The sequence below is a fragment of the Anomaloglossus baeobatrachus genome, chromosome 7, assembly GCF_048569485.1.
Source record: "Anomaloglossus baeobatrachus isolate aAnoBae1 chromosome 7, aAnoBae1.hap1, whole genome shotgun sequence".
Taxonomy (NCBI): Eukaryota; Metazoa; Chordata; class Amphibia; order Anura; family Aromobatidae; genus Anomaloglossus; species Anomaloglossus baeobatrachus.
The window spans coordinates 242,537,520-242,681,698 of record NC_134359.1 but is presented as its reverse complement, the minus strand read 5'-3'; the positions used below and the strand labels follow the sequence as shown (position 1 = coordinate 242,681,698).

Here is a 144,179-nt window from a genome sequence, read left to right as displayed (position 1 = left end):
AATGGTGCTGATATAAAGTAGACATGAGGGAAATGTTGTTTATTAACTATTTTTGCAACATAACTCGCTGGTTTAAGGCCTATTTCACACATCAGTGATTCTGGTATGTATGTGCTAGTTTTTATACGTACCAGAATCACGGACATGTGCAGAGACATTATAATCAGTGGGTCTGTGCACACATCAGTGATTTTTAACTCACCATGTCTCAGTGCGGCATACACATGTGTCCGTGATTGCCGCATGGAGAAATGTCCGTTTTTTTCTAGCATCACTGATGTCTCACCGACCACACTATGGTGTTGTCCGTGAAACACGTACCAGAAAAACACAGACATTGAAAATAATAAACATTTTTAACTCACCTTCTCCAGCACTGCTTGTCTCCGGCCTCTACTGCCTCTGCTTCAGAGCCGGCTCATTACTGCATGCATATTCATTTATGCAGCCACAGCTGACCCAGAAGTAGCTGTAGCGGATGTCATCGCCAGCCGGAAACACAGCAGAGCCGAAGAGTTCAGCACCATGGACAGCAGGAACGGGGACAGGTGAGTATAAGTTCATGTACAATCATGGATAATGGAGCACATATCACGGATTGCACATGGACAACCCACGAGTGGCATGAATCACGGAACATCGAGGGACATATGCCTTTTTTACATGTCAGTGGAAAACGTCTATGTTTTTAACTGACGTGTGAAACAGGCGTTGGGTATAAAAACTCAAAGTTTGGAAATTGCCATATTTTCGCTAAATTTACACAAATATAAGCAAAGCATATCATCTTTACCACTAACATAAACTACAACATGTCACGAAAAAAAGGAATCACAGAATCACCCATTGAAGCGTTCCAGAATTATAACCTTACAAAATGATACTGGTCAGAATTGAAAAAAATTTGTCTTGGTCAGGAAGGTGAAAACAGGCTGGGGGGGATGAAGGGGGGGTTAAAGTTATACTGTATTTATGCAGGACAGATTTGTTCGAGAAATGTTTCAGAAGTAAAATCTGTTTCATATTTTTTTTTCTGCAGCTTGCGAATGAAATCAGAAGAATGGAACTAGTAAGAGAAATTACTGGAAATCTGCTGCATGTCAATACACCCTCCGTGCCGAACCATTTCTTGACAGTGGCCACAATACTCAACATATGAAACTAAGCTTTGCAGGTATATAAATGAGGTGTGAGACAGTGCTTTATAATCCATTTAGTAATTTTTAATACTTACTAATTTTATCTGTTGGGTTGGAAAATCTCACTTCATAGCAAATGAACAGCAATACTACTAGGTGCGAATACAACCACATATCTTCGATAAACTTGATAATTTTTCTGGCAGCCTTAAAATAAAACCAAAGGATTTATACACTTATGTATATGAGTTGAAGCTTGTAGGAAATAGAAATCATTTTTTAGGTGTAACCATTTAAAATACTGTTAATCCCTTCTCAACCTCCTGCCAAATAACAGAGAGCAAAAGAGAGGGGTGTTTGATACTGCGCCAAAGGATCACAGGAACAGATGTTTAGATTAATGCATCTTTATTTCATCCAGGTCTACGCGTTTCAGGAGCCACTGCCCCCTTCCTCAGGACCGTCAGGAGAGACAAAACATCAAATCTGTCCTGGTGGTGGCGCAGTATCAAACACCCCTCTTTTTTGCTCTCTGTTATCTGCCAATTCGGGTGGCTGCAGCCTTGGATCAGATTCTACATGCGATTACAGTTGTTGTGACTCTCACAACGACATCTGGTGAGTAGTTTCACCCTCCGCCCACCCCTTATATACTGGGGTAAGACCCTATATGCGCTTTTCTCTCCACAGATTTCTTGTCCAACCTCCTGCCAAAGGCATGCCTATCCCATTAATGCAGACTCACATGGCAAGCCCACATGTTTCCTAGCCCATATCAGATGATATGATCAACCGCCATGCAGCTAATAGGCGCTGGTGGATCGGAGGTCTATTTGCACCTTTCAACTAGTTAAATCTGTGATATTGGATTTTAATGCGCTCTGGCAAAGAGCGCGCCATTTCCCACTACAATCAGCCACCCTATGACTTGATCATAGGGCACTGATGGGTAGTCAGGACAGCCTGGAGTCAACTGATGACCCCTGTCACTGTCATGATGTAGTTCCTGTTAATGACAGCTGATCTTCGTGGTCACAGGAGATTAGCATTTCTGCTGTTCAGAGTGATGCTGAAGTGAACTGAATAGCAGAAACGATCAGTCAGTGCAGGCTTAAAGTCCCCTAAGGGGACTAAAAAAAAATCAATAAATATGGAAAAATAAGTTTTTAAAAATATGAAAAAATTAAAGTTGAAATCACCTCCCTTTTGACCCATCTAATATATAAAGCTGAGTGTGTGTGTGTATGTGTGTGTGTGTGTGTGTGTGTGTATGTGTGTGTGTGTGTGTGTGTGTGTGTGTGTGTGTGTATGTCCGCTAAAGGAATCCGCACCGTCGCATTTACAATCACGAAATTTTGCACAGACGCCTCATGTGACCCAGGGAGCGTCGTAGACTATGTTTTGACAGAAAAATGTAACCCCGTGCTTTACAGTTAGTCTCTAAAATCCTGCCGCCATTAAACTAAATGGAGGTGGGAGCTATAGGTTATTAATAGCAACTGTCAGTGGTTGCTATAGGAACAAAATAAACTGTTAGTTGAAGCTTATGTGTGAGGCTATATGATGTCAATCGAGAGATGGATAGAGAGACAGAAAAAGACAGAAGACAGAGACACAGTTAGAGACAGATGGGGAAAGAGACAGACAGACAGGGAAAAAGACAGCTCTGGAAAGAGACAGCCCTGAAAAGGGACAGACGGGCAAAGAGACAGACGGGCAAAGAGACAGACGGAGAAAGAGACAGACCTAGAAAGAGACAGACCAAGACAGACAGAAAAGAGACAGACAGGGAAAGAGACAGACACACACATAGAGACAGACACAGAGATAGCGAGAGACAGACACAGAGATGGAGACCGATAGACTGATACAAATACAGACAGAGATAGAAATAGTCAGACAGAGACATAGACACAGACAGACAAGGAAAGAGAGAGACAGAGAGACAGACAGACAGCGACACAAAGTCAGAGACTGGGAGAGAGACAGAGAGACAGTTACTATCCCGGGCAACGCCCGGGTACTACAGCTAGTTGAAAATGAAACAATGAAAAAAAAACCAAAAACTAATAACCACAAAAATATTATGGTAATGCCAGGCTTAAAAATGCCCGATATATAAAAATATCAAGTAAGTTGATCTGACTGGCAAAGGGGCGTTACAAGAAAAAAAAGAAAAACGCTAGAATTCCATTTTTTGGGTTTTGGGTCTCCACAATATTGCAAAAAAATGCAATAACAGTTGATCAAAATATCACATTTACCCAAAAATAGTGTGTGTATATATATATATATATATATATATATATATATATATATATATTGTGATATGATCACTAGTACAGTGCAAGGGGGGAGGTGTGTCGCTGAGATTATTCAAATCAGTGATGTGAACCTGGGTGGAATACTCCAGCATATTAGGTGTTGAGAGAGCTACTGTGTATTACCTGGGCAGGGTTTGTTGTGAACAGCTAAAGAGATGGGTGGGGTGGCTGTTCACCATATCTCTACCTCGGGGTGTGGTCCCAGAGGTAAAAGCCAGGCCTCTGGACACACTCCTTGCTCTGCTCTGAATTTCCTGCGCTGGAGGAAGTAGCTCTGTGTTTGTGGGTGGAGGGGAGGAATTCTCTTCTGAGAAGTCTGTGCAGGGACTTATGTGCTGGACTGACACTGAAGATCTGATGTTTGGGAATGTAACTGTTTTTCCTGCATTTAAATACCCTTGGTGGTTACTACTGGCGGTATGCTTTATGTAGTCCGAATAAAGCAGCCTGAGATTTTAAGTAAAGGGCCTCCCGTGTCTACCTGAACCCAAATGCCGAGTGAGTACCCCTCCACGTTGCACGGTGCAACATTACAATATGTATATATATATATATATATATATATATATATATATATATATATACTGTGTGTGTGTGTATATATATATATATATTGTGAGACTGTGACCGGGGTTATCTATGACGGCCGGTATGTCTCGCCCCGGTTGTGCTCTCTCCATGATAGAAAGTAAATCCACTATAGGGTTAATGCTGTTTCCCTACAGGCTGAAGGAAGGGTTAAATGGAAACAGGAACGAGGGCAGGTGTGCCAGGTGTGAGGGAGTGAACAGAACTCCCTGAGTTTTCTGCTGGAGAGGCACATGTATTGTGTTATGGACTTTTGTTTGAAGATTAAAACCGTGTGCTGTGAACCTTAATGCCTGGATCCCGTGTCTTCTGCTGCGCAGCCGACCGTGCTACCTCACATATGGTGGAGAATGCGGGCATCACAGCCGGTGAGGTGTAGCATCCATCCCTGGTGACCTAGCTGCGCATGTCCTGGATTCGAGCGGCTATACTACAGCCCAAACCCGGCGACGCCATGGAGGACATACTAAAGCATTTGGCTCAGGCTAATGCACAGCAACAACAGGCTAATGCACAGCAACAACAGGCTAATGCACAGCAACAACAGACCAATGCACACCTGCTCCAATCCTTGCAAGTGCAGGAAAAAAAATTCCAAGAACAGATGGATCAGGCCAATGCACGTCAGCAGCAAGCCTTGCAATTGCAGGAAAAAAGGCACCAAGAACAGATGGTTCTCCTGGCCAAGTCGATCCGTGCCGGACCGGCAGCAACAACCCCGGGACCGGGTGACGACGGCAGCGTCCGGAAAGCGGTGAGACAAGCGTTGCAAAAGATGACCCCGGGTGATGATGTGGAAGCGTTCCTGGCGGTGTTTGAGCGGGTGGCCGAGCGGGAAAAGCTGCCGACCCCGCAGTGGGCTGAGGTATTGTCGCCCTATCTGACGGGGGAACCCCAAAAAGCGTACCTGGACCTCTGTACCGAGGACGCCATTGACTATGTGACCCTGAAAGCCGAAATACTGGCTCGGTTGGGGGTGAATACCTATGTACGGGCTCAGCGGGTAAATCAGTGGTTCTTTGAGGAAGCCAAACCCGTACGCTCCCAGGCCTATGACTTGTTGCATCTTGTAAAAAAGTGGTTGCAGCCTGACACTCTGAGCCCGGCGCAAATGGTGGAAAGGGTAGTAGTGGATCGTTTTGTGCGCACTTTACCCGTCACCGTTCAACGGTGGGTTGGACAGGGTGACCCGAGTACCCTGGACCAATTAGTGTCCCTGGTAGAGCGGCATGTGGCTACGCAGGACTTGATACGGGACACTGAGACTTTGCGTACCGCCCGTCGGTCCGGCCCCTCCAAGCCTAGGGCCAAGGACCCACCGCTGACAACGGTGCAGGAGTCCCCTACCGTCCCGTCTGAGGCCGCGGCCGCCATTCCTGAGGTCCGGAAGGTTCTGTACCCTAAACGACAACCCGTCAAGGGGGTTTCCGTCCCCATTAGATGTTGGCGGTGCCAGCGGGTGGGACATATGGAAGCCCAGTGTCCACTCACCACGGAGCCCATGGATTGTGGGGTTACCCGGCGGGGTTCAATGTATGCTCAGGTGGTGTGTACCGCTGACCTGGTCTCCCCAGAGATGGAGCCCCACTTGTGCCAAATACAGGTGAATGGATGTCCGGTTACAGGATTGTTGGATTCCGGAAGCTTAGTGACCCTTGTGCGATCCACCTTGAGGGCTAAAGTAAAGGCCACAGGACGCACCGTGGGGGTGGTTTGCATACATGGGGACCGCCGCGACTATCCCACGGGGATTGTCACCATCACAGCACCTTGCGGTCAGGTGCAACATGAGGTGGGACTTCTTAACACTCTTCCTTATGACGTGATCCTAGGAAGGGATCTGCCCTATTTTTGGACTTTATGGAGGGGACCCCCTAAGTCCCCTCAGATATTGGTTGGTCCGGGACCTGAGCCCTACAATCCTGAATCCGGGACACCTGCCGTAGGGGTCACCATGATATGGACAGAGTGTGAACCCAGTAGGTCGCCCCTAGAGGTATTGGCAGGAGAGGCTGAGACGGTCGAGCCCATTCCGGAGTTGGAGGCATCCCCGGATACGTTTGGGACAGCCCAACTCCAGGACCCTACGTTGATACATGCCCGGAGTCGGGTGACAGTAGTTGACGGGGTGGCACAGCTGCCCGGTGCCCAGGTAAGGTACCCCCATTTCGCTCTTAAGCAGGATTTACTCTACCGGGTAGATGAAATACGGGGCGTGGGGGTAGAACAGTTGGTGGTGCCCCAGCCGCATCGCCGGCGGGTCCTCGACTTGGCTCATAAACACCTGATGAGTGGCCACCTAGGGGTCAAGAAAACGCAGGAGCGAATATTGCAAAGGTTCTATTGGCCCGGGGTCTTTGGGGAGGTAAAACGGTTCTGCGAAACCTGCCCGGAGTGTCAGCTTACCGCACCCCTGACCCATTTTCGCAGTCCGTTGGTACCGTTACCCATTATAGAAGTCCCTTTTGAACGGATAGGGATGGATCTGGTGGGGCCCCTCGTAAAGTCCGCTCGAGGGCACCAACTCATCCTAGTGATCGTTGACTATGCCACCCGGTATCCCGAGGCGATACCTCTCAGACATACTGCAGCAAAGCTTATAGCTCGGGAGTTATTTGCTGTGTTCTGCCGGGTGGGGTTGCCCAAGGAGATCCTTACGGATCAGGGGACCCCATTCATGTCTAAAGTGACCAAAGAGCTATGCCGGCTACTCCAGATCAAGCAGTTGCGTACGTCTGTGTATCATCCTCAAACGGACGGTTTAGTCGAGCGTTTCAATAAAACCCTGAAAACCATGCTAAGAAGGGTGATCTCAAAAGACGGGAAAGACTGGGATATGATGCTTCCCTATTTGATGTTTGCCATACGAGAGGTGCCACAGGCATCCACGGGGTTTTCGCCTTTTGAATTGTTATACGGGCGACATCCCCGGGGATTGTTGGACCTGGCAAAAGAAACATGGGAACAAGAGCCCACCCCCCATAAAAGTGTGATCGAACACATTTTAGGTATGCAGAACCGCATAAGCGCGGTCATGCCAATTGTGAAGGAGCATTTACAGGAGGCTCAGGCCGCGCAAAGCGGCCGCTACAATAGACAAGCCACCGTGCGGACCTTTAAACCCGGGGATCGGGTGTTGGTATTAATCCCCACGGCGGAGAGTAAATTCCTGGCTCAGTGGCAAGGCCCCTACGAGATAAAGGAAAGAGTAGGGGTGGTTAACTATAAAGTATTGCAGCCCGGTAGGCGGAACCCTGAACAAATATACCATTTCAACCTATTAAAACCTTGGCAGGAACGGGAAAGCCTGATAGCTGTTTTTTCCCCACCTCCCTCCTCTTCGGGTCGTTCACATCCGGCTCCAGCGACCTCCGGAGAGGACGAACCGGAAGTAAGGATTGGAGAAGCCCTCACCAAGCAACAGAGGCGAGAGGCCAGACGGTTGGTTCAGCAGAACCCCGATGTCTTCTCCGAGCTGCCTGGTAGGACAAGTCTGATACGACATGATATTGTCACCGAGCCCCACCTGAAGGTACGCCTGAAGTCATACCGGGTACCGGAGGCTCGACGACAAGTCATATCGGAGGAAGTAAAGACAATGTTACGCCTGGGGGTCATGGAAAAATCCCGGAGTGAATGGGCTAGTCCGATTGTCCTAATACCAAAACCCGATGGCTCCTTAAGGTTCTGCAATGACTTTAGGAGATTGAACGAAATATCCAAGTTCGATCTCTACCCCATGCCCCGGGTGGATGAGCTGATTGATAGGCTGGGACAGGCGCAATATTTTACCACGCTCGACCTGACCAAGGGGTACTGGCAGGTGCCACTAACGGAGTCCGCCAAGGAGAAAACCGCTTTTGTTACGCCGGAGGGTCTCTTCCACTATGTTGTCTTGCCTTTTGGGTTACATGGCGCTCCGGCCACGTTCCAGAGGTTGATGGACTTAGTGCTGGAACCCCACCAGGCGTATGCATCAGCGTACCTGGATGACATCATGATTTACAGCTCCGATTGGCAGACCCACTTGGAACAGGTACAAGCGGTGGTGGACGCGCTTCGAACAGCCGGATTGACAGCCAATCCCAAGAAATGTGCATTGGGACTCACGGAAGCCCGCTACTTGGGCTACGTGATAGGCCAAGGAGTGATTAAGCCCCAAATTAACAAGGTTGAGGCGATCCAGAAGTGGCCTAGACCCCTGACCACGAAGCAGGTTAGGGCCTTCCTGGGTATCGTGGGGTACTACAGGAGGTTTGTAAAGGATTTTGCGGGACTATCAGCCCCCTTGACGGACCTTCTCAAAGGCAAGAAGTCCGTCATGGTGCGCTGGACTCCGCAGGCCGAGGACTCCTTCCGGGCCCTGAAGGGGGTCCTGTGCGGACAGCCCGTTCTTGTACACCCTGATTTCCGGAAGGAGTTCATAGTACAGACTGACGCCTCGGAGGTCGGCCTGGGGGCAGTACTGTCTCAGGTGGTTCAGGGGGAGGAACACCCCGTCACCTTCGTGAGTAGGAAGCTCACCGCTCCCGAGCGGAATTATAGCGTAGTGGAGAAGGAGTGCCTGGCGATCAAGTGGGCCTTGGAGTCCCTACGCTATTACCTGCTGGGACGGCAGTTTTGCTTGGTGACGGATCACTCTCCACTGGTCTGGATGAGGTCCGCCAAGGAACGGAATGCCCGGGTTACCCGGTGGTTCCTTTCTCTGCAGAACTTCCGGTTTACGGTTGAACACCGGGCCGGTAGGTTGCAGGGCAACGCCGATGCCTTGTCCCGCGGCCCGTGTTTGATGGCTGGAGTTCAACCCCGCACGCTTGAACTGAGGGGGGGGGTATGTGAGACTGTGACCGGGGTTATCTATGACGGCCGGTATGTCTCGCCCCGGTTGTGCTCTCTCCATGATAGAAAGTAAATCCACTATAGGGTTAATGCTGTTTCCCTACAGGCTGAAGGAAGGGTTAAATGGAAACAGGAACGAGGGCAGGTGTGCCAGGTGTGAGGGAGTGAACAGAACTCCCTGAGTTTTCTGCTGGAGAGGCACATGTATTGTGTTATGGACTTTTGTTTGAAGATTAAAACCGTGTGCTGTGAACCTTAATGCCTGGATCCCGTGTCTTCTGCTGCGCAGCCGACCGTGCTACCTCACAATATATATATATATATATATATACATGTGTACATATATTATACATAATGCTCAAGACACAAAAATATACCATCACTGAGTCCCAGATCCTGAAAAATAAGAAAGCTATGGGTCTTGAAAAATGGTGACAAGAGCGCAATTCCTCTTTTTTGACAGTTTTCTGAATTTTTGTCATCAATTATATAGAAATAAAGCTATACATGTTTGGTATCTACAAACTTGTACTAACCTGGAGAATCATACTGCCACATCAATTTTATCATATAGTGAACATAGTAAATAAAAACAAAACAAAAAACAAATGTGAAATTGCTTTTATGTGCAAAAGAGGACAATCAGGGCACTGTTCCACACCATGTATCAAAATATAAATAGTCCTATTCCAGGCTGAAAAAACTCATACTCTGCGGTGCCATTGATGTAGCAGAGTTTGTAAACATCAAAGTAGTTGAGGAAAAAATCATCAGGCACTCACCAGAGTTTGCTTGTGCAGGTTTCCGATTTATTCGTGCAGGTTACATGTGCATGGGGGTGGTGGGGAGGGAGAGGACGCTAAACACGTCCAACGACGACGGCCGTTTCGCACCTGTCTGGTGCTTCAGTAACATTGTCTTTACTTCCTCCGATCATGGAAAAATCCCGGAGTGAATGGGCTAGTCCGATTGTCCTAATACCAAAACCCGATGGCTCCTTAAGGTTCTGCAATGACTTTAGGAGATTGAACGAAATATCCAAGTTCGATCTCTACCCCATGCCCCGGGTGGATGAGCTGATTGATAGGCTGGGACAGGCGCAATATTTTACCACGCTCGACCTGACCAAGGGGTACTGGCAGGTGCCACTAACGGAGTCCGCCAAGGAGAAAACCGCTTTTGTTACGCCGGAGGGTCTCTTCCACTATGTTGTCTTGCCTTTTGGGTTACATGGCGCTCCGGCCACGTTCCAGAGGTTGATGGACTTAGTGCTGGAACCCCACCAGGCGTATGCATCAGCGTACCTGGATGACATCATGATTTACAGCTCCGATTGGCAGACCCACTTGGAACAGGTACAAGCGGTGGTGGACGCGCTTCGAACAGCCGGATTGACAGCCAATCCCAAGAAATGTGCATTGGGACTCACGGAAGCCCGCTACTTGGGCTACGTGATAGGCCAAGGAGTGATTAAGCCCCAAATTAACAAGGTTGAGGCGATCCAGAAGTGGCCTAGACCCCTGACCACGAAGCAGGTTAGGGCCTTCCTGGGTATCGTGGGGTACTACAGGAGGTTTGTAAAGGATTTTGCGGGACTATCAGCCCCCTTGACGGACCTTCTCAAAGGCAAGAAGTCCGTCATGGTGCGCTGGACTCCGCAGGCCGAGGACTCCTTCCGGGCCCTGAAGGGGGTCCTGTGCGGACAGCCCGTTCTTGTACACCCTGATTTCCGGAAGGAGTTCATAGTACAGACTGACGCCTCGGAGGTCGGCCTGGGGGCAGTACTGTCTCAGGTGGTTCAGGGGGAGGAACACCCCGTCACCTTCGTGAGTAGGAAGCTCACCGCTCCCGAGCGGAATTATAGCGTAGTGGAGAAGGAGTGCCTGGCGATCAAGTGGGCCTTGGAGTCCCTACGCTATTACCTGCTGGGACGGCAGTTTCGCTTGGTGACGGATCACTCTCCACTGGTCTGGATGAGGTCCGCCAAGGAACGGAATGCCCGGGTTACCCGGTGGTTCCTTTCTCTGCAGAACTTCCGGTTTACGGTTGAACACCGGGCCGGTAGGTTGCAGGGCAACGCCGATGCCTTGTCCCGCGGCCCGTGTTTGATGGCTGGAGTTCAACCCCGCACGCTTGAACTGAGGGGGGGGGGTATGTGAGACTGTGACCGGGGTTATCTATGACGGCCGGTATGTCTCGCCCCGGTTGTGCTCTCTCCATGATAGAAAGTAAATCCACTATAGGGTTAATGCTGTTTCCCTACAGGCTGAAGGAAGGGTTAAATGGAAACAGGAACGAGGGCAGGTGTGCCAGGTGTGAGGGAGTGAACAGAACTCCCTGAGTTTTCTGCTGGAGAGGCACATGTATTGTGTTATGGACTTTTGTTTGAAGATTAAAACCGTGTGCTGTGAACCTTAATGCCTGGATCCCGTGTCTTCTGCTGCGCAGCCGACCGTGCTACCTCACAATATATATATATATATATATATACATGTGTACATATATTATACATAATGCTCAAGACACAAAAATATACCATCACTGAGTCCCAGATCCTGAAAAATAAGAAAGCTATGGGTCTTGAAAAATGGTGACAAGAGCGCAATTCCTCTTTTTTGACAGTTTTCTGAATTTTTGTCATCAATTATATAGAAATAAAGCTATACATGTTTGGTATCTACAAACTTGTACTAACCTGGAGAATCATACTGCCACATCAATTTTATCATATAGTGAACATAGTAAATAAAAACAAAACAAAAAACAAATGTGAAATTGCTTTTATGTGCAAAAGAGGACAATCAGGGCACTGTTCCACACCATGTATCAAAATATAAATAGTCCTATTCCAGGCTGAAAAAACTCATACTCTGCGGTGCCATTGATGTAGCAGAGTTTGTAAACATCAAAGTAGTTGAGGAAAAAATCATCAGGCACTCACCAGAGTTTGCTTGTGCAGGTTTCCGATTTATTCGTGCAGGTTACATGTGCATGGGGGTGGTGGGGAGGGAGAGGACGCTAAACACGTCCAACGACGACGGCCGTTTCGCACCTGTCTGGTGCTTCAGCTGGTCTCAAGCAGCTGAAGCACCAGACAGGTGCGAAACGGCCATCGTCGTTGGACGTGTTTAGTGTCCTCTTCCTCCCCACCACCCCCATGCACATGTAACCTGCACGAATAAATCGGAAACCTGCACAAGCAAACTCTGGTGAATGCCTGATGATTTTTTCCTCAACTACTTTGATGTTTACAAATGTGGAATTGCACTAGTTTTCCAACTTTACCACACTTGGAGAGGTACACTTATGGTAAAATTAATGGTGTCATGCCCTCAAATGGCTGTATTAACGGAAAATTAAAAAGGTTATGGCTGTTAGCATATAGGAAGAAAAAATACCCCTAAAACTTAAAAATCGCTTGGTGGTAATGGGGTTAAACAATGTATGAATAATCATATCATATAGGTGCCATGCAATAGTGTGCCAAATATTCGGACCATATAACATTTCCATACATTTAAATATCAATGCTATACTTTGCAGCCACAAAATGCGCTAATAATACACAACAGTCACCAAATATATATATTAGTGCTATACTATAATGTCATTGTGATACTGCTACACACAAACGGTTTTTCTACTACTATGATATTAATGACTTATCCTTAATGGTCAGATCCACCCAATGAATAGGAGCAGATTTGTGGTACTACTTTGACATTACAATATGTATCATATGCCAATGTTACATGGTTACTTTATCCAATAGAATACAAGCATATCTGCAGTATGTGGCAGATACTAAACAGGTGATGGAGCTGTCCTGTGCAAGAACAGCTGATTGGTATGGGTGCTGGGTATCGGACCCCAGTAATCCGATATTGATGATTAATCCAATCTATATCTCTGGAAGTAGGTGATATGCCCAGTATAGCCCCATTGTTCATACACATACTATATAAAAAGTAAGCTGATTTTGCCCTTCCACCCTCTATGACATTATCCTACTTTAGAATTTAATAATAAAAGTCACAATCTACCGTACCTTGAACACAAAACGCGTTGTGCTGTCGATGAGATTTCTCGTCCTCTCTACCTCAGCAGGATTTCAGTTTAGAACTTTTTGTCATATGTTAATACATATTTTGGGACATCCTCGCCAGGTGCAGCCTATAATGGCTATTGTGAGTTACACATCATAAGTACTTTAATCAAACAATACAAACAATACAAAAGATGAGACGTAGTGTAGTCTGCATTGTACTCGTGTCATCGTTTCTATAGCGGGAGTATAAATGCTTCAATAAAACAAAGATCTAATGGGATAAGTGCGCGTTAACAGGTGAACCATAGTTGACCTGTAAGCAGATATGTGTAATATCATCTGTGTGATATGTAGCCATTCATTTCATGTGTTTGTCAAGGATTGGAAATAAGCAGAGAGGATAAGGGAAAAGCACTTTTTCACTCTAATGAAGCCGTAGACCTGTAATACATATTTTAATAAACATTAGGATGAGGCCAATTTTGACCTTAATGGCCAAACATCTTTTTTTTTGATTATCTCATTCCACGGGTCATATTTTGTGGATTTAGTTATATTTGTGAGTCTCACCATTTTGAGGTAGCTATACCATGTATTATGATTTACTAATTCTTTATGGAGAGAAATAGACAAAAAACCAGCAATTTTACTGCTGTTTGGTGCTTTAAAGTTTACCCTATTCACAAATAGTGTTAAAGGGAACCTGACATTAGAATTTCACATTTGAAGCTGTTGTCAATGTACTGTCTATAATAATGATGGTTATTAATTTTGATTTTATTCAGATATTGTGTTATAAATGCATGCAGCATATCACAAAAGTGAGTACACACCTCACATTTTAGTAATTTTTTTTATATCTTTTCAAGGGAGAGCATTGAAGATCTGACACTGATATAATGTACAGTAGTCAGCATGCAGCTTGTATAACAGTGCAACTTTGCCTCTAAATAACTTAACACACAGCCATTAATGTCTAAACTGCTAGCAACAAAAGTGAGTACACCCCTAAGGGAAAATGGCCAAATTGTGCCCACAGTGTCAATATTTTGTGTATATGGGGAGATAAGGTATGCACACCAGTGACTATGTAAGGGGAATACATGAAATAGCAGAAACTGCTGTGTGAATACTGACTTGAAAAATCCAATAGCTATATGTAAGAGTGAAAATGTGAAAAATGGAATCTGCATTACTGCCATGAACATATGAATCAAGAGAAATTTAGCTACTGAATTGATCAATGCAATAGAGCCCCAACACTACGCCAAACACCATTCTAAGTCTGAACTGGGTGCAAAAACCTAAAAAAACATCACTATGGGGAGATAAGGTATGCACACCAGTGACTATGTAAGGGGAATACATGAAATAGCAGAAACTGCTGTGTGAATACTGACATGAAAAATCCAATAGCTATAACAGCTTTTAAAAAAGGGCTGGATGATTTCCTCAGTACACAAAACATTGTTGGTTATAAATGACTTAGTGACTAAATGTAGAACTGGTGGAGGAAGGTTGAACTAGATGGACCTAGGTCTTTTTTCAACCTAAGTAACTATGTAACTATGTAACTATATGTAAGAATGAAAATATTAATATTTTTAGGTTTTTGCACCCAGTTCAGACTTAGAATGGTGTTCCAAACGTTATTCCTTAATTGTTAGTTGTTTTTCATTTGTGAACCCTCCCCAACCACACCTATTGCCAATCCATATCATACGCATAAATAGCCTGGGTCTCAGCTTCCCATGCACGGTAGGTTTTTTAACTGCATGAGAGGACACACACAAGCTAGGGACCCCAACGTAGAGAAATACTTTGGCGTAGTGTTGGGGCTCTATTGCATTGATCAATTCAGTAGCTAAATTTCTCTTGATTCATATGTTCATGGCAGTAATGCAGATTCCATTTTTCACATTTTCACTCTTACATATAGCTATTGGATTTTTCAAGTCAGTATTCACACAGCAGTTTCTGCTATTTCATGTATTCCCCTTACATAGTCACTGGTGTGCATACCTTATCTCCCCATAGTGATGTTTTTTTAGGTTTTTGCACCCAGTTCAGACTTAGAATGGTGTTCCAAACGTTATTCCTTAATTATTCAATATTTTGTGTGGCCACCATTATTTTCAAGCATGAACTTATCTCTCTGGGGCATGGAGCTCACTAGAGCTTCACAGGAACCACTGGGATCCTATTCCTTCCTCCATGCTGACCTCACAGAGCTGGTGGATGTTAGACACCTTACGCTCCCCCACCTATGCTCATGCTCAATAGGGTTTAGGTTTAGAGACACTTGGCCAGTCCAGCACCTTTGCCTTCAGTTTGTTTAGCAAGGCAGTGGTCATCTTGGAGGTGTGTTTGGGGTTGTTATCATGTTGGAATACTGTCCTGTGAACAGGTTCTGATGGGATTGGATGAAGCTCTGCTTCAGTGTGTCACAGTACATGTTGGCATTCAGGTTTTCTTTGATGAGAAGTAGTCTCCCACAGCTGGCAGCTCTCATGCAGCCCCAAACCATAACACTCCTTCCACCATGTCTGACTGTAGGCAGGACACACTTGTCTTTTTACTCACCTTGTTGCTGCCACACACACTTGAACACCATCTGAAATAGCACTCATTCATCTATTTTGAAAAGACAGTCTCTGGATATGACTCTGAGCATGTGTAATCTACTCCTTTGGTCCACTCTGATGAGGCCTGAAATGAGGGGAAACTGGAACTTGTAAAAACACTTTATTCTTGGCCCCTGTTTCTAGCTCAGTCTCAGGGTGTTGGAAATCTTCTTTTAGCCTCGGCCATCTTCATGGAGAGCAACAATTTTCTTTTTTTCCGATCCTCAGAGAATTCTTTACCATGAGGAGCCATGTTGAACTTCCAGTGACCAATATGAGAAAGTGTGTGAGCAATAACACCAAATTTACCACACCTGCTCCCCATTTACACCTGAGACCTTGTACCACTAATGACTCACATGACACCGGGTAGGGGAAATGGCTAATTGGGCACAACTTAAACATTTTCACTTAAGGGTGTACTCACTTTTGTTGCAATCGATTTAGACATTAAAGGGAACTTGTCCCCAATTTTGTTCCCTATAAACTGCGACCACCTCCAGTAAGCTTTTGATACTGGACCATCACATCTACCTTACTTAAATAATCAATTCATCATAATGTGTCAGCATATTTAGTACATATTGTAGTGAGTATTCGGATAATGCTTTGGCTATAACAGCTTCTATAAGTTATACCTATGCACACAACCCTCTTAGGATTTTTTTTATACTCACTGCAGTATTATTTACAACATTTATTTCTTGCACTTTATATTTATTCAAATGTTTCTACCTCATTGACTATTTGTTTTGTCTGCAATATATTTATTTTTTTATATAAATATTTATTATATAGTATATCACAAAAGTGATATATATCAAATGAGTTTATTTTTAATCCATTACCTCAAATCATTGGTGAGTTGCATGATCCTTTGAGAATCTCAGAGTAATCCTATTAAACCCAACCACATATCTGAATAAATCATGCCATGGGCCAGTGATGTCAAAGGCAGCATAGCTGAAAATTTGCTCATAGTTTGTTGATGAATGTGGTCAGTGTGATGACTCAGGGTTTAGCCACTTGTGTGGGGGTGAACTGTATATAATTAGGCCAGACATATGGGTCCTATTGTTTGCTAAATCAAGAGAAATTAACCATTGTCTCTTCCCAGACTGATCGGAGCTTTATTGTCTGGAAATGTGAATTACCTCAACCTCTCTGACTGCATAGTTTAGAGTAAAATTATGTAGTCGAATTGAGCTTGCAACCAATGAGAGAGTAGCCATCTCCACCAATCTTGTAAGACCCAATACCCGGAATTGAGAACTGAGAGCTATAAAAGGGCTTTACTCCTGTCATCCCCCAAAGCAGGACTCTACATGGCCTTGACTGAGGAACTTTAGTTCCAGCTGGGGAACCACAGAACTGCTTCACTTCGGATATTCTACAGGATTTCAGTTTAGGATTCAAGATTCCAGCTGAAGGTTCTCAGAATTGCTTCACTGCTCTACACCGAGCCTACAAATTTGCTTGGAGAACCGAAGTTGGGACTACTAGGTTGGAAATACAGAGACCAAATGGAGTGCGCAGATGCCCGAAAAGACAATCATGAATCAATAGTCCCCCTTTTTGACTAAAATTTTAATTTTTATTGAACATATAAATTGAAGCAAAAAAGGATAAAACAAAATTCCATATAACCTCACAATAATATTAAATGCAGATCAGAAAGTACAGTTGTGAGAACAATCTAAGAAACAGTAGCCCATGAGCCGGCACGTAGAACAAGGAGGTGTCCCACATATATATTCTCAATAGAGATTAGTTGTGAAGCAATGGATATGTGAAGCTAATACAGTACCTTGCAAAAGTATTCGGCCCCCTGGAACTTTTCAACCTTTTCCCACATTTCAAGCTTCAAACATAAAAATAAAACATTTTCATTTTTTGGTGAAGAACAAGTGGGACACAATTGTGAAGTAGAACGAAATTTATTGCTTATGTTAAACTTTTGTAAAAAATAAAAACTGAAAATTGGGGCGTGCAATATTATTCGGCCCCTTTAAGTTAATACATTCTAGCGCCACCCTTTGCTGCAATTACAGCTACAAGTCACTTGGAGTATGTGTATCAGTTTTGCACATTAAGAGACTGAAATTCTTGCCCATTCTTCCTTTGCAAACAGCTGGAGCTGAGTGAAGTTGGATGAAGAGCGTTTGTGAACAGCAGTTTTCAGCTCTTTCCACAGATTCTTGATTGGATTCAGGTCTGGAATTTGACTTGGCCATTCTAACACCTGGATACCTTTATTTGTGAACCATTCCATTGTAGATTTTGCTTTATGTTTTGGATAATTGTCTTGTTGGAAGACAAATCTCCATCCCAGTCTCAGGTCTTTTGCAGACTACAACAGGTTTTCTTCAAGAATGGTCCTGTATTTGGCTCCATCCATCGTCCCATCAATTTTAACCATCTTCCCTGTCCCTGCTGAAGAAAATTAGACCCAAAAAATAATGCTGCCACCACCATGTTTGACAGTGGGGATGGTGTGTTCAGTATGATGAACTGTTGCTTTTACGCCAAACATAGCGTTTGGCGTTGTGCCCAAAAAAGTTCGATTTTGGTTTCATCTGACCAGAGCACCTTCTTCCACATGTTTGGTGTGTTTCACAGGTGGCTTGTGGCAAACTTTAAATGACATTTTTTATGGATATCTTTGAGAATTGGCTTTCTTATTTCCACTCTTCCATAAAGGCAAGAATTGTTTAGTGTATGACTGATTGTTGTCCTATGGACAGACTCTCCCACCTTAGCTGTAGATCTCTGCAGTTCATCCAGAGTGATCATGGGCCTCTTGGCTGCATCTCTGATCAGTCTTCTCCTTGTTTGAGATGAAAATTTAGAGGGACGGCCGGGTCTTGGTAGATTTGAAGTGGTATGATACTGTGTAGCCCCGTACCTTCAGGTTGCTTCAGGGTCTTCAAGAACTCCACGTACGGAATTCTTCTGGCCACAGGTAGGTTGACTTTTTTGGGATTCGTGATGCCACTCTCGGTATTGCGGTCAGGGTGACCGCCAATGCAGTTTAAGGGACACCTGGGGCTGATGGTAGGTGCAGTTAGAGGTGGTAGCCTCCCGAGAGTGAGGCTGGCCCCAGGGCCCTGTGTAGGTGGGTGGTACCACAAGTCGCAGAAGAACGCACATGCACAGCAGGAATGTCTTTCAGGGTTTTTACTCACTTCAGATGCCGGGGGTGAGTTAACCCGGGCGATGCTCTGGTGGACCAGGAGGAACCAGGTATCCCTTCGGCTGTTGTAGGGGTGACTGCTGACTCGCCTTCCTAGCCCCTCGTGTTTTGGGGTGACCCCGACCTGAAGTCTTGCTGGGATCACCCAGGGAAGTCGCCTTCACCGTTCTCCCCTTTCTGGCCCGTTTGCGGGCAGCGTGGACCAAGTAATTCCAGCCGCTTGCCGTCAGCCACTTATGGGCACCTTGTTGCTGCTGTAGTTGCGGACTACTATGTGTGTGGTTGGTGGAGGGCATGCAGTGTCTTCACCGGCAGGTATAGCAGGCCAACTGAATGGGCCCCTGCTCTGGGGACCTGTACCCCATGCGGGCAGGGTCTACTGGCAGTCCCCGTACTCAGCCACCTCTCTGCACTCCAGCCTCAGGTGGTTTTCCGGCAGCACTACCAGGTAGCTCTTTCTCCCCCGCCAGCAGCCACGAACGGTGCAGTGTCTGGAAGGGCCATGCTCACTGCTCTGCCCTCCAGACGCGACTCCTCCACTTCCTCCTCCTTTGGCTGCCTCTGCACAACTCCCTTTTCCCAGTGACACAACCCACCACTAGCTGGGAGGCGAGGGTCACGCCCCCTCCCTGAGTCCGGTCAGGGGTCCCCTCTAGCTGTGTGTGTGTGTTCCTGGTTCTAGTGTTCCGTGTGTCCACACCCTACTCAGCCTCTGGGATTACCTGTGTTGTACTGACCCAGATGTGGGTGCAATACTCAGTGGTGCCTGACCAGGTCAGGGGCGCCACATTCCCCCTTAGTTACCAACAGCACGTCCTCGGGCTGTAAAGACAAACATTTTTAAAGTGCAAAACATTTAAAACATTAAAACGTCATAAAAGCATCATAAAACACACCAGGTACCATACATTACCACCCTCCATCCACAAGTCCGTTACCCACCCAAAACCCTCTCAGGCGAGCTGCGTCTTCGGCCACTTCTGGCAGGAATGTAGAGGCAGCTTCCCCTCCTGGGGCTGGTGGTTGAAGGCAAACCCCTCTCCCGTTGAACCGCGTCTTCGGCCACTTCTGGCAGGATGTAGACGCAGTTTTATTGGTCAGGCGGTTTCAGACAGACGTAACTGCTTCTTTGTGGTGGAGAGCCAGGCCCCATAAACAGGCGTGCTCCCTTGTCGTAGGCGAGCCAGGCCCCATAAACAGGCATGCTCTGGGTAGGTACCTCTGGGGTAACTATACACACTGCGAGAGTTTGAGGCTATAGCCAGTTCATAGCCTTATGGTCTGTGTTAGAAATGCACAAACTAGGTGCAGAATTTTCAAAGAGTTCTCACATTAGTTTATGTTGCCACATTATCTTGGAACTTTTCTTGAAACGTTGCAAAACTTGAAAACTGGTCAACTTTCTTTGCTTGGCTTACATGGACTCTCTTTTCTCTTTACCAGGGCTTTGGCCTGTAGGGCTTTGGCATCTGACAGTTTCTGTGTCTCTGCCTTCATCTGTAGTCGTGTCTAGCTCTTGCTCTTTATCTTCTTTTTCTTGTTCTCTTACTTTCTCTTTGTCTTGTGGTGTTGACCTTGGGGGCTGGGTGGAAACAGTGGGATTGCAATACGGATTCTTGGGGCTTGGTGTTACATCTAATGCGTACCATCCGCGTTCTCCTTGGTGCTTGGTAAATTCTACCAGGTCTCCCATGTGCAAGTTTCTGCCAGGGTGTCCTCTAGGCAAGTGGGATCTTACATCTCCTCTGCTGACAAAAATTCCTTCTTTCATACCAGGCGCTACAATGAAGCCGTACCCAGACTTGAGGCTAAATTCCTCCACTACTCCCCAGTAAAGAGAACCTCTAACCTGGTGGCGGGCTTTTCTCAGCGTCTGCTTCTCCTCCAAGTCCTGAACTGCCACTTCTTCCTTCTGCCGGTCTAGGAACTGCTGCACGGGGGGTGGTCTCGCCCTGATGCGGTGCCGTGCTCTGCTGGCTGGATTCTGCTTGACTGCTGCCTCACTGCCTGCGGGCTCCCAGGTGACATACATACTGGGCCATCTGACAGCCAGCACTTCTTCCTCAGCAGGGGACGTCGGGCTCTCTTCATCTCAGCGGGAGTAAGGCAGCATTTCGGCCTCCGGGCCTCCGTCAACTCTGCAGGGTGCTGCGTCCTCCTCTGATGGTTCTGGGGTCAACTCTTCAGCCTCCAGGCCTCTCCTCCATCTTAGTTCTCTTGAGCACTCCTCCGGCAGCAGCGCTAGGGGCTGGTGTTCTTCCGCGGGCCAGGGCGGTGGGCTCTCCTTGGACATGGCGGCTTCTGGGACCGCCCTATGTCCGGGTCACCACCTGGGGATTAGATAGTGATCATCCATGTCTTTTGGGAACCGCGCCTCCAGCTCTGCTTTAAGCTTCAGGAACGCGGGGTCTTCTCCCAGAGGGGACGCAAGACCCGGTTCCTTGGTCGGTGGCTGGGGTGCGGTGGCTGTTTCTGCCTTGCAGGCTGGGGTAGAGGGCCGTGCGGCCTGGTCTTGGCGGGCCGAGCCTGGCGTAGCTGCGGCCTGGTCTTGGCCGGCCTGGCATGGTGGCGGCCGGCCAAGACCTGGCGTGGTGGCCGGACGGGACGCTTCTGTGGCCTGGTCTGGTCTGGCCTGGCCAGACGGGAAGCTTCTGCGGCCTGATCTGGTCTACCCGGACACGGCGTGGCTGCACTTGGCATCTCAGCGGGAATCACAGGCTTCACAGCGGGGATCGTGGCAGGAGTCGCTTCTGGGAATGCAGCAGGGATCTTCGTGGCCATCACCTCTGGGATCGCAGCAGGCGTGGCAGCAGGGTGCGCCGTGGGCATTGCAGCGGCCTCCAGGTGTGGCAGCACCAGCGGGGTCGGTACACTCGCGCGGGCAGGGGCAACACGGGACTCACCCATAGGCAGCATCATCAGGGTCTGAGTGGTCGCCGCCCGGTGTCGCACTTGTCTTGTAGTCCACCTTTTGTAGGCCCGAACTGCTCCAGCCATCTCCCAAAGTTCTGCGCGTCCCTCTCTTATCTGCTGCACGACCTGGGCCTCCAGCCGGTCGCAAAACCGGGCAAGCTCCCAGTCCCACCAGGCAGTGGAGCCTGGCTCTGGGTCACCACATGTGGACGCCATTCTCTCTGCGTCTCCTCCAAAACTTTCCAGCTCCACTTGTAGCAGCAGACTTGTGACTTCTCCTTCCCACTGTCTCGGGACAACCCCGCCTCCATCGCTTGCAATGTCAGAGCACTGCAGGGGTTCTCTGTGTAGCCACACCTCTTTGTGGGCGGTTACTTCTTCTAGCGCAGGCTGCTGTTTCTTGGCGCGCTTTTCATGGTGGCAATATGGTGGCGCTTCAAATTTTTCAAGCGGACCACCAAGGCACATGGTCACCTGTCTTAACATGTCTAGTCCTTATCCTGTTCGTGACACCAGAGTTGTGTAGCCCCGTGCCCCGTACCTTCAGGTTGCCTCAGGGTCTTCAGGGACTCCACGTACGGGATTGATCTGGTCACAGGTAAGTTGACTTCTATGGGATTCGTGACGCCACTCTCGGTATTGAGGTCAGGGCGACCGCCACTGCAGTTTAAGGGACACCTGGGGCTGATGGTAGGTGCAGTTAAATGTAATAGCCTCCCGAGAGTGAGGCTGGCCCCAGGGCCCGGTGTAGGTGGTTGGTACCATAGGTCACAGAAGTAATGAATGACAAAAGAATTCAGCTCACCCACTCCAAGTCTCCAGGCCCTCTCTCTGCAGCACGGACAATCGGCCGGGCAGCTGCAAGCATGTGAAATGAAGTCCAGCGCAGGAAAGAAGGCACTCTTCAATATAAATTTCCATATGGTTTATTCCATGTGCACAAATATAGAGGTAGGTACATGTGGTAGCCTCCCGAGAGTGAGGCTGGCCCCAGGGCCCTGTGTAGGTGGGTGGTACCACAAGTCACAGAAGAACTCACAGGCACAGCAGGAATGTCTTTCAGGGTTTTTACTCACTTCAGATGCCAGAGGTGAGTTAACCCGGGCGATGCTCTAGTGGACCAGGAGGAACCAGGTATCCCTTCGGCTGTTGTAGGGGTCACTGCTGACTTGCCTTCCTAGCCCCTCGTGTTTTGGGGTGACCCCGACCTGAAGTCTTGCTGGGATCACCCAGGGAAGTCCCCTTCGCCGTTCTCCCCTTTCTGGACCATTTGCGGGAAGCGTGTGTGGCGCCCTGGACAAGCCAGGTCGTCACAGAACTACACCAACACACCCCACACCCCGGTTAGGCACACCGAAGTCAAACACAAAAATCTTTGTTGCCTTCCTCCAGGGGCTGATGTCTACACCAGGGGGTGGGCCAGGCGGTTGGTCCCGCCCACAGTCCTGGAGGCGGGAAAAGCAGTTCAGTTTTAGTTCAACTTTGGAGAGGAGTTGAGGAGGAGTGAAGTGAAGTGGTAGAGGAGCAGACTGAAGGCGTCCGGGTGTGTGGCCCGGACGGAACAGCAAGGTTGGCAGACGGTGGTGACCGTCTGCAGGAGAGGCTGATTGAAGTGAACCGTAAGGACCGTGGATGGGCGGTGGCCCGGCGGTACCGGATCGGAGAGCAAAGAGAAGCCAGCACCATCCGGCAGGGCTTACGGACCCCGACCAGGCTATGAGTCGCCGTAAAACTGGTCAAATCCGTTAGCGAAGGGAACCTCCGGGGTTTCCCAGCAGTCAAGACCCGATTGAAGGCGACAGCTCACACCGTAAAGGGAAACACAGTCACCGCCAAGGCTACAGTTCCCAGGGCCAGAGCCTGTGGGCAAAAGGGGCTCCTTCAGCACCCATCCAAGCTGGGGAGCGGATTACCAGTGGAACCCATTGGAACCGTAAACACAACACAGGTGCAGGGAAAGGCAGTCACCATCAACCTACCGGGAGAACAACCGCAGCCGTCTGTGGGACCCGTCCATCCAGCCGTTTGTTTGACCAGAGACTACGTGTGAATTACTGGCTGAGTGAGTACCACCGTGCCGTGCGGCACAGCGCTGCCCCTGCGACCCTGCACCTCACCAGGCCCCGTAACCCGCCTGCATCCCTACCCCTCACCGGGCCCCGGGACAACCAACTTTCCTACCCACGGAGGGGAGAACCAACATCCAAGCTGCTCCCTGTCACCGCTCCCGGGATCCCAGTCCAGAGCAGCGGTGGTGTCACTAATCTCACCACAACCGTGGGTGGCATCACGGACAATATCCCTAAACCAAACCACCCCCTTTCACTCACGGGCGAGGAACGCTAGAGTCCCCGGGATCCGGCCCATCGCTCGAGCCACCGAGCAGCAGCAGCAGCCGGACCCGAGCAGTGGGTGAGCGCAGCGTTCCCTCCTCAGCCCGCGACACGTGGACCAAGTAATTCCAGCTGCTTGCCGTCAGCCACTTATGGGCACCTTGTTGCTGCTGTAGTTGCGGACTCTGTTTGTGGTTGGTGGAGGGCATGCAATGCCTTCACCAGCAGGTGTAGCAGGCCAACTGAATGGGCCCCTGCTCTGGGTACCTGTACCCCGTGCGGGCAGGGTCTACTGGCAGTCCCCATACTCAGCCACCTCTCTGCACTCCAGCCTCAGGTGGTTTTCGGGCGGTAGCCCTTTTTCCCCCGCCAGCAGCCATGAATGGTGCAGTGTCTGGAAGGGCCATGCTCACTGCTCTGCCCTCCAGACACGACTCCTCCACTTCCTCCTCCTTTGGCTGCCTCTGCACAACTCCCTGAAACACAACTGTGTTTCACTGCGCAAAATGCTCCATGACTTTGTTATTCTTGCTGTCAGTATTCAGTGTACTAGGTATCTCCTCTTCTGGTTTTTCATCCTTTTTCCTTTATGACCCAGCGAAGCTCCTCTTCTTCCTTCAGCTGCTAATCATCTGTATTTCCCCTTCGGTTAAAATACTCTTATTTCCCCTGGACTTGTTTGGTGATAATCAGTTCCTTCACAAGTTCTGGATGTAAGCAGGTGGCTTGCACTCATCTGTAGGATAGTTGCTGTTCTTTGCTGAACTTCTTACTGCGTCATCTAGAGATAAGTTGTTTATTGTTTTCCCCTGTTTGTTATCCCAGTGAGTTCTTAAGTGTTTAGTTGGGCTGATGAAGAGCTCATACCATCCGCTCCCTATCTAGGGCCAAGATCAGGGTCAGCCTAAGGTCAGGTATTTAGCTCGGCACATAGGTGCAAAACCTATCTAGGGTGGGGAAGGAACCCAGGGCACAGAGATAGGCTTGGTCAGCAGTCACCATATCCCTCTTTCCTAGACACAGGGTTTCCCTTGCCTTTCATCGTCTGCTTGGTACTTTCCGGTACCTAGCATGACAAAAACGGATTGAGCCACACGAGCAGTTTTTAAAAGGAATTGTGAAGAGGGCCTTAGAAAGGTTTCAATTAAAAACTAGGCATGGTTCTCATGTCTTTCCTAGATCATAAAAGACTCATCTGGGCATATAAGTAGATGAGTAACTAGAGTTAGGGACCACCAATATGAGGTCACTTTGACGTGGTTGGGTGTTAACTAAGTACCTTACATTTTTTTTAAGTGTGTAGCAATAATGTAATTTATGTTTTCACGAATTGTTGTTTTCTGACACACAGTTTATGTACAGACACAATTATTGATCCCAAAAAAGTTTATTGGTCAGAAAAGCAAATTTTGTGTTCTAAAATTCATTTCAATTTAGTAAAGAACATTTACATGCTAAATCAAATTCCTATAATTTGCTGTTTGCTTTTTATTGTTATCCACCATAATTTGCAAAAAAAATCTTGCCCAATCAGACAAGGTGATTTTCTGGATTTGTTTTCTCATTTTGTCCCTCATAGTTGTGGTCTACCTATGTTGTCAATCACAGGCCGCTCTCATCTTTATAAGTGGGAGAACGTTCACAATTGGAGGCTGACTAAATACTTTTTTTCCCCACTGTATATGTATAGCTCACGTCCATAAAAGCATAAATCAGTTTTACCAATTTTTCTGTTCTTACTTAAAAAAAGGTGGTCCTAACAGGGGGACACTTCTCTATAAAATTCATATGCTTTATTAGAATATACAGGCAAGAGTGTAAGGCCATGCATATAACATTGAAGTTGAATTTTTTCTTTTTAATGGATCTAAATGTTGATTAGCATGCTAAGTATATACTACACACAATGTATAATATGTAAGATCTGCTTTAAATGTCTGATTGTTAAAATAACAATGAGCTGTCCAAGACTAGAACATAGTACTATAAAGTTAATACTATACTACATGTATATTATAGGAAAGAGATGAGATGAGCATTAACAGTAGATGTCAATCCATTCAATGGTAGCATATACGGTAGATGTCAATCCATTCAATGGTTCATCTGAAGGCCTAATTAAACCAAACTGTGGTCATCAGCAGAAAGACGAAGCCAAAGAGCACAGAAGACTCATGTATGCCTGAAAAAGAGAACATTTTGAAATAATAATTTTAATTTGTAAGTCAATTTTAAATGTGTTTTCCAATAATATATTGTTGCTTTATTTGTAATATAACTAAATATATTTGTTAAATGGTATTCATACTTTTAACTAACTTTTTTAATAAGCTGTCCGGTCAATAAATGAGAAATAACATACTTCTGGCCACTATTTGGACTTTTGCATTTTCACCAGTTTTACCGTATGTATGATCTATCACAATTTCCAATCCACTGAAAGTGGGGAGAAAACACAAGCTGCAGTGATCTCTCCCAAACACAGCACAGCACATAGAGAAGCAGTCCTACTCTTCATTCATTTATTAGCACATTAAGACAAGCTACAGAAGCATGCAGGACATTAAGGAACTGAGCTGAGTTGTTGCGAGCTGACAGAGCTCTGGGGGGAAGTAAAAGACTTGCTATAGAACTCTGTTTCTGTATTTATCTGCCTGTTTCCTCTCCCTGCTCCTCATTGTTAGTTTCCCCCACCTTTCTATAAGATCTATAGGGTTGAGTCTAAGGGGTACTTCTCACATAGCGAGATCGCTGCTGAGTCACAGGTTTTGTGACGTACCAGTGACCTCATCAGCGATCTTGCTGTGTGTGACACTAAGCAGCGACCTGGCCCCTGCTGTGAAATCGCTGATTGTTACACACTGTTCTGGTTCATTTTTTGCTCGTTGGTCTCCCGCTCCAACGAGCACCGACTCTGTGTAAGCAGCGTATGCTGGTAACCAGGGTAAATAACGGGTAACTAAGCAAAGCGCTTTGCTTGGTTACCCGATATTTACCCTGGTTACCAGCGTATGCCGCTTACAGGCTGCCACTGCTGGCTCCCTGCACACGTAGCCAGGGTAAATATTGGGTAACTAAGCAAAGCGCTTTGCTTAGTAACCCGATGTGTACCCTAGCTACATGTGCAGGGAGCCTGTAAGCAGCGTACGCTGGTAACCAGGGTAAATATTGGGTATCCAAGCAAAGCGCTTTGCTTAGTTACCCGATATTTACCCTGGTTACTAAGCGCAGCATCGTTACACGCTGGTGGCTGGTTGCTGATGAGATCTGCCTGATTGACAGCTCACTAGCAAAGAGACAGCCTTGCAAAGAGACAGCCGGGCAAAGAGACAGCCGGGCAAAGAGACAGCCGGGCAAAGAGACAGCCGGGCAAAGAGACAGCCCTGAAAAGAGACAGCCCTGAAAAGAGACAGATGCCCAAAAGACAGCCGGGCAAAGAGACAGCTGGGCAAAGAGACAGATGCCCAAAGAGACAGCCCGGGAAACAGACAGCCGGGCAAAGAGACAGCCCGGCAAAGAGACAGCCCGGCAAAGAGACAGCCGGGCAAAGAGACAGCCGGGCAAAGAGACAGCCGGGCAAAGAGACAGCCGGGCAAAGAGATAGAGAGAGACAGACAGATACAGAGATTGAGACAGATAGACTGGTGCAAATACAGACAGAGAGATAGAAACAGACAGACAAGGAAAGAAACAGACAGACAGTGACAAACAGACAGAGACTGGGAGAGAGACAGAGAGCCAGTTACTATCCCGGGCAACGCCGAGTACTACAGCTAGTATATATATATTTACCACCATATGTCATACTTACCAGTACAGCCGGAAGGTGGAGGGGTTATTACTTCATCTGTAAAATAATAGATTTGTAAATTATCCAGAGAGAAAGAAATCAGTTACCAAACAGAAGACAGAAATGATCTGTGAATTGAAAATAATTTTGTATCTGGACAGACAACTCCCAGAAGAAAGCGACTTCTGAAGGCTTATTCTTCTTGATTATGTTCTGACATCACACTAGTAAAGCTTATATTTTATTTTCCCACTGGATTATATAAGGTCAATGTAAATACGTTTCTCAAACATTTATACATAATAAAAAATATGAAAATCAAAAAATTCCAAGAAAGTTGTCCTAGAAAAAGGCTCAAAGAATGAATGCATTACCTATTCTTTTGAGCCTTTTTCCTTGGACAATTTTCTTTGAATGTTTTGATTTTCACGTCTATCTGGGCTCGTATGAGAATTAATTGTTAGACACATCAGTGATATAATAGAAAACATGCAGAACTGATTATTTGCTCCCTTGCCTCTGTATTTTCCGCTCACCCCTCAGCTAACTGTATGTTTCACAAAACCAAATTCACAAGACCGAATTCACCAATAGATTGCCACCAGATAAATTATACAGTGATAATCTGACCTCTATAAAGAGCAAGAGTATACTCCTTTTTCTACTCCCCTGCCCAAGAGCTGTGGTATGATCAGACCATGTCCCTGTACGGTCAGACACGGCCATTACACAGTACATAGCAGAGACACAAATATAAAATTATCTCGGCGCAGGAACATTTTTTTAAATATATCTAATTGTATAAATTATAATTATTATTAAAATAATTATCAATAATAATCAACTTTAAAATGAACTTCGTTAGTAGGAAATCTCTTTTCATTCTGAAACTCTGTAGCCTTTCTGAGAAATACTATTTACATGGGAGACTAGTCCATCATGAAGGTCCTTCACAAACTTTACACAGCTATAATTGACCCGAGTGTGATCCTGCTCCCCTGCCACACACTCCAACGCACGTTTCACAACTGCTTCTTCAGGGGGTTGCCACCTACCTGCTTGTTATATCCAGTGCCATTCTTCACCAGCACAGAATGTTAACAGACGGCTCCTGCCAGCGATTCTGCAGCTTCCGCTGACATCACATCAACAAATCAGAGTCTTTTCATCCGCTCTGTAATGTAGACAGGGTGGGACAGCTGATGGCATGCTGACTGACAGCCGCCTCCCCCAGTTACTCAGTGGGGAGTCAGCTGTCAAACAGTGCAGAGCAGAAAAGAAGCCTCCGATCTGTTGATAAAGCCATTGTATCACTGGCAGGAATGGTCTGTGATGGCTCTGTACTGGAAAAAAATGGCGCCGAGCACAATAGGCAGGTAGGTAGCAACTACTTGCCTGTTAGTGCTTGGGCACATTTTTTTTGAGACCCGGATATACCCTTTAAGGGGTTTATAAAAATGTATCTCTTTAAAGTGGTATATGTAAAGTAGCATGAAAAGACTTATTGAGGAGAATTAATACTGTGTAATATTTTAACATTTTTTATCATCACACAACTGGGATATTTACCTTTACGACGAATTGGACCTAGACTTATCTGGTAGATTTTTTCATCTCCTGAACTTTGGGACCGAATTCCAGAACATGACTGTAATAATAATATAAGGCAGTTGTATGGTATAAACTCATAAGATTTAAACTGTACAAAAAATCAAAACATTGCAAGTCCAAAAATGAGCAATGTATACTCACAGGGGCGCACGATCCAGCAGTGACGTCACACAGACTTACAGCGCAGTGAATGTAGACGGAGCTATGATTGCCAACAAATTTAAACACTTGAACTGACAATCGACCTTTTCTTGAGACGCCATTTTCTGGAACGCTAATGGTTGAGTCTTGTTTGTTAGGACAGCTACAGAGAAAAGTAATATACATATTTGTTATATTAATATAATCAATATCTACCAAATTCAGTATATTTCCTATGTTTCAGCCAATATGCTTATTTAGATTACCACAACAGTAAATTGAGGTTACTCCGTTATTCTTTAAGGACTTTTATTTCTTTGTGATCACGGCTAGAAAAACAATATTTTGTATCTAATATAAATTTGTGTAGTACCAGGGGTGTATGAAGAGGAGCCAGGGCCTCAGGCAATGTAGAAGGCGTAGGCCCCCCAGGCAATCTCCACTATATAATATGTCACACAATCCCCTTGATAGATCACATGATTAACGCACAGGTGAAAATCTGCAGACCTAAAACGAGGAAGACAATGACGCGGGCAGTGTGCTGCTCAATATTTTTCTTCTTTATGTAAAGCGCTATGCATAATAGAGCAAGGGTGGAGAATTCATTTATCCTAGGGGCCACATGACTGTTGGGGAGGGCTGAACCAAAAGGCGGAAATTCTGCTCAATATTAATATATAAAATATAATTATTATTTTCTATTAATATTAATGGTATTACTTTAAGAGGTGGTTCACTACTCTACAATAGTGGCCACCTCTCTGTAAAACTATCCATCATGTGTTTCTGATCTTAATGCCACTTTACACGCTGCGATATCGGTACCGATATCGCTAGCGTGGGTACCCGCCCCCATCTGTTGTGCGACATGGGCAATTCGCTGCCCGTGTTGCACATCATCGCCCAGACCCGTCACACGTACTTACCTGCCCGGCGACGTCGCTGTGAACGGCGAACCACCTCCTTTCTAAGGGGGCGGTTCGTTCAGCGTCACCACAACGTCACAGTAGCGTCACTGAGCCACCGCCCAATAGAAGCAGAGGGGCGGAGATGAGCGGGACGTAACATCCCGCCCACCTCCTTCCTTCGCATTGAGGTCGGGAGACAGGTAAGGAGAGCTTCCTCGTTCCTGCGGTGTCACACGGAGCGATGTGTGCTGCCACAGGAACAAGGAACAACTTCGTTACTGCTGCAGTAACGATATTTGAGAATGGACCCCCATGTCACCGATGAGCGATTTTGCACGTTTTTGCGACGATGCAAAATCGCTCATAGGTGTCACACGCAACGACATCGCTAATGCGGCCGGATGTGCGTCACAAATTCCGTGACCCCAACGACTTCGCATTAGCGATATCGTAGCATGTAAAGCCCCCTATACATAGCATGTAAAGGCTATGTGCACACGTTGAGTTCTGCCTTGACAAATATTCTGCAGCGTTTTGTCACTGCATGTGCGTTTCAAAATGCAGCCAAAACTGCATTTTGGATGTATTTTGAATGCAGAATGGATGCAGAATTCATGCGTTCTGGATGCTTGCTCTACCATAGACAGAGTGGGAAAAGCATCCAAAACGCACACAAGAAGTGACATGTTGCTTTTTAGAATGCATTGATTCTGTCAAAAATTTGGCATGCAAAATGCTGCGTTTTAAAACACAACATGCGCATGGAATTTGCTAAATTCTCATAGACTTTGCTCGGGATGCAGAATGCATGCGTTTACGCTGCATTTTAAAATGCTGCATAAACGCATGAAAAAACACAACGTGCGCACATAGCTTAGTTACATAGTTACTCAGGTTGAAAAAAAGACCTAGGTCCATCTAGTTCACCCTTCCTCCACCAGTTCTACATTTGGTCACTAAGTAATTTATAACCAACAATGTTGTGTGCACTGATGAAATCATCCAGCCCTTGTTTAAAAGCTGTTATAGTATCTGCCATTACTACGTCTTGTGGTCGGCATTCCACAGTCTGACTGCTCTAACTGTAAAGAACCCTTTCCTATTTAGCTGTCGGAATCGCTTTTCTTCCACTCTTGTCTTTGGAAGAAATAAGTAATGTGCCAGTCCTTTATATTGACCACACATGTATTTATACATATAACTGAGATCTCCTCTGAGACGTCTTTTTTCTAAGCTAAACATATCTAACTTTTTCAACCTGTCATCATATGGGCGGCCTTCCATTCCTTGTAATAGTCCAGTTGCCCGCCTTTGAACTGACTCTAACTTCTGAATGTCCTTTTTAAAATGTGGAGCCCAAAACTGGATCCCATATTCCAGATATGGCCTTACAAGTGATTTATAGAGGGGTAACAATACATTGGGATCACGAGATTTAATCTCTCTTTTTATTCACCCTAAAATCTTGTTTGCTTTAGCAGCTGCTGCCTGACATTGAGTGCTGCTGCTCAGCTTATTTGTAATAATTAATAATTTTATTCATTTATATAGCGCTATTAATTCCATAGCACTTTACATACATTGGCAACACTGTCCCCATTGGGCTCACAATCTAGAGTCCCTATCTGTATGTCTTTGGAATGTGGGAGGAAACCGGAGTACCCGGAGGAAACCCACGCAAACACGGGGAGAACATACAAACTCCTTGCAGATGGTGTCCTTGGTGGGATTTGAACCCAGGACCCCAGCGCTGCAAGACTGCAGTGCTAGCCACTGAGCCACCGTGCCGCCCCATGTAATGAAAATATCCAAGTCCTTCTCCTGTTCTGTAGTCCTGAGTTTACTTCCATTTAATGTATACGCAGCTATAGGATTACTCTGTCCTAGGTGCATTACTTTACATTTATCAACATTAAATCCCATTTGCCAAGTATCTGCCCATTCTGACATCTTATCCAGATCTTTTTGTAATATTGTACTATCAAGGTCAGTTTTTAATATCCTACATTGTTTGGTGTCATCAGCAAAGACTGAGGCGGGCTTTGCACGTTGTGATATTGCAGGTGCGGTCAAATCGAAAGTGACGCACATCTGGCATCGCTGTCGACATCGTACTGTGTAAATTGTATTTGATACGATTAACGAGCGCAAAAGCGTCGTCGTAATCGTATCATCGGTGTAGTGTCGGGCATTTTCATTATTTTGCTGCAGCGACAGGTACGATGTTGTTCCTCGTTCCTGCGGCAGCACACATCGCTGTGTATGAAGCCGCAGGAGCGAGGAACATCTCCTTACCTGCCTCCACCGGCAATGCGGAAGAAGGAGGTGGGCAGGATGTTTACGTCACGCTCATCTCCGCCCCTCCACTTCTATTGGCCGCCTGCCGTGTGACGTCGCTGTGACGCCGCATGACCCGCACCCTTAGGAAGGAGGCGGGTAGCCGGCCAGAGCGACGTCACAGGGCAGGTAAGTGCATGTGAAGCTGCTGTAGCGATAATATTCATTACGGCAGCTATCACAAGATTTCGCAGCTGTGACGGGGGCGGGTATTATTACACTCGGTATCGCTACATCGGCATGCGATGTCGTAGTGTGCAAAGCTCGCCTGACACTTTACTTTCAATCCCATCCACAAGGTCATTAATAAAGAGTTTCAAAAGAATTGGTCCTAGCACAGATCCCTGCGGCACCCGACTGCTGACTATAACCCATTTAGAGAATGTAACATTTATGACTACTCATTGTTTCTTATCTTTTAGCCAATTCATTACCCTGTTGCAGATAGTTTCCCCTAGTCCTTGCTTCTGGAGCTTCAGTATAAGGCTATTATGTGGTATAGTATCAAATGCCTTTGCAAAGTCCAAATAAATCACATCAGCTGCATTATCAATAGCCAGTTTTGCACTTACCCCCTCATAGAACCCCAACAGGATGGCTAGACAAGACTTATCTTTCATGAATCTATGCTGTTTGTCAGTTATTATATTATTTTCTGCAATATATTTTTGCATGTCATCCCTTAAAATGCCCTCAAAATTTTTGCATACTACTGATGTCAGGCTTACTGGACGGTAGTTGCCTGGATCTACCCTCTTACCTTTCTTAAATATCGGTACCACATCAGCAATCCTCCAATCCTGAGGCACCAACCCTGTTACAAGCGAGTCTAAAAAGATGAGATACGGCGGTCTGTCGATTACGGAGCTCAATTCGCTCAATATTCGTGGCTGAATGCCATCTGGCCCTGGGGATTTGTCAATGTTTATTTTTCTCAGATGCAAGCGTACTGCTTCTTGTGTTAAATTAATTATATCGGGTGGTAAACTTTGATTTTTCACTTGTTGAATGATCCCTGGTACAGTCAGTTCCTTGGTGAACACAGATGAGAAATTCCTATTTAATATCTCAGTCTTTTGTTTGTCCTCTAAAACTAACATTTTATTATATTTTAAGGGGCCAATACTATCCTTTGTTTTCCTTTTGCCATTAATGTATTTATAAAAGATTTTGTGATTTATATTAATGTCATTGGCGATTTTTGTTTCAGTATCTAGTTTTGCTTGATTTCTTTTTTACATTTCCTATTGACATCTTTATACTTCTGTAATGCTATTTCTGTATTCTCAGCCTTTAAGATTTTAAACACCCTTTGTTTTGTTTTATTATACTTTGTACAGTCTTATTTATCCATAGTGATTTCTTTTTATTACTGGACATTTTATTACCAGAGGGTATACGTTTTTTACAGGACTCTAGTAGTATATCCTTAAACTTACCCCATTTATGTTCGGTATCCCCAGTTACCATGACTTTGTCCCAATCTACACATTTAAGCTCTTCCCTTAATTTGTTGAAATCAGCTTTCCTAAAATACCAGGTTTTAGCATTTCCTCTTTTAAATGTTCTATCGAATATTACGTTGAAGATTACCATATTATGATCGCTGGTGCCCAAGTGCTCCCGGACCTGTACATCTGAAATTGTATCCGGTCTATTTGACAGGACCAGATCTAGCAAATTATCTCCCCTTTTCAGTTCATCTACCATCTGAGAGAGGAAATTGTCTTGAATAGTAGATAAAAACTTACAGCTTTTAGCACAGCCAGAAGATTCTATGTCCCACTGAATGTCTGGATAGTTGAAATCCCCCATAATAAGAACCCGATTATTATTGTTATTAGCTGCCTTTTCAATTTGTTCGAGCATTTCACCCTCTATTTGTTCAGATATGTTAGGAGGCTTATAGCAAACTCCAATTAGCATTTTTCCATTATTCACCTCCACATGTACAGTACATTTACCCATACTGACTCTACATTGTTGCAGTTCCCCCCCAATGTCATCATTCAACACATGTTTTAGGTTAGATTTGAAAAATATACACACCCCACCACCTTTTTTGTCTTTCCTGTCCTTCCTAAATGTAGTATAACCCTGTATGTTTGTCACACAGTCATGGCTTTCATCCAGCCAGGTTTCCGTAATGCCCACCACATCATAATCCATGGTTGACATAAGAGTCTTCAATTCATTCATTTTGTTTGCAAGACTTCTTGCATTTGCTAGTAGACTTTTAATCCTATTAACACCTTTATTACTCCTAGTCTCCCTACGTTCCTTGCATGTCCCATCCCCCCCTAATAATTCATTGACCCCTACAGTCTCACTGTCTCTATCTGCTCTATCTATCCCCTTATTTGCTCCAATACCCTCCCTCCCCCCAGATCCTAGTTTAAAAGCTCCTCCATCCGTCTCACCATTTTCTCCCCCAGCACAGCTGCACCCTCCCCATTGAGGTGCAGCCCGTCCCTACCATAGAGCCTGTAACCGACTGAGAAGTCGGCCCAGTTCTCCATGAACCCAAACCCTTCCTTCCTGCACCAATTTCTAAGCCACGTATTTATCTCCCTAAGCTCCCACTGTCTTTCAAGTAACGCTCGTGGCACCGGTACTATGTCTGAAAACACCACCTTGGAGGTCCTGGACTTCAGCTTCTCTCCTAGTTCCCTGTAATGATTTTTAAGGACCTTCCACCTGCCTCTAACTTTGTCATTAGTACCAATGTGCACCATGACCGCTGGGTTTTCCCCAGCCTCACCCAGCAATCTGTCTATCCAATCCACAATATAACGAACTTGAGCACCCGGCAGAAAACACACTGTTCGTCATTCACGGTCTCGGCGACAGATGACCCTGTCTGTCCGCCTAATTATAGAGTCCCCTACCACCTATATCTGTCTGGGATTTGCTGCACTCCTATTTCCCTCCTTCCTACAGCAGTCGTTTTCCTGGTTGCTAGATGCATCGTCCTGCTGTAGTGACCCTAGTCCTGGCCCTTCATTCCTATTATCAGCCAAACAGGCATATTTACTAGGTTGTGCCAGGTCAGGACTAGGCTCCCTGACACTTTTCCCCCTACCGCTTCTTCTAACTGTTACCCAGCTACCTACCTCTGGGTCCTGATCTTCCCCATCTCCACCCACCTCCATATCACTGGCCCCAGCCAGAGAAAGCTCAGTGAGCTCTAAACTTCTCTCCAGGTTTGCAATGCCCCTGAGTGTTGCAAGCTGCTTATTTAGATCAGTTACCTTGGCTTCCCATTACGCAACATGCTTGCATCGAGTGCAGACATATTCACCCTCGAACGGCTGCTCAAGGCATGCATACATCTGACAAGATACACACCTGGTAGCATTGTCCATGGAGCCGCTATTAAATGGGGATAAACAGTAAAGTAGAAACACAAAGAAAAAAAAAACAAAAAACAATGGGAAATGTATAAGGATAAATTCAAACTATGTTCTTGTGTCAAACTATGAGATTGTGTTTAAACTATGCCACACTTATCTGCAATCCCTGCACTCTGCTGCAGAACCTCGCACGCTCAGAACATCGCTGTTCTGGCTGGTTTATATAGTTCCACAAGGACTACCAGAAGCACCCAGAAGCTTCTAGAAACAGGTGTGGCTAATACTACTAATTAAATCACAAGACAAACCTTTTTTTGCTTTTTCACAGTATCACAGACAAACAAACACACAATTCCTTAATGAAATTAAACAATTTCAGTTATCACCACTATGAGATTGTGTTTAAACTATGCCACACTTATCTGCAATCCCCGCACTTTGCTGCAGAACCTCCCACGCTCAGAACCTCGCTGTTCTGGCTGGTTTATATAGTTCCACAAGGACTACCAGCTTAATACTGGAGACACCAAGTTGGCTGAGGTCAGAAGAGACTGCTCACACTGCTATCCACCAAAAACAGATAGTTGATTTTTTGGTCAACTCTTTCAAAGCTTAAGATATTGTGACCTATAAGTTTAATTATATGCAGTATAATAATATATAATGATATTAGGTAATAATGATATATTAATTTTCAGCACCTCCTAAATAAGAGAAATTATCAGACTGTACCTGTCTTTAATGATGTAATACTTCAAGGAATCATCTGGGTTTCGTGAAGGTGTTGCGTAACAGTTTCTCATTACAAGAGCATAGTTGAAAGCATCTCCTCCCTGAACAAAGACACCAATATACAGCATTGACTTGGTTGACAACTCAACTTCTGATCCTTCATATGGAGTCACATAACTGCTGTCTTTATAAATAGCCATGTATGCTGTGAATTGTCCAGTCCCTCCAACTGTGATATTTGTGGAGCTGTAGAGATAAAAAAATCAATATGTGAATTCTACCATATATAAGTGCTATAAAATACTATTATTCTTCAGATTCCCATTGCTACAGGCAGTGGTGCAGCTAGAATTCGACGGGCACTGGTGCAAAATTTGGACCTGCCACCCCCTCCCCCCCACACACACACACACATCCTGGACATTGGTCAGATGTTAAAGAGCTACGAATTGACCCACCTCCCCCTTCATTATGTAGTAATGTTTCTCGTCCTGGTATATATCCCCATTCTGGTAAATATGTCCCCATCCTGGTATACATGGTCTAAATGGGTTGAATCCTGTTATATTTGTTCCTCATCCTGGTATATATGATCCACATCTTGGTACATATGTATACCATCCTGGCATTAATGCCCCCCATCCTGAGACCTTCCTGATATATATGTCTTCATACTGGGCCATCCTGCTGGTATACATGGTTCCCCATCCTGTTATGCATGGTCCCCATCCTGGTATATATGGTCCTCATCCTGGCATATATGGCCACCAAATTGGTATATCTGGTCCTCCACCTGGTATATGTGGTCAGGGACTGTCTCTAATGCATAATTAACAAAATAAATAAATTACTCACCTTCCCTCAGCTCCCATGTCTCCCGGTGTCCTCTGTAGCCAGCATGCAGTGGCTGGCAGCTTACATCAGAGTGTGTGTCATGGCACATGTAGTCACTTTAATGCACTGCCCCAAGTCACAGTAGGGACACAGCTGCCAGCCACTGTTTGGATGGCAGCGTGTGTTGCAGTGCAGGGACCCGGCAGGTCTCTGTGCTGTTGTGCATTTCACCTGGATGCGCTCACTCGGATGCACATCGAGCTCAAGTAGGAGCTCAGATCGGCAGACCTCTGTACCCCCGGGCCTGATCACAGTCTCTATGACCGCGATCATTATGCCCCTACCTGAGCTCCTCTCCTCACCCTATCCAGCAACTATTGGTTGCTCAGGTATTTTAAAGATAAAGCACCCCCCGAGGAGATATTAAATCTATGTTACGGTCTATTTAGCTTTGCAGTGCACAGTAATTTAGTTGTATTTAGTACAAGACACAGGACCTGGCTGCCCTGCCTTCAACAAACTGCTCCAAATGCTTCCGCCACTGCTCACATTGTATGTGTCTGATTCTCTGGGTTGGCGACCCCCAAACCCTTATTTATCAGCCTCAGTCCCTGCTCTTCCAGGCCAGATGCACATTTCTGAAATATAACTCATATGATTGCACATTACTAAATAAACTAACGGACACCGCTAGTCACTGAACAGAGCGAAGGCTATGTTGCTGGGATGAGGGGGCATGCTAAATGCTGCCTCACGAACTTCATGTGCCATCAAACTGCCACTGCTGCCCTCACCTAATTTTTCTTCTGCAGAGGACGGCATCACACTGAACACTGCGCACAGAGCCAGAGAGACCGACATCACAGGCAGAAGCTGGAGAAGGCAGAGCCCAGGACTGCCTGGCCACTTCTATTGAAAGTGCAGGAACAACGCAGCTCCTCTCTTACTGACAAGAGCCAACTGCCACTCTACAGGGCAGGCGCCAGATCCCCAACCCTGCGGGGCCAGGTCACGATCACGACCTCTGCGACTGAGATCATTACGCCCCTGGGTCTTGTGAGTGTCCTCTTACAGTCTATGTGAAAAGGAAGAAAAGATTGAGCATAATGGGGTTCAACATATGGTATTCAAAAAAAGGGAAATAGAGGGCAACACAGCAATGGCCGGTATCAATCCAAAAAACACACCAAGAAATAATGTCAACAATAAAGGGAAAGGTTGTGTGAAATAATTTTTGGATTACCTGTAAAGCATCAAAAGACAATGTATTTTATTGATTATATGCAAGACAAGGCTGTCATGATTCCCCTGCAGAGCATCTTGAGTTTGGAGATGCTCTGCTGCACTTTCCTGTGTTTGACTGGTCAGGATTCCATGTTGGTGCTGATTACTCAGGTATCCCACCTTCCTGATAATTGCTCAGGCTTCTTTACTGAGCGTGCTCACCCAGGACCTTGCCAGTTGTATTTTCTGGTTCTGCATTTGTGCTGTTGGCTTGTGTATCTAATAGTGTTCTGATCTTTGCTCTCTGACCCCGGACTGTTATTTGACTTCTTTCTGCCTGTCCCTTGTTGTGGCCTCCTGCCTTCTTGACCTCAGATCTTTACCTGACCATGTCTCTGCTTCTCCCCTGAATCTGTTACGTGCTTTCCTGGATGTCTGACCCTTGAATATTGACTTGACTACGCCCTTGTTTTCTCTTTGTACTCATACGCATCCTCCCATTACGAGACCCCGGCTTTCCTGGCTACTCCTCTAAAAATACTTCCTGTAAATAGTGGCTATCATCACAAAAGCACTTAAACACACAGTTAAAAACATTTAAAAACACAAGAAGTATAGGGGCATTGTAGACAAAAGACAATCCCCCTATGCCAACCTCCAGAGACAAGAAAAAGTTAAATCTCTATGTGCTGCCCGCCCCTGCAGCAGTCGGACTGCATGGATCTGGGTTTTGCTGTGGCTCGAGGGTCCCCAGACCCGGGGCTCAGTGGCCACTCAGTTAAAAGGGGGAGAATATTTACAAGGGATAGTCCGTGACGCCACCCATGGTTCGCGGTAAGGGGAGTACTGCCGCTGCTGATTAGAGTACCCCGGGGTGGATGGAGTGGGGCAGCCAGATGGTGATCCCTCCATGGGTAGGGGAGGCCTCGGGACTCAGGAGGATAGTGGCGGATAGTGTTGTGCAGGCTATTTGGGCAAGCAGGAAGCAGGGAGGGCAGTGTACTCACTCAGGTCGTATGGATGTTGATGCAACCAATAAGCAGACATTGACACAGAAGTAAATCAGGTCTCTGGGTATTGCTGCCGCTTTGGGGAGCCGGTCCGGGTGTCCATCCCCACTGGTATTGCTTAGTGGTCCGGAGCCTGCCTCAATGCACAATTGTATAGATGTTCCTAGGTGACCCGTCGGCCTGAAGCTGTCAGGGTCCCGCTCCCTTTATTTAGTGGAGCAATGCTCTTGATGGCTGGCACTTGGGATCTCAGTGGATCGCATAAGCTGGAAAACCCTATCCCCCTCGTTGTGAGGATGCCTTTAATCTCTGAGCGCTTGGGGAAAGTTCATAAACAGACTATCCTCCACAGGTTAATTATCAGGTTGCGTGAAGCTACTCCCTGATCTAGGGTCCTGTATCCTGCCGTGCTTGGTACCGGTCCGGTTACTGGACTTTCTGGTGCTGACCATTCTCCAAAACTAAGTCTAAGCACTCTTTCCCAATACCCTGCGACTGGGTCTCTGACTCCTCTGGTCCCAAACCACCATCTGCGACCCAACCAAGGTCACACAGGGACCTACAACTCCCCCCAGCTCCTCACTTTCTGAGGGCTACTACTCAACTCTCCCAGCTCCCTAGGAGCTGCCACTTCAGTTCCTCTCACACTGAGAGCTAACACTGAACTCGCTAAGTCCCTCCCACCAGTCTGCCTGACCCATAGGTGAGTGGCCCTATTCCAGCTAGACAACCCACTGCTGTGTCTGACAGGTTGTGATGTGAGGTGTGGTTGGATTTGGGTGCTGATGGGAGCAATACCAGTGTTTAGGAACCCAGAACCATGGAGAGTGGGTTCCGAGACGAGAGTGCAGTTCCCTGTGACACCCTGATATAGTCAGAGGTGTCACATTCTCCCTTGGTTAAACGTAGCTCATCCCTGAGCTACAGGGCACCCAGAGGTTTTATTTTTTATTTTTTTCAAAACTGTAAAAGGAATAACATGATAGTTCATAAATATTCTTCCCACACAGGGGAGGCAATACACTTACAATGTTGCAAACTCTCAGAGTCCATTCCCATTGTCTTTCTCCCTTCAACCCACCACCCAAACCACCTGGATCCCTGGTGCCACCTCTAATCATGGTGTGCACCCCTTTCCAAGTACCTTGTTAGTCCATGATAACGGAGTTGAAGTCCTTGTAGGTCAGAGGACGACTCTGGAAGGCGCACTAGGCGCAACTATTTATAAAAGGAACAGGTTTGTGCTGGCTGCTACCAGTCTTACAACCATGGTCCATTTTTAATATTAAAGTGCAAAACTTTTAATCAGGTGAGTTATATGGATAATTGGTATTTCAAACATGTGCAAATAATCAGCATTTTTCATATCAACATTTTGCATTAATATCAGTATCAACTATAACTTTTTACACAGTAGAAGGGTTCTGCTACTATTACTGTAACAGGCAATCTAGGGCAGCTGGAGTGACCAGCACTACTTTCCCTCTAGGATGAAGCGCATCACTTGGCAATGGTACTGCGGCCTTCTGACTTGGGAGGTATCCTTCCCCAAATGCTCCCCCCCCTATTAGTACGGCCGGCGACCTCCATCCGGCGCTGCTCTCGAGTAAGCACCTCTGCAAGCAGCCAGCAGCTGCTGCCAATGCCTTTCCCAATCGCGGGCACCAACCACAGGTTCCGCCTCTTCTATAGGAACTGGCTGGGATCTGATTCCTGCGGCCCTGGCGGTTACCGAGGAACCGCTCTGCAGTGGGACCGGCAAGCCTGCAGGTCATTTTTATGTAGCTGTGGGTAAAGAAACCAGCTGTGCTCCGTACCGAGGTATGGGCCCAGTGATGCGGCCGGGTCTGGTTTGGCCGGTGGTGGGACCGGAGGCGTTGCGGCCTGGTCTGGTCTGACCGGTGGTGGGACCGGATGTATTGCTGCCTTGTCTGGTCTGGCCGATGGTAGGGCCGGAGGCGTGGCGCTTTCTGCGGGGGCTGGAGGTTCCGCTGCAGGCTGTTAGGGGTAGCGGCTCAGCTTCGGCCGAGGCTAGAGGGGGTGGCATGGCAGTCGCAGTGGCAGGCGGCAGACTGGATTCCGTGGCCAGGTAGGCCAGTTCAACCGTAACTGGATAGCTGCTTACCAGCTCCATATGCAAGGCTTCTATCTCGCGGGCCTGTACTGCCGCAGCCACGGCTCCTCATCTCGACTCTCCAGTGGTCCAGCATATAGAGGAACTGCGTCCGCATCCTCCTGCAGAGTTCCTCTGTCTCCTCCTCGATCCAGGTGGCGGTCCCGGGAGCAGCGCGCTTCAGTGACCAGTCCCTTGCGGCCGACATCTTACCTGCAGGTTCCAGGAACTTTATGGGCAGAGTCCTGGCGTCCCTGTGCCACTTCCGTTGTTACATCCAGTTACGCCCGCTTGGTTTTCAGCAGCAAGCTCTGCAGCTTCTGGCTGCACTCACAGGACAAGTGGCGGAGCTTATGTTTGGTGAGGAAGATGGCATAGTTGTTCTTTTTAGGCGCCAAAAATGGCGGAAAATGGCGGTAATAAAATTTTAGCACCACAGTTCAGATTTTCAAATGTGCACGTCACCCAGGTTAATGGGCCCAGTCCAATCCTGTTTTTGATGCCAGAAATTTGAGGTGTGCCGCCCCTGCAGCAGTCGGACTGGTCGGATCTGGGGTTTTCTGTGGCTTGAGGGTCCCGGACACCCTCGAGCCACTTTTATATGTAGCGCCCCGTGCTCGGCGGCAACCAAGCCGCTCGGATCCGGGCTCACTGGTGGGTGGCTCGAGCGTATCCGGACCCGGGGGCCCCGTGGTCCACTTCGATCTGAAAGGGGGCTGGCACTTTAGAGGGGACGTAGGTGTACGGCCTAAGCTGCGGTTTAGTTTGTGACGCCACCCACGGGTTGTGGTGAGGATGGACACCACCACTGCTGTTGCGGGACACCCGGGGGAGGTGGTGGCGCTGCAAGATGTTAACCTCCGTGGGTAGGGGTGATGGCCCCAGGACTCGTTGGGGAGAGCTGGGCGGTGCAGGGAGACGGGCGGCCCGAGGGCACTGTTGTACTCACGATTGGAAATCACACTCAAGTCTCTGATAAACCAAGTTGATGGTGGTCGGTGCCCGCAGCCGGCTGCGTCTGGTCCCCCACCCTGTTGGTGGTCTCTGCCTTTTTCCTACACCATGTTGTGTATTTTGACCGCCTGCGCCTCAGCGTCGGAAGTCCGCTCCCCGGCTTTGTGGATGTCGGGAGAGCCCTTTGCCCACAGATGCTGGCCCGTGGGATCTCTCTCTGCCTGTGCGGTGGGTTTCTATCCCCCTCGGTGGGCTGGTGTCTTCAATCGGGACTTGGGTGGGAAAGGACCTATAGTCCAGACCGCAATCAGTTAATTAACTCGGTCCAGTGGCTTCTGGACCTCGTTTCAGGGTCTGAGTACCCCCCTTTGTGATCCGGTTTCCTATTCGGCTCCCCGGGTCGGTACCGGCGGGCCACTACCCTGTCCCAGTCCTCCACGGTTCCACAGAGCCATCTCCCGGCTCCTGCAGGCTGAGGCCACCGCTTGCCTCCTAGCCAAAGGTGCTCGGGCTCCAACCCTCGCACCTGTCAGACAGCTGCAGACCTGACACACAGGCCTGCCTCACTCCACTTACAACTGACTGCACATTGACCGAACACTGACTGAAAAACTGACTCTTTTACTGCCTCAGACTCTCTGAACTCCTCGGTGGGCATGGCCAACTGCCTGGCTCCGCCCCCTGGTGTGTCCATCCAGCCCTGAGGGAGGTGACTAGGTTTGTAGTAGTTGGCTGATGACACCTTTTTAGGGGACAGGTGTTGTGTGGGGCTCTAACTGTGACTACCTGGCTAGTCCAATGCGTCACATACAGTTAGGTCCAGAAATATTTGGACAGTGACACAATTTTCGCGAGTTGGGCTCTGCATGCCACCACATTGGATTTGAAATGAAACCTCTACAACAGAATTCAAGTGCAGATTGTAACGTTTAATTTGAAGGTTTGAACAAAAATATCTGATAGAAATTGTAGGAATTGTACACATTTCTTTACAAACACTCCACATTTTAGGAGGTCAAAAGTAATTGGACAAATAAACCAAACCCAAACAAAATATTTTTATTTTCAATATTTTGTTGCGAATCCTTTGGAGGCAATCACTGCCTTAAGTCTGGAACCCATGGACATCACCAAACGCTGGGTTTCCTCCTTCTTAATGCTTTGCCAGGCCTTTACAGCCACAGCCTTCAGGTCTTGCTTGTTTGTGGGTCTTTCCGTCTTAAGTCTGGATTTGAGCAAGTGAAATGCATGCTCAATTGGGTTAAGATCTGGTGATTGACTTGGCCATTGCAGAAGGTTCCACTTTTTTGCACTCATGAACTCCTGGGTAGCTTTGGCTGTATGCTTGGGGTCATTGTCCATCTGTACTATGAAGCGCCGTCCGATCAACTTTGCGGCATTTGGCTGAATCTGGGCTGAAAGTATATCCCGGTACACTTCAGAATTCATCCGGCTACTCTTGTCTGCTGTTATGTCATCAATAAACACAAGTGACCCAGTGCCATTGAAAGCCATGCATGCCCATGCCATCACGTTGCCTCCACCATGTTTTACAGAGGATGTGGTGTGCCTTGGATCATGTGCCGTTCCCTTTCTTCTCCAAACTTTTTTCTTCCCATCATTCTGGTACAGGTTGATCTTTGTCTCATCTGTCCATAGAATACTTTTCCAGAACTGAGCTGGCTTCATGAGGTGTTTTTCAGCAAATTTAACTCTGGCCTGTCTATTTTTGGAATTGATGAATGGTTTGCATCTAGATGTGAACCCTTTGTATTTACTTTCATGGAGTCTTCTCTTTACTGTTGACTTAGAGACAGATACACCTACTTCACTGAGAGTGTTCTGGACTTCAGTTGATGTTGTGAACGGGTTCTTCTTCACCAAAGAAAGTATGCGGCGATCATCCACCACTGTTGTCATCCGTGGACTCCCAGGCCTTTTTGAGTTCCCAAGCTCACCAGTCAATTCCTTTTTTCTCAGAATGTACCCGACTGTTGATTTTGCTACTCCAAGCATGTCTGCTATCTCTCTGATGGATTTTTTCTTTTTTTCCAGCCTCAGGATGTTCTGCTTCACCTCAATTGAGAGTTCCTTAGACCGCATGTTGTCTGGTCACAGCAACAGCTTCCAAATGCAAAACCACACACCTGTAATCAACCCCAGACCTTTTAACTACTTCACTGATTACAGGTTAACGAGGGAGACGCCTTCAGAGTTAATTGCAGCCCTTAGAGTCCCTTGTCCAATTACTTTTGGTCCCTTGAAAAAGAGGAGGCTATGCATTACAGAGCTATGATTCCTAAACCCTTTCTCCGATTTGGATGTGAAAACTCTCATATTGCAGCTGGGAGTGAGCACTTTCAGCCCATATTATATATATAATTGTATTTCTGAACATGTTTTTGTAAACAGCTAAAATAACAAAACTTGTGTCACTGTCCAAATATTTCTGGACCTAACTGTATACCGGACACCCTTGCGCATGTCATTACGTGTAGCCGACGAGGCCAAGGAGTCGGGTCAGGCTAGTCACAGTGAACCCCACGAAATCATTCACCTGGTGCCGAGTAACCCCTGAGGCCCCGTGGCCTGCTACAATTGCATTTCACCTTTCCCTTTTTTGTTAACATATGGTATTCAATGCTTTGTTTCTGTGGAAGATAAACAAATGCCAAAGAAGTCTAGGAGTGCTTTATTTTACATTCCCAATCTGCATGTGTATGGCCAACTTAAAATAAACAGTTACTAATTAGAGAAGACACCCAGTCTAGTCTTCTTTTTTGGCCCTGCAGTTTTCACTAATTAAATATATTTATTTTATATTTTTAGCCTGCAAAGTGACATGGCACAGAAAATGCATCATGAAACTCATGCAAAAGTGATGGACTCACCTAAACCATAATGTGTACATACACTTAACCAACACCTGGGGCGTAACTACTGCAGTCGCAGGGATCGCCATTGTGACCAGGCCTGGGAGGTTAGTGGCCTGCGGCCACCCGGCAGATCAGCAGACAACTCCTTTCTGTGAGAGAGGAGCTATGCTGATCTGTTGCAGATCACACGGCCGCTATATGACCCGCTGCTACCGCTGACACCGGGCCCCCCTGCCCAGTGTCATCGGCGGCAGCACCGGGCCCCCTCCCCCATCATCGTGCACAGCAATGATGAAGCATTAAGCAGCGCTCGATGCTTCATCATTCTCCCACGATGCCTGCGCGGTGACGTCACTCCTGTGAGACTGCTGTGCTGAGGCATGCAGGATGGGAGGACGCTGACCGGAGCAGCGAAAGAGACAGAGGACACAGGTGAGGATAGAGCAGCGGTGAAACAAGGAGAGAAGTGAGTAATTTTTTTTCTTTTTTGTTTTAATCAGTGAGTACACGGTGGCCAGAAGCCTGGGGGTGCTGCATTATACACAGGGAGGCCTGGTGGGGGCTTCATTATACACAGGGAGGCCTGGTGGGGGCTGCATTATAGTCAGGGAGGACTTCTGGGGGCTGCATTATACACAAGGAGGCCTTTGGGGGCTGCATTATACACAGAGAGGCCTGGTGGGGGCTGCATTATACACAGAAAGGCCTGGTGGGGGTTGCATTATACACAGGGAGGCCTGGTGGGGGGCTACATTATACACAAGGAGGCCTGGTGGGGGCTGCATTATACACAGGGAGGCCTGGTGGGGACTGCATTATACACAGGGAGGCCAGATGGAGGCTGCATTATACACAGGGAGGCCAGGTGGGGGCTGGATTATACAAAATGAAGGACACCTTATACATGGACTACAGGGATGCATTATACATGGAGGAGTATGGGGCTGCATAATACAATATGAAGGTTTATAGGGCTGCATTCTAATACATATAGGATTATGGGGGCTACATTATAATATATGGAGGACTAGGGAGGCTACCTTATACATGGACTATGGGGGTGAATTATAAAACATTGGGGATTATGTGGTGCAGTATAATATATGGAGTACTATGGGGTGAATTATAATACTGTATATGGAGAACAATGGGAAATGCGTTACAATACATGGAGGACTATGGGGTGCATTCTATTATATGAAGGGTTATGTGGGACCCTTTATACTATATGGAAGGCTATGTTTGGGCCGTTACAGTATTTGGAGAACTATATACGAGGGAGGACAAAGACACAAGCATGGAATGCAAACGTTTTGTGCTGAGGGAAAAAGGCTCTTTCCCTCAGCACCCAGCTTTCCGATGCTCTGATATGGGAAAGATGGGTGATGCGGGAAAGATGTACAGTGCCTACAAGTAGTATTCAACCCCCTGCAGATTTAGCAGGTTTGATAAGATGCAAATAAGTTAGCGCCTGCAAACTTCAAACAAGAGCAGGATTTATTAACAGATGCATAAAACTTACAAACCAAAAAGTTATGTTGCTCAGTTAAATTTTAATAAATTTTCAACATAAAAGTGTGGGTCAATTATTATTCAACCCCTAGGTTTAATATTTTGTGGAATAACCCTTGTTTGCAATTACAGCTAATAATCGTCTTTTATAAGACCTGATCAGGCCGGCACAGGTCTCTAGAGTTATCTTGGCCCACTCCTCCATGCAGATCTTCTCCAAGTTATCTAGGTTCTTTGGGTGTCTCATGTGGACTTTAATCTTGAGCTCTTTCCACAAGTTTTCAATTGGGTTAAGGTCAGGAGACTGACTAGGCCACTGCAACACCTTGATTTTTTCCCTCTTGAACCAGGCCTTGGTTTTCTTGGCTGTGTGCTTTGGGTCGTTGTCTTGTTGGAAGATGAAATGACGACCCATCTTAAGATCCTTGATGGAGGAGCGGAGGTTCTTGGCCAAAATCACCAGGTAGGCCGTGCTATCCATCTTCCCATGGATGCGGACCAGATGGCCAGGCCCCTTGGCTGAGAAACAGCCCCACAGCATGATGCTGCCACCACCATGCTTGACTGTAGGGATGGTATTCTTGGGGTCGTATGCAGTGCCATCCAGTCTCCAAACGTCACGTGTGTGGTTAGCACCAAAGATCTCGATCTTGGTCTCATCAGACCAGAGAACCTTGAACCCATCTGTCTCAGAGTCCTCCAAGTGATCATGAGCAAACTGTAGACGAGCCTTGACATGACGCTTTGAAAGTAAAGGTACCTTACGGGCTCGTCTGGAACGGAGACCATTGCGGTGGAGTACGTTACTTATGGTATTGACTGAAACCAATGTCCCCACTGCCATGAGATCTTCCCGGAGCTCCTTCCTTATTGTCCTTGGGTTAGCCTTGATTCTTCGGACAAGCCTGGCCTCGGCACGGGTGGAAACTTTCAAAGGCTGTCCAGGCCGTGGAAGGCTAACAGTAGTTCCATAAGCCTTCCACTTCCGGATGATGCTCCCAACAGTGGAGACAGGTAGGCCCAACTCCTTGGAAAGGGTTTTGTACCCCTTGGTAGCCTTGTGACCCTCCACGATCTTGTCTCTGATGGCCTTGGAATGCTCCTTTGTCTTTCCCATGTTGACCAAGTATGAGTGCTGTTCACAAGTTTGGGGAGGGTCTTAATTAGTCAGAAAAGGCTGGAAAAAGAGATAATTAATCCAAACATGTGAAGCTCATTGTTCTTTGTGCCTGAAATACTTCTTAATACTTTAGGGGAACCAAACAGAATTCTTGTGGTTTGAGGGGTTGAATAATAAATGACCCTCTGAATAAACTTTTCACAATTTAAAAAAAAATAAATAAAAAAAGAAATAACATTCTTTTTTGCTGCAGTGCATTTCACACTTCCAGGCTGATCTACAGTCCAAATGTCACAATGCCAAGTTAATTCCGAATGTGTAAACCTGCTAAATCTGCAGGGGGTTGAATACTACTTGTAGGCACTGTATAGCAGAGTATGGGGAAGCTGGGTACCGATGACAAAATGCATATCAGAACATAGGAAAGCGGAGTGCTGATAGAGGGATTTTAGATCAAGGGAAACCTGGGTGTTGAGGGTAAGAGCCAAGTGTGTGCGTCATTATCCCGTGCCCTAAGTGTTGGTGTACGTGGAGGGGGGGCTCGGGTCCGAACTTCGCACCGGGGCCCATCAAACTCTAGTTACGCCACTGACCAACACCAAGTGGATCACAGCTAAGGTAGATAGGGCAAATGTACAAATTAAAGTTAATAAATTAGTTACCTAAAAAATGGTTTAACTGCCATATTCAGACTGACCATCATGTCCAGCGGGTACGAACAAAAAATTGTCACAGACAGTTCTTCATCTCTTGTTATTAGCCCAGTAGATTCCAACATAAGGTGCAGTGTGCTTAAGTAAGTTACGTGGGTTCCATTTTTCTACATAAATATAAGATATAAACACTAGTATTTTGTAAAGAAATAAAGCAGAGGCTTATACTGCAGGAAAATGTTACAAACAATGCATCAATAACAATAGTAGATAACAGCTAAAACAAAAATCTTCAGAAATACTGTAATCTGTAAAGCGTTATTTAATTAATGGCACAGTATAAATGACTAAAATAAACAAAATTTGTTTGAAATATGATTTGTATCCTCATGTACAGTTTAGGGCCATTATTTTTCACTGATGGGATTTGTTTTTCTACTAGGATTCACAAATAGTTGATATTGGATCATCGTTATCAGTTGAGCATGTTAAAAATGTATCGTTGGCTCCTGTGAGTATCTGGCTGCGCACTAAAGACTATTGGACTAATGGACATAAAAGGAGCCCTCAGCCCTCAGATGTAACTGTGGTTACATCAATCTAATTGTTGCGTTTTATTAAAAAATGCTTATGCATCAGTTTAAGGTAGACAATTTGTAGGGGGAAGGGGTTGTAAATGTGTCTATCCTAGTTGGCCTCCATGAACTCTAATGTAATCATGTCTTCAGTAGGATTCATTGTCCTGTATTGAGCATCTATTGTTCCCCTCTGCAGGGCTCCCCCATTACACAACTCTTCAGACTGGCTAGATACTACCCATCTTCATAATTGGAGTTACATGAAAAACGTCTAAAGGCCGCTTTACACACTGCGATATTTGTACCAATATCGCCAGCGTGCGTACCCGCCCCCATCGGTTGTGCAACACGGGCCAATCGCTGCCCGTGTCGCACAACATTGCCCGGACCCGTCACACGGACTTACCTTCCCTGCGACGTCGCTGTGACTGGCGAACCGCCTCCTTTCTAAGGGGGCGGTTTGTTCAGCGTCACAGCAACGTCACAGCAGCGTCACTGAACCGCTGCCAAATAGAAATGGAGGGGCAGAGATGAGCGGGACGTAACATCCCGCCCACCTCCTTCCTTCTGCATTGTGGCCAGCTGCAGGTAAGGAGAGCTTCATCGTTCCTGCGGTGTCACATGGAGCAATGTGTGCTGCCGCAGGAACGAGGAACAACTTCGTTACTGCTGCAGTAACGATATTTGAGAATGGACCCCCATGTCACCGATGAGCGATTTTTCACGTTTTTGCGACGATGAAAAATCACTCATAGGTGTCACACGCAACGGCATCGCTAAAGCGACCGTATGTGCGTCACAAATTCCGTGACCCCAACGAGATCACTTGAGCGATGTCGTAGCGTGTAAAGCCCGCTAAAGGCTATGTGCCCACGCAGCGTATTTTCATGCAGTTACGCTGCGATCTGCACAGCAGCGTAACTGCATGCGTCCTGCGTCCCCAACACAATCTATGAAGATTGTGCATAATCAATGCCCATGTGGCGTATTAAAACTCAGCGCTTCGGCTACTGCCGAAGCGCTGCGTTCTAAGAAGTGACATGTCACTTCTTTCATGCGCTTTGTATGCTGGCTATAGGGAGAGGCAGCATGCAGAGCGCACAAATTCTGCAGGCACCAAGCGCTTCAGAACGGAGCTTTTCAGCTGCGCTCTGAAGCGGACGATGTACGCTGCGGTGCAGAGCACACACGTGGGCACATAGCCTAAGAGGGTGAGTGTGATGAGCATGTCTGCCCATTCAGGGGGCTGATCTCAGGAGAAGGGAAAACAATAAGCCACATACTTGTTTAGTCAGTGAGTTAGTGCTTTCATGTGGAGAGGAAAAATATGTTGCTGTGGCCAGGTCCTGGGGCCCATGAATATACTAAAGAGATTGGAACCGGATACACTTGCTACAGTCATGATATCCATCGGCTAGATTTGAGGAACTATCCTAAGGACTATTTTTGATATTTGTCATCTGGAATAGCATAGGGACTTTTGTAAAAAAAAATCTTCCACTATTATCCTGCCTAGGTGATTTCTTCATGACCTCAGATCTTCACAGCTTCAAGCAGTCGTAATTTTACAATTTAAAGGGTTACTGCCATATTTAGAAGTGGTGGTGTAGAGATAATATAGGAGATATCTTGCTGATCTGTGAGGGTCTTGTTGCTGGGAGCCCCACTGATCCCAACTACTTAGCTTTGTAAGGGGTGCACACCACCACTCATTCATTATCTATAGGACAGCCAGTGATAGCCAACTAACTCTCCTACACATGAAGGTGGGAATACGCTGGACCTGGTTTTCTCCCGCCTCTGCTCAGTGAATGATTTTACTAACTCCCCTCTCCCACTCTCTGACCACTACCTTCTTTCATTCTTGGTCAAGAGCTGTCAACCCACTCAGCACACCCACACTTACCTCCACATAGGAATATACATGCCATTAACATCCAGAAATGTCTAAAGAAGTTGCAGTCATCACTAGCCCCAATCTCCTCCCTCTCATGTCCTGACTCTGCAGTAAAACATTATAATGACACCCTACAGAGTGTCCTAGATGAAGCTGCACCTGCTACATGAGGAGCAACTCGGCGCAGACGGCAGCAGCTCTGGAACACGTTGCAAACACGCTTTCTCCAGCGGTGTTCCAGGTGCGCTGAACGTCTGTGGAGAAAATCCAGTCTAGCCGAAGATTTCATCCATTATAAGTTTATGGTCAAAACATACAATGATGCCCTTCACCTCTCCAAACAAGCGTACTTTAACACCCTCATCACCTCGCTAGCCAACAATCCTAAACGACTCTTTGATACTTTCCATTCCCTCCTCGGACCAAGAGTTCTGGCCCCAACCACCAACCTCAGCGCAGATGACCTGGCCAATTATTTTAAAGAAAAAATTGACCATATACGCCAGGAAATTTCCTCACAGCCTCATAACACCACACATTGTCTGCCCTCCTACACTTCATCTAGCTCACTTTCATTCTTTGATCCGGTCACAGAAGAAGAAGTCACCAGGCTCCTCGCATCTTCTCGCCCTACTACCTGCACCAGTGACCCTATTCCCTCACATCTCCTAAAATCTGTCACCCCAGCTGTCACCACTCATCTAACTAAAATATTAAATCTCTCTCTCCTCTGGTGTCTTTCCCTCCTTTTTCAAACATGCCAGCATACACACATTACTTAAAAAACATCCCTGGACCAAAATTGTTCCGCTAACTACAGACCTGTCTCTAATCTCCCATTCATCTCAAAACTCCTGGAACGCCTGGTCCACTCCCGTCTAATCCGCTATCTGTCAGATAATTCTCTCCTCTACCCTCTACAATCCAGTTTCCGCTGCTTACATTCTACTGAAACTGCTCTCACTAAAGTCTCTAATGATTTACTAACAGCTAAATCTAATGGTCACTACTCCCTGCTGATCCTCCTGGATCTCTCTGCTGCATTCGATACTGTGGATCACCAGCTCCTCCTCACTATGCTCCGCTCTATCGGGCTCAATGACACCGTTCTTTCTTGGTTCTCCTCTTACCTCTCTGAACGCTCATTCACTGTATCCTTTGCCGGATCCTCTTCCTCTCCTCTTCCCCTTATGGTCGGGGTTCCTCAGGGTTCAGTCCTCGGCCCCCTCCTTTTCTCTCTATACACAGCCCCTATTGGACAAACCATCTGCAAATTTGGTTTCCAGAACCATCTCTATGCTGATGACACCCAACTGTACACATCTTCTCCTGACATCACCCCTGCACTATTACAAAATACAATCGATTGTCTGTCCACTGTCTCCAACATCATGTCCTCCCTCTATCTAAAACTGAACCTGTCAAAAACTGAACTTCTCCTGTTTCCTCCCTCTCCTAACCTTCCGAAACCCATTATTACCATTTCTATGTGTGGTTCTATCATTACGCCCCGCTGTCTTGGGGTTATATTTGACTCTGATCTCTCCTTCACTCTCCACATTCGTTCACCTGCTCGTTCTTGTCAATTCCACCTCAAAAACACCTCAAGAATTTGACCTTTTCTTACCATTGACTCTGCAAAAACTCTTACTGTCGCTCTTATTCATTCTCGCCTGGATTATTGTAATTCTTTACTAATTGGTCTCGCTGTTACTAAACTCTCCCCTCTCCAATCCATTCTGAATGCCGCAGCCAGGATCATTTTCCTCTGCAACCGCTTCACCGATGCCTCTGCTCTTTGCCAGTCATTGCACTGGTTGCCCATCCGCTACAGAATCCAACATAAACTTATCACTGTCACTCACAAAGCTCTCCACAGTTCTGCACCGCCCTACATCTCCTCCCTCATCTATGTCTATCACCCCACCCGTGCCCTCCACTCTGTTAATGACCTAAGACTGACATCCTCAACTATTCGAACCTCCCACTCCCGTCTTCAAGATTTCTCACGAGCTGCGCCTATGCTCTGGAACACACTACCGAAAGCAATCCGATTAGTTCCCAACATCCACACCTTTAAGTGGGCCCTAAAAACGCATTTCTTTAGACTAGCCTATCACCTCACTGCCCTGATCTAATCTAGTCCCTTTCTGCCCTTCCTAAAAATTAACTTCCAATTCTTGTCCCCTGTACCTGTATAAATTTTGGCCGATAACGGGTTCATGCAGCTGGTTTTGAATCCCCTATTAAATCGATGGCTGGACCATATATAACAAGCTTTTCTCCCCCCCATTCACCTTTTGTGCCTCCCCTATTTCCTCATAGACTGTAAGCTTACGAGCAGGGCCCTCACTCCTCCTGGTATCTTAATTTTGTTATTTTGTATTGTCTCATATTGTCTGTACATGTCCCCTCTTAATTGTAAAGCGTTGCGGAATATGTTTATTTCTATAGAAATAAAACATTATTATTATTATTATTATTATTAATAAGTATAGTCCTTAGCTTTTTCTGGAAGTCCCACAGAGAATGAATCAAGGAGTGTTGCACATGCCCTGCAATTTCTCCATTCAGATCATGCTGTGCAGAATCTCATTCTTAGGATTAGTGGTGGTCCAAGGGTTTAGACCCTCATCAATCATCAACTTATTATCTATCCTATAGATATTACCATCTCTTCTTTTCATGGTTGGAAGAGGAATAACTCTGTCCATGAGTCAGCTACACAAGATGAGGATACGAAAAAGGCTATTCTATTTATGTAACTTAGAAGTTCATTCATTTCTATGGGAGTTACGGAAATAGCATAAGTTCAGTTGTACATGGCTGCTTATTAGCAGCACCTCTTGTGGCTAGTGCTGGGACAGAGCAAACAGCGTTATACAGAGTATTTCAAGTACAGTGAGGCTGTACTGTGCCTATGCCTTTAAAGGGAGGCCGACATGATAGGATGAAGGCGGAAATTACTTGAAATAAGGGATTTATGGTTAGGAAAGGGTTAAAGTTATAGGGAATGGGTGTTTGGCCTTGAAGGTTCTGTATCAGGAAAACAGCTGTGTACACTCTGTAACATGGGCAAACCAGTAGTTCTCCTAGAAGGAAGATGACATCGATGATAGCCTCAGACCCATTGGCTTTTATTGGGAAAGTGGAGAAGTTCTCCAGGTCAGTTTGGTTGTGGTTATAGCCTAATACAAAGTATATATAGGGCTCCTCTTCTTCCAAGGCAATACATCATTAGCAATTTAGGCAGATAAGAACATACCTAGACTGCCCTTTTTATTACATGAGATTGGAGTGATCTGCATAAGGATATGGTCTTTTATGGACCATTTTGTCACGGGTGGAAAGAAAGGTAATAGGTAACATACAGTTATCTGGAGTCTGCATGCTCCTGCATGAATTGGAGAGGATACAGTAAATGAGTTCCTGCTCGGATCATGATGAATTCCATAGCAGCCGTCATCTCTCAGAGTAACACTATTGGCATTGAAGTCCAGACTCGTGAGCTGACATTTCTGAAATACAGCTCTCATCTCGTAGAGATCACAGGTCAGCTCGGGACGTATGTCTGCAAGAGCTACAATATGAGAAACATACAGTAGATGTTATTTAATTTCCAAACAACAGCAACAAGTATTTTTATAAAGGCCACAAGAAGATAATACATAACATACAAACCTACCATTTTAGATGACTGTATTTTAGAATAAGGAGTATTGTTATCGAATAACCAGTGACTTGTGGCAGTGAAGCACAAGCCATAGTTCTAACATCACAAAAATTGTTTTGGTCTAGTGCCTTTTGTTTAATTGCCCATTGGTGGCGCTCAAGCTGCTTTTTCCGGTAGCTCAAGTCTTCTACTTGGCTCCTCTCAAGTTAAGCTATAGACTGCACTGGTGTTTGGGAAAACTGGGTTCATCTTGTGATCCTTTGCTTCGATCAGACGCTACACAGCTGTTAATGAATGCAGCAGTCTCTAAATTAAGGGGTCTGATATTAATTAAAAGGGTCTAAATGTATGATATCACACCCCATTAAATATGCCACATCCTCAAAAGAGGATAATAGCTGCTACCTGAGGTTTTGTTTGGCTAGTACTGTCGTACTCGATGTACTCGATGGTTTCTCAAAATGTACTTCTCTTGATTACTAGTGTATAATGTATTTTTTTCTGTGAAATTTAATCTTGGAAATTCAGATACTGTGGAATTATTGTGTCATTTCGAAGCAAACATACTTTAAAACAAATCTAATATGTATGGACCTGAATCTTCAAGACATGTAATTTTCACTCTTGATGAGAGGGTTTGTGGGAGTCAGACTTTCCTAATTCATTCTGAAATGCATGAATCAGGAGTGTCTGACAAATGTCGAGCTCCGCGCCATAAATTTATCTCTAATCGGGAATGGTAGTAAGATCTATGACATAAGTAATGCCGCAGATCATCATGAATTAGATGAGCTGTGGCATCATGCCTCAACTATACCCTCGTCCCACCCCAGCTCTGTCAATTTTGATGTGAAAATGGCAATAGTTGTAACAGTTTTGTGCATTTTAGAGTTGTGCAAAAATTTTGAAACTTTTCAATGCTTTTTATGCCAGAATTCGGACATAAAAGCTTTGATGATGAAACAGAACTTTGTGTTTCTGCTGACTAGCCCAATGCGATTACCGACACATTCTTCCCACTCCACTCCAGGTGACCCCACTGTCAGGCAGAAGGATAGGGTAGAAGCCACTGAGGACCACATTGATTTGATTAGTGCAGACACATAGTCCTTAGATGTCATTTCAAACTATATTTATCCTGAAACAGACCAGCTTTTCAGAGTAAAACATACCTACCGTACCTGCAATGCTGCAACGTGCAGCCAGACTGTGTTTCATGCTGTCTGTGGTCTGGGCAGCATGAATTTAATGACAGGTTCATTTTAAAATGGCACATTTTAAAATCTTTGTAACTACTTTAGGAAGCTTTTTGTCATTATATCAGTTCTGTGAAATACTCAGTGACTTCCCTTATTATGGAGGGGAGAAAAAATATTTGTCCAGGAAATGCAGTACATGTATCATATTATCATCAATAGCATTACCAGTTACTTCGTATTCATCTTTGCAGAAACATCCATAGACCCCATCTTTTAATTTCCATTCTTCATCTGCTGCACAGATTGATGAATTATTTGCTGTAGATGGATCTAAAAACAGGAAATAAATCCACCACAGTCTAGGTTACTGGCTGATAGGAAGTGGAACATAACGAGATACTATACTTTTGTACCTGAATTTTAGAAATGGTGTAGGCGTATCACCCCTACAAACGGTTGAAGGTACATCGCCTTTAAGAGACATTGATCCCCTGTTTCCTGTGTATTAAGGACTGGCCTGTTCAGCCAGCTCCTGCCCTCTGAATTGTGAATGTTTTGGATTAACCTGGCCTAAAAGTGCGGGAAATGGAGAAAGAGTGGAGAGGAATTTAGGTGAGAGACTAGGAAGTCGGGTTGCCTGGGAATTTGGAGAAGGAGTGTTGCCCATGTATGTGCCTTGCCCAAGCATGATGGTGTTGGAAGAGGTGCGGTGCCGGCTGCAAGGGATATTGCAAGCCGGACCATGAGAGAACCACTTGCTGCCATTAAGTGGGTACCGGACTGAGATGCTCGTGAAGAGCAAAGACATCACCCAGAGGATTGAGAAGAAGCATTAACTCTGCCCTGCAAGGAGAACTGTGCACCATTGAGCATCAAAACTTGCTGGAGTGTACTTATTCCCCCTCTACGGTGCTGCAAGTCTTTTTCCGTATGCACACAGTGTAGGCCTTTGTAGCCAGGGCTCGGTGTCCATACAGCCCCAAGTAATGGAGGCCTGCTAGGTTGCAGTAAAGTGCAGTTGAATGTATATTTTGTGTTGTTGTTTTACTGATGTTTGTGATAGTTGGAGTGACGACTGTGTTACGTTCCAGCTGGCAATTGTGTGGCACCCCAGTAATCCTGGGAGCCATAGTGTCATTGTTCTCGTCACTGGGTGAAATGCCATGCTTTGAAACAGTGGGGAAATCTCTTGCCAGGTACACTAACATGCAACACCACTTACTCCTACGGCCCACTAGAGGAAGCTCATAACCTGTGTTGAAAGCAGCCTCTCTGGACATACTAAGGAAAAACAAAAAGGGAGCGCAATGAGGAGCACCTATGAGGCAATTGATGCTAAAGGATTAAACTCCGCTGCTCACCTTAACGAGTTGTGCGCCCCCGCACAACCCCAGTATTGGGCTGATTAACATGGAGAGATTTCTGCCGTACTCTCTCAAGCTCTGCTGCTGGAAAGCGATCATTCAGAATCATGTGATCACACACAGGGCTGCGTCACCTCAGATCCTGTGGTCTCCGTGTTGTTACACCCGGTGTCCAGCAGAGGGATTTCCAAATCAGCTAAGCAATCTCCTTCCTCTAAGCAGTTCCTGCCAAGCTTCCCTACAAAGGGAATATATACAAGAAACAAAAGAAGTCGGTCTGGTGGAACACTGATAAGGAAAAGGGACCAAAGGATTTTTTTTAAAAATTATCCAAAACTTTTTATTAGTGGTCCCTTATATGCCACAACACGTTTCGACAACCAGTATGTTGTATTCCTCGGGTGATATACCTTATCAGCGCTACACCAGACCGACTTCTTTTGTTTCTCTGGACTTACTGACTTGGAGGAGGGATTAGGGAGGAACAGGAAGCCAAACCTCAGAACAGTAGAATGGAGTAAAGAGAACGGTCACTGTCTAAGAGCTGCTACCCATCTCTCCAGGACCGAGCGCATAGAGCAGGATACCGGCATCCCAGACTGCTGGGTGCTAACAGCCTACTTCTACCTCTTCTGGCTTATCTGAAAACCGGAGGTGAAGTGGCAAGAAATAGCCCGGGGTCGCTGCTACAGAGTGGGCCCCAGTATCGGCTCGCACTACCCGTCAGATGGATGTAGCTTTAGGGCACAGCGACCTTCACCTGCGCACAGAAGGAGGAGTACAACTACCAGGCAGAGAGAAATCCCCCTGCTGCTTCCAGGCTGACCAGGCCAACAACTCCTGGACTACACAGAGTACCAGTAAAAGATAAAAGGAGACTCCAACCTGTGTCGTCCAGTTCTTGTCATCGCCCTCAGCCCTGCACCCCCAACATATTACTCCATTCTACAATCATCATATCCCTGGGGCCTAGCTTCACCTGTGAGAAGCAAGACCACCCTAGCTACAGTGACATCTGCCCCAGGGGACAACTACAGCAGCGGCGGCTATTACTTGGCCGCGTACTGCAGGTGGTGTCACGATAAGAGACTTTCCTCACATCACCACATCTTCCACCACCTCCATCCTTCCTACCACCCTCCACCTTCTCATTCCTGTACGCCTCGGAGTCACAAAACCAGGTCAGGCCACTCCGTGATGACGCAGAGGATCTGATATCCGGCCCGGCAATGGGATGGGTTAACCCCCTCGACCCCAGGGTGCTACAATTGCAGTTGTGAAAAACTTGACTCTTGCCATACTTGAACAACCCTGCTTGTTTTCATATATGTTTTACTCCTGCTTATAAATAAAACACCCTTGTTCTCTAACCACAAGTGCCTTCATCTGCTTCATTAAAGTCTAAGGCCCCATCAGACGTTCTGTCGGAAATTCCTGATTTAGGGATCAATGTGGCTGCCACTACTTTAACATTGATGGTCATATCAAGGTTTTGGCACATGTCAGTGGTACTGTAGGGGCATTTTTTTTAAAGAGGTTGGCCACTACTTTAATATTGATGGCCTATCCTTGAGATGGGCCCCGGCCGATTTGACATTCATGGCCTAACACTCGACACCCCCGACAATCAGCTGCTCTCTGTGCCACCAGCAGCAGCAGGCGGCTAGAAGCCGGAAATGCTCAGTTCCGGAGCCGCACGTTCAACTGATAGTGGCCACAGCTGGGTACTGCACATCCACCTCCTATTTCTTTGAATGGAAGGTGGATGTGCAATACCCGGCAGGGGCCACTAGCAGTTGACTGGCCAGCTCTGTAACTGAGCATTTCCAGCCACCTGCTGCCACCGGAAATGGCTTATCGGCGGGGGTGCGAGGTGTCGGACCATAGCCGATCAGATATTGATGACCTATCATAGGGAAAGGCCATTGATGTTAAAGTAGTGGTCAACTTCTTTAAGACAAAAGCTCCAATGGAGCCACTGACGTATGCCAAAAACCTGATGTGACCTAATCTTTTATAAACCCTTAAGAAAAAATTATAGTCCTGTGAAATACTAAAATTTAGCTACCATAGATAGAATGCATATAGCTTGGGATCTTTATATATGGATGATGATTAGCTCAATGTGCACTTGGCCAATAACCAGGTTTTTGATAGCTGTATTTCACGGTTTCTAACAGCAAGTATAGATTACAGAACTATTCAGATTCAGAAGAGCATGCATGCTTATTTCAATGGAGAAGGGCAATAAGTTGATTTTACCAGACCAGTCTTGGAACTTGACCCTTACTGCTACATACGATCAAGCATTTCCAATCAGATTTATATTAGTGGGTTAAGATGACTTTTCTCTCATCTACATGACAAACTTTAGGAATCTAGGACACAATGTGTGGGGTCGTTTGGCTCTGATACTGAAGACGTAATGGTCCAGATGATTTTGTATTCTTAAGGGTACTCTCATACCAGCGTATAGCATCCAATGATTCTCTCATGCGATATTCCAATGACTCAGCTCAAACTCTGCTGCGAGAATGACGCTAGTGTCACTCAGTGTGCTCCGATTCTCTTGCTTGTCATCTGAGTGCAGTCCAATGTTTTGCACACACCCATTGTGCGCTGTCTGTTATACACTGACAATTGCACCATGCAGCGATTTTTCTTTCACGGGTCAACATGCCATGAGAAAAAAAAGCTATTCGTCACTGCATCTTAGAATAATATTGGAGCAAGTGCTATCCTATAACACTGGACTGTGCAAAACACTAAGGCCCAGATTCATCAAAGCTTTTTTGACCCCAAACATTGTGTAAAAGCTTTTAAAAGTTGAAATTTATTTTGCGCAGCCAGGAGTTGATTAGTAGTACTACAGTTGAACTGTTTGGCAACTAATGGAAGCTATAGTATATAAGATGCTAAAGAGGCGGACTTACTCATGGTGAGGTAAAAGTGTAACTTTTTGAAAAACATTGGAGAATTTTTCATCCACCTCGGACCTCTATAGCTATAGGTGACATCACCGATAGCCGCATCTGTGTACTTGTGGACTCTGAAGATTTGCTGCCAGCCCAGGCATTCTCATCACATTGGAGTACATTCAGCTGTAGTTCTCCACTATCAACAATTCCCATTCGGAGAAACATTTACATTTTTGGACCATAGGATTAGTACACACATTGGCACTCCAAAATTACTTACAGGTCACTAACTCTACCTTTTATCTATCCACAATATATGTACAGTAGCTATTCATCACACTGTTATTTTTTTTCATTTGTCATTGACTGGTGCAAGATTTGTGGAATAAGGGGTGCTTCACACATAGCGAGATCGCTACCGAAATCGCTGCTACGTCACGGTTTTGGTACCGCAACAGTGACCTCATTAGCGATCTCGCTGTGTGTGACACTGAGCAGCGATCTGGCCCCTGCTGTGAGATCGCTGCTCGTTACACACAGGGCTGGTTCGTTTTTTTATTGTTGCTCTCCCGCTGTGACGCACAGATCGCTGTGTGTGACAGCGAGAGAGCGACGAAATGAAGCGAGCAGAGAGCAGGAGCCGGCATCTGGCTGTTACGGGGGAACCGGCAGATTAGGACCAGGGGGTATATATCCTAATCGCCAGTCGGGGCCCACCGTGCTCCAGATGACAAAGGAGCTGCTGGCACCTGAGGGTTAGGCGGAGACTATAGAGCTGGATGGCTCTGAGATAACCCAGGAACTCTGGGAACCGGTCACGTGTGTTGGGACACGTCAGACCGGACGACAACCCGATTAGCGTTTTGGTGCACCTAGCGCTACACCAACCACGTGTGCAGGAAACACGTCAGGCCGGGTGGTAACAAGGTAGCGTTGACCGGAAGACCGCCACGAAAGCACCCTGTCGGCCACGTGTGTAGGACACGTCAGGCCGAGCGGTCCTCCGATTAGCGTTTCTGGCCACCTCTCGACTGGCCACGTGTGTGTAGGACACGTCAGGCCAGATGGGTACACCAGTAGCGTTGACCGGGAAGCCGAGGAGGATAAGGAACACCCTGTTAACTCCACAGGGGTCCTGGGGTACACTGTCCGTGCGCGTAGGGGGCACAATCGGACAGGTGGCACAGCAGGTGCGTTGTCCGTGTGCGTAGGGGGCACAATCGGACAGGTGGCGCAGCAGGTGCGTTGTCCGTGTGCGTAGGGGGCACAATCGGACAGGAAGCACAGCAGCCGCAACCCAGTTAACGCCACTGGGCTGCTATAGCAAGACTGGAACGGCAGGAGGGAAGCACGGCGCCTGACCCTGATGTGCCGAGCCACGAATCTTGGCGTGACAGGCACCGTTCGCCTAACCCTACCTACCGCTTCCCAACATAGGCTTATGCCGCAATGAGGCTCTAACATGGAGGTGTGCTCTGACTGAGCAAATGTGAAGACTGCGCACCTCCATGTTGTCTCCAGCCCCTTTTATAACCTGGGTCCGCCCCAAACCCAGGGTGGAACCACCAAGGTCCAATAGCAGAGTGCCATGTCATCAGTGACGTCACATGCAACCTATCCGGAACCGCCACGTCATTGATGACCTCATGGCAGCCACGCCCCAAACACTTCACCAGTCATCGTCTGACGACCAATACTGAGGTGCCAGATCATAGGGGCGGGCCTCTGCGAGCCAGTCCGGAGTTGCCACGTCATCAGGACACCTGACACCCTCTGCCCTATTAGGGCCTGCCACCTCACGGACATGCTCAGTGAGGTCCTTACCGGACCTAGCCTCTGGTGCACTAAGTGCCTGAGCATGCCCAGTAGCCTGAGCAACAGGCTCAGAAAGCAGACTATCAGTTTGAGCATGCTCAGTAGGCACATCCCAGCACTTAGACACAGCACGAAGTCCAAGTACCTGTGCAAAGAGGCTGTTAGGGTTAATTGTGGAAGCATGCTCAGTAGCCTGAACTGAGGACTTAGTCTCAGACATAACACAATCAGGCTGAGCATGCTCACTAGGCAAAACACCCGGCTTCAACTCTGGCTTGGGTAAATCGGCGCACGCATGCGCACTAGCCGCCTCTGCACACTTAGACGTGGTGGAAGGAACAGCCAACTGGACGACCCGAGGCACGGCCAAGAACGGCAGCCGGTGCCTGGGCGCAACAGGAACCGCAGCAGGCTGCTTGCGGCTATGGCGGCGCCGGTTCGTAACACTGGCAGCCTGTGGTAAGCTGTAACCAGTATAAACATCGGGTAACCAAGGTGGTTACCCGATATTTACTTTCGTTACCAGCCTCCGCCGCTCTCATTCTGCCAGTGCCGGCTCCGGCTCTCTGCACATGTAGCTGCAGTACACATCGGGTTAATTAACCCTATGTGTACTGTAGCTAGGAGAGCAGGGAGCCAGCGCTAAGCAGTGTGCACTGCTCCCTGCACATGTAGCTGCAGTACACATCGGGTTAATTAACCCGATGTGTACTGTAGCTAGGAGAGCAGGGAGCCAGCGTTAAGCAGTGTGCACTGCTCCCTGCACATGTAGCTGCAGTACACATCGGGTTAATTAACCCGATGTGTACTGTAGCTAGGAGAGCAGGGAGCCAGTGCTAAGCAGTGTGCGCGGCTCCCTGCTCTCTGCACATGTAGCGACGTTATGATCGCTGCTGCGTCGCTGTGTTTGACAGCTAAGCAGCGATCATAACAGCGACTTACAAGGTCGCTGCTACGTCACAGAAAATGGTGACGTAACAGCGACGTCGTTGTCGCTGTCGCTATGTGTGAACCCAGCCTAAGAAACGCCACTGATTTTCAGGAATTTGATGAGTGGTCAATGCCATGACCCATTCTTTCTTTGTCCCTCATTAACTCTGGTTTGGTGTTTTCTGCTAGAATTCTGATATAAGCACTTTAAAAATTTGGCCTACAGACTTTGAAAAAAAGGAACTATTACCTACCTGTGCAATAGGACAAATAACATGCAGGAGTTCCATCCAGTTTATACACATGATATCCTCCAGGACAGGTTTTTATCAGGACAGTTGTTGACCAATAACAGCAGGATCCCAACCAGCTGGCACACACTGAGTGATTCACAACACCATCTCTTAACATTGGATGTGTGCCTCTCAACCACATCCCGGCATGGGTACCACAACCATATTCTGGTGCACAACTTTCTGGCATTCGAACACCGCCACTGCCGACAAAGCGATACCATCCCTGTTTGTCATAGTCACAGTTAATTTTTGAATCGTACATATTGGATGTACTTCTCCAGGGTTCTTCGAGAACAGTGTGGTCTGAACATGGATCAGAGCAGCTGTAAGATCCGGGTGATTTTATGCACTCAATCCCCAGGCCACAAAATCCATTTGTACATTCATCAACTTCACAGTGGAATCCATCACCAAAATAACCGTACGGACAGACACAGGAATAGTTGCCGTAGTAGTTAATACACGATGCAGAAGAATGACACCTGTTTAGTTCAGGACTGGAACATTCATCTATATCAACACAGTAGCCCATTGAACTGAAGATGAAACCACTTGGACAATCACAAGAGTAAGAGCCAAAAGTGTTTTGGCACATGCCATCAGAGCAATTATTTGACCAAGAGTAGGCACATTCATCTATATCCGAACAGTTGAAACCATCTCCAATGAATCCGTCTTTGCAGTTGCATTCCACGGAGCCAAAATATTCTTCACAATTGGCAAATGGATGACACTTGGAGCAATTTTCTGCAGCTGTAACAAAATATACATATTATATGCTGTATATATATTCTTTTGCCCCCTTAGACCTATCTCCTCGAAGCCACCATCTTCACTCCTATCTGTACCTTATTGTGAGTTATTGTGATACTTACATGAAATATTCAAACCTGCAGAAGAAACAAATAAAAGAATATTTACTACATCAAGTTATATTAATGAATACAGTAAATACACGAAGAACAGAGAACAGCCTCGGCAATCGTATGAACTAGCTATTTTATAAAGATGGCAACTATGGAGACTTGTTTTCTATGGTTGGACCTCATAACACTACAATGCACATTCGATTTGCATGGAATAAATTTATTGCAAATTGAATTTCCTGGTCTAATGTGCTGAACTCAAATTCTGGCAGATTTTACCATCCTTAGATCTACTCCTTAGTCCTGTTTAATTGATATCGGATGTGTCAGCGCAGAAAAATCAAGCTTTGGAGCCCACAGCTTAGCTACCGGGGGCAGAGGGGACAGTCGTCCTGGGCTCCTGACCAGCAAAGGCCCATTTGGAATTACTGTTACCACATACCACATCTCCTAGACTGGGGAGGAAGTAAAAAAGTATACACAATTACAGCATGGGAGGGCAAATTATTTTTTCTTTGAGGTGAAACTTTTTTTAAAAAACAAATGGAAATGTTTTACCTCACAAAAAGAATCAGCTCTGACCCCATGCTGTGCTATCTGTATACTCTCTTTTGCATTATCCCCTGCCTAGAAGATGTAGTATGATCAGACCATGTCTCTTTATGGTCAGACATGGCCATTACATAGTACAAAGCAGAGGCACATATACGAGGGGCTGCTGATAAGTCTTTGGCTTTGTGATCTTTTTTTGTTTCTATTGTAATAAATGTTACATCACATGAAAGTCTTATATGTCTAATCTATGTTTTCCAAATTTTGTGTTTAGAGTTCTACACATGCGGGAAAACAAAATGGCGGAGTCTAATGTGATATTCACAGCAACTGAGAGCAGAGGAGTGATAAAATTATTGTTTCTGCAAGGAAAGTCCGTGAAGTATATTCATGGTGATATGTCGCAGACATTGGGGGATCAATGCCCTTCATATTCTACAGTTAAGAACTGGGTTACCAAATTTAAAACGGGCCACTTCAAGACCAATGATGAGGAATGTCCTGGACGACCGAGATCGATTGTTATTTCAGAGATCATCGATGCTGTGCACAACCTCATAATGGTGAATCCACGAATTTCAGCTAAAGCAATAGCAGACATCATGGGGATCTCCCGTGAATGCGTTTGTGTCATTATCCATGAACATTTGGACATGATGAAGCGATCTGCAAAGTGGGTCATCAAATGTCTGACAACAGATCAGAGAAGCATGTAAGTGAAAGCTTCTCGGTCCATTTGTCAGCATTTCTGGATGGATAAGAACTTCCTGGATAGACTGGTCACTATGGGAGAGACCTGGATTTATTTGCATTATCCTGAAAACAAGGAGCAGTCAAAAGAGTGGAGGCACAGTGGTTCTCCTCGTCCAAAGAAGTTCAGGGTGCAAAAATCAGCCACTAAGCTGATGGCATCTGTGTTCTGGGATAAGGAGGCCATGCTATAGTGGACTACCTTGAAAAGGGTTCCACCATCAATGCAAGGTATTACACTGAACTTTTGGACCAATTGAAGTCAGCTCTGATGGTCAAAAGGCGTGGCAAGCTGTCCAAAGGAATCTTGTTCCTGCAAGACAACGCCTCCACTCACACTGCACAGGTGACCACAGTAAAACTGGCAGAGCTGGGCTTCCAGCTAGTTGACCAACCACCTTATTCACCAGATCTAGCCCCCTCCGACTATCATCTGTTTCCAAACCTGAAGAAACACCTCAAGGGTACCAAATTTCACACCATTTCTGATGCCATGGCTGTTATGAGTGCCTGGTTTGAGGCATGACCAATATCCTTCTTGTTGCTAGGCTTACAGAACTTGGAATACCGATGTAAGAAGTGTGTTGTCATCAGTAGAGAGTGTGTGGAATGAATGCAAAGTTTTATCATCCTATCTCGTTTCTTTCTGGGTAAAGCCAAAGACTTATCAGCAGCCCCTCGTATAAGATTATCTTAGCATAGGAATATTTTTTTAAAACACATTCAATTGCGGAATTTAATATTATTCCAAGATCTATTGATTAAAATGAACCTTAAAATTAACTTTGTTTGTGGAAAAACCTCTTTAACTGCTAAGGAAAGAATTAAATCCTTAAAGGGGCTGTCCAGATTTGCGATGAAAGTCTGACTCCTCAAGGGATTCTTTGGTGACGGCAATGAGAACGGGCTATCATGTGACCATAAAAATGCAATATGCACCCTTTCTGCAACATTCTGACTAGGCATGATTGTTCCCTAGTAATACAATAACGTTTGTATGCTTCGACATTTGAGTGGTGGTTCATCACTATATCTATTTTACCATGCACCTAACAAAACTTGAGTTTTAAACTTGCTTTATAAAGTGAACTATTTTGATCTGCAAAATAAAAACAGGGTTTTCCTCCTTTTCATTATCAATGCAAATAACGAGAATATAGAGAGACAATGTCCTATTAATGGTGAGTGAAAGCCTGCACTCTAGACTGGCCCAGAGATAGAGAGATAGAGAGATAGATAGATAGGTAGATAGATGATAGATAGATAGATAGGTAGATAGATAGGTAGATAGATGATAGATAGATAGGTAGATAGATGATAGATAGATAGGTAGATAGATGATAGATAGATAGATAGATAGATAGATAGATAGATAGATAGGTAGATAGATGATAGATAGATAGGTAGATAGATGATAGATAGATAGATAGATAGATAGATAGATAGGTAGGTAGATGATAGATAGATAGGTAGATAGATAGATAGATAGATAGGTAGATAGATAGATAGATAGATAGGTAGATAGATAGATAGATAGATAGGTAGATAGAGGGATAGATAGATAGATAGGTAGATAGATGATAGATAGATAGATAGATAGATAGATAGATAGGTAGATAGATGATAGATAGATAGGTAGATAGATGATAGATAGATAGGTAGATAGATGATAGATAGATAGGTAGATAGATGATAGATAGATAGATAGATAGATAGATAGATAGGTAGATAGATAGGTAGATAGATGATAGATAGATAGATAGGTAGATAGATAGGTAGATAGATGATAGATAGATAGATAGATAGATAGGTAGATAGATGATAGATAGATAGATAGGTAGATAGATAGGTAGATAGATGATAGATAGATAGGTAGATAGATGATAGATAGATAGGTAGATAGATAGATAGATAGATAGATAGAGGGATAGATAGATAGATAGATAGATAGAGGGATAGATAGATAGATAGATAGATAGATAGATAGAGGGATAGATAGATAGATAGATAGATAGATAGATAGATAGATAGATAGATAGATAGATAGAGAGATAGAGAGATAGGATTTATAGTTCATGGCAAAAGATAAAATACCTTTCAACCCCTCCACTCGTAATGAATATCGTCCTCCTGCATATATCACTATAGTCCATCTTCCATGTCCCGGGTTTTTCAGCAAATACATTGAGCCCCAAAGCTCTGAAATTATTTGTTTTAGTGGAAGCTCAAGAGCTGCACATAAAAGAAATAGATATATAACTATAAGTAACAACACATCAAGTAAGTGGAGTTAGTATTATTAGTATATTGTCTGTGAGAGGAAAGTTACTCTTAAAAGTAGTGTTTCACCCTGAAATGAAAATTAAACTACTTAAAAGGAACCTGTCAGGTCAGATAACGCTATGGACTATGAACACTATGAAGGTAAATAGCATTATGAAGGTGCCTGGTCACAATACTGAAAGTGCGGTACCTGGGAGAAAAAGTAATTATTTCTCCAAGAGCCGTTGGCTTTCAGTCATGTAGGTGTGCCCGGTGCAATTATGACTGACAGCCAGCTCTAAAGTGCATCATTGCACAGCCGGCTGTGAGTCAATGCCGGGTCATCCTTACAGCCACCATTCTCAGTGTTGTGAGCTGTAACTGGAATTGCTCCAGGTACAACTACATGACTGAAAGCAAGCAGCTCCAAGGAGAAATAAAGTTTATTTTCAGTACTATTACCAGGCACCTTGATAACACTATCACCCTGCATATTAACCCTAAATCTGCAGGTTAATAGCATTATTAGATGGGACAGGTTCCCTTTAAACATTTGTACAGGGGAAGTTTATTTATGTGTTTATTTTAGTGCAGATAAATTGAGTTTTATTCATATTCAAACAAGGATGCTTCGGAGCCCCTTTAGCATGGTCAAGGGTTAGGGTTGTATTTAGCACTCTTGCTGCCCTAGCACTTTGACATTTAACCACTCTACTGGCAAGTCAGCTTAAAACCGCCTGTTTTCTTGTATGCAGATTGATGCTGCAGATTTTCTGCATTAATTCCACTACTATTAGCTAAATTAGCTTACTTGCAGTTCATTTTTTCACATTTTGCATGTTTGACTCTGTAGTCTGTCTATTTTTGGTGTGTCATATTTTAAATTAAAAGGCTTTGTTTCTGATACTTCCTAGTATTTGGCTTTGACAAAACTTTATTGGAACAGTCATGTGTGGATAATATTTGCTTTTAGGGAATCTCTGCAGCATATACATTTTTTACTTATGGATTTTCTGCATCTAATGCAATCCAAGGGGGAAAATCCACACAGAAATGAAATTGGCAGGTTGCGAATTTCAAAAAACCACTGCAGGTCAGCTTACTAGGTGTTTATAAAAAAAAAAAAAAAAAAAGTGTGCATTCTCTACAAATCCCATCCACTTTGCTAGAACTGTAAAATGCTGTAGTTTTTAAACAGTGAAAAAATAATATGTAGCATCCAAAAATTTGTTGTGGAACTGAAAGGGGTTGTCCATTCACAAATGTTAAGACTGAGTACACATGTCCAGTAATCAGGGCTGTGGAGTCGGTAAGCCAAACCTCCGAACTCCACTACTCCGACGCCCTCATACATGACTCGTGTTTGTGATAAATTTACTGTAGTAAAATGGTAACATCACAACTTATATAATGTAGCTGAAGTGCAGCACAGATTAATCTCAACTAAAAGCCAAGATCCTCAGATCAGGAATAGAACAGACATTTATAGGACATTTCATAACTTTCCCAAATTCTTAAGGAAAAAATAGTCATCATGTATTGAATCACTGTTCCTAATTTTTTATATACAGTTGAAACCAGAAGTTTACATACACTATCTAAAAAGACACATCTGCAGGTTTTTCCTCACTATCTGACATTAAATCAGAATAAACCTTTCTCGTTTTAGGTTAATTAGGAACCAAAATTATTTATATTTGCCAAATGCCAGAATAATGAGAGGGAGAAAATGTTCTAAGGCATTTTTATTACTTTCTCCAAAGTCAAAAGTTTCCATCCATTTCATTAGCATTTGGTAGCATTGAACTTACACTGTATGACTTGGGTGAAAGGTTTTTGGATCTGCTTCCTCAAGCTTCTCACAATAGTGGGTAGGAATTTGGGCCCATTCCTTCTGACAGACCTGGTGTAACTGAGCGACGTTTGTAGGTCGCCTTGCTCACACCTACCTTTTAAATAGTATAGTTATCTTGTGACGTTACCACTCGTCACTGAGTTCCATGACTGTGGCGTTCTGACACCAAGTATCACGAGAACCCGTGACATCACCGCTCATCATAGCCGTGGGCCACCCGCAATATTTGATGTGAAAAGGCGACGGTCATAGAACTCAGTGATGAGCACTGATGTCATATGTTCAGCAGAGTTCATCGCCACAGGTAGTGAACTGAGCTAACCTCATAATGTCAGCACTCGTCATGCCGACGACTGCTGTGTGAGATCCTGCGGTGACCTGGTCTGACCCTATGAGGTTATGTCAGGTCACTGCACTGTTTCTGCAGTGTATGATGAAGGCACTGCTCTCTCTGCCAATGGTGAACATTCTGTTCATCATTGACTGGGACAGTGAGCATGGATCGTCGTTGGACCCCTTATTGGATTAAGCCCGACCCGGATTAAGGTTTTGCCCGGGAAATAAATTGGTGAAAGAGGGTTTCTTTTGTCTTTATTTCTTCAATAATTTTCTCTTTTGATGTCTTTCAGGTTTGCTTTTGGGAATCGTCGTGGGACATCAAAATGGATTGCGTCGGACATTTTTTTTTTTTTTTTAATAAATTAGTGATCAAGGGCTGTAGTTGGGGGGTGTTTGTCCAAATAAAATTTATTTTTCTTTGTTTAACAACTTGATTAGTAATAGGGGGTATCTTATAGACATTAAGATATCTTATAGATGGAGATATCTTTTATCCTATAGACGGATTAAGGTTTTACCTGGGAAATAAATTGGTGAAAGAGGGTGTCTCTTATCTTTATTTCTTTAATAATTTTCTCTTTTGATGTCTTTCAGGTTTGCTTTTGGGAATCGTCGTGGGACATCGAAATAAATTGCGTCAGACATTGTTTTTTTTTTTTTTTTACTAAATTAGTGAACGAGGGCTGTAGTTGGGGGGTGTTTGTCCAAATAAAATTTATTTTTCTTTGTTTAACAACTTGATTAGTAATAGGGGGTATCTTATAGACACCCACCCATTACTTATACCAGCACTTGATGTCAGCTGGCAATTCACTGCTGCCATCAGCCCCATGTATTATCCCATTTGCCACTGCACCAGGGCAACGAGAAGAGGCAAGGTAAAGCTCCAGGATTGGTGTATCTAATGGATGCGCCACTTCTGGGGTGACTGCGGCCTGCTATTTTTAGGCTGAGGAGGGTCCAATAACATGAGCCCCCCCAGCCTGTGAATACCAGACCACAGCTGTCCGCTTTACCTTTTTTTTTTTATTATTTATTTAATTTTAAATCAATAATTTAAAATAACAGCATGGGGTGACCCCTGTTTTGGATTGCCAGCCAAGAAAAATCTGACAGTGGCAGTCTGCAGGCTACAGCTGTCTACTTCACCTTAGCTGGCTACAAAAAAAAATAGTGGGGATCCCATGTTGTTTTTTGGGGAAAATAATGAATTTGGGGCTAAAAACAAGGCTAAACACCCTTTAGTGTCACATGACAAACACTAAAGGGTGCAAGATTATAAAATGCAAGGGAATGGGACATTATATATGTGTTGCATATTTATTTATCTATCTATCTTTTGAGAGTACTTAAATCTCCATGTTAAAAAATGCATGTCACATGGAGACTAGGTGAGGGGAAAAATGCACTCGCATAGCATTCGTATGATATACGGAATTACACTTGCATCTCATACCAAGACACTTCAGGAGCATCAACAGAGCTATATTTTATACGCAGATGTGACTGCGCCCTCAGTCTGCAGCCACTCTTTATTGCTTTGCAACCACAATAATATAATGGAATATCTATAGCATATTTCCAGCGTAGAAAGATACCCTTAGGATAAAGGGGTTGTCTGGTCTAAAATGATGTTTACAGTTCCTCTGTGTCACTCTATGGGACTGCAGACTTATGAATCCTCCCAGTGCACAGACTGGGACCGTGCATTGTGTACACTTGGGGCCATGTGACCAGCGTTCCCTGCTGAAAATCCCGCGAATCCTCACAATGTGGGAGCTGGGAGGATTCATAGGTCTGCCGTCACATAGTGACATAGAGAAACTGCAGACTTATCACTACTGACCAGGCAACCCCTTTAACCTAAGGGAAATTTGCTACATATAGTCCATTATACAATTGTGGTTGCAAAGCAACACAGAGTGACTGGGGACTTGTGGATTTAACCTGGTTGACCCCTTTAAGCTATAATCCACTAACAGAGTTCTGGTTATAGCCATACTGGTTATCACCCAATTTTCCCAGATACAGAATAATTAGCACAATTGAATTGGACACATTATAAATCCTGGGGAGACTTTGGCTATAGCGGAACAATAAGTGACACTGTGGTTGGTGTTTTGCCACAGTTCCCACTCAGTAGCTGCCTATAGTGTGAGAACAGGACAATAGAGCAGCAGGTGTCAGTATACAGATATTGCACAGTGGCTGGACAAGAGGAGCTGATAGGACGAGGAAGCAGGGTAGAGTGATGGGGCAGAGTTGTGGGTTAGCGTGCCAGGGCAGAGCAGAGTGATCGTGCAGAGCAGAATAATGTGTCAGGGAAGAGTTGCAAGGCAGAGTGACGGGGCAGAGTGGAGAGCAGAGCAGAGTGGTTGGTTGGAGCAGAGTGGCAGAGCAGGGCAGAATGGCGTGTCAGGGCAGGAGAGAGGGCAGAGCACAAGGGCAGGGCAGGGTGGCAGGGTAGAGCAGAGTGGCAGGGCAGAGCAGAGACAGGGAACAGAGTGGCAGGGGAGGTTAGCAGGGCAGAGTGACAGGGCAAGGTACAATGGAAGTGGGTGGCAAGGCATTTACAGACCTTGGCATCTCTGAACTCTACCTCCTTCACCATCAGGTCTAGACACAGGCCAGGGATCATACCCTGCCAGACTAAAAGACCTAGGATCCTGCAGAACACAGGGAGGAGGAGATTGTATCATGAATATGAGAAGAAGCTGAACATCTACATCATGGCTCTACATTCTGTGCAGAATTATTATGCAAATGAGTATTTTGATCACATGATACTTTTTATACATGTTGTACTACTCCAAGCTGTAGAGGCTTGAGAGCCAAATCAGGTGATGTGCATCTCTGTAATGAGGAAAGGGTGTGGTGTAATGACATCAACACCCTATATACGCTGTGCTTAATTATTAGGCAACTTCCTTTCCTTTGGCAAAATGGGTCAGAAAAGAGATTTGATGGGCTCTGAAAAGTCCAAAATTGTGAGATGTCTTGCAGAGGGATAGAGCACTCTTGAGATTGCCAAACTTTTGAAGCATGATCACTGAACAATCAAGCGTTTCATGGCAATAGCCAACAGGGTCTCATGAAGCGTGTTGGGCAAAAAAAGGCGCAAAATAACTGCCCATGATATGAGGAAAATCAAGCGTGATGCTGCCAAGATGCCATTTGCCACCAGTTTGGCCATATTTCAGAGCTGCAACGTTACTGGAGTCTCAAAAAGCACAAGGTGTGCCATACTCAGGGACATGGCCAAGGTAAGGAAGGCTGAAAAACAACCACCTTTGAACAAGAAACATAAGATAAAACGTCAAGACTGGGCCAAGAAATATCTTAAGGCTGATTTTTCAAAGGTTTTATGGACTGATGATATGAGAGTGAAATGAGTGGGCCAGATGGATGGGCTAGAGGCTGGATCAATAAAGAGCAGAGAGCTCCACTCCAACTCAGACAGCAGCAAGGTGGAAGTGGGGTACTGGTATGGGCTGGTATCATCAAAGATAAACTTGTAGGACCTTTTTGGGTTGAGGATGGAGTGAAGCTCAACTCCTAGACCTACTGCCAGTTTCTGGAAGAAAACGTCTTCAAGCAGTGGTACAGGAAGAAGTCGGTATTGTTCAAGAAAAACATGATTTTCATGCAGGACAATGATCCATCACCTGCATCCAACTACTCCATAGTGTGGCTGGCCAGTAGAGGTCTAAAAGATGAAAAAATAATGACATGGCCCCCTTGTTCACCTGATCTGAACCCCATAGAAAACCCGTGGTAGCTCGAAAAATGGGAGATCTACAGGGAGGGAAAACAGTACACCTCTCGGAACAGAGTCTGGGAGGCTGTGGTGGCTGCTGCCCGCAATGTTGATCGTAAACAGCTCAAGAAACTGACAGAATCTATGGATGGTAGGCTGTTGAGTGTCATCCTAAAGAAAGGTGGCTATATTGGTCACTAATTTTTTGGGGTTTTGTTTTTGCATGTCAGAAATGTTTATTTATAAATTTTGTGCAGTTATATTGGTTTACCTGGTGATAATAAACAAGTGAGATGGGAATATATTTGTTTTTTATTAAGTTGCCTAATAATTCTACACAGTAATAGTTACCTGCAAAAACAGATATCCTCCTAAGATGGCCAAATCTAAAAAAAACCCACTCCAACTTCCAAAAATATTAAGCTTTGATATTTATGAGTCTTTTGGGTTGCTTGAGAACATAGTTGTTGATGAATAGTAAAAAAAATCCTCTAAAATACAAGTTGCCTAATAATTCTGCACGCGGTGTAGTTCTCCTCTCCCCAGGGAAATGATGTTGGAGTCCTGAGCTTCCTTCACTCTCCTTCACACAACAGAACCCGCCCTGTGCTTACACTCTGCTGCAGGACGGTATCATGGAGCTGGCAGGGGATGACTGGAGGGCAGAGTTTCCTCCTCCCCAGAGTTGCCTCGTTTCTTCATTGTGCACAGAGTGTATTTAATCTGTCTTCTGATTGGTAAAACATGGCAGAGCAGCCCCTGCTAACTTCTTTTTCTCACTGCTCCTTACTGCCTCCCTCAGCAACACACTCTGTCTGCACCACCCCACACTGAAAAATACTAGAATTGCTTATAAGTCTGAAGCAAGAAAAATGAAGCAGTTAAAATAAAAAAGGAGGGGTGTTGTGAATACGTTTTCCAGTTTGGGGCTCCCTCTTGTGGTCAGTGCTGGCGGTGTAGTTGATTTGTGGAATGAAATACACACACCTGTAGAGGACTGGCAATCAGGGTCAGATTGGGACTATATAACTGAGCAATTTTCTCTTGTTACTTGCCGGTGCTCAATGGTCTCCTGTGTGTTAAGGACATTCTGTAACCAGCCCTGCTCACTACCAGAACGTCTCTCAGATAAGTGGTGTTTGTACCTCTGCTGTTTGTTTTCCACTTTCTTGTTGTTTTTTTCTGCATTGATACTAATGCTTGATTCCTATTTTGTCTGTGTGTAGTTCTTGGTGGAATGGGATCATTCCCTGCTGGGAGTGTCTGTATACTTAGCTCCATGATTCTGCAAGGTATTGTGTTTGTCATCCTTGGTATTAATTCAGTCCCTCATCTGTATTAGTGTTTTTGGATCCTGGTAACATTTGAGTGCTGATACAGTGGGGGAGAGGTTGTGTGACCTCAGGATTTTTCCATATCAAAAGTGCTGGTATTTATTAAGGTTTTTTACGGATGCAGACAGTGCTCCTTCCTATCCTTTCCTATAAAGATAGCTTGGACCTCACCTTTGCTGAATCTGTCTTTTCCAGCTTTGTATTGTGTTTTTCTATATCACTGTAGCCTCTACATGTGGGGGGCTATCTATCTATCTTTGGGGACTGCTCTGATGCAGATTAGCTTTCTTATATCTCTATCTGTGAGAATATTTAGTTCTTCGGCTGTGTCAAAACGACTAGGTCATCGTAGGCTCAACCCATGGCTACTTCTAGGTGTATATCAGGATTAGGTCTGCAATACATTAAGGTTCCAGCCACTCTGTTACCATTTGGAATTCTGCATTATTTGATCATCCCTGAATCATAACAGGGTAGGGTTCACCACAAGGTGGCGCTGACCCATAAAGTTGCTGCCCTAGGCACATACCTGCTAGTGCCTAATGATAAACACGGCCCTGACAAGGGATCAGTTTTCTGTTACCCACTTCAATTTGAATATCAAGGATCTTCATTGACAACACTCACTTGCCTAGAGCAAGGGATAACTGAAATCAATCCATGTTAGGCATGAGTAATGACACTGGAAGAGCCAAGTGGTGCAGACTCAGTGAGAGTGCAGGCTTCTTCTAATTACTGGCTACTGTCAAGGGTCTCTGCTCACTTCACCAATATACCCTGAGCAAAACCAGTGATCAGAGAACCTCTGCACCAAACTGGTAGCCCACCGGCACTGACACCCTTTAAAGAAATAGTTGCAGACTGATTGCAATTGTGTTGATTATATTTAATACAGATGATTTTCACTTTTTTCTTCATGCAATAATGGCATAAATATATTTGAAGGTCATAGTTTCTAACATAAGGCACAAAAGCTTAGAATTTAATAATCACACCTCTCTTCCCTTATGACTCTACCAAGAGCACATCATGTTATCTAATATGCAGAGCCTCAACTAGCCCCACTCCACACACTCCAGCCTCACATATAGTGATGAGCAAGCACTGAAATTCATGAGTGCTCAGTAGTCAATTTGAACAGGTCAGACGCTTCGACAGGCTGAACAAAATGAAGTCAATGGGGAATTCAAGCATTTTTCTGGAAGACCTTAACAGGAGTGGTTGGGAGGGGAGAGAGTGAGCATGCCAAGAGGGGACTGGCGCTCAAGCACCCACGATACTCAATTGAGTATGCATCATGTTGAGCACCCCGATTCTTCATTGAGTATCGAGCAGTAGCAAGCACGCTCGCTCATCACTACTCTTGTACAAACCTATTGCAGTGAAAAAGCTGCCCATTCCCAACCATGTGCACCAACATATTTCCAGTGGACTAGGTCTACCAATTTACACAGATTTCACATGTCCTCTTGACATCACATTGCACTTTGCCCTTGTTAGAAATCTAATATATAAAGCTGAGTGTATGTATGTGTGTGTATGTTTGAGTGTATGTGTGTATGTCCGCTAACGGAATCCGCACCGTCACATTTATAATCATGAAATTTTGCACAGACGCCTCATTTGACCCAGGGAACGTCATAGACTATGTTTTGAAGGGAAAATTTAACACTGTATTTTACAGTTACTCTCCAAATAAACCTGTCTACATTAAAGTCAATGGAGCTAGGAGCTACAGCTCATTAATAGCAGCTCTGATTGGTTGCTATAGGCAACAAAGGACATTCCTAGTATAAGAAGCTTATGTATGAGGTAATATGATATTGGTGGGGAGATGTATAGAGACAGACAGGGAAAGAGACAGAGAGACAGACAGGGAAAGAGACAGAGAGATAGAGACAGACAAAGACACAGACAAAGACAGACAGAGAAAGAGACAGACAGGGAAAGTGACAGATGGGGAAAGAGACAGACGGGAAAAGAGACAGATGGGAAAAGAGACAGATGGGGAAAGTGACAGACCTTAAAAGATACAGACGGAGAAAGAGACAGATAGATAGAGACAGACAGAGACAGGCATCAGGGAAAGAGACAGACAGCAAAAGATACAGAAAGAGAGACAGACAAAGACAGACAGGGAAAGAGACAGGGATAGAGACATATGAGGAAAGAGACAGACAGGTTAAGAGACAGACAGGGAAAGAGACAGAGAGATAAAGACAAACAGGGAAAGAGACAGCCAGCAAAAGAGACAGACAGAGAGACAAATAGGGAAAAAGATGGAGAAAGACACCGACGGTGAAGGATACAGATGGGGAAAGAGACAGACCTGGAAAGAGACAGACCCGGAAAGAAACAGACAGGGGAAGAAACAGAGAGGTAAAAACAAACAGGGAAAGAGACAGACAGCAAAAGAGACAGACAGAGAAACAGACAGGGAAAGAAACAGATGGGGAAAGAGACAGACCTGGAAAGAGACAGACCTGGAAAGAGACAGACGGGGAAAGAGACAGACGGGGAAAGAGACAGACAGAGAAAGAGGAAGATGGGGAAAGAGACAGACCTGGAAAGAGACAGACTGGGAAAGAGACAAAAAGACAGACAAGGAAAGGGACAGACAGAGACAGCCAGACAGGGACAGAGACAGGCAGACAGGGAAAGAGACAGACAGCAAAAGAGACAGACAGACAAAGACAGATGGGGAAAGACGGGGAAATAGACAGACGGGGAAAGAGACAGACGGGGAAGGAGACAGACCTGGAAAGAGACAGACAGGGAAAGAGAGAGAGATAGAGACAGACAAGGAAAGAGACAGTCAGGAAAAAAGACAGACAGAGAGACAGACGAGGAAAGACACAGACCTGTAAAGAGACATACAGGAAATAGACAGAGAGATAAAGAGAAACAGGGAAAGAGACAGACATCAAAAGAGACAGACAGAGACACAGACAGTAGACTATGTTTTGACGGGAAACTTTAAACCTGCACTTTACAGTTACTCTACAAAAAACCTGCCTACATTAAAATCAATGGAGATAGGAGCTACAGATCATTAATAGCAGCTTTGATTGGTTGTTATAGGCAACAAAGGACATTCATAGTATAAGAAGCTTATGTGTGAGGTAATATGATGTCGGTGGGGAGACGGATAGAGACTGACAAGGAAAGAGACAGACAGGAAAAGAGACAGAGAGAGACAGACAGGGAAAGAGATAGAGAGAGACAGGGAAAGAGACAGACATAGAGAGACAGACAGGAAATGAGACAAACAGGGAAAGAGAGAGAAAGATAGAGAAAGACAGATGGGGAAAGAGAGAGACAGGGAATGAGACAGACCTGGAAAGAAACAGATCGGGAAAGAGACAGAGAGATAGAGGCAGACAGAGACAGGCAGACAGGGAAATAGAGAGACAGCAAAAGAGACAGACAGAGAGACAGACAAAGACAGACAAGGAAAGAGACAGACAAGGAAAGAGACAGATGAGGAAAGAGACAGATGGTGAAAGAGACAGATGTAGAAAGAGACAGATGGGGAAAGAGACAGCAGACAGGGAAAGAGACAGACAGGGAAAGAAACAGACAGGGAAAAAGACAGACGGGAAAGAGACAGACGGGGAAAGAGACAGAGCGATAAAAAGAAACAGACAGGCAGCAAAAAAGATAGACAGAGAGATAGAAAAAGACAGAGGGAAAGAGATGGGGAAAGAGACAGAACGGGAAATAGACAGATGAGGAAAGACACAGACCTGAAAAGAGACAGATGGAGAAATAGACAGAGATATAGAGACAGACAGAGACAGGCAGACAGGGAAAGAGACAGAGAACAAAAGAGTCAGACAGAGAGACAGACAAAGACAGACAGGGAAAGAGACAGACGGAGAAAGAGCCAGACGAGCAAATAGACAGACAAGGAAAGAGACAGATGGGGAAAGAGAAAGACCGGGAAAGAGACAGACCGGGAAAGAGACAGACCGGGAAAGAGACAGACCGGGATAGAGACAGTTGGTCAAAGAGACTGACAGGCAAAGAGACAGACCTGGAAAGAGATAGACCTGGAAAGAGACAGACCTGGAAAGAGACAGCCCTGAAAAGAGAAAGCCAGGCAAAGAGACAGCCGGGAAAAGAGACAGCCGGGCAAAGAGACAACCAGGCAAAGAGACAGACACCCAAAGAGACAGACCTGGAAGGAACAGACCTGGAAAGAGACATACCTGGAAAGAGACAGATGGAGAAATAGACAGAGATATAGAGACAGACAGAGACAGGCAGACAGGGAAAGAGACAGAGAGCAAAAGAGACAGACAGAGAGACAGACAAAGACAGACAGGGAAAAAGACAGACGGAGAAAGAGCCAGACGAGCAAATAGACAGACGAGGAAAGAGACAGACGGGGAAAGAGACAGATGGTGAAAGAGACAGCAGACGGGGAAAGAGACAGACAGGGAAAGAGACAGACAGGGAAAGAGACAGACAAGGAAAGAGACAGACAGTCAGAGATAGAGAGAGACAGACAGACACAGACAGACACAGAGAGAGTGAGACAGAGAGACTGATACAGAGACAGACAGAGATAGACATAGACAGACAGAGATTGACAGGGAAAGAGACAGACAGAGACAGACAAACAGAGACTGGAAGAGAGACAGAGACAATTACTATCCCAGGCAACGCTGGGTACTACAGCTAGTGGATTATAAACAATACTCTCCTAGAGTGCAACAATAGCAATTGGTTTATTCAGGAACCATCAGGAACAAATATGAAGCTTAGTAAATCACCAAGTAATTTGTTCTATCTTTATTAACAGCACACAAACCTAGCAACTAAACACTCATAGACAGGAATGGACTTGCTGCACTAAACATATGCCAACAGCCCCCTTGGCTCCAAAACACAACTTATCAGCTCAAGTGTAAAGCAAGTTTGTTGAACAAAACCAATTCCACCAGTGTTACAACTCCTTCCTCAAGCCTGAGCCCTCTGCTCTTTCTCATACTGTCACAATTAACCTCCGCTTGTTAGTGGTGAGAACCCAGTAATTCTCACTGCCAGCTTCCATGACGGGAAACAATCAAACAGCAGTATATTGCAGCCTAAAATTCCCTAACACTCAGGACTCAAAAATGTTTATTCAGTGCCTAATACACTATAATATTCATATCTTCTAACATACATCTGTTGTGTAAAAAATATGAAATACATTAAATGAAACTATGTGGATTAGTGCTACCATCATAATGCAAACCCTTATACAGCCCTAGCAAATAGGAAATTAGCACAATCCAAACATAATATAAAAAAGCTCATCCGGCACAACATGAGGAACTTATCTTAGGATTGGAGACTTTTATAAATGAGGTTTAAGATCTTTCAATCTATCAGAAGCAAACAACCACAATGAATTTGTCTCGAACGTTTTAATTGGTGGAAGTCATCCATTAAAAACTTCTTAAAAAGCTGTTGCAGCTATTTACTTTAAATAGCTTTAAAGATCTTTTGCATCCCCAGAAAAAAAATAATGAAATCCTATGAGACATGCCCCATCCTGTGCTATACCATGCTGTAAAGGTCAAAGAAATAGCAATGGAATAAAAAAAATAGAAAGGGCAGTCCTTTCTTAAACTTGACATATTGGTTGTACAGAAAAGAAAACTTAAACCCCTTACATGTCCAATTTTACAGTACTTACAGTCAGGCCCTAATACTTGTATAGAATAGATCAGTCCATCTGTGGTTATTATTAGGGCTGTAAAATTATCTTCTACGGTAAAACTTCCAGTATTGTTGTGGCCATAACTATACTCTCCAGAGAAGAGCCGCACAGAGCTGTTCAATGGTCTTGCAAGTGTGAGGTCCAAGTAATGAAAGACCTGAGAATGAGGCACATTAACGGGTTAAGTCAATTTCATACTATAGGCAGCTTAACTGAATCAAGTTGGTCATTTGTAATTGTAAAAGTAAAACTTTAACCCAAAATGTTAAAACTTTGGAGAAACTTTGGAGCTTTTCTAAAACTATTTACCTTATACCTCTGCTCTAGTAGACGTTATGAACCAATGACCGCTATAACACAATGCCCTGACATTATAAGAGTGCACTAAACATCTACTAATGAAATGGTTTTGGGAGGGGAAGCTACAAAACAAGTCTTAATGAGGGTAATGATTAATTTAATCAATAAATAACATTGACAGTTAATTAAAATATTGTACATCGTAGGAATAACTCATCCTTCTCAACCTCATGGTTCATTCAGATGTCTGTTTTTCACATACGAGTGCTATCTGTGTTTTTCACAAATAGCATTTAGTGATGAGCAAATAGTAACTATTTGTGTTTGGATAATGCTTATCCAATATAAAATTCAGGGTTCCTGAGTGATAGAAAGGTCCCTATGTTTGTTTCTCTTTGGTTTTCTTGTTGGGCTGAGAGGAAGCCAAAGCGAAATGCGCATTGGGGCCTTTCTAACACTCAGGCTCTTTGCAATTTATATTGGGTAAACTCCATATCACCCTACTCATGCTGCTATTGTGAACCTTTCTACACCTTGTAATTACTCTTTATTGCACACCTGAACTGTCCATACTCTTTACACCACACTTGTCTTCATCTACCGAGATGTGATATATCTGTTATGTTTCTTGGGCACCATCTTGTGGTCATACTTAATACATGCATGCTTCCGATGATGTTTATATCCACATACTTTTCTCTGTGTGGATCTGACTCTATAGATACTGTTTGTGATTTCTAAACCTCTATGGCATACACCTCTTAATACATCTTTGTTTGCTTCCTCATTTTTTATCACATTAAGTGCTTTTTGTGTATTATTTGGCATTTTATCTGTACTCTCAAAATTGGATCTTGGTATTTTCACTTGTTCTGACTTATTATGTAGGCTACTCTATGTTATGCGTATTTTCAATAAAGATTACCACATTTTAATAGGGTCTATTATTCATCTCTTATATACTTATTTTAGGCTTCAAATACTCCACGTTTTCTCATTTTTTATTTCCAGTATATTGGGAGTTGCCTTTGATGGCAATCTGTCACCCTTTTGGGCTGTTCTAGTTATTAATATGGACATACAGGTAGCATAAAGGTGATATTACCCATACTAGTATGTCTCCTGGATGAGGGGTTGTTTGGCCAAAATCCTCTTTTATATCTTCTATCTTCTGGGCTATGGGGTGTATGCTGCCCAGAAGATAAGACTACTCCAGTCTTCATTATACATGGTTCTTCTACCCTTTTGCTATGATGTCAGGAGCACGGCCAGCTAGAAATTATGTGCCTGTGCATTCTGCCTGCCATCTCTCCCCTAAATAACAAAAAAAAAAAGTGACAGATTCCCTTTTAATTTTTGGACTATGGACTTTTTTTTACTCCCTTTGTTCCTAGACTCTCTATGTTTATGGAAAGTCACTGTCACTGTCATCTACTTGTTTTTGGAGAATAGTGTCAGCTTGAGGAACTGGAGCTCCTTATCTCTATCTGGGCCCTGCATTTAAATGTTTAATTTCCTTTGGTACTGAAGTAGATAAATGTGAATTTTTCTGCAAATAAGGTCAGCTGCACCTGCTTTGTAGCCACATTCCCTTGTGCTTAAATAGCTAGGTCTCCCAGCAAGCTTTGCTGACTATGCAAAGCCATTTGTATGAAATCCGCCTTGGTGGAAGGCGCTGCTTTGGATCTTACAGATGTCAAATCCTATTCATTTTTGGTTGTTTACCCCTGTTTGTCTCTCCTACCCTTTTGTCTCTTTAGTGCAATGGTGGGTTTAGTTTACCTCTCCCGCCTCTCACTAGTTAGGGCCTCGATAGGGTTTCTCAAGGACTCAGGGTGAGGGTGCTGTGCGGCGACAGTTGTGGAAACTGTATATGGACTGGCTAGGAGAGTAGGGACAGCTCAGGTGAGGTTAGGAGGTGTCCATCTACCCTCTCACTAGTCCCAGGGCCCACCATTGTTAGTGTTGCCGGTGTTCCGACTATGATCCGAGAGGTGGATCAAAATCTGCAATACAAGTCAATTGGTCTGTGAAAAATTTGGACCGCACTTGGATAACATCCGAATATAGCCTGATTTTGATGGACTATCAGAATAGAGAAAACGGAGAAACTTTTTTTTAACTTTTCCAAGTACGAAAAAAACTGCTGACACTCATACCACACTCTGATCAAAGTTTAATCAGAATAATTGGTCAATTTTTCTCGTATGTGGCAAAATCAGATGAGTCAATGAGTCCTCACTCACACAGGCTTTAGGTTCAAGCTATATGAACACCTCTATAACTTTTTATATATACTGTGTACTGTGTGTATATATATATATATATATATATATATATACATATATATATACATATACATATATATATATATACATATGTTAGAGTAAATCAACCATACAGAATATAACTTATAAGCTGATGAGTTACTTTATTCAGGTCTGATAGAGAAACTTGAAAGACATGTCCAAAGCTGGCAGCAGCAATTTCTCTATAGATAAGGAAATCTGCATCATTTATGCTTCCGCAAAGCCCAGTAATAAGGAAGAAAACCTGAGAAGGAAATAACAATATTGAGTTAATTGTTTTATATATCTATAAATGATTAAATGATAGAAGCTTGATGTTTATTATATTATTTGCATATCCTGAAAATTGCAGTATTTGTACCAGACCTTTATCAGTTTGCTATAATAGAAATCATAAACAGTACAATATGATTGTAAAATCTACCCATTTTCAGTGGTCAAAAAGCAACTATGACACTCTAGACCCAGCTGATCTGTGAAAAGAATCTACAGAATAATACATCTTACCTTTACTGCTTAGAGCTGCAATACCAGACACAGCCTATGGCAGATGCATCACTAAGCACTTTGATTTGGAGCTTGTGCCATGAATCACAAGTGTAAAGTCCCGGATCTTTAGAACTGTGCATTTAAAATGTAAAATAATGTTTATTTTGCTCAATTATAAGCCATGGCAATGCTGTGTATCTCAGCAGCACTGCCACGCTAGCCTCTTCATGCTCGCAGGCTACTTGGTGTGTGCAGCTCCTATTCCCAGCTGCTGGTCTCCAGTTATAATAAAGCCACCATGGCCTCCATCTTGTGTAGAGCAGCACCTTCACACACTTCCCAGAGGACTCTACTGCTGGAGGTCAGGATGGGTTCTCACTGCTTTTTAATAGCAGTAATGGCAGCAAAGTCAGAAATTACTGTTTTAGTGACTGTGCTCGGAGTTCTATGCTGTGCGGTCGCTGCATGATCGGGTTTCAAAGTCATAGACACAGCGACTAGTGGGCACAGAGCTCTGACCACAGTCACCACCATATTACTGATTCAAATCTCTGAGAACACTGCCTCCTGTCACCTTTGCTCCGATGCATCCAGGCTGGGACTCACCTTTGTCCCTATCTCCCTATCAATAAATAAACACAAAAGGTCTATTATATACGCAGGTAAAACCTATGTTTTGTATGTGTAAAAAGGCAGACTAAAGGCTACTTTACACACTGCGATATCGGTCCCGATATCGCTAGTGTGGGTACCCGCCCCCATCTGTTGCGCGACACGGGCAAATCGCTGCCCGTGCCGCACAACAGCCGTCACACATACATACCTGTCCGGCGACGTCGCTGTGACGGGCGAACCGCCTCCTTTCTAAGGGGGCGGTCCGTGCGGCGTCACAGCGATGTCACTGAACCGCCGCCCAATAGCAGCGGAGGGGCGGAGCTGAGCGGGACGTAACATCCCGCCCACCTCCTTCCTTCCGCATAGCAGCCGGGAGGCAGGTAAGGAGAGGTTCCTCGTTCCTGCGGTGTCACACGGAGCGATGTGTGCTGCCACAGGAACGAGGAACAACCTCGTTACTGCTGCAGTAACAAGATTTGAGAATGGACCCCCCTGTCGCCGATTAGCGATTTTGCACGTTTTTGCAACAATGCAAAATCGCTTATCGGTGTCACACGCAACGGCATCGCTAATGCGGCCGGATGTGCGTCACGAATTCCGTGACCCCAACGACTCCGCATTAGCAATGTCGCAGCATGTAAAGCCCGCTTAACCCCATGAGCTTCTGCCCTAAAGACTTCGATCGTCGTTGTAGTAATGTGAACTGTGTTTATGTGTCTATCATGTATGCAACGTGTTTATGCATAGAGTACAAGAGTGGCCATCAATCCCTCAGTATACAACATAGTTACATAGTTACTTAGGTTGAAAAAGACCTAGGTCCATCTAGTTCAACCTTCCTCCACCAGTTCTACATTTAGTCACTAAGTCATTTATAACCAACAGTGTTATATGTACTGAGGAAATCATCCAGCCCTTTTTTAAAAGCTGTTATAGTATCTGCCATTACTACCTCTTGTGGTAGTGTATTCCACAGTCTGACCGCTCTAACTGTAAAGAACCCTTTAAACAACAACAACAACACAAATATATATTATATATATTACATACATACACATTATATATAATCAGTCCCCTCAGTATACAGCACATCTATAATATTCACTATCTAATATATCAAGCTGAGTGAATGTATGTATGTGTGTGTGTGTGTGTGTGTGCGTATGTCCACTAAAGGAATCTGCACCATCGCATTTACAACCACGAAATTTTGCACAGATGCCTCATATGACCTAGGGAACTTTCGTAGACTATGTTTTGATGGGAAAATTTAACTCTCCAAAAAATCTGCCTCCATTAAAATCAATGGAGTTAGGAGCTATAGGTCATTAATAGGACTTCAGATTGGTTGCTATAGGAACAAAGGATATTCATAGTATAAGTAGCATTTGTGTGAGGTAATATGATGTCAGTGGGGAGACGGATAGAGACAGACAAGGAAAGAGACAGAGAGATAGAGGCAGACAGGGAAAGAGACAGACAGAGGCAGATAGACAGGGAAAGAGACAGGCAGACAGGGAAAGAGACAGACAGCAAAAGAGATAGAGAGAGACAAACTAACATAGACAGGGAAAGAGACCTGGAAAGAGACAGACCTGGAAAGAGACAGACCTGGAAAGAGACAGATGGGGAAAGAGACAGAGAGATAGAGACAGACAGGGAAAGAGACAGACAGAGGCAGATAGACAGGTAAAGAGACAGGCAGAAAGGGAAAGAGACAGGCAGACAGGGAAAGAGACAGACAGCAAAAGAGACAGAGAGAGACAAACAAACATACACAGGGAAAAAGACCTGGAAAGAGACAGACCTGGAAAGAGACCGATGGGGAAAGAGACAAATGGGGAAAGAGGCAGAGAGATAAAGTCAGACAGAGACAGGCAGACAGGGAAAGAGACAGACAGAGGCAGATAGACAGGGAAAGAGACAGGCAGACAGGGAAAGAGACAGACAGCAAAAGAGATAGAGAGAGACAAACAAACATAGACAGGGAAAGAGACCTGGAAAGAGACAGACCTGGAAAGAGACAGACCTGGAAAGAGACAGATGGGGAAAGAGACAGAGAGATAGAGACAGACAGGGAAAGAGACAGACAGAGGCAGATAGACAGGTAAAGAGACAGGCAGAAAGGGAAAGAGACAGGCAGACAGGGAAAGAGACAGACAGCAAAAGAGACAGAGAGAGACAAACAAACATACACAGGGAATAAGACCTGGAAAGAGACAGACCTGGAAAGAGACCGATGGGGAAAGAGACAAATGGGGAAAGAGACAGAGAGATAAAGTCAGACAGAGACAGGCAGACAGGGAAAGAGACAGACAGAAAAAGAGACAGACAAAGACAAGCAGGGAAAGAGACAGGAAAAGAGATGGGGAAAGAGACAGATGGTGAAAGAGACAGATGGTGAAAGAGAGACAGACATATAGATAGAGAGACAGACACAGAAATAGAAAGAGAGACACAGAAATAAAGAGAGACAGACACAGACAGAGGTAGAGAGAGACAGAGAAACTGATATAGAGACAGACAGACAAAGAAAGACAGTCAGAGACAGACAGAGACAGCCAGAGACAGACAGAGGCAGAGACAGACACAGACTGACAGAGACACAGATAGACAGACAGAGACATAGACAGAGACAGACACAGATAGACAGAGACAGACACACAGAGACTGGGAAAGACAGAGAGACAGTTACATCCTGGGCAACGCCCGGGGACTACAGCTAGTCCTGTATAAGGCTGAACGCGTCCTTCTGTCCAAAGCTGGGATTGAACTATTTCATTATCCAAAGGGCCTATTTTTTATTTATTTAGTATTTTTTAATAAAAGGGCTAGCCACTGCAGTAGTAACTGGGGCCTCATTTATGAGTATTGCTAATATTATAGTATTATTGTTTTGGTTGCCTATAGCAACCAGAGTGCAGCTTTCAGCATTGCAACTGCTGATGTAAAGTGAAAGCTCATCTCTGATTGGTTGTTGTGGACAAGTAGACCCTTATCAAGCGCAACCAATAATCTATAATAATATAATGTTGAACTTGTCCTTCTGTCCGTGTGCAGTGCTAAGTTCAGAAGGAAACAGAATAAGGATGTGATATTCGAAACGCGTCCTCCTGCTCTATACTTCTGCCAGACATAATGAAGTTTTATTCATGACTAAATAAAATTATACATTTTTAAAGAAAAAATTCCAATCGACTTGTTTGCTGGACCATCTCCCCTTTTTCCATTGATTTTGGAGTTTGGCTTCCTCCTTTCCGGTCTGTGCACGGCCTCAATAGAAGGAACAGGTGAGCTGGATCTCTCTTTGTTTTTTCTCCAGTTACCAACACCCCACAAATAGTCACAGAGAAAGGTAAACTAAAACTTGTGCACAATGTACTCAAATACAAAGGAGGTAACACAAAAGGGGCAAAAAATAACTACGCAACTGGAGGACTCACACACCACAACTGAGCGCCAAACTTAAAATCACCATGTACCAGGAAGCAAAGAGCTATTTCCAGCAAACAGCTCCAGGATCCAGAGCCTTATAAAGGCTGGAGATGGTGATCAGCAGCCTGAGCTCCCAGCAGCTAATCACAGGCCAGCAGAAATTATCTCTCACTGAACTGGGGAGCAGCAAAGCCAGAACCATCCAACTCCCATGACAGGCTGTGCAACTAAAGAATCCAAGCCAGTTTGTAGGACTCTGCAGTGTGAACAGAGTCTGATGCTGCCATGACACCCGGAGAGTGCAATGCAAAACATTGTACGACAGCCTCTGTGTGAAGCCTCCATACTGTAACTTGTGCACTGGACTATCATTAAAGTGCAGTTTTTTGGACTGTGCGTTCTGTTTTGTCTGCAGTGAAAGACTGTTTATTTTTAAGGTTTGTAGCATGCTTTGTGGAGTCTTAATAAAGCAGCTTGGATATTTTATTTAAAACAAATCCAATGCCTACCTCAAATGCAACCGACTAAAGCCCGCTTTACACACTACAATATATCTTACAATATGTCGGCGGGGTCACGTCGTAAGTGACGCACATCCGGCATCGTAAGGTACATTGCAATGTGTAACAGCTACATGCGATTGCGAATGAACGGTAAAACGTTCATTGCACGCACGTCATTCATTCCTCATGAATTGAACGTCAGGTTGTTTATCGTACCCGGGGTAGCACACATCGCAGTGTGTGACACCCCGGGAACGATGAACAGATCTTACCTGCGTCCTGCGGCTTCCGGCCAGCAATGCGGAAGGAAGGAGGTGGGCGGGATGTTTACGTCCCGCTCATCTCCGCCCCTCCGCTTCTATTGGCCGGCTGCTGTGTGACGTCGCTGTGACGCCGAATGTCCCTCCCACTCCAGGAAGTGGACGTTCGCCGCTCACATCGAGGTCGTATGGACGGGTAAGTACGTGTGACGGGGGTGATCGTTTGTGCGGCACATTCAACAAAATTGAACGTGCCGCACATACGATGGGGGCGTTGCAAATCGCATACGATATCGTATGCAGAATCGTAACATGTAAAGCAGGCTTAAGTCGATATCTCTACAGGGGAGTTTGTTTGTGTTTTAGTGTTTCTAATCTGTATCTCTTATTTGCATTTTTTTATCAAATACCTTTACAACATATATTTTTTACTATATCTGTGGATGTGGGCAGGCTTTTTTGTGTGTGAATTATTTTCCTTTTATATAGTTAATGGTTTGTTTTTACATATTCCAGCACTCCGGGTCTATTTTTATAGTCGGGCACATGCCCAATTTATTTGTCTTTAGGTATGTGAGAGACTAATGTTGTGAGTAGAGATGAGCCAGCATCTAAAGGCTCGAGTTCGGTTCGGTTCGTCGAACGGAGGCCCCGTTCGAGTTCGGTTCGGCGAACCGTTCGACGAACCTCTCAAATTCCATTGAAAACAATGGGAGGCAAACACAAACACATAAAAACACATAGAAAACACCTTCAAAGGTGTCCAAAAGTTAACAAAGAACTCCCAAGACACCACAAATACATGGGAAAGTGACAAGGACATATACTCATGCGAAAACAAAACACCTGGACGAGGAAAAACAGCAGGAGACACAGATATAGGCATGTCATGCCCTTCTAAAATCATATAAAACACATCAAGGTACTCCAAGCAGAGTCTCCCTTTTTTCCAAAAATTGGGCCACACACACCACTTCAGTGGCATCAGTTGTCCCCCGGTTGCAAACTGGACATGTTGATTAGCATCAAACACATTCAAAAATACGCCAACCTTAACTGTCCCCAGGATGACACCGGGGTAGGTAGCAAAGTCCTTGCTGAACCATGAGTTGTTCATCTTGGCTCATTGTTAAAAACACATCAAGGGTACTCCAAGCAGAGTCTGCCTTTTTTCCAAAAATTGGGCCCCACAGACACCACTTCAGTGGCATCACTTGTGCCCCAGTTGCAAACTTGACAGGTAGATTTGCATCAAGCATAGTCAAAAATACGCCAGCCTTTACTCTCCCCAGGATGACACAGGGGTAGTTAAGTCCTTGCTGATCCATGACTTGTTCATCTCGATGAACGTTAGTCTGTCCACATTGCCACTGGACAGACGAGTGCGCTTATCTGTCAGCCCACACCCAGCAGCACTGAAGACAAGTTCAGAGACAACGCTGTCTGTGGGACACGACAAGATCTCCAAGGCGTAAGTGGCGAGCTCAGGCCATTTTTCAAGATTTGAAGCCCAAAATGAGCAAAGCTCAAGTTGCAAAGTCATGGCATTGATGTTCATTTGGAGATACTCCTGTATCATCCTCTCCAGCCGTTGATTATGTGTCAGACTTCTTGTCTCTTGTGTTCTTGCATTGGATGGTCTAAAAAAATTATGAAACGATTCCATAAAATTGCTGTTACCAGCACCAGATACGGTGTTGCTGGTACGGTTTGACTGATAATGACGAGACGGTCCCATGCTTGGCAAGTTACAACTGGGAGATTCACTCCGTGCACCACTGGTGTTTGGTGGAAAAGCCGAGCTAAGATTGAGTAACAGCTTCTGCTGATACTCCTGCATACCTGCGTCCCTTTCTATGGCTGGAACTATTTCGCCAAATTTGGACTTCTACCAGGGATCTAATAGTGTGGCAACCCAGTAGTCATCATTACTTCTAATTCGGACAATCCGAGGGTCATGTTCTAGGTAGTGCAGCAAGAAGGCGCTCATGTGTCTTGCGCATTCATGCGGACTAAGTCCTCGCTGTGTTTGTGGCGGCGAGGTGAGAACTGTGCTTTATTCCTCTGATATCTCCCCCCAACCTCGTTCAACCGAAATTTGACCAAGGTCTCTCTCATATGCTGAATCTTCCATGGCCATCGAGAGTTCATCCTCCATTTCTTCCTGGTCAAATGAACCTTCCTCAACAGTTTGGCTGCTACCATGCGCCCTTGTTAATCCCTCTCCCCCACCGTCCCATGCCTGCCGCCTTGGTGATGCTGAACGTCTGGACCTTGTAGATGTTGGTATCTCTTGCGCATATGAATCCTCCTGTACTTCCTCCCCTTCCTCTTGTCCCACCCCCTGACTCCGAATAGTGTTTAGCGTGTGCTGCAGCATGTAAATTACTGGAATTGTCATGCTGATAATGGCATTGTCAGCGCTAAACATACTCGTCGCCATGTCGAAACTGTGCAGAAGGGTGCATAGGTCCTTGATCTGAGACCAATCCAGCAGCGTGATCTTCCCCACCTCTGCATCTTGTTGGCCAAGGCTATACGTCATAACATATTACACCAGGGTTCGGCGGTGCTGCCACAGTCTCTGTAACATGTGGAGAGTCGAATTCCAGCATGTCGATACATCACATTTCAGGCGATGAACCGGCAGGCTGAAAGACTTCTGGAGCGATGCAAGTCGGTCAGCTGCAACGGTTGAACGGCAGAAGTGAGCAGTGAGTGACCGTGCCCTGTGCAGAAGCCCATCTAGGCCGGGATAGTGGGTTAAAAATTGCTGGACAACAAGGTTCAACACGTGAGCCATACAATACACGTGTGTCACCTTGCCCAGGCGAAGGGCTGCACCCAGGTTTGCAGCATTGTCGCACATGGCCTTCCCAGGCTGAAGGTTGAGTGGAGACAACCATTTACGAAACTCGAACCGCAGAGCTGACCACAACTCCTCAGCTGTGTGACTCTTATTTCCAAGACATTTCAACATAAAGACCACCTGTTGCCGTTGAGCTCTGCTGCCAGCATAGTAAGGAGGTGTGTGTGATTCCTTAAGTGCAGTTACAACGTGAGTGGCTTGACCAGGCAGGCTTGGGACAGAGGTGGAGGACCCAGACGAGGTTGAGGAGGCAGAAGCAGTGGAAGAACTTCTACATAAAGAGGATTGACGCACAAGTTGTGGGGACGGCAAGACTTGTTCAGCAGACCCTTCTCAATCTCTCACCATAGTTACCCAGTGCCCAGTCAGCAACATGTAACGCCCCTGTCCATGCTTATTGGTCCAAGTATCGATGGTGAAATGCACCCTGTCACACACAGAGTTTCTCAAGGAAGCACTGATGTTGTGTGCGACATGCTGGTGTAGCGCAGGCACACCTTTCTTGGAGAAGTAGTAACGACTGGGCATCTGGTATTGGGGCACTGCGACTGACATAAGGTCTCGAAAATCCTCTTTGTTCACCAGGCGGAAAGGCAGCATTTCGATAGCCAAGAGCTTACAGAGGGTGAAAGTCAACCTCTTAGCTTTGTCATGGCTCGGAGGACAAGGCCTATTTGTCCACATCTGAGGGACAGAGATCTGGCTGCTGTGTGGAGACGGTGTTGAGTAGGGTGTCCCTGGAAAACTGCAGGTCTGTGAGGAAAGTGAAGGCGGAGACATGATGTTGCCTTCATCCAAAGTTGGTGCTCTTGATGTCTGAGAGAGCTCTACACCAGCACTTGTTTTCCCTTCCAAAACAACTGACGACCTGCCAAGCAAACTGCCTGTTGCAGTTAAAGAGGTGGAAGGTCTGCATGGAAAAACATGTGTGACAGCTGTCCCCACAGTCATAGAGGAAGAAGAGCGCGCGAATGCACTTGAAGGGGCAGACGGTGGTTCGCCCGCTCCGCTAGGCCGCATTGTAGCACAGTGAGCTTCCCACTGGGACTTATGCTTGTTATTCATGTGACGATTCATGGAAGAAGTTGTCAAACTAGTGAGCTTTTGGCCTCTACTTATAGATTGGCGACAAATCTTACATATCACATGATTTGGGAGATCCTTTGCAAGGTCAAAAAAGAACCAGGCTAGACAAGGCTTAGAGCCCATGCAACCTGGAGAGCCACCCCAACTTGTGCTCAGAGGCAGAGTTGTGGCTGAGGATGCAGTTGTTGACGTGCTTCAAGTACACCGACTCTGTCTAGGAAGGCGCAAGGTAACTTCGCCATCAGTCGCATCTTCCTCCACAGCCTCTTCTGACCTCCTCGAGTGCGGGAATGTGGGTTGACAGTAAGTGGGATCTAGAACTTCATCATCAAGCATTGTGTTTGCACTCCCCTCGCCCTCAGACCTAACCTCTTCCTGCCCTGACTGAATAGTTAAGTTGTCATCCCAATCAGGCATCTGCGTCTCATCGTCATCAGTATGTTCCTCATTGTCTCCACCAACAGGTGTTACAGTTTGGGAATGAGGGTCTACATTATGCTCAGAAACTTGGTCATCAGGGCCTAAATCAGACTCACAAAGCTTCTCGGCATCACTGCAGACCATTTCCTGGTCTCTACTCACTGTAGCTTGGGAGCAGACCTCTGATTCCCAAGGTATAGTGTGACTGAACAGCTCTGCAGACTCAGCCATCTCTGTTACACCATACTCTGCATGGCGAGAGGAGACTTGAGAGCTGGGAGAAAGCAAGTGCTATTGGGTGACAACTCAGAGGACTGTTGTTTTTTGGATGTTGAAGTTGAGGTGGAGGAGAGGCCACTTGTTGGAGCACTTGCGATCCATTCAAGCATGTTCTTTTTTGGTGCATCATCTTCCTTTGTTAGAGTTGTTCGGTTCTGTAAAAAAGGGAGCACATCAGATTGGCCACAGAAAGTAGTAGACATCTTACTTTTACTGGAAGATGGCCTTTCTTCCGCAGATGTTAATGTAGGTTTCTCACCTACCCCACGGACACAAATGTTTTTCCTTTTCCAACATGCCTGTTCCCCTTTCCACCAGCATCTGTCCTTTTGCCACTCATTTTGTTAGCAACAAGATTGGACACTTAAAATGTGGTAGCAAAAATGGAGAGGTGGTATAGATTGCAGAGGTGGTCTAGCTGTATTGACAGCTGAAGAACCAACACTGAGTATCCCGGTCAATTTTAGTATGCCCCCTAACAGTGGAAGCACAGTTTGCAATTAGAATTGCGTAGCAAAAATGGACAGGTGTGTAGCATGCACAGGTGCTGTGGGTCAGTGGACAGCAAAGGAACACGAAGGGGTACTTTGCACACTGCGACATCGCAGGCCGATGCTGCGATGCCGAGCGCGATAGTACCCGCCCCCGTCGCAGCAGCGATTTCCTTGTGATAGCTGCCGTAGCGAACATTATCGCTACGGCAGCTTCACATGGACTCACCTGTCCTGCGACTGTCGCTCTGGCCGGTGACCCGCCTCCTTGTTAAGGGGGCGGGTCGTGCGGCGTCATAGCGACGTCACACGCCAGGCGGCCAATCGGAGTGGAGGGGCGGAGATGAGTGGGATGTAAACATCCCGCCCATCTCCTTCCTTCCGCATATCCTACGGAAGCCGCAATGACGCCGGTAGGAGATGTTCCTCGCTCCTGCGGCTTCACACACAGCGATGTGTGTTGCCGCAGGAGCGAGGAACAACATCGGACTGTCGCGTCAGCATAATCATGGATTACGCCGACGCTGCACCGATGATACGATTACGACGCTTTTGCGCTCGTTAATCATATCATCGAGCCTTTACACACTACGATGTCGCATGCGATGCCGGAAGTGCGTCATTTTCAATTTGACCCCACCGACATCGCAGGTGCGCCTGCTTGTTAAGGGGGCGGGTTGTGCGGCGTCATAGCGACGTCACACGCCAGGCGGCCAATCAGAGCGGAGGGGTTGGATGTAAACATCCCGCCCATCTCCTTCCGCATATCCTACGGAAGCCGCAGTGACGCCGGTAGGAGATGTTCCTCGCTCCTGCGGCTTCACACACAGCGATGTGTGTTGCCGCAGGAGCGAGGAACAACATCGGACTGTCGCGTCAGCGTAATCATGGATTACGCCGACGCTGCACCGATGATACGATTACAACGCTTTTGCGCTCGTTAATCATATCATTGAGCCTTTACACACTACGATGTCGCATGCGATGCCGGAAGTGCGTCATTTTCAATTTGACCCCACCGACATCGCACCTGCGATGTCGTAGTGTGCAAAGCCCGCCTAAGGGTGGCTTTACACGCTACGAGGTCGCTACAGCGATCTCGTTGGGGTCACGAATTTTGTGACGCACATCCGACCGCTGTAGCAATCTCGTTGTGTGTGACTCCTAGGAGCAATTTTGGATCGTTGCAAAAATGTCCAAAATCGCTCCTCGTTAACATGGGGGTCCTCTCCCAATTATCGATGCTGTCGCATGGGCGAAGTTGATCCTTGTCCCTGTGGCAGCACACATCGCTACGTGTGACGCAGTAGGAACGAGGAACCTCTCCTTACCTGCCACACGCCAGCAATGAGGAAGGAAGAAGGTGGGCGGGATGTTCGTCCCGCTCATCTCCGCCCCTCCGCTTTGATTGGGCAGCCGCTTAGTGACGTCGCTGTGATGCCGAGCGAACCGCCCCCTTAGAAAGGAGGCGGTTCCCCGGTCACAGCGATGTCGCCGAGCAGGTAAGTACGTGTGACGCTGCCGTAGCGATAATGTTCGCTACGGCATCGATCTTCACATATCGGCATAACGATAGGGGCGGGTGCTATTACGCTCTCCATCGCTAGCATCAGCTAGCGATATTGCAGCGTGTGAAGCCCACTTAACTTAGTATTCCAGACACTTTTAGGATGCCACAAAAAGTGTCAGCTCTTTGGGGAAATAAAATAGCCTGGCAAAAAATGCCCAGGTGGGTAGAATGCATGGGTGCTGTGGGTCAGTGGACAGCAAAGGAACACTAACTTAGCATTCCAGACACTTTTAGGATGCCACAAAAAGGGTCAGCTCTTTGGGGAAATAAAATAGTGTTGCAAAAACTGGCCAGGTGGGTAGAATGCACGAGTGCTGTGGGTCAGTGGACAGCAAAGGAACACTAAGAGAATATAACTCCGGCACTCAATAAGAAAAAATGGGGAAAGTGCCGGAGTTATAGTCTCTTGGATTTTGCTATTTTTCTCCAGAGCACCACCTACAGTTGAGCCAGGCCTCCTCTTTCTCAGCAAAGGAACACTAACTTAGTATTCCAGACACTTTTAGGATGCCACAAAAAGTGTCAGCTCTTTGGGGAAATAAAATAGCGTGGCAAAAACTGGCCAGGTGGGTAGAATGCACGAGTGCTGAGGGTCAGTGGACAGCAAAGGAACACTAACTTAGTATTGCAGACACTTTTAGGATGCCACAAAAAGTGTCAGAACTTTGGGGAAAAAAATAGCGTGGCAAAAACTGGCCAGGTGGGCAGAATGCATGAGTGCTGTGTGTCAGTGGACAGCAAAGGAACACTAACTTAGTATTCCAGACACTTTTCGGATGCCACAAAAAGTGTCAGCACTTTGGGGAAATAAAATAGTGTGGCAAAAAATGGCCAGGTGGCTAGAATACACGAGTGCTGTGGGTCAGTGGACTGGAAAGGAACACTAACTTAGTATTCCAGACACTTTTAGGATGCCACAAAAAGTGTCAGCTCTTTGGGGAAATAAAATAGCATGGCAAAAAATGGCCAGGTGGGTAGAATGCACAAGAGCTGTGGGGCAGTGGACAGCAAAGGAACACTAATTTAGTATTCCAGACACTTTTCGGATGCCACAAAAAGTGTCAGCTCTATGGGGAAATAAAATAGCATGGCAAAAACTGGCCAGGTGGGTAGAATGCACGAGTGCTGTTGGTCAGTGGACAGCAAAGGAACACTAACTTAGTATTCCAGACACTTTTCGGATGCCACAAAAAGTGTCAGCACTTTGGGGAAATAAAATAGCGTGGCAAAAACTGGCCAGGTGGGTAAAATGCATGGGTGCTGTAGGCTGTAGGTAGTAGGACAGCAAATCCCAGCACAGCGTTTGCACGGACCTGCCTAGCAGCTATGGCTATGAGCGTCTTTAAATCAGCCCTGAAAAGGGCTTAAATAACCAGTAGTCCCTAATCCCTAAAGCGCTGTGTAGATTTTACTGTATCACTATAGCGCACACAGCAGCAGTAGCAGCGGGAGCAGGAGCAGTGACTGTCACCCACACGCAGCAGACAGATAATGGCGGCAACGGGGAAAATGGCCATGTCTTATAGGGTAAAGACATGTGATATGCACAGCCATTGACACAAGCCCTTGCTTGTCTGGTAAAAATCCACTGTGCAGTATGTCTCTCTGTGATTTGCTGACAGCCTGGCCCACCCCACTGTACGCGCAGTTAGGGGAGAAAAAAAAAATGGCGATCGGCATTATCTCAGCACTCAGCCAAGCAGCAGCACTGATCTAAACCCCGTCCCCCCCGCACACTATACGCTGACTTTTGATAATAGCGTGAATCATAGTGACTCACACTATTACACACTATTACTAGTAATTAGCTTGGCTTTTTGGTGCTCGAACCATTCTCGAACGTAACTCGAACTGTCGAGCTTTTAGCAAAAGCCTCTCGAACACCCCCCAAAATCACTCTAACATGAAATTGGCGAACCTCGAACATCGCTCAACTCTAGTTGTGAGAGGGAAGAGGCACATCAAAAGGTGATGGGGAATGTCTAATTCATCAAAGCACATAGAGCAACTATCAAGCTCCATACCAAGAAAGTCCAATATATCAAGCAAAAATGAACATTTTCTGAAGAAAAAACTGAAGATATAAAGCTTATTTACAAAATTCATCAATTCACTGCATTTAACGCAATTAATATCTAAGAAAGAAATGTAATTTATAAATGTAGAATAAACGTATTATCAACAATGAAATACTATATTATTATTGTACCTGAGATCTTGAGGATGCTATTAGTGAGTAGATATGGTTTATCAGAGTCGTATTCCAGTAATCTAAAGCAGATGCATCTGTTAAAACCAGGATAAAAGAATCGGGTGGGGTGTTTTCCAATGAGAGTTTAAGTCCCTGCATTGCCAGCTCTGGACAATCACCACCTCCAGTTGCCACCAGATTGTTGAAGAAATCATCAAATTCATTCTTTGATTGGGTTATCCTAACGGGCCCAACAGCTGTGAAATCAACAAAGTAAAAACATTAGGAGATCTATATTTGCTCAACACTGACCACCCGTTCATTATTTTCTTTTTATAACTTCCATATTTTTCGTTTTATAAGACGCCCTGGATTATAAGACACACTCAAAAAAGAGCAGGAAAATAGGAAAAAATATTTTTTTATGCTAAAATGAGGGCCCATCTTATAATCCTTGTGTGTCTTATATTAGGCTCAGGAGGGTCAATGGATGGAGTGTCGGTGATACTGCAGGCTCGAGAGTGTCGCTGTGGCAAGCTTCATTGATCTGTTGGCGGGCCAGGCTACATTGAACTGTTGAGCTGTTGACGCGATGGCTTCAAGAAAATGGCTGTGGAGGCAGCGTGTGCGCAGATTGGTTTCCACGACTATTTTCTTGAAGTCCATCGCATCAACCGCCAGCAGTTCAATGAAGCCATTGATTTGTCTGCGGGCGCCGGGCTCAATTGAACTGCTGGCCGTTGAAGCGATGGACTTCAAGAAAATGACCGTGGAAGCAGCGCGTGCGCAGATTGTTCTCCACAACCATTTTCTTAAAGTCCATTGCATCAACCGCCAGAAGTTCAATGGAGCCCGCATCCTGCTGGAAGATCAATCTCACTCACAGTATCGCTAACCCTCCCTCCTGTGACCCTCCTTAGCCACTCCATTGCAGTGACACCCCCTTCTCTGAGACTTCAGTATTGCTGACCTTGCCTCCTGTGACCCCGCTCCACCACTGCCACCCTGGTAAGCCATGTACAGATTATGAGATGCACCCCAATTTCCCTCCCCCCAGTTTTAGGGAGAAAAAAGTGGATCTTATAATCTGGAAAATACAGTATATATTAACCATGAATGTTAGAGAGATTGTCCTCTCTCTGTTTGGGCTGCCATATTGCTGACTTTGGACAATATCTGCAATTGTCCCCTAATGAGCCCTGAATATCGTGGGGTTAATAGTATCGGCACATGGAAATAAAGATGAGTAACTAATTTTATATTAATTCAATTTATCACTTATTTGTCACATGTGTTCTGTTGCGGTGAGAGAAGACACTTAATAGGGCTAGCCAGTGAGTTCCTTCAGTACATGGGGGCGCCACAAACTTTTAGGGCATCATAATCTCCACTTGCAAGGTAAGGAACACTAGAGTATTACAGGGTTATTATTGCCCCATGTCTGTCACTAAATGCACTTGTATTGATTAATGTTTTCTCTCCCTCTGGATATTTTGCCACTAGGGTCTTGCTCTGCCATCACTATTTCATATTTTTTAATGTGATTTTTAACTTTTAAATGCATTTCATAAAAGTTTTATTTTATAAGAGTTTTTTTCTGTTTGGTCATAAAATAAGTGTGTCCCCTGTTGTTATTGAGGTTTTTCAGTTTTTCAACATTTTATGTATACATTTTTTAAATAAAAAAAAAATCCGACATCAAAGCCATCACAAAATACATCAGCAAAGATGCCAAAAAAGGTGTTTCGTGAAAGTATTTTTTTTCTAAAGCGTCTTCTGCTTTAAAAATAATGCAGGCACACTGGCATCTGAAAGATATTGTGTGTACATGCCCTAAAGTGTATTGGTTGCAGTGATTTTGATCTTAGATTTACCCCTGTCTGTCTGTTTTTATGGGATTCATCACTCCTGTCCTGGCCCTCCCTGGGGTTGGGGGAAAGGGGGTATTAAAACAGGGCTGATTAGGAGTTAGGGCTACACTGGCGGTCCAAACCCATTCACCATAAGAAGTTCCTCTGAAATAAGGGACAGCTTAGGGTCCCTAGCCTGAGGGCCAGTCTTGGTACCCCCATTCCAAGTTTCCGTGTCACACCCCTTGATAACAGGTTTGTATGTTTCACTACTGTTAATAACTAGCAAATGTTTGATTTAAAACATGAATGTAAATACACAATACAATGTAAACCCAATGACAGTCATTATAACATACTTGGATCATTGAACTCCACCATGGTATATTGGCGAACACCACAAGGGAATCGGGCAGTCACACGGTCCAGGAGCCAACTATTCACCGCCTTCAACTCTATAAAATCATCAGACATTGACCCTGTGGTGTCCACCAGGTAAGTCAGGGAGGAAGATTCTGGAGGAAATGATAGAATAGAATAGTGACTTTATACCACAAAACCACTTACTTAAATAGGTAGAGACTAGAGTTGAGCGCGGTTCGTGGTTCGTGGTTCTCCAGTTCGCGGCTCGAGTGATTTTGGGGCATGTTCTAGATCGAACTAGAACTCGAGCTTTTTGCAAAAGCTCGGTAGTTCTAGAAACGTTCGAGAACGGTTCTAGCAGCCAAAAAACAGCTAAATCATAGCTTGGTTTCTGCTGTAAAAGTGTAAGTCACTCTGTGAATCAAACTATTATCACATTTCAGTGTATAGTGTGCGTGAACAGCGCCTTCAGATCACTGCTGTTTCTATAATGGCGATCGCCATTTTTTTTTTTTTTTTTTCTTGTCTTCCTTCCCTAAGTGCGCGCGTCTTGTGGGGCGGGCCAGCATGTCAGCCAATCCCAGACACACACACAGCTAAGTGGACTTTGAGCCAGAGAAGCAACGGCATGTGTGATAGGATCTGCATGTCACATGTCCCTGCATTATAAAACCGGACATTTTCTTCACGGACGCCATTATCTGCCTTCTGCGTCTTTGGTGTCAGACATCACTGTCGCAGCTCCGTCTTCCTGAGTCCTATAGCCGATACAGCTGTATGCGCTGCATACACAGCGTTAGACAGCTTAGGGAGAGCACTTTATAGCAGTCCTTTTAAGGGCTCCAACCGGCAGGGTCAGAGAGCCATAGGTGACAGGTCCTGCAAACAGCAACAGCGTCTGTGTAGCCCAGGTCAGGGATTTCCTACCTGCATTTCACCATTAGGAGGGAATAGAAAGGCAGGCTTCCATTCCTCTACCCAGAGCACCACAATCCTGCCACTGTACCCTCTTGTCCTCTGCACACTCCAACTGATAACTAAGCCATTATACTAGCAAACACTCAGTGTACCTAGTGGCATCCTATACGTGGCTATTGGACTTTGCTATAGTCCCACTAGTGCAAAGACATTTGCAGAGCGCGTCTGCCTGCATTGCACACTACAACTCATTCTAAACAAGCCATTATACTAGCAAACACTCAGTGTACCTAGTGGCATCCTATACGTGGCTATTGGACTTTGCTATAGTCCCACTAGTGCAAAGACATTTGCAGAGCGCGTCTGCCTGCATTGCACACTACAACTCATTCTAACCAAGCCATTATACTAGCAAACACTCAGTGTACCTAGTGGCATCCTATACGTGGCTATTGGACTTTGCTATAGTCCCACTAGTGCAAAGACATTTGCAGAGCGCGTCTGCCTGCATTGCACACTCCAACTCATTAAAACCAAGCCATTATACTAGCAAACACTCAGTGTACCTAGTGGCATCCTATACGTGGCTATTGGACTTTGCTATAGTCCCACTAGTGCAAAGACATTTGCATAGCGCGTCTGCCGGCATTGCACACTCAAACTCATTTTAACTAAGCCATTATACTAGCAAACACTCAGTGTACCTAGTGGCATCCTATACGTGGCTATTGGACTTTGCTATAGTCCCACTAGTGCAAAGACATTAGCAGAGCACATCTGCCTGCATTGCACACTACAACTCATTCTAACCAAGCCATTAGACTAGCAAACACTCAGTGTACCTAGTGGCATCCTATACGTGGCTATTGGACTTTGCTATAGTCCCACTAGTGCAAAGACATTTGCATAGCGCGTCTGCCTGCATTGCACACTCAAACTCATTTTAACTAAGCCATTATACTAGCAAACACTCAGTGTACCTAGTGGCATCCTATACGTGGCTATTGGACTTTGCTATAGTCCCACTAGTGCAAAGACATTAGCAGAGCACATCTGCCTGCATTGCACACTACAACTCATTCTAACCAAGCCATTATACTAGCAAACACTCAGTGTACCTAGTTGTATCCTAAACGTGGCTATTGTACTTTTGTCAATTCACAGTATTGGAACGTTATTTGCAGCACGTCTGCCTGCATTGCACACTCAAACTTTTTTAAACTCAGCCATTTATAGTAGCAAACACTCAGTGTACCTAGTTGTATCCTAAACGTGGCTATTGTACTTTTGTCAATTCACAGTATTGGAACGTTATTTGCAGCACGTCTGCCTGCATTGCACACTCAAACTTTTTTAAACTCAGCCATTTATAGTAGCAAACACTCAGTGTACCTAGTTGTATCCTAAACGTGGCTATTGTACTTTTGTCTATTCACACTACTGCAAATCTATGTGCAGCACCTCTGCATGACAACCTCGTGCTCTGTTTTTAATAAGCTATAATGATAGCACAAAATACTGCCATTTTGTGGCATCATAGAACTGGCTGTTGTATTCCATTAGTGCCCCACTGGTGACAAGCTATTTCTAGCACCTCTACATCACACCCTCATGCACATTTAGCTACGCTAATGTTATAGCAAACTCATGGAATTCATTGCTGCATTTCATAATTCGGAGGGATAGAAAGTCAGGCTTCCTTTAGCTTTTCCTTCTGTTCATAGACAGCATCTCCAAGACAAATTTCCCCTCCACGTCTAAGTGTGGAGAGGCAGCTAGTGCGCATGCGTGTGCCGATGTACCCCAGCTGCAGCATAATTACAGTGTTTCGCCTAGTGAGTATGCTCAGCCTGACTGTGCCATTCCTGACGCTAAGTCTTCATTTCGGGATACAGCGCATGCTCCCACACTAAGTGTGAAAAGCCTCTTTGCACAGGTGCTTGCATTCTGTGCCGGGTCTAAGTCCTGTTTTGTGCCTAGACACCATGCTAAAGCTGATAGTCTTTTTTCAGAGACTGTATTTCATGCTACTGAGCATGCTCAGGCACTTCCTGCATCAGAGACTAGGTCCGGTAATGAACTCTTTGGCCCTGGCCCTGATGTGGGGGTCCCATATAGACCACAGGGCATCAGGTGTCCTCCCAAATGGCTTGCAGAGGCCCACACCTATGACTTGTCACCGCATTATTGATGGTCAGACGATGACTGGTGAGGTGTTTGGGTCATGGCAGCCATGAGGTCATCATTGAAGTTGCGTTTCCAAATAGGACGCTAGTTATGCCACTCATGACGTGTCACTCTGCTTTTGTCTCCAGGAGGTGCATTGTGGTTCACCCTGGTTTGGGGCGGACCCAGGTTATAAAAGGGGCTGGAGCCAACAAGGAGGTGCGCAGTCTTCTATTATGCTCCGAAAGAGCACACCTCCATGTGTTGAACCCATTGCGGCTTTAGGCCAGAGGTAGGCAGGGATAGGGTGGTGGATGCAGGCCACCACCACAGTTGGTAACGCAGAACGGTTAAGACCAGCTCCTGTCCTAACAGTCCTGCTTGTGCAGCCCAGTGGCATTAACAGGCCTGCTGCTGCTGATGCGCCTGCTGTCCACAGGTGTGGCCCCTACGCACACGGTCAGCGTACTCAATGGCCCCTGTGTTGTTAACAGGGAGTTCCTGGGCTGGGTGGGCATGTGGACCCTGTGACGCTAACAGGGCTCACAGTCTCCAGATCCGAATGGCGTCTAACTCGGTTCAGGCTACTATTAGTTTCATAGCCACACAGCTCTGTATCCTCCACCAAACCTTCAAGTTGCCAACCTCTCCTTTTCCAACTGGGAGCACGGTGGACACTGACTGCTGAAGGTGATATATACCTTTCTCTTTCTTTTCTTATTAATTTTTGTTATATAGCGGTCACAGATTATATACCACTTTATCCAAATCTGCCAGTCCCACTGTAACAGATGTTGTTTCTTCAGCAAATGTTACAGTTGTTTAACCACCAAATCCACGGACCCAAATTTTTTTCCCCTTTCCAACACACCTGTTCCCCTTTCCAACAGCATCTGTCCTTTTTCAACTCATTTTGGGATATGACCAAAAGTGCAACTGTGCAGGGACACCGTACTCAACGCCATCTCAGCACAGCAGCCATCCCTCGGTCCCTCCGATGTGGACAAGTAAAAGACCATTTCCTCCTATCCATGACAAAGTGTTGAGATTCACTCTGTGCAGCACTGGTGTTTAGTGGAAAAGTAGATCTAAGATTGCGTACCACATTCTGCAGATACTCCTGTATACGTGCGTCTATTTCTATGGCAGGAATTAGTTCGCCAAATTTTGTCTTGTACCGGGGATCTAACAGTGTGGCAACCCAGTATTCAGGATTACTTCAAATTCATACAATCCGAGGGTCATGTAGGTAGTGCAGCAAGAAGGCGCTCATGTGTCTTGTGCATCCAGGAGGACCAAGTCCTTGGTGTGTTGGTGGCAGAGAGGTGAGAATCGTGCATCCTTCCTCTGCCCTCTACCCACAACCTCGCACAACCGAAATGTGAGCAAGCTCTCACTCATCTGCTGAGTCTTCCATGCCCATCGCCAGTTCGTCCTCCATTTCTTCATGGGCTCCTGCACTTTCATCAACACTTTTTGCTGATACTATGCGCCCTTGTTAATCCCTCTCCCTCACCATGACTGCCGCATAGGTGCCGCTGACCATCTGGACCTCGTAGATCTTGTTATCCCTTCCGCATATGACTCCTCCTGTACTTCCTCCCCTTCCTCTTGTCCCAACACCTGACTCCGAATAATAATTACAGTGTGCTCCATCATGTAGATGACCAGAATTGTCACGCTGAGAATGACATTGCCAGTGCTAAACATCTTCGTCGACATTTCAAAACTGTGTAGCAGGGTGCATAGGTCCTTGATCTGACACCACTCCAGCAGCGTGATCGGCACCACCTCTGGATCAACTTATCCCAGGCTATATGTCTTACCGTATTTCAGCAGGGCTCTGCGGTGCTGCCACACACGCTGCAACATGTGCAGATTCCAATTCCTGCGTGTCGGAACATCGCATTTACGGCGTTTAACTGCCAGACCCTAAGACTTCCGGAGTGATGAAAGTTGTTGAGCTGCTGTGTGCGCACGATGGAAGTGAGCACATAGCGAGCGTGCCCGCTGCACAAGGACATGTAGGCCGTGATGGTGTTTTAAAAATTGCTGGAGAATTCGGATCAACACGTGAGCCATAAAAGGCACGTGTGTCACATTGCCCTGAGGATGGCCCGCAGCCAGGTTTGCATCATTGCCGCACACGGCTGTTAAGTCACCAACGGAGTCCGCTCCGTCAATTTGTACTCCGGTCGCCAGGTGACAACGTGTTCCTTTCATGAATAGTGCTGATGATGGGAGAGTAGTCGATGCCAGCGGCGCAGGTGGACGCAGGTTATGCTCACCCACTGGGCTGCATTACCTTGACAGATGCAGAATCTCTGGCTGAATGTAGCTGGTGGGTATCTCACAGATGAAATACCATCATTCAGCTACAACCAATGGGAAGACACCACACCCTTTTTTATGCCCATCCTGTCTGCAGACCACTGCCAGACATAGCTATGAACCTCTGGTTAATTTTACCCCCAGTTCAGTTTTATGATTTTGTGTGCTTGTTACCTGACTACTTTTCCTGCTTGCTGTTTATGTACCTTGTTGGCCGATACGCATTTCACCTCTGCTTGTTTTCTGATTAAGTCCTGGCCGTCCCATTCTGTTCCTGTTCCTCAATTAATGTTTTGACCCTGCCTGACTACTATTCTCTGTAATAGCGGTGTGACTCACATTTCCCATACATTTCAAAGTAAAACTTTGACCGCCTGATGGCATTGAGCTCTGCTGCCAGCATAGTAAGGAGGTGTGTGGTAGTCCTTGTGCGCAGTTGCAAGGAAGGGTGGCCTGACCACACAGGGTTTGCGCAAAGGTAGAGGACCCACACGAGGTTGAAGAGGCAGAAGCAGTGTATTAACTTCTACATACAGAACAAGGATTGAAACAACTCGTGGGGACGGCAAGACTTGTACAGCAGACCCTTCTCCATCTCTCACCATAGTTTGCCAGTGCCCAGTCAGTGACATGTACTGACCCTGTCTATGCTTACTGGTCCAAGTATCTGTGTTGAAATGCACCCTGTCGCACACAGATTTTCTCAAGGAAGTGGTGATGTTGTGTGCGACATGCCGGTGTAGCGCGGGCATGCTTTTCTTGGAGAAGCAGTGGTGATTGGGCATCTGGTACTGGGGCACAGCGACAGACATAAGGTCTGTAAAATCCTGTGTGTCCACTACGCGTAAAGGCAGCATTTCGGTAGCCAACAGCTTACAGAGGGATAGAGTCAACCACTTAGCTTTGTCATGGGTCGCAGTAAGTGGCCTTTTATTTGACCACATCTGAGGGACAGAGATCTGGCTGCTGTCTGTAGACGGTGTTGAGTAGGGTGTCCCTGGAAAAATGCAGGTTTGTGAGAAAAGTGCAGGCGGAGACATGATGTTGGCTTCATCTTGCCTTCAGATCTGTTCATCTTGTATCATTTTTAAAAAACACAGCAAGCAAGGGTTACTCCAAGCGGAGTCTCCCTTTTTTTCCAAAAATTGTGCCCCACACAGACACCTTATCAGTGGCAGCACTTGTGCCCTAGTTGCAAACAGGATGTTTTGATTTGCATCAAGCACATTCCAAATCCACAAGCATTTACTCTCCCCAGGATGACACAGGGGTAGTAAATTCCTTCTGGATCCATGACTTGTTCATTTTGATGAACGTCAGTCTGTCCACATTGTCACTGGACAGACGCGTGCGCTTATCTGTCAGCACACACCCAGCAGCACTGAAGACACGTTCAGAGACAACGCTGGCAGCTGGACACGACAAAATCTTCGAGGCGTAACTGGAGAGCTCTTGACATTTTTCTAGATTTGAAGCACAAAAGGAGCAAGGCTCCATTTGCAAAGTCATTGCATCGATGTTCATTTGGAGATACTCCTGTATCATCCTCTCCATCCGTTGACTATGTGTCAGACTTGTTGTCTCTGGTGGCCTTGCAAAGGAGGGTCTAAAAAAATTATGAAAAGATTCCATAAAATTGCTGTTACCAGCACCAGATACGGTCCTACTGGTACGGGTAGACTGTTGAAGATGACGAGGCCGTCCCATGTTTGTCAAGTTACAACTGGGAGAATCACTCCCTTCACCTGCACGGTTGTTTGGTGGAAAAGCCGAGCTAAGATCGAGTAACAGCTTCTGCTGATACTCCTGCATACGTGCGTCCCTTTCTATGGGTGGAATTATGTCACAAAATTTGGACTTGTCCCGGGGATCTAATAGTGTGGCAAGCCAGTAGTCATCATCACTTCTAATTTTGACAATACGAGGGTCATGTTGGAGGTAGTGCAACAAGAAGGCACTCATGTGTCTTGCGCAGCCATGCGCACCAAGTCCACGCTGTGTTTGTGGCATAGAGGTGCTAACCGTTCTTTCTTCCTCTGTCATCTCCCCCCAACCTCTTTCAACTGAAATTTGACCAAGGTCCCCCTCATCTGCTGAGTCTTCCATGTCCATGGACAGTTCGTCCTCCATATCTTCATGTCCTCCTGCACCTTCCTCAACATGTCGCCTGCTACCATGCGCCCTTGTTGATCCCTGTCCCCCATGGTCCCATGCCTGCCGCGTTGGTGATGATGAACGTCTGGACCTTGGTGATGTTGTTGTGTCTTGCGCATATGAATCCTCCTGTAGTTCCTCCCCTTCCTGTTGTCCCACCCCCTGACTACGAATAGTGTTTAGCGTGTGCTCCAGCATGTAAATGACTGTAATCGTCATGCTGATAATGGCATTGTCAGCGCTAAACATATTCGTCGCCATGTCGAAACTGTGCAGAAGGGTGCATAGGTCCTTGATCTGAGATCACTCCATCAGGGTGATCTGCCCCACTTCTGCATCTCGTTGGCCCAGGCTATACATCATGACGTATTGCACCAGGGCTCGCCGGTGCTGCCACAGTCGCTGTAACATGTGGAGAGTTGAATTCCAGCGTGTCGCCACATCGCATTTCAGGCGATGAACCGGCAGGCCGAAAGACTTCTGTAGCGATGCAAGTCGCTCAGGTGCGGCGGTTGAACGGCGGAAGTGAGCACTGCAGACAGTTTCCGTGCCCTGGTCAGAAGGCCATCTAGGCCGGGATAGTGTGTTAAAAATTGCTGGACAACAAGGTTAAACACGTGAGCCATACAAGGCACGTGTGTCACCTTGCCCAGGCGAAGGGCCGCACCCAGGTTTGCAGCATTGTCGCACACGGCCTTACCAGGCTGCAGGTTGAGTGGAGACAACCATTTATCAAAATCAGTCTCCAGAGCTGCCCACAACTCAGTCGCTGTGTGACTCCTATTTCAAAGACATGTCAAGCTAAAGACCGCCTGATGCCGTTGCGCTCTGCTACCAGCATAGTAATGAGGGGTGCGTGATTCCTTCTGCGCAGTGAGAACGCTGGTGGCCTGACCAGGCAGGCTTGGGGCGGAGGTGGAGGACCCAGATGAGGTGGAGGATGCAGAAGCAGTGGCGGAACTTGGACAGACAGAGGATTGACACACAAGTCGTGGGGACGGCAAGACTTGTGCAGCAGACCCTTCACCATCTATCACCATAGTTACCCAGTGGCCAGTCAGCGACATGTAACGTCCCTGTCCATGCTTACTGGTCCAAGTATCGGTGGTGAAATGCACCCGTTCACACACAGAGTTTCTCAAGGAAGCGGTGATGTTGTGTGCGACATGCTGGTGTAGCGCGGGCACACCTTTCTTAGAGAAGTAGTGGCGACTAGGCATCTGGTACTGGGGCACAGCGACAGACATAAGGTCTCTAAAATCCTGTGTGTCCACTAGGCGGAAAGGCAGCATTTCTGTAGTCAACAGCTTACAGAGGGATAGAGTCAACCTCTTCGCTTTGTCATGGGTCGCAGGAAGTGGCCTTTTATTTGACCACATCTGAGGGACAGAGATCTGGCTGCTGTGTGTAGACGGTGTTGAGTCGGGTGTCCCTGGAAAAATGCAGCTTTGTGAGGAAAGTGCAGGCGGAGACATGATGTTGCCTTCATCCAAAGTTGGTGCTATCGATGTCTGAGAGAGCTGTACACACTCACTTGTTTCCCCTTCCAAACCAACTGACGACCTACCAAGCAAACTGCCTGTTGCGGTTACAGTGGTGGAAGTTGTGGGTGGAAAAACAGGTGTGACAGCTGTCCCCACAGTCCTAGAAGATGACGAGCGCGCGGATGCACTGGAAGGGGCAGGCGGTGGATGGTTCGCTCCGCTAGGCCGCATTGCAGCACGGTGAGCTTCCCATCGGGCCATATGATATTTATTCATGTGACGATTCATGGAAGAAGTTGTCAAACTGCTGAGGTTTTGACCTCTACTAAGAGAACCATGACAAATTTTACAGATCACATAATTTGGGCGATCTTTTTCTATGTCAAAAAAGGACCTGGCTAGGCAAGGCTTAGAGGCCATGCGACCTGTTGATCCACCCCGAATAATGCTCAGAGGCAGAGTGGTGGCTGAGGATGCAGTTGTAGACGTGCTACCAGTGCTCCGACTGTGTCCAGGAAGGCGCCAGGTTACTTCGACGTCGGTTGCATCCTCCTCCACCGCCTCTGTTGACCTCCTCGAGTGTCTGACTGTGGGTTGACAGTAGGTGTGATCTAGAACTTAATCATCAATTGTTGTGTTTGCACTCCCCTACCCCTCAGACCGAGTTTCTTCTTGCCCTGACCGAATATTTAAGTTGTCATCCCAATCGGGTATCTGCGTCTCATCTTCATCAGTATGTTCCTCATTGCCTATAACCACAGTTGTTGGAAAGGCAGCATTTTGGTAGCCAACAGTTTGCATATGATGAAAGTCAACCTCCAAGCCATTTCATGCCCTTCTAAAAGCATGTAAAACACAGCGAGGGGACTCCAACCACAGTCTCCCTCGTTGCCACTAACTGGGCCACACACACCCCACTTGACTGGCATCGGTTGAGCACCCTTTTGAAAAAGAAAAAGATGCTTTGCATGAAGCACTCTCAAAAATACGCGTGCCTTTCCCGTCCCCTGGCTGACCCAGGGGAAGAAAAGTCCTCTGAGAGCCATGACTTGTTCATCTTGGTTCTTTTAGAGACACAGCGAGGGGACTCCAACCACAGTCTCCCTCGTTGGCACTAACTGGGCCACACACACCCCACTTGACTGGCATCGGTTGAGCCCCCTTTTGAAAAAGAAAAAGATGCTTTGCATGAAGCAATCTCAAAAATACGCGTGCCTTTCCCGTCCCCTGGCTGACCCAGGGGAAGAAAAGTCCTCTGAGAGCCATGACTTGTTCATCTTGGTTCTTTTAGAGACACAGCGAGGGGACTCCAACCACAGTCTCCCTCGTTGCCACTAACTGGGCCACACACACCCCACTTGACTGGCATCGGTTGAGCCCCCTTTTGAAAAAGAAAAAGATGCTTTGCATGAAGCACTCTCAAAAATACGCGTGCCTTTCCCGTCCCCTGGCTGACCCAGGGGAAGAAAAGTCCTCTGAGAGCCATGACTTGTTCATCTTGGTTCTTTTAGAGACACAGCGAGGGGACTCCAACCACAGTCTCCCTCGTTGCCACTAACTGGGCCACACACACCCCACTTGACTGGCATCGGTTGAGCACCCTTTTGAAAAAGAAAAAGATGCTTTGCATGAAGCACTCTCAAAAATACGCGTGCCTTTCCCGTCCCCTGGCTGACCCAGGGGAAGAAAAGTCCTCTGAGAGCCATGACTTGTTCATCTTGGTTCTTTTAGAGACACAGCGAGGGGACTCCAACCACAGTCTCCCTCGTTGCCACTAACTGGGCCACACACACCCCACTTGACTGGCATCGGTTGAGCACCCTTTTGAAAAAGAAAAAGATGCTTTGCATGAAGCACTCTCAAAAATACGCGTGCCTTTCCCGTCCCCTGGCTGACCCAGGGGAAGAAAAGTCCTCTGAGAGCCATGACTTGTTCATCTTGGTTCTTTTAGAGACACAGCGAGGGGACTCCAACCACAGTCTCCCTCGTTGCCACTAACTGGGCCACACACACCCCACTTGACTGGCATCGGTTGAGCCCCCTTTTGAAAAAGAAAAAGATGCTTTGCATGAAGCACTCTCAAAAATACGCGTGCCTTTCCCGTCCCCTGGCTGACCCAGGGGAAGAAAAGTCCTCTGAGAGCCATGACTTGTTCATCTTGGTTCTTTTAGAGACACAGCGAGGGGACTCCAACCACAGTCTCCCTCGTTGCCACTAACTGGGCCACACACACCCCACTTGACTGGCATCGGTTGAGCACCCTTTTGAAAAAGAAAAAGATGCTTTGCATGAAGCACTCTCAAAAATACGCGTGCCTTTCCCGTCCCCTGGCTGACCCAGGGGAAGAAAAGTCCTCTGAGAGCCATGACTTGTTCATCTTGGTTCTTTTAGAGACACAGCGAGGGGACTCCAACCACAGTCTCCCTCGTTGCCACTAACTGGGCCACACACACCCCACTTGACTGGCATCGGTTGAGCCCCCCTTTTGACAAAGAAAAAGATGCTTTGCATGAAGCACTCTCAAAAATACGCGTGCCTTTCCCGTCCCCTGGCTGACCCAGGGGAAGAAAAGTCCTCTGAGAGCCATGACTTGTTCATCTTGGTTCTTTTAGAGACACAGCGAGGGGACTCCAACCACAGTCTCCCTCGTTGCCACTAACTGGGCCACACACACCCCACTTGACTGGCATCGGTTGAGCCCCCTTTTGAAAAAGAAAAAGATGCTTTGCATGAAGCACTCTCAAAAATACGCGTGCCTTTCCCGTCCCCTGGCTGACCCAGGGGAAGAAAAGTCCTCTGAGAGCCATGACTTGTTCATCTTGGTTCTTTTAGAGACACAGCGAGGGGACTCCAACCACAGTCTCCCTCGTTGCCACTAACTGGGCCACACACACCCCACTTGACTGGCATCGGTTGAGCCCCCCTTTTGACAAAGAAAAAGATGCTTTGCATGAAGCACTCTCAAAAATACGCGTGCCTTTCCCGTCCCCTGGCTGACCCAGGGGAAGAAAAGTCCTCTGAGAGCCATGACTTGTTCATCTTGGTTCTTTTAGAGACACAGCGAGGGGACTCCAACCACAGTCTCCCTCGTTGCCACTAACTGGGCCACACACACCCCACTTGACTGGCATCGGTTGAGCCCCCTTTTGAAAAAGAAAAAGATGCTTTGCATGAAGCACTCTCAAAAATACGCGTGCCTTTCCCGTCCCCTGGCTGACCCAGGGGAAGAAAAGTCCTCTGAGAGCCATGACTTGTTCATCTTGGTTCTTTTAGAGACACAGCGAGGGGACTCCAACCACAGTCTCCCTCGTTGCCACTAACTGGGCCACACACACCCCACTTGACTGGCATCGGTTGAGCCCCCTTTTGAAAAAGAAAAAGATGCTTTGCATGAAGCACTCTCAAAAATACGCGTGCCTTTCCCGTCCCCTGGCTGACCCAGGGGAAGAAAAGTCCTCTGAGAGCCATGACTTGTTCATCTTGGTTCTTTTAGAGACACAGCGAGGGGACTCCAACCACAGTCTCCCTCGTTGCCACTAACTGGGCCACACACACCCCACTTGACTGGCATCGGTTGAGCCCCCCTTTTGACAAAGAAAAAGATGCTTTGCATGAAGCACTCTCAAAAATACGCGTGCCTTTCCCGTCCCCTGGCTGACCCAGGGGAAGAAAAGTCCTCTGAGAGCCATGACTTGTTCATCTTGGTTCTTTTAGAGACACAGCGAGGGGACTCCAACCACAGTCTCCCTCGTTGCCACTAACTGGGCCACACACACCCCACTTGACTGGCATCGGTTGAGCCCCCTTTTGAAAAAGAAAAAGATGCTTTGCATGAAGCACTCTCAAAAATACGCGTGCCTTTCCCGTCCCCTGGCTGACCCAGGGGAAGAAAAGTCCTCTGAGAGCCATGACTTGTTCATCTTGGTTCTTTTAGAGACACAGCGAGGGGACTCCAACCACAGTCTCCCTCGTTGCCACTAACTGGGCCACACACACCCCACTTGACTGGCATCGGTTGAGCCCCCTTTTGAAAAAGAAAAAGATGCTTTGCATGAAGCACTCTCAAAAATACGCGTGCCTTTCCCGTCCCCTGGCTGACCCAGGGGAAGAAAAGTCCTCTGAGAGCCATGACTTGTTCATCTTGGTTCTTTTAGAGACACAGCGAGGGGACTCCAACCACAGTCTCCCTCGTTGCCACTAACTGGGCCACACACACCCCACTTGACTGGCATCGGTTGAGCCCCCTTTTGAAAAAGAAAAAGATGCTTTGCATGAAGCACTCTCAAAAATACGCGTGCCTTTCGCCTCCCCTGGCTGACCCAGGGGAAGAAAAGTCCTCTGAGAGCCAGGTCCACATTGTCAGTGGACAGACACGTGTGCTTATCTGCCAGCAGACCCCCAGCAGCACTGAAGACAGGTTCCGAGAGAACGCTGGCTGCAGGACACGACAAGATCCTCAAGGCGTACGTGGCGAGCTCAGGCAATTTATCCAGATTGGAAGCCTAAAATGAGCAGGGCTCAAGTTGCACAATAATGGAATCGATGTTTCTTTGCATATACTCATATATCTGTGTGTCTCCCTCTTTTTCCTTGTCCAGCTGTTTTGTTTTCACATGAGTATATGTCCTTGTCACTTTCCCATGTGTTTGTGTTATGTTGTGAGTTGTTTGTCACCTTTTGGACACCTTTCAGGGTGTTTTCTAGGTGTTTTACTGTGTTTGTGATTGCCTGCCATTGTTTCCTATGGGCTCGAGTTCGGTTCGTCGAACGTTCGACGAGCCGAACTCGAGCCAGACCCCCCGTTCGGCGAACCGCCTCGAGCCGAACCGGGACCGGTTCGCTCATCTCTAGTAGAGACCAGCTGTGGGAGGTATTCAGCAGCCTAGCTCACAGAAGAGTAGCACACTGCTCTAAAAAGCATTAACCCCTGCACGGCTGAGAGCAGTGAAACAACTCAGACAACGCCCAGCCGAGCTGAGCACTGAGAGATCAGGTTGCCTGTCGGACTCTGCAATGTGAACAAAGTCCGACGCCGTAGTAGTAATATGTGTGTGCGAATCCGACAGTGCAGCACAAAAGCGAAACAAAATGAAATGTCGGAATTGCTGATTTTTGGTTGCAACACCTTTGTAAAAAATGCAATAAAAAATTATGAATTATTATTGTTACATGTACTGCAAAATGGTGTAAATAGTTTATCCTGCAAAAAGCAAGCAGTAGGAAATAAGCAATACACAAAGGGGCACTTTGCACACTGCTACATCGCAGGCCGATGCTGCGATGCCGAGCGTGATAGTCCCCGCCCCCGTCGCAGCTGCGATATCCTTGTGATAACTGCCGTAGCGAACATTATCGCTACGGCAGCTTCACATGGACTCACCCGTCCTGCGACCGTCGCTCTGGCCGGCGACCCGCCTCCTTATTAAGGGGGCGGGTCGTATGGCGTCACTGCGACGTCACACGGCAGGCGGCCAATAGGAGCAGAGGGGCAGAGATGAGCGTGATGTAAACATCCCGCCCACCTCCTTCCTTTCGCATATCCTACGGAAGCCGCAGTGACGCCGGTAGGAGATGTTCCTCGCTCCTGCGGCTTCACACACAGCGATGTGTGTTGCTGCAGGAGCGAGGAACAACATTGGACCGTCGCGTCAGCGTAATCATGGATTACGCCGACGCTGCACCCATGATACGATTACGACGCTTTTGCGCTCGTTAATCGTATCATTGAGCCTTTACACACTACGATGTCGCATGCGATGCCGGAAGTACGTCATTTTCAATTTGACCCCACCGACATCGCACATGCGATGTCGTAGTGTGCAAAGCCCGCCTAAGTTTGGTATCACCATAATTGTCATTTATTACCACAAAATGAATGCCATAAAAACAAAAAAAACAATTGCAGAGTTGAAGTTTTATTGTCACACATTAACACATTTGGAATTTTTTTGTGTTATTAAAAACTACAAGACATCTTACCCCCAAAAAATCAATCTTAATTTGACCACATAGATGAAAAGATAAGAAAAAGCTTAGGCTTGGGGAATCCTCTTATCAACTGTGTTTGGTGGTTTCTTGACACCTAATTCTTAGTTACTACCCCCCAAGCCAAAATAGTCCATCTGGGTAAGATCTGGTGATCTGGTGACTGTTGTGGCTAGTCAACCAGGCCTTGTATGCCTATCCACTTCTAAGGCTGGACTCACATGAGCATATGGCATCCGATGCCAGAGCATCGGATACGATATGCTAATGTCCCCCGGCTCAGGCTCTGCTGCGAGCGTGAGCCGAGTGTCATGCGACTGTAACCCGATCTTGCGATCGGGTCACAGCTGTGAAGCTGAGTGCGGGCGCTGCAGAGGAGAGGGAGGGGTTAATCCTCCCATCTCCTCCACTGTCAGCCTGTGCGTATATCGCACTGCACTGGGATAACATCCGAGTGCAGTCCGATGTGTCTCTCGCATCCATTCACTTGAATGGGTGCGAGAGATACGGCGGTAGCAGAAAAACACAGCATGCTGCCGCTTTTCTCGCATCCAGAATCTGGATGCGAGAAAAGCTGACCAACAGCTCGCACTCATAGAATAACATTGGTCCGAGTGTAATGCGAGAATTTCTTGCATTGCTCTCGTCCGTATTTGTCGCTCATGTGAGCGCACCCTAACAATAACAAATAATATGATCAGACACTCTATGCCTACATAAACACCCCCTGTACAGAAAGTTTAAATCACCATTTTTTATGCCAATTTTAAAATAGAGAAATAATAACAAACAACAAATTGGCATCCAGTGTCCATACAAGTCCCATCTATGCAAATCTAAAATAATTAAAAACATACGTTGAACGCCAACAGAAAAATCAAAACATCAGATTTGCATTTTTTTATTGGCTGCATTTACTCCCCCACATCCAAAATGCAATTAAAAATTGATCAGTATTTCATGTGTACCTCAAAATTGTATCAATAAAATGTCAACTTAGCAGGCAAAAAACAAACCCTCACAGAGTTGCATCAATAAAAAAAAATAAATTATAGGTTTCAGAAAACTGCAATTTTTTTTACAAATTTCAGATAAATTTATAGTATTAAAATCTAAAAAAAAGACTATACAAATTTAGTATCTCCATAATCATACTGACTTGTAGAATGATGATGCCAGATACTGTAGTTTTACTGCACTAGGAATACTATAAATGCAAAAAAACAGAAAAACAATGGCGAAATTGTACTGTTTCCCCCATTTTTAGTGCAAGACACAGTAAAATGAATTATGTAGTTCAAAACTACAACTCGGCCTGCAAATAACAAGCCATCAAAAGGATATATTAATGAAAAAACTAAAAAATATATATGGTTCCTTGAAAGGGGTGAGTGAAAACAAAACCAAAGAAATGAAAAATGAGCTGTTTCCCAAGTAATTAAAGAGCTTGAAAAGGGTTGAAGAAAGTCCTAGAAGTCCAAAGAGTGTGATACACGTCATTTCAATTAAATTGAAGCCTTTAGATTACTTCCGAATTTGGTGACTATAGAAAAATAAGTAAATTAAGAAAACAAATGTCTGCTTATAGTTATATAAGTTAGTGATGGGCAAGCACTACCATGCTCTAGTGCTTGGTACTCATAACAAGCAGTTGGAAGCTCGGATGGGCACGATTCGAGTACCTGAGTATAAGTCTGGAGTCACACTAGTGTGATGCCCCAGGGCTGTTGGGTACTCGGTCCCGGGCTGTGGTGCGCAGTGGGGTCAGTCGTGGTCGCGGCCCGGTACCGTGGCCCTTGGGGTGCCGTCCCTCAGAAAAGAAAGGGGGGGAATAAAAATAATAAAAAAGTTCTCGACTACGCCACTTGCGGTGTGCGGCCAGGTTATGTGGGGCTGTCGCTGCAGATTCCTGCTGTGGCTGAGGGAGTGATGCAGCCTAGATGGTTAGAGCCCTCCTGAAGCAGGGACAGGTCCCAGCAGTGAATGATGGGGTTAGTAGTCGAGAAAAGTCTGTGTGAGTGCACGCTGTCAAGGAAACAGTCCACACCAGTATTGCAGTTTTAACTTGCCTTGTTTACTTTGGTACTTGAACCACGGGTGCCGGTTCCAGGTATACCCGCTCCCCTTATTCTCCATGCCAGCTGGACCTGGGATGGCTGTCCACCGTGCACACTCATTGTAGTTGGACTCCCGTGGCCTGTTGCTACTTCGGAGTCCCTCCTCTTCAGTCTGGGCCCAAATGCAGGCAGCCTGGACTATTTAAGGGGTTCAGTACCGGTCCTCTCTTTGCTGCTTGTGCTTCAGGCTTTTTAGGTTGGCGATTGACCCTGGACATTTTCTCGCCCGGCAGAGTTAACAGCTGACCATAAAGTGTCCCACTGTCCTAGGGTCTTCTCCCTGCCTTGTGCTGAGTCCTGTGAGCCTTGGTTCTGGACTTCCACAGGCCTCCCATGGTTCCTGGAGTCTGATGCTTCCACTGGTAACCTACAGTGCCTGGAGTGCTGGTTCCATACTCCAGAGTTCTCCCTCATTTTACACCTCTCCATTGTTTTTTCAGTTCTGTTTTCGTACTTCACTTCTCTCCTCCTTTCCTCTCTTCACTCCTCTCTCCTTCACTTCCTCACTAGACTGACTCCTTCCCTAAACTAACTACTACTTCCTCCCGCCAACTTCCCAACTGACCACTTGCCCCTCTCCCTCGCTGGGTCTCTCCCTACAGGCTGGGTGGCAACATCCAATCAGTGCCCTCCCCTTTTACCTGTTACTAGGCAGTCTCCCAGGTTGGTTTTGGGGTTGTGTATGTGACCTGAAGGTGCTGGTGTACTGACTGGCACAGATATTCAGGGGTTTGGGTTTCCACGGGTTACATTTGTGGCACCTGGTACCGCAGGGGTGCTACACTAGCATTTGTCATGTGATGCAAGAGCATCTGATGCGATATGCTAATGATCCTCGGCTCCTGCTCCCTTGAGGACAGTGTCATGCGACTGTGATCTGATCTTGCAAAAGGAACACAGATGCGGAGGAAAGGGCAAGAGCAATCTCTCCATCTCCTCCATTGGCAACCAATACATATATTGCACTGCACTCGGATGTCAGTCTCCGAGTGCAGTCTGATGTTTCACTAGCATCCATAGACTTGTATGAGTGCAAGTGACGAGAGACTAGCAGACAATCGCAGCTTGCTGCGATTTTTCCTTCGTTTGATTAGGGCTGAGGAAAAACTTGCACATCTGAGCTGCAGCATCGTCTTACATGGACACGAGTGCAAGGTGAGTCATACACCAGTGTGACTCTAGCCTAAAGGGTGCTTTACACGCTGCGACATCGCTAGCGATGTGACACGATCTGGCGTGTCACATCGCTAACGAGATCGCTAGCGATGTCGCAGCGTGTAAAGCACCCCTAATTGAAGTCAATGGGATTTTTCTATAAGATCTCTCGGAAAAATACTTGAGTACCCCATTGACTTCCATTATACTTGGGTACTCGAGTTGTGCCCATCCGAGCATGCAACTGCTCATTACTAGTACTTTTAAGGGTAGTGTCTTCTTGCCCGGACTCTTTAATGTCAATTTCTTCTCCAGAAGATTGAGTCCTTGTTTACCAATGAATATGACACTTGTAAAGATGCTGTCACTCCACCTAATATTTGCAAAAGTAGATTGAATGTAAATAGAAGGATTAATTTGAAGAACTAAAAGTCATAGTTGCCAACCAGCCACAAAGTCCTAATGATTATTTATGATTTTCCAATATGTCTGTAAAAAATGTTTCCTGTATATGAATTTTTTCATAAGCTAGAAAAAAGTAATAAATCAAGTTTGTAACCCTGAGTTCACGCTATTATAACCCCTCAATGACCGCGGGCAGTAATATTATGTCCCTGCGGTCATAGTGTTAATCCCCACCTGCTGCTGTGGGCTGCAGGCGGGGATCCGCCACATGTCAGCTGATTTGTACAGCTGACATGTGTGACTCGCATGTATGAGTAGAATCGCTATCCACCCGTACCTGTTAACTCTTTAAATGGCCTTGTCAAGATGTAATAGCGCCATTTTAACTGCAATCACGGTAATCTAATACTCACAGGCCTCCACCGGAAGTCACATGATGTAATCACATGGATCCGGTGGTTGTCATGGTAGCACAGGGTCATGTGATGACTCCTGTAGCTCACATGACTCAGCTCCTGTAAGAAAAAGCCGAGTACTGCTTGTTACAGGAGATGATCATTTCTCCCGGTCTGAGTGGTACTGCTCTGATCGGGAGAAATGAATGAGCGATCAGACTGCTGATCCTTATAGTCCCCTAGGGGAACTTGTAAAATAAAAAAAAAATAAAAAAAAGTTTTGAAAAATTTAAAAAAATAAATAAATAAAAGTTCAAATCACCCCCTATTTGCCCCATTGAAAATTAAAGGATTAAAAAATAAAACATAAACACATATTTGGTATTGCCGCATTCAGAAATGCCCAATTTATCAAAATATAAAATCGATTAATCTGATCGGTAAATGGCGTAGCAGCAAAAAAATTCCAAACGGCAAAATTATGTTTTTTAGTTGCAACAGATTTTGCGCAAAATACAATAACAGGCGATCAAAATGTAGCATCTACGCAAAAATTGTATCATTAAAAATGTCAGCTTGAGATGCAAAAAATAAGCTTTTACTGAGCCATAAATCCAAAAAATTAGAACGCTACAGGTCGCGGAAAATGGCGCATAATGTACCCCACTTTTTTTGGACACACTTGTTAAAAACCCTTTGATAAAAGTAAATCTATTCATGTTCGGTGTCAAGAACTCGCACTGACCTCAGGCATCACACTCACACATCAGTTTTATTATATAGTGAACACAGTGAATAAAATATATCAAAAACAATTGTGCAATCACACTTCTTTTGCTATTTTTCCGCATTTGGAATTTTTTTGTCGTTTTCCAGTACACTATATGGTAAAACTTATGGTTTCACTTAAATTTCGTTCTGCAAAAAACGAGTCCTCACATGACCATATTGACTGAAAAATAAAAAAGTTACGACTCTCGGAAGAAGGAAGGCGATAAAATGGAAAGCGCAAAATCGGCCAGTCATGAAGGGGATAAGCAACATTTACTTAATACACTGAGATCCATCACATGGACAGTCTATTGAATTGAATTGGAACCCTATAACTCTTTATAACACCTTAGGAAAATTGAAAATTTGCTGTTATGTTTTCCCACAAAACATAACAGGTCAAAGATGGCGGTCCCAACAGCATCAGGAAAGGCATCTAACAAAAAAGGGTTCTGCTTTTATATCAGCAAATAGTCTTCTACATTCTGTTTATTATCTATCTTTTCCAAACAAAGTAGGGATATCAATTACTCAAATATATGGCACATCTCTATATATATTACTTGGTTTTCAGAATGCAAAAAACATTACATTTACAGTTGAATTTGTCTTACCTATCTGCGTGGCACAGCTCCTCTCAATACCAGCAGTGATAGAAACTGTAAGGGCGTTAATAAAAAAGTGAATGCCACAATTTTTTTTGTGAAACGCATTAGTATTAAAATATAAAATGACAGCCATCTATTAGTGAAGGTAAAATAAAGAAAATACATATATCACTGCACATAAATTATAGTCTCAAATTTGTATTCACTTTTTTTGTATTTAGGTATTTTTATTTGTTCAGTTTGACACAAAGAGAAAAATGCACAAATAAAATAGAATTTTATTTTACAAAATTAAAAATATAACTATGGAAATCTTAAGAGATTATATAATGCTGTACAATAGTACCAGACTTGAATTATAAAATTCTACTTTTGTGTTAGTTTAGATATTTTTTTTAAGTTAGATAACTTTTGTATAATGTAACAACTTTACAAAATAACCACTTAATAATAGTTAATAAAAATCATATTTTACTTACCTGAACTTAAATGGAATACACAGCAGAGGAAAAATGTAAGTCGCAGACATATCGGCATTTCTATTTTTTGACCTACACAAAAAAAATATAAAAACATTTGTGCAAAAAAGTACAGTAACCAACTAAGTTAGAAAATGTATTGTTCAAATCAGCACTGAAGATTTTCATTAACTATATTAAGGACTTACTTACAATGTCTCAATCATTCAAGGTGGCTGTAAATTCCGGTTTTGATTAAGTGTGTGGTATTAATTTCAATATATAGTAGAGGATCTTTATTACCTTGATATAAATCAAGGTCATATACCAAAATTGGCATATGACGAATGACGCTTTTGTGACTATTAAGTTTTTCTTACTGTATTTTTTTATTGTACTGATCATAAAAAATGTGCAAGGTTTGAAAATTACCTGGTGTTAAGACGTAATCCAGTAAATAGTTATAACATTTCCTCACAATAAAAGAAGATGCATTCTATGATATGATGTTAGTGATTCATTTTTTGGAAGCTGTAGCAAGTGGATGCATATTTCCACAAAACTCCATTTCTCAAATGTGGAGAAAAAAAACCCCCACTGGTTGTGTAATTTTAGCTAGTATTTATTTACTCGGGAGTAATAATAGCAGCTGTAGGCATACATTGGTGTTTGATCCTTCAAAATTTCTAAAATATTTCTGCATAAAACTAACATAAAACTACATCAGATTTTCACACAAAATTGAAGTTTCAGCCCTAAATCTGCATCTCTTGTAAAAAAAAACAAAACACAGTTTTCTGCCAGGAGATGCAGGTCTGTGAACTCAGTGAGAGTTCATTGAGGTTGGTGACAGGTGGAGTACCGTGGCCGCAACTCACCTGAGTGACGTCACCGCTGATCACCAGGGCTCAGTCTCTGCCTGAAGTTAGAGTAGGAGGTCATGCTCTATGGTCACTCGCTGTGCCTTTAGTTGTAGTAGAGCTGGAATCGTCATGGGACCTCGTGTGGATTACGTCAGACCTGGGTCTTTTGAGGGCAAATAAAGTGTTGAAAGAGGGTGTTTTTGGCATTTTATTTAAAATTAAGAATTTTTTGGGTTTTTGTTCTTCTTTTCACTTACAGATTAGTAATCCCCCATTGCCTCCTAATCTAGAGCTTAGGGGCAGTTGCCACCGCACCAGTGGAATCGAGAAGAGTCGGTAAAGTGTTGGGAATATCACATCTAATGGATGCAGCAATCCTGGGTGGCTGCAGGCAGCATTTTTATTTTTGGGGGCCCAATAAGCATGGGTCCCTCAGCTTGAGAATACCAGCCCCAGCTGTTGGACTTTATCTTGGCTGGGTGTCAAAATTGGGGGACACTGCATGCCATTTTTTTCAATTATTATTTAAATATTCTTTTTAAAAATCCACAAGCGGTTCCTCCTATTTTGATATACAGCCAAGATAAATGCATGGCTTGGGGCTGCAGCCTGTAGCCGTGTGTGTTATCTGTGCTTATATCAATAGATGGGGAACCCTATGCCAATTTTATTTATTTTATACCACGATATAGACTCGTAGACAGGGTCTGTGATTCCAACCAATCACAGACGCTGTCTGGGGTGAGGTCTGACTGCAGCCAATCAGCTGCCGGTGGGCAGGGAAAGCTGTTAAAATGGATGAGGGATAATCAGCAGCCCCAGAAGTACAGACGCGGGGAGACTTGGTAAGTACGAGTATTTCCTGCTTTATTTTCCTTCTTTTACAGCTGCTCTCTACCATTTTACAACGCATAAGTTTGGCCCACCATTGATTTCAACGGGCTCTGTATGTTCGGCGAACTGTTCTTCGAACTTTTTGGTGGACACTGGGAGGCTTGGTAAAGATCAGTGAATCGAACTTTAGAAGGTTCACTCATCTCTGTTCAAGACTATTATTACCTTTCTCCAGGAATAATCGACTAGAAAAGTTTTGTTTCAAAAGGCGTATAATAGAGATAACCTTGGGATCCTTCGTGACTTTGCTGACTAAGTATCTAAAGCCCATGCTTACATTAGCTAATGTTAATGTTCACGAATCCACTTTTAGTAGGAGACTGAACAACATGGGTGTGCATGGCAAGTTTACAAGGAGAAAGCCACACCTCTCCAAAATAAACATTGCTGTCCATCTGCGATTGAGACCAAAATAGAGCCTTTTGGATTAAATGAGAATTACGTAGAAAAAGAAAAACACTACAATACAGCATAACTCTCTCATAGCATCTCTGAATCATGGTAACAGTACTATCTCCATTTATAGTAGGCCTTTTGTGCTGCATTTGGGTCACTATTGCCATTTTTAATGGAACAATGAATTTTAAATTTTAGCAGCAAACTCAAAAGTAAAATGTCAGGACATCCATTCATGAGCTTCAAGAGAGCGTTGATCATGCAGCAAGATCCAAAACACACACACATCTTATTCTAGTGATGGATGGACCCAGACTGGAAAAGTCCAGTTCACAGCGGATTCAAAAGTACACAAGCGCCGACCCTGGGCACAGAGTTACCAGGGAACTCCGGGTTATGATCCGGATCCAAAAACTTAGGTAATTAAGAAAAATAAAGAAAAAAGGGGGAAAGCAGGCGCATTATACTTATCGAGTCTCTCAGATGGCTGTACACTGCTTGGGGCCGCTCACAATACTTTCAGGGCCTCTTATTAACTTCATGCATAGGCACACCTTTCCCTGCACACCAGCAGTCCCCACGTATCTGACTGGTTGCAGTAAATAAATAAAAAATTGGCATAGGGTTTCCCCATATTATGATATCCAGCAAAGAAAAATCATATGGCTACAGGCTGCAGCCCCAGCCATGTGCTTACCTTGGCTGTGTATAAGAGGGACCACATGCGGCTTTTTTAAATTATTTAAATAAATAATTTTAAAAAATGGTCTGTGATCTCCCTAATTTTATACCCAGCCATGATAACACCAAAAGCTGGAAGCTGGTATTCTCAGGCTGGTGAGACCCATGCTTATTGGGCCCCCCAGCCTAAAAGTAGCAGACTGCAGCAACCCAGGATTGTCCCATGTATTAGATGCGACAATCCCAGAACTTTACCCAGCTCATCCTGATTGCCCTGGTGCAGTGGCAATGTGGGTAATATGGAGTCAATGTCAGTTCAAATCTGCCTCTAAGCTCTAGATTAGTAATGGGGAGGGTCTATGAGACCCCTCATTAATAATCTGTAAGTATAAAGAAATAAACACAAGCACCCAAAAAATCCTTTATTTGAAATAAAATGCAAAAAATCCCTCTATTATTAACCCCAAAACACTCAGGCCCGATGTAATCCAAAAAAGAACCCACAATGATTCCAGCTCTGCTACATTACTGATGTCATATAAAACATAAACCCAAGAAAAAAGGATCCAGTGTCTCAAGGAGAATGGAGTAGTGTTAAAAAAATGAAAACTTAAATAAGTCCATTAAAAATATCCAAAAATCAACACACGGGAGGCACATAGGAACAGGACAGGGGTTTTTTCCTACGTGTTTCAATCTATAAGGTCTTATTCATGGAATGCACAAATGTCTCTATAGAGAGGTTATTTAAATGCCGTGCACCACACGTCATGAAACAGGTTGAACTAATTAATCAAGTAAAAAAACCACACCCATCAAAATGGTGTGCGAACAACATTAAATTTGATGTATGAGACAGAGACAAAAATGCATATTAAAAACCGCACAAACAATGCATAGTGAACATATAAGTAAAATAGAATAATTATTTACAATAATTGATCAAAAAAACAATATTATTTAGTATAAAAGGTAATTTTTACAAATATATTGTATACATATGATAAACTCCTATTGGAACGCAGAAAGCACACCTCAAATATTCAAAAATGAAAATAGGAGATATATTAGTGTAGATAACATCATAGAACATGACCCCCCGCTGTGAGCTTTAGGCCCCCTTCACACGCACGTTCCTCCGGTACGTGTTTGGCAGTTTTCACACGTACCGGAGAAACGTACACACGTAGACCTAGGTATTCCTATGGTTTAGGACACACGTAAGTATTTGCGAATGTAACGTGTGTCCATTCCATACTTACGTGTGTCCGTGTGTTTCTCACGCCGACATGTCTGTTTTCTCTCCGGCATCACGGGTGTCGCACGGAATGCAAACGTGTCACACGTAACACACACAGACCACACGGATGTGTTCCGTGTGACACGCACCGGAGAGAAGACAAGTGTGTGTGAGAAAAAAAACAAAACGTTACTCACCTTCTCCAGCCCTCCTGTCTCTGCCGCTGCTGTCACTTGCTGCCGACCGCCACTCATTATGCTAATTGAATATTCACTTCACTGCGGCCAGAAGCAGCAGCAGCGGGGAGTCTGCAGGGCTGGAGACCGAAGATCAGCACCAAGGACAGCGACGCCAGAGACAGGCGAGTAGAAAGTTCCTGTTCTCTGTGTGTTATCACGGATAACACACGGAGAACACACGTAGCCCATAAACATGAGTCACGGAGGGCAAAATGCACCTCTGACACGTCTGTGAAAAACGTGTGTGATTTTTCACGAACGTGTGAAAGAGGCCTTAGGCAGAGACTGAGCTGAAGCGATGAGCGGTGACATCACTCAGGTTATTTGCAGTTACAGCTGAAGGTTCCAATGGTCCTCCATCTGTGACCGCAGATAACCTGACCTTAGGTAACTTCATAAAACTCAGTGACCTCAGTCAGTGAGTTCACAGATCTGAGGTCACTGAGTTCACAGACCTGAATCTTCTGGCAGAAAACCGTGTTTTTTTTCCAAGAATTGCAGATTTGGTGCTGACATTTTAACACCATATTCCTGCTCCCAATCTACACCTCCTAGCAAAAAAATTGCATCAATACCGCATCATAACGCATGTGGTTTTGATGCGATTTTTACTAGGAGGTATAGATCGGGTGCAGGAATATGGTGTAAAAGTTTTAGCTCCTACTCTGCATCTCTTCACAAAAAAAAATGCGGTTTTCTGCCAAGAGCAGGTCTGTGAATGTGAACTCTTGAGGAACAAAAACCACCTAATCACTTATAAAGCAAGGTAAAAAGCGTAAAAAATAAATAAATAAAGCCAAATCTTTAACTGATATTGATTTGTTCATTGTGAATCTAAAAGATCGTAGTATGGTGCGGCTCATACAGTGAAGGAAATAATTATTTGATCCCTTGCTGATTTTCTAAGTTTGCCCACTGACAAAGACATGAACAGTTTATAATTTTAAGGGTAGGTTAATTTTAATAGTGAGAGATAGAATATCAAAAATGAAATCCAGAAAATCACATTGTATAAATTATATAAATTTATTTGCATTTTGCAGAGAGAAATATGTATTTGATCCCCTACCAACAATTAAGAGTTATGGCTCCTACAGACCTATTAGACGCTCCTAATCAACTCATTACCTGCATTACAGACAACTGTCTTAAATTATCACCTTAATAAAAGACTCCTGTCCACAGACTCAAGTAATCAGTCAGACTCTAACCTGTACAACAGGGGCAAGAGCTTTTTAAGGATGTCAGGGACAAGATCATAGACCTGCTCAAGGCTGGAATGGGCTATAAAACCATATTTAAGAAGCTGGGTGAGAAGGAGACAACTGTCAGTGCAATAGTAAGAAAATGGAACAAATACAAAATGAGTGTCAATCGACATCGATCTGGGGCTCCATGCAAAATCTCACCTCGTGCTGTATCCAGGATCATGAGGAAGGTGAAAGATCAGCCTAAACCTACACAAGGGGAACTTGTTGATGATTTCAAGGCAGCTGGGACCACTGTCACCAAGAAAACCATTAGTAACACGTTATGCTTAAAATCCTGCAGTGCCCACAAAGTCCCACTGCTCAAGAAGGCACATGTGCAGGCCCGTCTGAAATCTGCCCATGAACACCTGGATGATTCAGAGAGTGAGTGGGAGAAAGTGCTTTGGTCATATGAGACAACAATTGAGCTCTTTGGCATTAACTCAGCTCTCTGTGTTTGGAGGAAGAGAAATGCTGCCTATGATCCAAAGAACACCGTCCCCACTGTCAAGCATGGAGGTGGAAACATGTTTTGGGGGTGTTTCTCTGCTAAGAGCACAGGACTACTTCACCGCATCAATGGGACAATGAATGGAGGCATGTACCATAAAATCATGAGTGACAACCTCCTTCCCTCCACCAGGACATTAAAAATGGGTCATGGTTGGGTCTTCCAGCACGACAATGACCCAAAATATACAGTCTTGGAAACAAAGCAGTGGTTCAAAAAGAAGCAAATTAAGGTCATGGAGTGGCCTAGCCAGTCTCCAGACCTTAATCTCACAGAAAACTCATGGAGGGAGCTGAATCTCTGAGCTGCCAAGAGACAGACTCAAAATCCTAATGATTTAGAGATTATCTGCAAAGAGGAGTGGAGCAAAATTCCTCCTGACATGTGCGCAAACCTCATCATCAACTACAAAAAACTTCTGACTGCTGTGTTTGCCAACAATGGTTTTGCCACCAAATATTAAGTCTTGTTTGCCAGAGGGATCAAATACTTATTTCTCTCTGCAAAATGCAAATAAATTTATATAATTTATACAATGTGATTTCTGGATTTTATTTTTTATATTCTGTCTCTTAAAATTAACCTACCCTTAAAATTATAGACTGTTCATGTCTTTGTCAGTGGGCAAACGTACAAAATCAGCAAGGGATAAAATATTTATTTCTTTCACTGTATTTATCCTGCACTCTACGCTGAGCATTTACATTGGGGATTTCATGTAAGGGTACGTGCCCCACAATTAGGAATAGCAGCATTTTGGATGCAGAGTGTTTTCACTTCATCCTAAATGCTGCATTGTGCAGTACAAGCACAGTGGATGAGATTTATAGAAATCCAATGCACACTGTGCATCTTTCTCCACAACGTAAACTGACATGGGGCACAGCTTCCCTAGCTGCAGCATGTCAAATTATTCTTGTAAAGACTTGAGTGTTCTCCATTGGGAAAACAGAGTGAAAGTCCACAGCATTACAATCCCTGATCATAGACATGGGCAGCTGCGGAGAAGACATGAGGTGCCCAGGACACAGCATGTGTGGATTGTGGGCCCATTCCCTAAATCTGTGAAAAACATGATTCAGACAAAATTCACAATGTAAAATGAGCTAGAGGGAGTCACTTTGATCTCACGACTGGCTTGTGACCGGCGCTGTCTATCTTTTTACACCTTTTTTTTGGTTGTGCACAAAATTGCGGTCATCAACAGTTTTGTTCACCTTTGAAAAGATGGACACCGCTGAACACAGGCCAAACAGAGTCTGGAGTAACTCTACTACATCAATAGTAAATGGATAAGTCATGACTTTCACCTGACTCATGGATTTCGGACATGTAGATGAAAACCCCGAGGTAAGTGCTCAGCATAGAACACAAGATAAATGTGAACTGATCCAAAATGTTGTGTACCAAAATGATTACCAAAAAGCATTCCACTCAACCCACAAAATAATAAAGCCTAACAGGGATACATTTTTTGCCAGCTGAGTACAAGGAGCAGATTTTTTTCTGGCCAAATTATTATTGTGTCAACATAGTAGAATATGAGAGGACACCTCAAATGTTATTGTCCTAATAAATCTAGGGTCCTGCTTTTTATCTTATTGGTTTTGGTGCTGTGCCAAACGCTAACCAATATCTCTGCCTTAGTAATTACTATTAGGGATGGGCAAACCCGAACTGTAAAGTTCGGTGTCCGTACGGAACACATGGTGTTCGTGCACACAATCATGAACACGAGCTTTCGGGACGTTCGTGTTACAATTCATGTAACCGTTTGGGTCCAGAAGCTGCTAAAAAAGCATGTTATTAAAAAATCATTATGATCATATTTACAGGTCCCGCAATGCATCCTGCAGACTCTGTCTGCCAGCGCTTCTGCTGCCGCGTCCGTCGAATCATTGCTGCTCCCCTCGGTAAACACCTCTGGCTAAAAGGACCTGCCGTGACTGTGATGTCATACCCATGTGACTCATTGGCTACAGACTGGTCACGTGAGTATGACATCATCACAGGTCCTGGTGCGCCGTGATGCGAGTGTCATCGCATCACTGCGCACAATCTCCCGACGGCAGTGGTTCAGCTGCAGGTATTTCCACAGCTGAGGCGATCCTGTCGGGAGAGTGGGGTGATGTGCTGCGAGACGTAAGTGCAATCATCCCGTCACTGTCAGCCTGCTACATAACTCTGTCCAGAGTTGTGTAGCAGACCTGACATGGATCTCTATGCTTCTGACTGTGTATAGACTGTGTCTGTGCACAAGGTGAAGCAGAGTTGACTTTGCTCTTTGCTTCTCACTGTGTATAGACTGTGTCTGTGCACAGTGATGAAGCTGACTTTGCTGTTCCTGTGGATTATGTTATTTTTATAATAAAGGTGGAGTCTCTAAATGTTTTCTGTTTTATTTCTAATAAAAACAATTTCTCTGTGTTGTGTTTTTTTACTGTTTCCTAGAAATTCATGGTGGCCATGTCTATCTTGGCATGACACCATTAATTTCGGGCTTAGTGCCATCTGAGAATACAAAGCTGGTATTAACCCCTTTATTATCCAGCGAGCCACCGCCGCTGGACGAGTCGGGTAAAGCACCTAGAAATGGCGCTACGAAACAATTCGCCATTTCCAGGGGTGGCTGCGGGATGCCACAAATCCCAGCCCTCAGCTGCCTGGCTTTACCTGACTTGCGATCAAAATACAGCGGGAGCCCGCGCATTTTTTTTTTAATTATTTTTTTAAATAAAAAAAAATGTAATGGGCTTCCCTGTATTTTGATTGCCAGCCAAGGTAACGCCAGGCAGATGGGGGTGGCAGCCCGTAGCCATCTGCTTTATCTGCGCTGAGAATCAAAAATACCGCAGAGCGCTACGTCATTTTTTTAATGATTTATTTATTTTTACAGTACTGTGATGTGAGGGAATCAAAATACAGGGAAGCCCATTTTTTTTTAGTTATTTAAATAAATAATTAAAAAAAATGCGTGGGCTCCCGCTGCATTTTTTGTATTGCTAGCTAAGGGTAATCCAAGCAGTTACTGGCTGCTAACCCCAACTGCTTGGTATTACCTTCACTGACAATGGAAAATCCAGTGAAGCATTTTTTTTTTTTAAGTTTTTTTGCCAAAAAACTAAAAAAAATTGATGTGGGCTTCGCCATATTTTTGTATGCTAGCCTGGTACAGCAGGCAGGTACGGGCTGCCCCCAACCCCCATCTGCCTATTTGTACCCGGCTGGGAACTAAAAATATAGGGAAGCCTTTTTTTTAATTATTTCATGAATTTCATGAAATAATTTAAAACAAAAATGACATGTGCTTTGCCCCATTTTTGTGTCCAGCCAGGTCCTAGAATGACGTCATAGCCATGTGACAAGTCTGTAGCCAATGAGATAATACACACATGACTGGTCACATGCTATGATGTCACGGAAGGTCCTAACATCAGTGCTGGTTACCATGAAGGCACAGCAATGATCGGAAGGAGTAGCGGCGGGAGACAGAGTCTGCAGGACGCATCGCGGGACCTGTAAGTATAACGACAATGTTTATTATTAACTGTATTCTTTATTTTACAGCCCCCCGCCCCATCATATAACTGTAAAGTCCAAGTTTGGTGTTCGGACGCAAGTTCGTGTTATATCAGAACCCAAAGGCGAACTTTACAAAACGTTCGGGCGAGTCTCCCGAACACCAAACATCAGGGGGTTCGCCCATCTATAATTACTATCATTCACTGCTTAATTCCAATGGAAAACAAAACATACATCAAAAGGGGGACTCAACATCCAAAAAATTAAACTTTATTTTGAAAAAAAGAATAAATATAACACAGTGACTAAAAACATTCAAAACTCCAAATGTGTCCAAGATAATGAGTAGATGGGAGTAGACCTGTAGAAGTTTAGGTTCGCCAGATTAGGCCGGACTTTAGTTAAAAGTTCATTTTGGGACCCAGGCTTGACCCGAAGTTGCTCCTGGACCCATACCCCATATAAGTCAATGAGACCTGAACAAACGGGCTTGACTCAAGTAACAAGTATAATGGGTAATGGAAGTCAATGATTGGGCAGTTCAGCTTTCAGCTCACACGCAGTCAACCATAAATAGAGCATTTCTGGGGAGTGTGGTTTTTGTTCTTTTGGGGGTTTTTTTAGACACAGTATCCAAAAATGTTGGTTTTACCCAAGTGAGAGCCATGCAGAGACTGCAAACAACTGTCACTTGGCCGAACACCGAGCGTATATGAGCACATTGATGCGCAATCAAGTGGTTAGTATACAATCAGCACCTGAACTCGCACATGGACTTTTGAAAAAAAAATAATATGTTCTGGTTTGAGCCCCCAACACCCAGTGTGTAATACAAATTCCAGATGTCACAGGTCATGTTCACTCATCTCTGATAATGAGCAAGAATAAACCAAGTCAACATCCCAAAATAATGAATGCAGATTTGTAGTTGGAACACACACACACAAAAAAAGAAATTAAAATATAATACTCCCAACAATAATATAATACAATTTAAAAATAAATATTTGAACAATGGGTGTGTAATAAATATGATGATGAAAGAATAAGAAAAAAAACGAAACACTAAAGGTGTACAGCAGCATCAGCAAAATAGGTCAAAATAGAAAAAACATGCATGGTGGAGAAATAGAGTAAAAACACTGTAGATAATAGTGACAACAGTCCATAGGTGGAAAATGAATTAAAAAAAAATAGCTAACCATATCGGAGACATGGAGGAGGAGGACAGAGAGGGTCCCCTCTGTTCACCTCGTCCTTGTTTCCAGATAATGAGAATCACATGAACATCAAAAGTAACGAACACGTTACTAACAGGGCTCAAACAAAGAAATTATGCAGGTGTTGTAGAAAGCATAACAAATACTATCGGAAAATACAAATTTTATTCCATGTAATACCGCAAGTAAAGTATTAAAACTACAATGTTATAAATTTATCATCCATAATTCTAATAGTTCTTCATTTAGGGGTTTTGTTTAAAGTAATGGGGTTTGTACCGACTGCTCATTTTGATTTATACCTTACTAGATGTCAACAAGTTTGTTAAAACTTTTACAGCTATTCAGCATTTTTTAAAAGATACTTAATATGATGGACAAATAAATTCATGTGAAAACTCTATGACGAAGACTGAGACCTTATCTTTATGGAACAAGTATCTTTGAATTGTTCATATAACCAGACGTTATTCTAAAAGCTGATACAGAAGCTATTGCGACATTTTACATCAGTAATCTGAAGTTTTACAACATCCACGCTAGGGTTCAACCTACGCAAGATTACATCAATAAAGAAAAAAAGAATCCTGTACATGAAAAGAAAATCTGACACCTCAATAAAGGAAAGCATTGCGTGAACAGAGAGAAAATCAATACATAATATAATTAAAAAAAAAACAACAAAGAAGGTTTGACGTGGTCCAAGCCAAAGACGTTTACAAATCTAGCTTAATCCATATTCAGTCTGATGACAATACATGCAAAATATTAAAAATAAAATTATTTTTTGAAGATTGAATACTCTAAAATACCCCAAAAATGTATGTTTTTCCTAGAGATCATAAAGAGGGGTTTCACCTGTCTCTGTCATATAGTTTTGCTCTGGTACTGTTTTGGACAATTAAACACTGGACAACAGAAAAAAAAATCATCAGCAAAGGTAATATGTCTGTTTTATGGCATTTGATGTGCTAATACCAAAAATATGCTTAGTTTTGCTCTAACACATAAAATTTCTGATAGAAGCAGTTTTGTTATTACAATATTTCTGCATTTTCAGTGTATGCTGGGCCCCTCATGTGATATGCTCAAGTTGTTCAAATGGTCTTCGTGACTGGTTCAATATGAGGAAAGTGGCTGTGCCATTTGCTGTTCCCATGATTTAGAGAGAACCCAAAAATCATAGTGATGACTGCTACTTATGTTTTGTGGGACTGAATGGCTTTTCTACAAAGAACAAACATAAGATTAATTACCCTGAACTTGAATCTGCACTTAGGCCAGATCCACATGATGGTACCTTGCCGGATCCTGTGCCACCATTGTCTAGATTGGATAAAAATGAAGTAGAATTTGAAGACTATGAAGCTGAAGCTACTAGCCCAGACATGGAGACCTCAAGTCAAAATGAGTATGTACCTGATGGAGCAGCCAGTATGCTTTACTCAACATGAATTAAATGATGTTATCAGAGACCTTTCATTGTCACAAGGAAAAGCTAAACTTCTTGCATCTAGGTTGAAACAGAAGAATCTTTTTCATGATGATGTCAAAGTGTGTTATTACCAAAACAGAAGTAACACTTTAACAAATTTTTCACAGTTGATGGACCATTGATGTACTGTAACAATGTGAATGGCCTCTTTGAAGAACTGAATCAAGAGAATTTTGTTGCAGATTGGCGATTGTTTATTGACTCATTCCAGAGAAGTTTGAAAGCAATGTTGCTTCGCAATGGAAATATGAAACTATCAATCCCTATCGCTCACTCATGTCATCTAAAGAAAAGTTATGAAAATCTGGCAGGTTTTTTTTCTTAAAATCAGCATCAGAAGAACAAATTCTTCAGATCCTAAGAAATTGTTCTGTCAGTATGGCATTGATCACTGATGAAGGGTGGGATGATGATGCATAAAGTAACAGATTGGTTACAGATGTTTTACAATAAATGTCCATTTGTAGAACATTGTTGTTGTCACTAAAGTTGAGCGATGTTCGGCTCGAACCGTTCGGCCAATTTCAAATTCGAGTGATTTTGAGAGGTGATCGAGTCGTTCGACGAACTCGAACGATTTGCTTCAAGTTCGGCAGTTCGAGTTACCGTTCGATAACGGTTCGATCACCAAAAGCGTGGCTTTTCACAGTACGGCTATGTGCGCACGTTGCGTATCTGCATGCATCCTGCATCCCCCGCACAATCCCTCTCTCGGATCACGACATGTCAATTGTTTTTGCCATTTGGGTTTTGCACTGCAAAGCTGAGTTTTTGACCAAGGTTCTGCAACAAAAAGGCTGCAGTTTGAACTGCATAGTGCGGACAAGAAACCCAAATTCCCATAGACTTTGCTTGAAAAGCAGAACACAACCATTTTGGCATTAAACGCTGCAGTTGAAAAAGTAGCAAAAAAGCAGGTAAAAAGCAGGTAAAAAACAATGTGCGGACATAGCCTCATTTGGAATAAAAGACAACCCCCCCTCTTTCACCATTTTATTAAAATCCCCAAATACCCCTCCAGGTCCGACGTAATCCACAGAGGTCCCACGACGCTATCAGCTCTGCTACATGAAGCTGAGAGGGAGTGCCATAGAACACGAGCGCTCTGTGTCAGATCCACGCAGCAACTGAAGTGAGCCGCGCTGTCAGCAGGGACGTCACTGAGGTAATGCCTGTGTGTGCGGTGATGATTCGGGTGATAGTGTCTGCGTGTGTCCGGTGATGAGTGCGGTAGTGCCGGTGTTTGCCCTCCCATCCATTCATCCCTTCATTCCTCCCTCCATCCCATTCAGCCCTCCCTCCATCCCTCCCTCCATCTCTCCATCTATTCATCCCTCCCTTCATCCCTCACTCCATCCCTACCTCTATCCCTCCATCCATCCCTCTATCCATCCATCCCTCCATCCATCCCTTCATCCATCCCTCCCTCCCTCCATCCATTCCTCCATCCATCCCTCTATCCATTCATCCATCCATCCCTCCATCCATTCATTCCTCCCCTCATCCCTCCATCCATCCCTCCATCCATCCCTCTATCCATCCATCCCTCCATCCCTCCATTCATCCATCCCTCCATCCCTCCATCCATCCCTCCATTCATCCATCCATCCACCCCTCTATCCCTCCATCTATCCCTCTATCCATCCCTCCATCCATCCATCCCTCCCTTCATCCCTCCATCCATCCCTCTATCCATCCATCCCTCCATTCATCCATCCCTCCATCCCTCCATCCATCCCTCCATTCATCCATCCACACCTCTATCCCTCCATCCATCCCTCTATCCATCCATCCCTCCATCCATCCCTCTATCCATTCATCCATCCCTCCATCCCTCCCTCCATCCCTCCATCCATTCATCCATTCATCCCTCCCCTCATCCATTCCTCCATCCCTCCATCCATCCCTCTATCTATCCATTCTCCCTCCATCCCTCCAATCATCCATCCGTCCATCCATCCATCCATCCCTCCATCCATCCCTCCATCCCTCCATCCATCCATCCCTCCATCCATTCATCCATCCCTCCATCCCTCCATCCATCCCTCCATCAATCCCTCCATCCATCCCTCCATCCATCCATCCCTCCATCCCTCCATCCATCCCTCCATCCATCCCTCCATCCCTCCATCCATCCCTCCATTCATCCATCCACCCCTCTATCCCTCCATCCATCCCTCTATCCATCCATCCCTCCATCCATCCCTCCATCCCTCTATCCATTCATCCATCCCTCCATCCCTCCCTCCATCCCTCCATCCATTCATCCATTCATCCCTCCCCTCATCCATTCCTCCATCCCTCCATCCATCCCTCTATCTATCCATTCTCCCTCCATCCCTCCAATCATCCATCCCTCCATCCATCCATCCATCCATCCCTCCATCCATCCCTCCATCCCTCCATCCATCCATCCCTCCATCCATCCATCCATCCATCCATCCATCCCTCCATCCATCCATCCATCCCTCCATCCATTCATCCATCCCTCCATCCCTCCATCCATCCCTCCATCCATCCCTCCATCCATCCATCCCTCCATCCCTCCATCCCTCCATCCATCCCTCCATCCATCCCTCCATCCATCCCTCCATCCCTCCATCCCTCCATCCACCCTCCATCCATTCATCCATCCCTCCATCCCTCCATCCAGCCCTCCATCCACCCTCCATCCATTCATCCATCCCTCTATCCATCCCTCCATCCATTCAGTCATCCCTCCATCCCTCCATCCCTCCCTCCATCCCCCTATCCCTCCATCCATCCCTTTATCCATCCATCCGTCCATCCATCCATCCCTCCATCCATTCATCCATCCCTTCATCCCTCCTTCCATCCCTCTCTCCATCCATCCATCCCTAAATCCATCCTTGTAGCTGAATAATCTACTTCTGGATTCTTTACTGCAAAAGGTCAAGATTACCAAATCTTCCTCTGTTTTTCATTAGAGGCAGTGGCTCAATGGGTAGAGCTACTGCCTAAGGAGAATTAGTTCACGAGTTTGAGTCCCTGCCATCCCGGTAAAGAATTTAATCTAATTTATTTTTAATTTTAAATTATAATTATCATTTATTGATAATTAGAATTTAATTTTTATTATGCACTAAGGGGAGGAGCCGGACATCAGCTGTGAGCCGCGGGACACACCTCTAAAATCGGAGCAGTTCACGGAATGAGGCAGCATTGCTTTCTCCTTTCTCTCCTCTCTCTCCTCTCTCTCTCTCTCTCTCTCTTCTCTCTCTCTTATTCTCTCTCTTCTCTCTCTCTCTCCTCTCTCTTCTCTCTCTCTTTTCTATCTCTCCTCTCTCTCTTCTCTCTCTCTTTTTTCTCCCTCTCCTCTCTCGTCTCTCTCTCCTCTCTCTTTCTTCACTCTCTTTCTTTTCTCTCTCTCTCATTCTCTCTCTCTCCGTCTCCTCTCTCTCCCCTCTTTCTCTCCTCTGTTTCTCCTCTCTCTCACTCTCTCTCCTCTCTCTCCTCTCTCTTTCTTCTCTCTCTTTCTTCTCATTCTCTCTTCTCTCTCTCTCTCTCTTTTCTCTCTCCTCTCTCTTCTCTCCCTCTCTTTTTCTCTCTCTCTTTTTTTCTCTCTCTCTCTCTTTTTGTCTCTCTCTTTTCTCCCTCTCCTCTCTCAGCTCTCTCTCTCTTCTCTCTCTTCTCTCTATCTCCTCTCTCTCTCTTCTCTCTTTCTCTTCTCTCTTCCTCTTGCTCTCCTCTCTCTTCTCTCTCTTCTCTCTATCTCCTCTCTCTCTCTTCTCTCTTTCTCTTCTCTCTTCCTCTTGCTCTCCTCTCTCTTCTCTCTCTTTTCTCTCTCTCTCCTTTCTCTTTCTTCTCTCTCTTTCTTCTCATTCTCTCTTTTCTCTCTCTCTCTTTTCTCTCTCTCCTCTCTTCTCTCTCTCTTTTTCTCTCTCTCTCTTTTTTTCTCTTTTTTTTCTCTCTCTCTTTTATTCTCTCTCTTCTCTCTCTCTCTTCTCTCTCTTCTCTCTTCCTCTCTCTCTCCTCTCTCTCTCTTTTCTCTTTCTCTCCTTTCTCTCCTCTCTCTCTATCCTATTTCTCCTCTCTCTTTTTTTCTCTCTCTCTCCTTGTAGCTGAATAATCCACTTCTGGATTTTCGACTGCAGAGGTCAAGCTTACCAAATCTTCCTATGCTTTTCATTAGAGGCAGTGGCTCAATGGGTAGAGCTACTGCCTAAGGAGAATTAGTTCACGAGTTTGAGTCGTGGCCATGCCGGTAAGGAATTTAAACTGATTTATGTTTAAATTATAATTCTTATTTATTTATAATTATAATTTAATTTAATTATGCAGGGGAGAGGAGGAGCCGGGCATCAGCTGTGTAAAATCGGAGCAGTTCACGGAATGAGGCTGCATCGCTCTCTCTCTTCTCTCTCTCTTCTCTTTTTCTCTCTCTCACCTCTATCTCTTCTCTCTCTCTCTCTCCCTCTCTCTCTTTTCTCTCTCTTTTCTCTCTCAGACCTGGCGATGATCAGCTGATGCGGTCACCCGACTGAATCAGCTGACACTATAAGTCGAGCGCTAAGGCTGGCTTTTTGCCGCCCGGCCGGCTAAATTATCAGCTGCTGCTGTCGGAAAGGTGTCTGCACAGAAGTGTGTAGTTTTTTGGGTTTTTTGCACTAATGTATCAGCTGATTGTGCATAAGCCGTTTATACAATCAGCTGCTGTGTCATGTGATTCAGGCCCTTGAACCTGACAAATCATCTGATCGCTTTGCCTTCCAGCAAACTGATCAGATGATATTGGATCCGGATTGGATCTCTCTTCGCTCTCCTCTGTTTCTCCTCTCTCTCTATCTCTCTCCTCTCTCTCTTCTCTCTCTTTCTTCTCTCTCTTCTCTCTCTCTCTTCTCCCTCTCTCCTCTCTCTTCTCTCTCTCTTCTCTCTCTCTCTCTTTTCTCTCACTCCTCTTTCTCTCTCTTCTCTCTCTTCTCTCTCTCTCTCGCTCTCCTCTCTCTCTCGCTCTCCTCTCTCTTCTCTCTTCTCTCTCTTCTCTCGCTCTCCTCTCTCTCTCTTGCTCTATCTCCTCTATATCTTCTCTCTTTCCTCTCTCTCTTCTCTATCTCTCTCTCTCCCCCTCTCCTCTCTCCTCTCTCCTCTCTCTCTCTTCTCTATTTCTCCTCTTTCTCCTCTCTCTCTCCTCTCTCTTTCTTCTGTCTCTCTCTTCTCTCTCTTCTCTCTCTTTTTTCCCTCTCCTCTCTCTTCTCTCTCTTCTCTCTCCTCTCTCCTCTTTGTCTTCTCTCTCTTCTCTCTCCCTCTCTCCCTCTCCCCTCTTTCTCTCTCTTCTCTCTTATCTCTCTCTTTCTCTCTCTCCCTCTCCCCTCTCTCCTCTCTCTTCTCTCTCTCCCTCTCTTCCCTCTCTCTCTTTTCTCTCTTTTCTCTCTCTTTTCTCTCTCTTTTTCTCCCTCTCCTCTCTCTCTTCTCTCTTCTCCCTCTTCTCTCTCTTCTCTCTCTCACCCTCTCTCCTTTCTGTCTCCTCTCTCTTCTCTCTATTTTTTCTCTCTCTCTACCTCTCCTCTCTCTCAACTCTCTCTTCTCTCTCTCCTCTTTCTCTTCTTTTTCTCCTCACTCTTCTCTCTCTTTCTTCTCTCTCTTCTCTCTCTTTTTTCTCTCTCCCCTCTCTTTCTCGCCTCTCTCTCCTCTCTCTTCTCTCTCTCTTCTTTTTCTCTCTCGCTCTCCTCTCTCTCTTCTCTCTCTCTCCTCTCGCTCTTCTCTCTCCCCTCTCGCTCCTCTCTCTTTCTTCTCTCTCTTCTCTCTCTCTTTTCTCTCTCTCTTTTCTCTCTATTTTCTCTCTCTGTCCCCCTCTACTCTCTCTCTTCTCTCTTTCTTCTCCGTCTCTATTTTCTCTCTCTCTCTCTCTACCTCTCCTCTCTCTTCTCTCTTCTCTCTCCTCTCTCTCTCTCCTCTGTTTCTCTTCACTCTTCTCTCTCGTTTTTCTCTCTCCTCTTTCTCTCCCCTCTCTCCTCTCTCTCGTTCTCTCTCTCTCCTCTCTATCTCCTCTCTCTTCTCTCTCTTCTTTCTCTCTCGCTCTCTTCTCTCTCCTCTTGCTCCTCTCTCTCTTCTCTCTCTCCTCTCTCTCTTCTCTCTCTCCTCTCTCTTTTCTCTCTCTTTTTTTTTCTCTCTCTAATTAATTTTTCTTTTTAAATTATAATTATTATTTATAATTTAATAACTTAATTTAATTAAGCACTGAGGGGAGGAGACGAACATCAGCTGTGAGCCGCGGGACACACCTCTAAAATCAGAGCAGTTCACGGAATGTGACTGCATTACTCTCTCCTCTCCCTCCTCTCTCTCTTCTCTCTCTCTTCTCTCTCTCTCTTCTCTCTCTCCCTCCTCTCTCTCTCTCCTCTCTCTCATCAGCTGACACTATAAGTGGAGAGGTGAGGCCGGCTTTTTACCACCCGGCTGACTAAACTACCAGCTGCTGCTGTCGGACAGGCGTCTGCACAGAAGTGTGTAATTTTTGGGGTTTTTTTGCACTGATGCATCAGCTGTTTGTGTATAAGCCACTTATACAATCAGCTGCTGTGTCATGTAATTCAGGCCCTTGAACCTGACACATCATCTGATCGCTTTGCCTTCCAGCAAACCGATCAGAAGATATTGGCTCCTGATTGGACGGCGCGGAACCCTTGACCCAGGATTACTGCGGAGGGGGGTTCTTTATTTCAATAAAGATGGAGTCACTAATTGGGTTGTGTTTGATTTCTAATAAAAATATTTTTCTGTGTGTTGTGTTTTTTTTTATCTGTACTAGAAAATCATGGTGGCCATGTCTAATATTGGCGTGACACCATGAATTTCGGGCTTAGGGCCAGTTGATAATATACAGCTAGCCCTAACCCCATTATTACCCAGCGAGCCACCCGTCACCAGGGCAGCTGAAAGAGTTGGATACAGCGCCAGAAGATGGCACTTCTATGAAAGCACCATTTTCTTGGGTGTTTCCGGACTGCAATTCGCAGCAGGAGTGCCCAGAAAGCTTGGGCACCCTGCGCTGCGGATTCCAATCCCCAGATGCCTAGTTGTACCTGACTGGACACAAAAATTGGGTGAAGCCCACGTAATTTCTTTTTTTAAATTATTTCATGAAATGAAATAATTAAAAAAAAAGGCTTCCCTATATTTTTTGTTCCTAGCCGGGTACAAATAGGCAGCTGGGGGTTGGGGGCAGCCTGTAGCTGCCTGCTATACCTGGCTAGCATACAAAAACATGGCGAAGCCCATGTAATTTTTTTTGGGGGGGGAACTCCTTCATACAGTCCTGGATGGAGTATGCTGAGCCTTGTAGTTCTGCAGCTGCGGTCTGCTGTCTGTCTGTATGGAGGAGAGCAGACAGCAGTTGCAGAACTACAATGCTCAGCATCCACCATCCAGGACTGTATGCTGGAGGGAGAGGCAGGGTGAGCAGAACTGCAAAGCTCAGCATACTTCATCCACTAGTGTATGCAGGAGAGCAGAGAGCAGCTTCAGAAATACAAGGCTCAGCATGCTGCATCCAGTACTGTATGCTGGAGGGAGAGACAGGGGGAGCAGAACTGCAAGGCTCAGCATACTTCATCCACTAGTGTATGCAGGAGAGCAGACAGCAGCTGCAGAACTACAAGGATCAGCATGCTGCATTCAGAACTGTATGCTGGAGGGAGCGACAGGGGGAGCAGAACTACAAGGCCCGGTATGCGCCATTCACTAGTGTATGCAGGAGAGCATACAGCAGCTGCAGAACTACAAGGCTCAGCGTACTACATCCAGAACTCTATGCAGGAGTTTTTTGCCCACCAAAAAAATAATGTGGGCTTCGCCATATTTCTGTATGCTTGCCAGGTACAGCAGGCAGGTACGGCTGCCCCCAGCCCCCAGCTGCCTATTTGTACCCGGCTGGGAACTAAAAATATAGGGAAGCCCTTTTTTTTAATTATTTCATGAATTTCATGAAATAATTAAAAAAAAAAGAAAACAGCATGGGCTTCGCCCCATTTTTGTGTCCAGCCAGGTACAACTAGGCAGCTGGGGATTGGAATCCTCAGCACAGGATGGGTCAATGTTTCTGGGCCCCTTTGCTGTGAATTTCAATCCGCAACCGCCCCAGAAAATGGTGCATTCATAGAAGCGCCATCATCCGGCGCTGTATCCAACTCTTCCAGCTGCCCTGGTGACTGGTGGCTCGCTGGGTAATAATGGGTTTATACTAGCTTTGTTTTACTAGCTAGTATTAAGCCAGAGATTCTTCATGTCAGGCAAGTTTGACCCGGCCATTAAGAATCTCCAATAAAGGGTTAAAAAAAAGACAACACAGAGAAAAAATACTTTAATAGAAATAAATACACAGACACACTTAGAGACTCCATGTTTATTACTCCCTCTACCCCTCCACGATCCTGGTCTTCTGTCTTCTTTCTCCTTCAACCCATGCAGCTCTGCTACATCAGACAGCACTGCATGGGAGTAAGATGCTACTGCTCCTGTGCAGTCTAATCACTCAGTGAGTGAGCAGAGGCTGCAGGATGTAAGCGGTGATGTCACCACTGCCACCGTTGAAATAGCAACCTGACAGGCGGGTTACTACAGCAACGGTGATCTCCGATAACTTGATTCCCGGTGTCACATCTCGACGGTACACGGAGATGCTCAAACGAGCACCGAGTACAGGAGAGATGCACTGACAGGACATAGCATGACGTCATAGCCATGTGACCAGTCTGTAGCCAATGAGATAATACACACATGACTGGTCACATGCTATGACAACGTCACAGAAGGTCCTATCATCAGTGCTGGTTACCGGGAGGGCGCAGCGATGATCGGAAGGAAAAACAGCAGGAGACAGAGTGCAGGACGCATTGCGGGGACCTTTAATTATAATGGCAATGATTATTAACTGTATGTGTGTATGTATAATGTGTTTTTATGTGTTTGTGTTTGCCTCCCATTGTTTTCAATGGGGTTCGAAGGTGTTCGTCGAACGTTCTTCGAACGTTCGCCGAACTTACCGGCTGTTCGACGAACCAAATCAAATTTGAACACTAGGGGGGTGGCTCAATACTAGTTGTCACGTTTAATCAGTATATCCAAAAACTCAGCTGATGACATATTGTGCTGGTATGTAAGGTGAATGTTAAATCATTGGAGTTAAGAACTGACGTGAACTCATGAAGAGCCTCAGTGGTATTCTGCCAGATCAAAAAGATAATTCACTGAAAAGGACATACATTCACAGAAAATAAATGAAAAAAACTCACCAGAAAAAAAGAGACCAGCCAACTCAGGTCAAAATGGCAAATGCACTCGCAGGATGCAGCCGGCCCACCATGATAAATTTATAGGTAACACACGTGCGGAATACCGATGGAACAGCAACTCTCAACCTAGCAAATTATGGAGGGGGTAGCTGCTGGTATTGAACATGCACACTATAAGGGTTTTACATAGGGCACCAGTCACACAGATATCTGCAATGCACAGTGTCCGGTTCACAGCCTATTGATCACGCCCTTCTATTAGATTAGGCGGGCTGCCCAGCACTATTAAATGCACTAGCATACAGGACTAGTGTTGAGCCACCCCTCTAGTGTTCGAGTTCGGTTCGGTTCGTCGAATGGAGGCTCCGTTCAATGAACGTTTGACGAACTCCTTCGAACCCCATTGAAAACAATGGCAGGCAAGCACAAACACATAAAAACACATTATACTGATAGACATACAGTTAATAAACATTGCCATTACACTTACAGGTCCCCGCAATGCGTCCTGCACTCTGTCTCCCGCCGCTTTTCCTTCCGATCATCGCTGCACCCTCCCGGTAACCAGCACTGATGATAGGACCTTCAGAGACGTCAAAATAGCATGTGACCAGTCATGAGTCTATTATCTCAATGGCTACAGACTGGTCACATGGCTAGACCTCATGCTAGGTCCTGTCAGTGCATCTCGTCGGTACACGGTGCTTGTTCCAGCATCTCCGTGTACCGACGAGATGCTCTGGCACATGGTCGACTCCCCGTCCATGCATGTCGGTGCTCTTTACAGAGTCAGCCCACATGCAAGGACTGGATGCCACAGCTGGTGAATAACAGAGATCACCGTTGCTATAGTAACCCGCATGTCAGCGGTGACGTCACCGCTTACAGCCCGCAGCCTCTGCACACTCACTGAGTGATTAGACTGCACAGGAGCAGCAGCGGGAAAATAGAACGAAGGAAGGAGGGATCCAGCACAAATCCTCGTGGTTAAAAGTAAAAAAACATCCTTTATTTCAAAAATTTAAAAGATCATCAGAGACCCGAAGTAGGGAACATATTTACAGTGGGCGCATAGGCAAACTTTATGCGTTTCGGACTGGGGGGGGTAAAAACAACGGAGTCCTTAATCATAAGTGACCTATGCTTAGCTGGAAGCAACTCATATAGGGGAGGAAATGAAATACACACCAGGAAAAAGGGGGGCGGAAGTGAAAAAAGTCCATAGGTGGAAGGAACAAACCAAACCACCTGTACCCACTTCAATTAAGAGACAAAAGGACACTCAACATACATGAGATAGATATATAAATATACAACCATATTGTCATGTACAAATAGACATCCAAATGTAGAAAAATCTTAGCCAAAAA

At 45.2% G+C, this 144,179-nt stretch overlaps 1 protein-coding gene across 1 annotated transcript; it reads right to left on the bottom strand.

Annotated features, from left to right (window-relative positions):
• Window positions 1–25,369: 25,369 nt before the first annotated feature.
• LOC142245346 (uromodulin-like) lies at window positions 25,370–121,490 on the bottom strand. The gene is made up of 18 exons (XM_075317986.1): window positions 121,461–121,490; window positions 121,269–121,340; window positions 120,796–120,840; window positions 100,297–100,452; window positions 98,106–98,344; window positions 84,001–84,123; window positions 81,247–81,427; window positions 68,105–68,242; window positions 64,718–64,732; window positions 63,801–64,595; window positions 56,745–56,849; window positions 55,019–55,227; window positions 49,182–49,339; window positions 36,877–37,122; window positions 29,544–29,706; window positions 29,361–29,439; window positions 27,813–27,848; window positions 25,370–26,183 (listed from the first exon to the last, which is right to left on the bottom strand). Exons 2-18 carry the CDS (start codon window positions 121,324–121,326, stop codon window positions 26,116–26,118), a joined length of 2,814 nt encoding a protein of 937 aa, XP_075174101.1. The 5' UTR covers window positions 121,327–121,340; window positions 121,461–121,490; the 3' UTR covers window positions 25,370–26,115.
• Window positions 121,491–144,179: the final 22,689 nt, after the last annotated feature.

What these genes read in the sequence shown, in the direction of transcription:
- LOC142245346 (XM_075317986.1), bottom strand. Translation starts at nt 121,326, where the DNA reads ATGCCGATATGTCTGCGACTTACATTTTTCCTCTGCTGTGTATTCCAT. An exon ending in TGTATTCCATTTAAGTTCAG is followed by an intron (nt 120,841 to 121,268) that starts GTAAGTAAAATA and finishes ACGCCCTTACAG; the next exon opens with TTTCTATCACTGCTGGTATT. An exon ending in CATGCAGACTCCAGATAACT is followed by an intron (nt 49,340 to 55,018) that starts GTATGTTACCTA and finishes ATATTTATGTAG; the next exon opens with AAAAATGGAACCCACGTAAC.